Source organism: Cloeon dipterum, chromosome 1 (assembly GCF_949628265.1).
Source record: "Cloeon dipterum chromosome 1, ieCloDipt1.1, whole genome shotgun sequence".
Lineage (NCBI taxonomy): Eukaryota > Metazoa > Arthropoda > Insecta > Ephemeroptera > Baetidae > Cloeon > Cloeon dipterum.
Genome location: NC_088786.1, coordinates 42,869,484 through 42,993,950, shown reverse-complemented (window position 1 = coordinate 42,993,950; position 124,467 = coordinate 42,869,484). Strand labels below are relative to the sequence as shown.

General features: G+C 45.2%; 7 protein-coding genes and 2 long non-coding RNA genes across 24 annotated transcripts; 7 read left to right on the top strand and 2 right to left on the bottom strand.

Moving 5' to 3' along the window:
• Window positions 1–6,401: 6,401 nt before the first annotated feature.
• On the top strand, window positions 6,402–112,321 carry LOC135944253 (zinc finger protein rotund-like). Of its 6 annotated transcripts, XR_010575297.1 has the most exons (10): window positions 16,732–17,011; window positions 19,661–19,828; window positions 42,284–42,499; window positions 46,332–46,400; window positions 46,779–46,821; window positions 49,133–49,297; window positions 49,359–49,432; window positions 62,847–62,921; window positions 68,421–69,735; window positions 112,312–112,321. XR_010575297.1 is itself a non-coding variant. In XM_065491091.1 (9 exons), the coding sequence occupies exons 2-9, from the start codon at window positions 19,700–19,702 to the stop codon at window positions 69,426–69,428; spliced, it is 1,779 nt and encodes a 592-aa protein (XP_065347163.1). In that variant the 5' UTR covers window positions 6,402–6,490; window positions 19,661–19,699; the 3' UTR covers window positions 69,429–70,850. The 6 variants fall into 6 exon arrangements, 5 of the variants coding, with proteins under 5 accessions (XP_065347163.1, XP_065347177.1, XP_065347150.1 ...); XM_065491091.1 differs by lacking the exons at window positions 16,732–17,011; window positions 112,312–112,321 and adding an exon at window positions 6,402–6,490 and having other exon boundaries at window positions 68,421–70,850; XM_065491078.1 differs by lacking the exon at window positions 112,312–112,321 and having other exon boundaries at window positions 68,421–70,850.
• Window positions 72,223–76,978, bottom strand: eIF2Bepsilon (eukaryotic translation initiation factor 2B subunit epsilon). Of its 2 annotated transcripts, XM_065491135.1 has the most exons (11): window positions 76,742–76,978; window positions 76,171–76,688; window positions 75,368–75,574; window positions 75,191–75,313; window positions 74,982–75,132; window positions 74,849–74,924; window positions 74,705–74,797; window positions 74,384–74,652; window positions 73,949–74,077; window positions 73,819–73,890; window positions 72,223–72,572 (listed from the first exon to the last, which is right to left on the bottom strand). In XM_065491135.1, the coding sequence occupies exons 1-10, from the start codon at window positions 76,841–76,843 to the stop codon at window positions 73,834–73,836; spliced, it is 1,725 nt and encodes a 574-aa protein (XP_065347207.1). In that variant the 5' UTR covers window positions 76,844–76,978; the 3' UTR covers window positions 72,223–72,572; window positions 73,819–73,833. The 2 variants fall into 2 exon arrangements, with proteins under 2 accessions (XP_065347207.1, XP_065347198.1); XM_065491126.1 differs by lacking the exon at window positions 72,223–72,572 and having other exon boundaries at window positions 73,722–73,890; window positions 76,742–76,977.
• On the top strand, window positions 77,416–89,199 carry ATP8A (ATPase phospholipid transporting 8A1). 8 transcript variants are annotated; one of them, XM_065491020.1, is made up of 19 exons: window positions 77,416–77,575; window positions 77,918–78,002; window positions 80,582–80,961; window positions 81,397–81,560; window positions 81,615–81,981; window positions 82,037–82,145; window positions 82,747–82,997; window positions 83,050–83,227; window positions 83,309–83,646; window positions 83,738–83,875; window positions 83,941–84,093; window positions 84,364–84,735; window positions 84,875–85,131; window positions 85,539–85,731; window positions 85,787–85,905; window positions 86,034–86,168; window positions 86,226–86,324; window positions 87,948–88,036; window positions 89,031–89,199. In XM_065491020.1, the coding sequence occupies exons 2-19, from the start codon at window positions 77,948–77,950 to the stop codon at window positions 89,126–89,128; spliced, it is 3,495 nt and encodes a 1,164-aa protein (XP_065347092.1). In that variant the 5' UTR covers window positions 77,416–77,575; window positions 77,918–77,947; the 3' UTR covers window positions 89,129–89,199. The 8 variants fall into 8 exon arrangements, with proteins under 8 accessions (XP_065347092.1, XP_065347067.1, XP_065347057.1 ...); XM_065490995.1 differs by lacking the exons at window positions 77,416–77,575; window positions 77,918–78,002 and adding an exon at window positions 78,876–79,023 and having other exon boundaries at window positions 82,037–82,142; XM_065490985.1 differs by lacking the exons at window positions 77,416–77,575; window positions 77,918–78,002 and adding an exon at window positions 78,876–79,023.
• PPO2 (Prophenoloxidase 2) lies at window positions 89,824–93,779 on the top strand. Its single transcript, XM_065491066.1, has 11 exons — window positions 89,824–89,949; window positions 90,358–90,485; window positions 90,804–90,996; window positions 91,067–91,293; window positions 91,353–91,493; window positions 91,592–91,906; window positions 92,148–92,441; window positions 92,518–92,706; window positions 92,767–92,902; window positions 92,963–93,180; window positions 93,342–93,779. Exons 1-11 carry the CDS (start codon window positions 89,907–89,909, stop codon window positions 93,687–93,689), a joined length of 2,232 nt encoding a protein of 743 aa, XP_065347138.1. The 5' UTR covers window positions 89,824–89,906; the 3' UTR covers window positions 93,690–93,779.
• On the top strand, window positions 100,969–102,411 carry LOC135948060 (uncharacterized protein C13G5.2-like). Of its 2 annotated transcripts, none has more exons than XM_065497127.1 (6): window positions 100,969–101,118; window positions 101,301–101,409; window positions 101,467–101,518; window positions 101,575–101,820; window positions 101,869–101,993; window positions 102,046–102,411. In XM_065497127.1, the coding sequence occupies exons 2-6, from the start codon at window positions 101,340–101,342 to the stop codon at window positions 102,129–102,131; spliced, it is 579 nt and encodes a 192-aa protein (XP_065353199.1). In that variant the 5' UTR covers window positions 100,969–101,118; window positions 101,301–101,339; the 3' UTR covers window positions 102,132–102,411. The 2 variants fall into 2 exon arrangements, with proteins under 2 accessions (XP_065353199.1, XP_065353200.1); XM_065497128.1 differs by having other exon boundaries at window positions 101,011–101,144.
• Window positions 112,322–112,347: 26 nt separating the features above from the next.
• LOC135944305 (uncharacterized) lies at window positions 112,348–113,161 on the top strand. Its single transcript, XR_010575309.1, has 3 exons — window positions 112,348–112,649; window positions 112,737–112,782; window positions 112,834–113,161. It is a non-coding gene; the product is annotated as an uncharacterized LOC135944305 (long non-coding RNA).
• Window positions 113,162–113,670: 509 nt separating this feature from the next.
• Window positions 113,671–114,672, top strand: LOC135947491 (C-type lectin LmsL-like). The gene is made up of 5 exons (XM_065496396.1): window positions 113,671–113,811; window positions 113,866–113,998; window positions 114,097–114,152; window positions 114,215–114,329; window positions 114,385–114,672. The coding sequence occupies exons 2-5, from the start codon at window positions 113,875–113,877 to the stop codon at window positions 114,621–114,623; spliced, it is 534 nt and encodes a 177-aa protein (XP_065352468.1). The 5' UTR covers window positions 113,671–113,811; window positions 113,866–113,874; the 3' UTR covers window positions 114,624–114,672.
• A 273-nt stretch (window positions 114,673–114,945) lies between these two features.
• LOC135947994 (uncharacterized) lies at window positions 114,946–117,189 on the top strand. Of its 2 annotated transcripts, XR_010575748.1 has the most exons (4): window positions 114,946–115,186; window positions 115,237–115,292; window positions 115,345–116,968; window positions 117,024–117,189. It is a non-coding gene; the product is annotated as an uncharacterized LOC135947994 (long non-coding RNA). The 2 variants fall into 2 exon arrangements; XR_010575747.1 differs by having other exon boundaries at window positions 115,345–117,189.
• A 137-nt stretch (window positions 117,190–117,326) lies between these two features.
• LOC135947993 (G patch domain-containing protein 1) lies at window positions 117,327–122,347 on the bottom strand. The gene is made up of 13 exons (XM_065497027.1): window positions 122,197–122,347; window positions 121,884–122,104; window positions 121,609–121,824; window positions 121,276–121,479; window positions 121,075–121,212; window positions 120,840–121,010; window positions 120,668–120,788; window positions 120,509–120,616; window positions 119,263–119,441; window positions 119,075–119,199; window positions 118,473–118,686; window positions 118,297–118,415; window positions 117,327–117,717 (listed from the first exon to the last, which is right to left on the bottom strand). The coding sequence occupies exons 1-13, from the start codon at window positions 122,252–122,254 to the stop codon at window positions 117,390–117,392; spliced, it is 2,202 nt and encodes a 733-aa protein (XP_065353099.1). The 5' UTR covers window positions 122,255–122,347; the 3' UTR covers window positions 117,327–117,389.
• Window positions 122,348–124,467: the final 2,120 nt, after the last annotated feature.

The following is a 124,467-nucleotide window of genomic DNA, read 5'->3' as shown; positions in this document are numbered from 1 at the left end:
AAAAAAAAAATGCTCGGACGGATGCTGGGAATTGGGCTTTGCGATTGTTTTCTGCGTAGATAGAATCGAATTTGGAGGCGAATAGTTGCGCGCGGCTACTGGAAAAGAGCGACAGAGCAGAACAAAGGAGACGAACAAAGGCAATTAATTTGACGAATCTGGCCAAATTTGAAGCAGGTTGTCGCCGGCGAGAAACAAATAGGCGCGAGATCAAAGCGCATTCCGCCGTGTTCCAGCACGATCGCCCGCAGATAACTCGCGAGACGCAAAGCAAAGAGCAGCCCGAAAAATGCCGCCGCGCGCCGCCAAAGAGTACATAAATAAATTCACTGATCTCCGCCGACGACGACACACTCACACACACAACTCTCGCTCTTTTACTCCGCGCCGTTTCCTCTTCCTCCGATGATCGACCCCGACCCGATCACTCACTTCAATCCATATTCTGATTTTCGCTCAAAATTTTTATTTATTTTGGTGCAAGTTATCTGATGTACCATTTAACCTGCGTCTGTGATTAGAATAATTTTGCCCCGTCTCGGCAAAAACGAGCAGTGAACGATGAGACCCAGCAGCAGTCTATTAGTGTTTTTCATCTTACAAGTTTTTTTCTTCCAAAAGGTCGTGGACGTCTTGTTAAATTTCAGTTCAGAGTCCTTTGGAGAGCAGGCTGCTGAAAAATATGAAAATTTTTCGATTCAGAGAAGGGTGGCAAAATTAAAAATAATTAGCAAGATTTGTTCGACACCTATACATAAGGGTGCACGTTATTTTAAGACGCTGATTTTCGCCCTGGAAGAGCTTCAAAGGGTCGACATTGATTTCTAGGCCAAGGACCAGCAGAGATCAACCGATAGTCAAAAGGTTCAGCGACCTGTGCAAGGTGGCGTGCCCTGGAAAGACCCTGAGAAGCCGAATTTGCGCGCTCTCGAAATGGAAACGTGAATGGACTCGTTTTTTTGTGTGTTGTAGATGGTTTTTAATTTTATTTGTTTTGCGGTCGGAATGCTGGCTCGGCGGTGCGCGGGTATGCAACCGGCGGCGTGATTGCGTCGGCAGATAAATCGAGTTGAGCAGCGAGCGAGCGAGCGAGAGCAGGTGTGCATAATGCCGAGGCCACGCCCTCGGCAAAAAAGCAATCTCGGCCCCGAGAGCAACGCACAATTCCAATTCTCCGCCGCTGAGAACCTTAATGTGCGCTGCAAAGGCTCATTTTTCGTAAATAATAATCGCTTTTCCAATCGCGGCGCGCCGCCGCCGCCGCGCGCCGTGAATGCAAATTGAATCGAGCGCGCGTTTAATAACAATAAAAGAGTGCGTTTCAATTTCTAATTGAAACGAGCACGGAGAGGGCAGTAAAACGAGCCGCGGGAGACGACGAAACCAATTACGATCCGGAAAAAATAAATATAATAAACGGATTTGCCTCTTCTTTTATTTACACGTTCGTCGAATGCGCGCGCTCGGATTTGTGTTTTTATTTAGATCTTTTTTGGGCGTCACGAGAGAGTTTAGCAGGTCACACAGTGCATTTCACGCTCCTAATTCCTGACAATCCACTTCCAATTAATCGTGAGTGGACGCGCGGAGCGGACAAAAAACGCGGGCGGCTCACACGCGGTCGCTCCACTCCGCTCCGCTCTGCTCTGCTCTGCTCCTCGCTCAACTCAAATCCAAATCAAACTCGCTCGTCACGAAGCCGCGCTTTTGCTTTGTTCTCCGATTTCCTGGCTCTGCTCCTCACACACACTCTCCGCTCCGAGAAAAGCTCCTGGAAAACCGCGCGTCCTGCCGACTGCGCTCATCACGCTAACAAGCCACCGGTACCCTGAAGAAGGTCAGGACGTCCTGCGTCTAAGCTTGCAAAAACTGCTAACCGTGAAACCCTCGAAAAAGGTTGCGTGACACTCCAATAAATGTTTTGACACCCTGAAGGACCTGCTAAAAATTGGAAAGCATCGGGGAAATTGATACAATGTCAAGTTTTTTCCTCCAGATCTCGTTGAGATTTACACAAGGTTGCAAAATACTCTAGACTTTGAAGTAAATTCACAAATTTCATGTTAGTCCCGAGAAAAGGTAAATATTTATATTTATTTAATAAAATCTGAGCAAATATCGGCTGCTCTAAATTGCGTGTTTTGACGTTTTCCAAAATCCCGCCTGTAAATATTCCAGATTAACGCAATCAGAAATATTTTGAATTGAACTTGCAAAAATATGAAGGTCATCTAAAAACCTTTTGGAGTAATTCGCTCGGATTAAAAATTGAAACAATAAAAATGAAAAGGTCGCCATAGCCACAGCAAAATATTTAAAAACGCGATTAAGATTGCGACAGGCGGTGATTGTGAGTGTGGGAAAGGCTGGAAACTTATTTAATTTGGATGTAAAACAGTTAGTAGCCGCGCATGCAGCGAAACGAGACGATGAAAAAAAGGAGAAAAGTGATAGGCGAGTCTGGCCGAATAATGGCCGAGGGCGAAGTTTAATTTTGTTTACGTTTCTTGCGTTAGCCGCGAGTGTGATTTTTCGGTCGGTTTCGCATGGCCTTTGGAAGGCAGGGCGAAGGAAGGTTTGCTTTGTTGGTGTTTTAGTGGCGCGCGAGTGAGATTGATTCCCATGATGATGCTAATCGAATCACTTGATTCGGGGGAATGCCTGCGCTCGCTGCCGCCGGCTGCTTTTTCTCTCTCTCTCTCGCTCTCGCTCTGCTCACACAAATAATATTACACACACACACACTCGTCGTCATCCCGATTAATTCGCTGTTTATCTTGCCGGCGTATCGCAGCCAATTTGAATAATACACAGTGTGCAGCGCAGCAGCGAACGAGAGCGATAAGAGCGCAAAACACGGCTCCTCGCTCCGATCCTCCGTCCCGTCCGTCCGTCGGCGCAACAAACATTGAAATCCCGCGCCGCCGTGTGCGCTCCTCTCTTTTAATTCCACCCGCGGGCGCCTCATTCTTATTCTCTCCGTCCGTCCGTCCGTCCTTCCACCTGGCAAGGCCACAGGCAACCCTGAACAACCGCAAATAAACCCTGAGGACAGGGTACTTAACTGCGATCTGATTATCAGCAAACTCGGGAAGCCCTGAAACAGTAGCAATACCTGAGCATGAAAAACGAACCCTGAAGAAAGGTCTTCCACCCTGAACAGGTTGGAAAAAATGGAAAAAGGATTGTAGCTTCAAGAAAGGTGGCTAACAGACCTTTGGAAAGGGTATTTAACTGCGCTGAAAGGCTAAGAAAGGTGAAATTTATCTCTGGACACCCTGAAACAGTACCTGAAAACCCTCAGATGAGTCCAAGACACTGAAAAGATTAGTTCGATTACTGATCCACGCAAAACCCTAATATTATTCGTGAATTTTAAGGAAAATTAATTACAAACCCTGATAAAAAATTCTAACCCTGGTTTTTAATTTAAATTTATCTATAAGTACAAGAAAGGATTTCTCACCCACCTAGAATATTTTCTCCATGGGATGTATACACCAGGTATACCACCCTGAGAAGAGTCAATCAAGCCCTGAAAGGTTGTTAATCCTGAATTAAAGTCTTGGCCGTTCATAAAGGCCTAAAAAAACTCGCCCTGAAAAATTGATCGACCCTGACACAGCCTTATTTTACGTTTTAATTTTGAATAAACCGATTTAAAATTAAAAACCAATTCTAGGCAGTCCTGAAAAGGCTCCAGACTTCAAATTTTGACCCTGAACAAGCGCTGGCAACCCTGAGATCGAGCGAATTGTGAAAGCGAGAAGATTGCGCTGGAGCAGCTTGCGTGCCAAAATGACCCAGTGGCGTCGGCGAAGGGGTTGTTCGGGGGATGGAGCAGCGGCAGGGGTGCAGCAGGACAAAAAACTCCCTTGCTAGTTGGTTCGCTCGCTCGCTCGCTCGCTCGCTCGCTCGCAGTTCTATCTCGATGGCAAGCGAGCGAGCTGCAGAGCAGAGCAGAGCAAAAAATCGCCGCTCAGCTCGGATCCATACTGCCGATTTTTTGTGCTTTCAAGGGGATCGAACCTTCGCACCCTAAAGTCTTCCGCACGCAGCTCGCCTTCAACACCAAAATTTGCCCAAAATTTAAGCAACTCTCCAATCTGCTTCAAAAAGAAGTTAAAATCAAATAAATTGTGCAGAATTCCCCCTATAATTTTAATTTTATTTAAATGTGCAATCGTGAGAAGGTGGCATTCCCCAAAAACTTGCACTTTTTATTTAAAATAACGAATTAAGTGCTGAGTAAAAAGGCAGTAACAACAAGTGGCGAGAGCGGCTGATCTTAATTTATTTTGGTTCGGTTCGGAAAAGTCGCGGTCGGGGCGCCGAGGAAAAAACGCGAGTGTGTGTGTGCATTAGCGGCGGCTGCGGCGGCGGCAAAAACGCGGCGATCGAAAGGTGAAGTGAAGCGCGACCGACGAGCCAGCGAGCGAAGCTTTTTCTCCTAGCTCAAGCAGCCGGCGAACGAAAAGATCGAAAAGAACGAAACGAACGGCGCTCTTGCACTCGAATTCCGAGGCGTACGCGCGACAAGCAGAGCACAAAGTTTGGCGACGACCAAAAATAATCGACACCCAGCGCAGCGCAGCCTTTCTTGCCCTCGAAACGGCGCGCAGCCCAACCTTTCACGAAGCACATAACACGCAAAAAACTGTTTGATTTTCTATTCATTCATTTCTCCGTTCGTGTGGCCGTGTATGGACGTGGCCCGCAGCAGAGTGGAAGAAGAGCAATTTGCTGCTGCCTTCCACGAAACTTTAATGGACACCAATTTTCGACTCATTTGCCGCAAATTGAAACATCCATCGACTCTTTGTATTAGAGAGATCGTTTATTTTGTTAATTGCCCCGCAGCGTGTTCTTTCCTTCTTTCGCTCAAATTGTAAATTAATTTAATTCCTGACAATGGAGACGCGGTAGTCCTGAAGAATGGAAACGAGATAATTTCTGATTTTGATTTCGCACTTTGCTCAGTTACAAAAAATGGGCAAAGGAAATGAGGGCAAACAAACGAGGACAAATAGTGGTGACGCAAAATAAAAAAAAAAGAAATGTGTATTATGATAAATGAAAAATGGTGTGTTGAGATGTTGTCAGCATCGACAATTTGGCACTAATTGTGACCTGTCAATCAATATTTGAAATTAAAGAAACTACCGGAGCTGCGCAACTCTTTGGTTTGGTTACATTTTTTCAGGCCCCGGGTTTTCACCGACGGAATTAAGGTCATTTTTTAGTAATTGGCAAAGCATCACATTGCGTATTTTATTTTAAATTTTATTTTCTTGCTTAGAATTAAAATGTACAGTTTGCGTCTGACGTTTAAAGTGAATGCCTTAGTGATAAGATCTCCTTATATTTATTCTAATTTGAATGAAATCAAAATTAATATATTTCTTTGACCCTATAGTTCTTTATTAACAATTAGCATTAAAATGTTGCTCTTTTGCAAAATTGTTAACTCTCAATAGGAAAATTGATAACAGGACTTTTACCCTTCGTTGGTTTCAGAGCTTTTAATAATTTTTTAATTTATTAACTCGATCGGATTTGGTGTGTATCCAGTGCGCCCTACAAAAAAATTATGAAATCAACGAGGATGTATGATTGATTTTGTTATAAAGAGTGCAAGCAACCTCGAGTGCAACTTGATGCTCACAAAAATCAGTCTTAAGATCAAACTCTTTGTTGCTAATCCATGTGAAGTAGATATAATGAAATAAATAAATAATTTATTGCACACTCTGCGTGGACAACATTCGTCGAATGCCATAATAAATTCCTGGGATGTGACAAATAGAAAGAAACAAACAAAGCAAGCCATCGAAACGGCTTTTCTTTCTGCCAACCTCGCCGCACAGAAGCTGCGCGTTCTCTACATTATAAATAGAGACACTCGGTAAGTTTTTCCCTTTTTGCTGATCATTTTATGCAGCTCATTTATATTTTTTGTGCAATTGAAATTGTTTTCTTATCGAAATTAATTTTTTTCAATTTAGTTCGATCTACTAAAAAATTCATAATGCCGTCTCCTCTGAAGACGAATTTTCACGTGTTCTGTTAATCTGTTGGCCTAATTTTTGTTAGATTAACGCAAAATCATGCAGTAGTCGTTGGTTTGGCAATTTCTGGTTAAAATTGTTGATCAAACAATTTATTCGTAAATTTGGTTTTGGTGAAATTGGCGGGACTAATTGTCGGTATCGGTGCGGGGGTGGGGGTGGAAGGGTTGGGTCTGGGCCTGTTGGCGCAGTCGTGGGGCGGCGCCGCGTCGGTGGCGCCTGGCGGGGGCGGCTGCGGCGGCGGCGGCGGCGCTGGGGTGCTCGGGCGGCGGCGGGGCTCGCCACTCGGCACGTGGCTCTCGCCGCCTCCGCACACGCACGCAAAAAGCCGTCCGGACCTTGCTCGCATCCATCCAAGTCGTCGACTCGTTGCTGCTGCTGCTGCTGCTGCTGCGAGTGCAAAAAGCTCTGCGCTCTCTCAGGTAAGCAAAAAGCCCGAATACGGCGGCGGCGGCGGCGGAGGCGCCGGGGCCGCGGCTGTTGCGCAAGGCCAAGGTTCCGATTCATCTCTCTCGCTCTCGCGCGCGCGATTCACAACAACACACTCACACACTTTTATTCATTTCCATTCACTGCCGCTCCGCGATTCTTCGTCTCGCCTTGCAAAATCAGTCGCGGCGCGCCTCCGCATCCACCGCGTGCACATCTGCACGCCCGCCACTCTCTCGCAATATTTTGAATCGCCTCTCGCTCTCCTCCCTGGCTGGCTAGCTGGCTGGCCGGCGTTTAGTTTCAAAATTTGTACACTTTTCTCAACTCAATTCAGACTCAATTCTTTAAAACGTTCATTTAAATTAAAAAATAAAATTTGCAAACTTTAAAAGAGTTAAATTTCGAATTTGAAATAATTTAGCTGGTAAGTCAATATTCCCAATGCGATTCATCTAAATCGTGTTTAATATTCTCTTGCACTCTTTTTGCGCAAAAACGTTACTAAATCAAATTTATAAATATTTAATTTAAAAAATTCTCGCAGATTTAAATATTTAAATTTGTTTGGCTCGTTTTAAATTTAACTAGCCAATGAAGCTGTTCAATAGGAATTATTTTTTTCAAATAAAATATGTTCCCTTTTTTGTAAATTGAACCCTGATTAAATTATCGAACACTGAAAGATTCATTAATTCACTTTTGTGGGAAATTCTATGCTCAAAACTCAAATAATGTTCAAAATTAAAATTTTAAAACGTTCTATTAAAAAAAAATCGCAAATTTGCTGGTAGGTAAATCTTTAATAATCCAAAATTGCCATATATTGTGCTTGTTTCGACATTATTGAAGAGGAAAGAGAAAAAGTTGATGGTCTGCGCGGAAAAGATTAATTTGGTAAATTAAATTCATCGGCGATCGATTTCATTTTGGTGTCGCGTCGTCTCGTGCAGGTTGCGGCGGTGAATAAATTTCCCGTGTCGAGCGGAGGTTGAGAGAAAATTAGAAATAAATCACCCTGAAAGGTGGCGAGAAGGTATACACACAGAGGAGGCGAGAGCGAGCTTCTTTTGTGCTTTCGTCATGCGAGCTGGCGGCGGCAAATTAAAAATTAAACAGCCTCTCTCTCTCGGGCTGTTTGATCAGTGGACAATGGCCTGTGAGCCGAATCACTCGACCTTCACACCTTCCTTATTTACCCTGGCAGCCTCCTCGCCGCCTCTGCGCCTTCGCGGCACCAACAGACACCGACTGTTGCAAGTTTTTAAATTAAATTAAAATTGTTTGCATTAATTTCGTTGATTTTAGAAAATTAAAATAAATTTTAGCGTGTGTATTTTGTGAATTTGCCGAAATTTGAATTTTCCGGGTGCCAATAACGGACAGGAGATGCGTGGACGGCGAGTTATGTTGGTTGGTGTTGGTGTGACGAGTAACTAGTTTCGCGGTGCATTAGGTGTCGTCGGCGGGTTCAAGGTCCTGCGGCCGCCGAGTGGCCGCGGGCCTGATAGTCACGCTATAATTCTGATCTATGTTGACACATTCATGCGCTCGCTCGCTGGCTCGCTGGCTGCGGCTCGAGCGGCTTAATTAAATTTACATTATTTACGCTGCTACCTGAACAGAAAGAGAAGCAAATTGCCCCGCGCGCGCACATCAAAAACAAACTGCGCTTTTTGCCGCGACGTAATTACGCGCACTTTGTCGCGCCACCGAATTTGAGACTTACCTCAAATGGACGAGCGAGCGAGCGAAAAAAAACGAAATGAATCGACGGGAGGTGCGCAGTCGGTGTCATTACCCTGCTAATTCAGTCAATCAGCCGGCGCAAATGCAGGCAAAAAGCGCGATGTCCCATCGCATCGCAGCCCGTCCCGGCCCGGCCCGTCCCGACCGCGCAAATGACACCGCCAACTCGTTAATTCAAAAGATGAGCGCGAGACAGGTAATTAATTGTCGACTCGTTGAAAAATATGAATCGCATAGCCACCGGATTTAGCAATAACGACAGAATCATAGAATAATTTTGCAACGCTGCCGGGACAAAAAAAAATTAAAATTCACTCCTGTAAGTAAATATTTGAATTGATTAATTTGCACACGACACGTTTCTTTGTTTAATCAGCAGGTGTTTGTCCCAATTGAAGAGACGAATAATTGCACACAAATGAAAGAGAGTACGAAATAATGCGACACAAAATCGCGAGCCTCTATTTCAAGAGAGCAAATTTTAGATTCTGCTCAGGGGAAAAATTTCCAATTGCCTTAACAAAGGCTGTGCGTTAAGTAAAAACAATTTGTTAAAATAAAAAATATTTCCTCTTTCTCCCATTTATTTTTATTTAATTGGTTCTGGTTATAAAATTAAATTAAAACATGCAAAGCGTGATTATTTCAAACAAACGAATTCAATAAAAAAAAATGCAGTTGCTCAACTGGTATTGAATTAATTGAACACAAAATGAACTTTGGGACTGCGCAAAAAATTGGGCAAAATATGGAGACAAAAGCGGAGCAGAGACAAGTAATTTCCCGGCTGATGCACGTTAAAAAAGGCTGCCAGATAGGAGCTAAATAAAACTAAAATCCTAATTTTGGCAATAATTAAATTAAAACTTTTTATTTTCTTCATGCTCTCTATGGCGTTTTCACACATACACAATTTCATAATTCATCAACTATTTATTTATAATTTTTTCCTATAATGTGTAATAATTATTGCTAATTGAAGTCAAAAAAGCGTCACGCCAAGTGCGAAGTGAAAGATTTGGAGAATTATGCATTTTTGTGCATGTGGCCAGACTGGCCAGTCGTGACGTCATTGCTCGTTGTCTCCTGCTGCAAAATTGGCTCATTTCCGTCTCTTTCCGTCTGCGGCCTTGGAAATTCTTATCATTCCTCTCGTCCAGGGAATTCGAACCGACCAATCAGCGTCGTTGTTTTTCCAGTGCTGGCCGAGCGACGATGAAAAAACGGGAATTCGTTAGTGATCGCGTAATCAACGCCTGATTTTCATTGAAAAATGTGTCCTCGCGCCTCGCGTGGATTTAAAGATCCGTGAGTTTTCGGGAATGGGTCGCGACTCGCGAGCAGAGAAACGCGGTTTTTAAACAGTCGACGTAATAAGACTCGAGATGTCTTGTGCTGATCCGGCGGAAGCAGGCGTACATTTGGCCATCCCTTTGCTAGTAAGGGGTGAGAGGGTTGACATGGCCACTAGAATCCGTCGTGCCGAAAGGTCAGGGGCCATGGCGTTGCCCAAAAGCCTCTTCGTCTGCGCATCGATTCAGCTCTCGAAAACAGTGAGTACATATGTTTAGTTTTAGTTGACAGAATTGTGTCTTTGGCTATAAATTAAGCAACACCGACTGGTCAGCGAGGCTTAAATAATACTCGGCGTCAATTCACCCTCGGTTTTCTGGTAAATTTTTACATTTGCGCGGCCTGCGGGTGGTCCAAAACACGTGCACAGTAAAAATGACATAATTTCGTAACGTTGAGCCCTTGCACTTGCAGTGCCATGGTTGACAAACAGAACATTGTCTGCATTGAAAAATATTAATTTTTGTGAAACGATTTTCTACGTTTAAGGGATCGTTTTTTTAAATTTGTTAACTGTTTCAGCCAACAAAAAGCATTTTTTAATAGGCATTCAATGACGGAAATTTAATACGAGTCATTCGTCGATAGGAAAAAATTCTAAATTGTTGTGAACCCTGCTGTTTCCAAGACTCGTAAATACATTTAATTGTTATATAATCGCAGTATTAAAACAGGTCTTCACTATAGAAACTGAAAAACTCTAGTTTTTCAGGCTGATTTTCTGTATGCCGCACTCGATAATTATTTGAATTATTGTTGATATATGATGCAAACGAAGGCAGATGGCATTAATTGTTTTTTTTAACTTGAAAAATAATTCATTTTTATTTGATTTCGAAACTGCTCCAAAAAATGAAATGCCTGATTCAAAGGTCCGAAAAAATTTTATTTTCTTTTCTGACTGTAATTGATTATTTGAATTTTTACATTATTGTTTTTGTTTCACAGTGAATTTAATTGCATTGATTTTATCTTGTGTCACCAAACAACGCAACTGTGTGTCAGAAATATGAACAATTTTGCCAACCTCTAACTCATTTTTTCTCTCTCCATCTTTGCGAAAGTTGCAAAATTTCGCAATTTCGCAACATTTCGACGAGAGGAAGTAATTGTACATATGTTGGCGCAAACACGTGTCGCGGTGGGCCGTCGGTTGGCTGCGCGTTGTGCGAATTCGAGTCGCGTTTTCTTTTGAGCAAAGCAAGTGTGTGTGTGTGTGTGTGTGTGAGCGCAGAAAAGAGGAAAGAATCGCGGCGGAGAATAAGAGAGAGAGAGAGCGCGGGGCGGTGTTGTTTGTTGTCGGCGGCGAGAACAAAGCAAAGCGCGCGCTCTGGGTCCAGACTGGACGACATTGATGGAAGTCTGTCATCGCGGAACCGGTTCCAATCCGTCCGTTCGTCCGACCGACCGACCGACCGACCGTCCGTCCGCCTGCCTTTTAATTCCCAAAATTGTCAGCGCTTTCTGTGCGGCTACATTTTTGCAGCCACCGCGCAGCAACAGCAACAGCGGCAACGAGAGCAAATAAAAGAAGAGATTCGATTGAGAGCAGAGCAGAGCTTCGATTATGTCATCGCGCGCTTATCGCCCGTCCGCTCGAAAGCGAAAACAGTAAAGAGCCTTTCTTTCTTTGATTTGGTTCGCCTAATTGATTGCATCCCGCGCTCCACAGACCACCGACCACCGACCGACCCACCGACCGAGCGCCTTTCAATGGTTTCATCATCGCAACAACTCGCAACTCGACCAAATTTATTATTCCGCTCATTGTCAGATGCAAACACAATTTCAAACTGCCCTGCCACACATTTGAATGTAAGCCACCCTTTGAAATCAACCAGGGTGCTCAGGAAACGTCCTGAATCTTTTGCCCGGACCCGAAAGATGATCCGTAGTGTCGAACTGCAAAATGTTGTTCTGAAGGCTCTCGACTCGAATGGTGTGCAAATGGAACCAATTCAGAGCCCGCCAGGTCTCGTTTAAGTGGCTATTAATGCGAATTCAATTATTCGATCGCTCGACGGCTACCCTGACGCCAGGGTTTGATTTCTCAGCTGTTTTGATTGTCTTATTTGTTCTCAGGGCTGACCTAAAGTATGAACCGTCGGTCAGAATCAGCTGCAATTTTTGATTTTATTCCTGAATATTTAACCGGTTTTATACCTTCGACACTTCATGTCTCAAAAACTGCAGGTTTCCATCGCAACAATTTTCTTGGGGCAACTTACTGTCCCTAAAACAAATACAAGCAGCTCTTCATTGGAGAAACCCATTTTGAGAAAAAAAAACTATAGTAAAATACTCAAAATTTGCAAATATAAAAAAGTTGTTTGTGGTTGTAGACTCAAGGTATTCCTAATTTTCCAAACTCCAGCGTGCCCGTTTTTTCACCTTGCTGTTCAGGAGAAGGTACTGAAAATTGTAATAAGACTCCTTTGTGATCGCTGTGACGCCGAGAACCTATTAAAGAAATCAAAATGAGAAAGGACGCGACTTTAAAAATTCCAGACCGTGTCAACCTCTCTTGGAAACACCCACTTGCTAAAAATATTTTTTTAGAATAAAATATTTATTTTTTCAGAATAATTTTAAGTGGACCAAATTTCTTTATTAAAAAATTTCCATTATTTCATTGCAATTTATTTTTTTCTTAATTTTTTAACAGACGGGACAGTTGATTAGATGTAGTTTTAAATCTATTTGAGTGAGCATTGGGTCGTTTTACTTATTTTAAACAGTGGACGAAAGGGAATCCTCCAGTTCCAGTTCTTTGGGGAAAGTCAAGACGCGGGTCTGAATTTTTTGTTCTTCTGACCGACGTTTTGAACCCGAAACAGGCTTTTTCATGTATTGCAATGCGCCGGAATTTCTCCAAAACAAAAATTAACACGTGCCTTAATGAGACTAGATGTAAATAAGAGGATTTTGATAAAATGCGGCAAAATCCTTAGAAATAAACCATGACGATGTCAATTTTATTTTTGAAAATCACTACTTCTGTTAAAATGTAGTTTCCTCCGTAGCAAAAACTTAACGAGTCGCCTTTTGAAGGAGTATTAAGTTGGCGAGTCGCAAAAAGTGCAAATAAATTTCGTATCTGTTCGCGGCATCTCTTTCCTTTGTCGCGCCTTTCAAATTGGCAACTTTTGCAAATTGAATCGACTCATTGTGATGGGCCTGGGGGATGTTTGTTTTTTCGATTAAAATGATTTGTCGGCGAGTGCAATGTGGACGTGCGATCGAAACGGAAGTCAATGTGTGCGCGTTTCCCATTTTTCGCACATGTCGCAGATCCATCATGCGCGTTGCCGTCGCCGTCGCAGCCGCTGCCGCGAGGACAAAAAATAAAATGCGCCGAAAAAAGGGTTGCGCTGCAGCTGTCGGCCTTTCATCATTTTAATAAGAGACGAGAGAGAAAGAGACTCTGACTCGACGAGCCCGAGAGCTTATCTCGCGCGCGCGTTAATTGTTTCCAAAATATAAATTTCCAGACGAGAGCAACAAACATCAAAAGCGAATCAAATAAAACAAAGTACACACGCTCGCTGGCAGCTCGAGATTGCAGATAATTCTTTTTTTCATTTTATTCTCTTTGAGCCTAAATTTGGGACTAAATTTTAATTAAAAACTCTCGAATTGAGTGAATTTGGTGATTTGGAGCGATTAAACCGTTTCGGCGTGCGCTCTGATCGACACAAAGATTTTTTCTCTCGAATAGCGGATTATTTGGCATTTGGAAAGGAGCGATTTGCGTGCTCCCGGATTCGTGTGTGTCGGCCGGCTGCATGACTCGGCACTCTTTGACCTCTTTCTCCCGGCTCAGTGTGCAGCTCAGGCCGAGGCAATTAATGATGGTCCGAGCTTGTATTTTCGCACCTCACCTCTACAACGCTCGAACGCGTCCGTCAAACGTTGCTCTCGAGACTTTTGTTCCCACATTCGGTGATTGATTTGGGGAAAATCGGCGCAGAAAGTCGCAGACTCGTCGTCGCCGCCGCCGCCGCCAAGCCGCCAAAGGCGAAGGCAAAAACGCCACTCGCAACTCACCAAGAGACAATCGCGAGCCCGTTTTTCCCAAAAGCTCTCTCGTTTCCTGCCTCTCACACCTTCACACTCGAGACGCAAACCGAAAATCGTGCAGAGCGCTGCGAAAATAACAACTGAAGACAATTCAATTTTTAAATTCAAGTTTTCAGGCTTGAATTTGCTTACCACTCAATTTTCACCAATTTCTAGAGCAAGAAATCAATTTATATTCCATTTTTCCTTTGTAAAAATTTAAAATTTGCGGCCGAGGTGGTCAAAATTTCCTCTTCTCTGCAGATTTTTTCTTTTGGTTTGACATTTTGCTGCCTCAATCTCTCCAAAAATTTCTCTCTGACAATTTTACAAGCCGAAGTCGTGAGCTAATATATAATTAGAAAATGCACTGCATTATTTTAAAATGCGGGTTTTTTGCACTCCTGCAAGTATTGGGTATTTTTTTTTTTAACGAGATGCAATCATTTTGTTATGAGAAAATAGAAATTAAACCAAGGTGGAACTGTCACGAAAATTATTTTAAAACTATTACGTTAAGTCCATTATTTTGCGCTACTGCATACATTTCGAAACCACTTTTTTTTATTAAAAAACAGGTTTAAAAAGACTGAATTTTTAATTCTGTCAACACACTAACAGCTTATTGTTAATAATTTTGTTTTTCCTCTAGAGAAATAAATAAATAATAAATTAAATTGCGCATTTTTTGCTTCAGTGGTCAAAGAATAATTTATTTCCGCAGAATTAAAGACGAAAATTTATGTCTGCAAGGAGCACCAGTTAAAATCTGAATAGGCAAATCAACAATCAAAGCCAAATATGTATAATTAATATTCGCTCGAAAATAGCCAACGTTTTATGGTTGCTATCAAAAATTGTGTGTCTTTCGTCAGCGATAAAAGGAAAATACACATTTTAAAGGAATTCCCACAGAAAATAAAATTGATTTGACCCTTTTTAATTCTTCGGCGTTGGTATTTTTATTGACGCTTTTAATTTTGCGTAAGAATTCCAGTGTCTTGTCCGCGCGCGTTGGTGGCGACAGCTTTCAATTTTTGCAGAATTTTCGCGTTTTGCCGGTCGGCCGGCCGGCGGAAAGGTCGCGAACCCTGACACCTGCGCCGAGAGACCAGTTTGCTGCTGATTGAACAGGTTTGAGTCGTTTTCACGCCAATTCTCATCTTCGTCTGCGTTCGTCTCGGCTATTTTGTTTTCTAAGCGTGCAGTATGGGTTGGGGGTTGAAAAAGCAACCCCCTGCGCTTAATGGCGCGTTGATGGCGGCGACAGACGGCGCTGATGCGAATTTGATCGGACCAGAGTTGGAAAAGATGCTCGGCACAAAGTCACAAAGGAGCTATAGAAGAAAGAATGCGTGCGCCCCTTTGATCCCGCTCGCTCGCTCGCTCGCTTGAGCACTTTTTTCGCTTTTTCTCAAACTCGCAGCCCGCGATCGATCCACCGACCGACCCAAGAATAATCTGTCGTTTATCTAATGCGCGCACCACCAACATATTTTGCCACAATGAGACACCAGCTTGTTTTGAAACTGTTGCCATGCGTGCACTTTCATAATATTTTATTCAAAATTTTCACATCCATTCAAACACTTTCATTTTTCTCTTATTTTAAAAAAAATCGAGTGTTATCAGTGCGGCAAAAATTATTCATAGTAGCTGTTAAAATACCAAAATCATTTTTTTATTCAAATTTTTAAGGGCTAAAAAAGGGGACGTCGAACGGACGGTTTTGAAAAAGTTCAGAAATGACTAAAGGGAGGTTGATCTTATGGCGAGAATGTGGACAATCAGAGAACAATTTTACCAATCGTTTTCCTTTTTCCATGACTTCAAATGACTTTTGTTTATTACAGGCCAAGTTGACATTTTAATTCAAACTGCATTGTTTAGGATAAGTTAATTTGCAATTTTTATAAGAAAGTCTATACAGGACTGAGAAGGAACCGTAAGTTATTTTTGAGAAAATCGACTTGCAAGTTGTTTTAAGTTGGCGAACATTGTCTCCTTGCTAAAAATCGCAGTTTACACATATCGAAGAATACCTGGGAACATTTGGTATTTTTAATTATTGTACTTTAATAGTCGTCGTTCCTTGTTGTGTTAATTTCTGCTACGTCCGTGAGAAAAAAAATTATTGAAATCGGCCACCTGCTCAAGCCATTCAAGCCTTTCTCTGATAAATTAATAAATACTCGTCATTCGTTTCCGCAGTTTAAATCCCAAGAGTTTTATATTGATCAATTTTCGCAGTTAATTCTAATTAAGGCTTGAAGACGGTTTCAAACAGTCATATAGTAATGCTTAGGTGTAGACCAGTTTTATAAAACTGAGATTCCCACAATTGAAATGTAATGGAGCCTAGTAAATAAATAAAATCTCTGTCCCTCCCTCTATAGGCTCTTCTGGTCCGGTTATTTTTTTAATTCCTTCGGACGCATGAACCGACACAATTAAGAGGTCGTTTTTTGCGACTCCATGCACACCACAAAAATGATTTTTGATATTTCCCTTCTACCGCTTAGTTCCGATTTGAATCTTCTTCAGAGCTGCGCAGGAAAAGAACAGAATTAATTTGGTATCCTATCGAAGCACAATTGAATTGCAACTTTGAACTCGTTTCGGAGCCATTTTTTGCGACCTAGGAGAAAAGGATTTTTTTGCCATGCGACGGTTTAAGATTGCAAGTATGGCAAATTCGCTGAACGCACGGGCAGTTGGTGCTCGGCGAGAGCGAGCGAGAGAGAGGGGGCGAAAGGGGTGCTGGCTGCCGGCTGGCGTTTTTTGCCCTCGGTGTGCGGTGGTGCCCATTTTGCAAGTCTCCTCGCGGTGTTGGTGCGCTGCGCGGGGGCGGCGACTCTGCGGGGGTTGTCACCCTGAGCAGGTGGCAAAATGGCGGCGGGCGTTCTCCGGCTGGGGGCGGGGCCGGTGCGCGCGCCGCCCCCCGCCCCCGGCCCCTGCCGCTGCTGCTGCTGGCCGGGCCGGCGAACGCGCGCCGACCGAACGGCGAACGACGCGCCAGTCTCGGTGCTCGCTCGGCCGCCGCCGCAACAGGTCCCTCTCTTTCTCGCTCGCTCTCGCTCTCTCCGCCCGCTCTCTTCGTCTCTCTCTCTCTCTCTCTCCCTGCCGGCCGCTTCCCGGCCCGCTCGGCGGCAGCAGCAGTGTGCAGTGCTCAAGTGCCGGCCGAACCGAACCGAACCAAAGGAACCAAAAGCCAAGGCGTTCGGTCTGTCAGTGCAGCAAAGCGAAGCCGCCGCCTCCGTCGGTGCCGCCGCCGCCGTCGCCGCCGCTGCCGCCGCGAACTCGCTCGAAACGAACGCTCGCACCACACTCACTCACTCACGGCTCCATTCCAGGTAAAAACAACCACCTGCATTTCTACAATCATTTCGTACGTGGCACGATTAATTTTCAATAAAGTGCTAAACTGTTCCGAGCTGCCAAAAAATAGATTGTATTTGCAAACATTTTTTTGCACAAGGTTAATTTCGCGATAAAAAAAATCGGCAGTAAAATAGGGTTAACACCAGAGGAATAACTTAACACCTGAAAAAAAATTCACGGACTTAAATCATATGTACTCTTGCTTAACAATTGGCACAATCTTTGAGAAGGCTCATTGAAGATAATTGCCGGAAGAGTTTTTTTAATTTTTTTTTCAATGTTTACACGATTTGAGGGCTGAGATCTGCAAAATAATTTGACCACACTTTAAATTTGTTGCGATCAAAAATAAATTCGTCTAGAAATAGGCTCTTGAGTCGGCAAAAATTGATTTTAAAACTCGTTAAGTAAAAGGAAACACTCGATGAATATTCAAGAAGTTATCTCTTTTGACTTACCAAAAAACCCGCATAGATTAAAAATGAATTATTTGCGTGGGTAGACAAATAAACAATCGAGACATTCAGAATGCGAGACGAAATAAATGTGTGAAGATTAGTTTGGAGACTGCGGTGCACTCACTCGGTTGGCGAGCTCGTTGAGCCGTGACATGTGAGCACCAGCCTATCTATATCTCTCTTCTTACGAGATCGCATTGTTATCTTTCATATTCTTCAGAAAATAATTAGTCACATAATTTTTGTCTATTTAAAATAAATTATTAGCCGTGTGTCGATAGTTCATTAAAATACAATCACAATATAATTATTAAAAAATCAGATCGTGTTAGATTGTTGATTTAACTTTTGCTCGATTGCGCCTTTTTGAAATAATCCAAATAGGAATTAGAAGACCAAAATCGTGAATTCCAATTATTTTAAATTTTAATTTGTTTCCGAAATCTAATGCCTATCCGCCTGGAGCACAAAACCTTGGTCGATTTGAAGTAAATTAGGCGGTCTAGAGCGATGCTTCTACGGTTGGAAATAGCCAGCTTCCTGAGTTGAGGAAATTTTGTCTCACAAAAATTGTCTCTCCCAGCGAAATGATGCACGCACGGTGCGATTCAAAGAAACGAATAATCAATACGAAAAAAAATCACAATTCTCAGATTTGATATGCGTGTTTAATCTCACTTGGCGCATCGCAGGCAAAAAAAAAAACGATTGAGATGAAAAAAGTAGTAATTAAACGCTTGAGAAGTGTTTACAATTGCGGTGGGCATCAAAGCGTTGGCACAAACGATTAATTCAGTAATAATAGCTCCCTCACTCCCAATCAGAGATAAAAAGCAGCGTTTTTAACAAGTCGGCCTCATAACTCACCGAATCACTCAATCAAATCAAGTGCAACTTAACACATTAGCGCGCTATAATTCAGATCGGACGTGCAGCCCTTTATCTCCATCCAAATAAATTAGCACCTTCCTTTGTTCAACAGTTCATCAAAATTAAACAGAGTTCGAAATTGTTTCAAATTATTTTTATATTAATTAGAGATTCTTGCCCCGTTGCAAGTTTTGAAATGTCAATGTTGATTATCCAAATAGAGTTGAAAATTAATTTTACAGTCAATTTGGCAAGTTTCTCTAACACATATGAAGGGTGGAAATACAAATTCGAGCACTCTGTACCTGATTCACCCACGATTCCAACGAGTATGACACCTGGATACCTGGAAAAAACGTCGTTAAGTAGAATTTCCTTGTAAGTGCATTGCTCACGTAGCCAAAGACAGATAATTGAAATGCGACACTTGAACCACCGAGTGATTTGATATTGCTATACCAAAGAAAAAGAAGCCTATCTGAGCACTTGACACCTGCACACATACACACATTTCATTTACCATTTACTATTTGAGAACGAATTTTTCTTTGCATTTGTCACAGCGCAGATAATAGAACAATAATTATGCACGTTACGTAACAAGGTAACAATTAAGTGCTTCAAACTCTTCTCATTATTTTTGCGATTCAGTCCAGGTTTTCGCTCAATATAAAGATGTGTAATAACTGAGTGCAGTTTGTCATTATCAATTATCTCTGCGTAACCTCTAAGATGCATCTCCTCGTTTGACTTTTTTTGACCCGTAATTCATGCATTTTTCTTTGAACGAGCCCACACTAAAAATTGTCTAATTTTATTTACTTACCATTTGAAACAATTAATTAACAATGATCGAAAATTTGCCAAATTTGAGGAATTTGCCTGGCTTGCCAAAATGTTTTTAATTTTAGCGAAATAAATTTCAATTTTCATATTTTCAGCTGAAAAGGTTGCACTCGGGCTTACGAAACTTACTCTTAAAAATTAATTTTCAATCTTCGTGGATTTCGCTTGAAAATGGTCGAGATTCGATCCCCGGCTTGGATGTTTTTCGGTTTGATGCGAAAGCGTCGAGTGGATGCAGGGTGTATTTTTCGTTTCGGAGTGAGCAATCGCGAGTGCAGAGATGAATTTCCGCGAATCGATAAGCGTGCTGCGTCTCGGGCTGTGTGATAAGCACGGCGTATACAAATTCGCGGAACTGCGCGAATTATCAGGGCACACGTGCAACGCTGCGCAAAGAGAGAGAAAGAGAGAAGATGAATGATGATTATTTTGTGTTGTTGTCTGCAGGGTGATGCGAGCGGCTTAGCCCGGCGGCGTGGCAGCGACATGTACCCTTGGTACCGGGACGCCGGACAACTCGGACAGTTCAACCCGCAGGCCATGCCGGCCGCCATCAAGACCGAGAGCGGCTACAACGACTGCATGCTCGCCCTCGACTACGCCGCCCAGTCAAAGGTCAGTTCAATATTTTTTTCTATTTTGTCTGCAAATAAAATTGGAAAATTTCTAAAAAAAGGGCAGAAATCGAACGACGACACTTGTCTCGGTCTGGCCAAACGAAAACCTGGTCCTAAGAGACCCTTTTAACAAAGTTGGGCTGAATCTTGTCTTGAGTAGGATATTTAGCCCAAGTTAAATTAATTTGGAGTAAAAAAGGTGCCTGTAACATTTTATACTTTTTTCTGAAATTTAAAAAAAAAATGAAGACCCGAGCTAAAAAGGTAGAATATGGGTAAAAGAATAGGCGCTAGATTTTAAATATCATGTGTGACACGGTATTTGATTTAATTTTATTATCTAATCTTAAACAGTAACTGACAATGAGCCCGAAAATGTCACGATGCAATCATAAAAAAGAGCCATGCAAAATTCGACAAATCTAGATTATACCAATTATCTTGAAAAAAAAAAATTGCACAGCTGAGTGAGTCGTACTTGTTTTTGTGCCACGTTTTGAATCCTCTAGGTGCAATCTGTTCAAATGCGACAAAGCCAAGTTTTAATTACGCTACCAACAAAAAATACGAAATATATAATTTTTCTCAATTCTAGTAAACTTTTTGTTCATACAAATTTAGATGGAATTAATTTGGTTTGGTAACGTTTCTTTTATTAAGTTTATTTAATAGAGAAAATAACTCATTCTGGAAGGGGAAAGGAGAATACATTTTCGTAAGTATTTTATGCTGGCCAAATTACCAAAAAATTTATTATAATATCTGTACATTTTTCTGGAAACAAAATTAAATCCGAAACATGCGTTAATCAGCTCAAAAATTAATTCAATAAAACATTAAAAAATTATGGTTCCCAGAAAGGAAGAAACAGGGACCTTAAATGGATTGGAAAGCTCATCTCAATTAAATCCCGTGTTCAATCCCGCAGCAGGTTGTTTTTCCTCTATGGAGCTTCACAACTTGCTAAATCGGTGGAATCTTGAAATTGAAAAACATATTTAAACAGTTGAATAATTTAATGGAAATGAACCACCAAGTAGTTCGTAAAAATATGATCCTGAGCCGAATCAAGAACGTGCACGATTATAAAAGGTTTTGCCAGCCTAATTTTTCGAATCAATAATTTTTATACAAGCTATAAAACCGCGGATGCATGTAACAGAGAGCCGCCATGAAAATAAATATTTATTGCTCGGGTGTCCCATATTTCCAAGTTTTTAAACTTGACGTGAAAATGCTGCGCGGTTATCTCAATTTGTTTTGTTTGCGTAGAGAAATAATAAAAGTGTCGCGCGATTGCAGTTGCAAATTGTGCGTCGTAAAAGCGGCGGCGATTAGTGTCCGGTTTTGGGCCCGGAAAAGGCGCGCGCTGTGCTTGCGCGGTAATTGGCCGCAATTTACTTTTCGGGGCGCAAATGTGTTCATCGCGCGCGCGGTCGTAAAACAATCGGCGCGCACGCAAACCGAATAAACCGCGCCGTCCGTCGGTCCGTTGGTCCGCGGGAATAATAATATCATTAAATACATTTGTGCGCTGTGTGTTCTCTGCGCCTCTTTGCTTTTGATCGAGAGTGGATTTATTTCGGGCCCGGACGCGAAAGTAATTTATCTCGTGCGCATTTCTCACATGTTTTGATTGAAGCGCAAAGAATAGAAAAGAAATAAGGGGCCGCGCGCTCGCGCGCGCTGACTCACTTTGCGCCCTTTTTTTCGCCTGCACACAAAATTCCGCGCTCGCTTAGCGCAGGATTTGCTGCTTTAATTGATCGCGTGCGTCGCGGCCCAGCCCCAATCCGAGAGCAAATCTTAATTAAGGCCGTAATTGCCCGGCCCGGCCCGGCCTGGCCTGGCCGGGCCACTCGCGCGATTGTCCGCGCGCGCGAATTAATTCCGCGCGTATATATCGCGTGATATTATTTCGAAGCGAATTTTGAAAGAAAATAGCAAATCTCTCGTCTGCTTTTCGAGGCAAACACAGACCGAGTGAGGTGAGACCGACAGACGCTCTCTCAATTTTGTTTTCGCAGCCGGCCTGCACTTCTTCCTGCTAAACGCCGCGCAAAACACTCTCAGCGACGAAAGCTGCACGCAATTCTCGAATCGAAAATAAATCTAGTGCTCTGGACCACGAAGAGGTTCGCCGCCACAGCCTCCAAAATAGCTTTGTCCTTTCTCTAACGTTCTTCCGAAATAAGATGCGGATTTCGTAAACGGTCTATTTATTCAGGAAAGGTTACAAAAGCTGGGCGTGTTTCTCAGGGTGTTGAACAACAACTGCTGTCGTTAAAATCCTTAAAATTTCGAATTATAATGAAAATCTTTACCGCGATGTGAAAGATGCTTTGTGAGATGAGGATTTTTTTAAATTGTCCGCGAAAATATTTTTAGCAAATCTTAAAGGCATAATTAACTTTATTTGCCAAGCAAAGGCAAGGGTAATTATGCCAGATCTTCATTTGATGGTCCGGTGAAACGTGCGACTGTCACAGGAATCGACTTTGAACTCCGAGTGCCCGGCGCACAGCTTTTGTCCTCTTGAAGCGACTATTTTCCGAGCCTGATTGTGAGAATGTCCGGCCGGCAAGAGTGAATTTGAAGCGGAGCGAATGATTTATTTACTCAGATTGTGTGTGTCTAGTTGAATGAAGATTTTATTTGAGTGGCTGCGCGGTCGTGGTCGCGGTGCATGCCGGCCGAGTGGCTGAATTAAATTTACTGCCGTGTTTGTTTGATTAACAATTGATATAGTATATACACATATATATTCGGGTTCGAGGAATCGCCCGGTGCTGGTGCGCCGTCAAACGAGCTCGCGTTGTGACGAAAGCGAAATTTGAATGCTAATTAATTCGCGGCGTCTCGTTACAAAAGCAGCCGCTCGATTCGCTCTCTTGGCGACGCGACCGAAATAATAAACGAGTGTCGCGTTTTTGTCGCGCCGCATTAGCAGTAATCGAGCGTACCAAAGCCGCTTTTCCAGGTATCCCGGCCGCCATTTTGTCTCCGGCTGCGCGCGCGATCAATCGTCGTGTCCCCTGGACTGGCCTGGCCTTTGCCGACGCGACCAAATCACAATTCGCCAAAGCCGCGACACGACGAACGGCAAACAAATTTATATATTATATACCATCCGTCGAAAAGAACAATAATTGGCATTCGATCTGCGTCTCCGATCGGCAAAAAAGATCGAGTCTGCACGCGTGACTTATGGCCGTTCCGCTCGCCGAGTTCCATAATTCAATTACGTGACGACCCTGAATTCCGCCATCGCTCGCTGCTGTCTATCTTTTCGCGTCCAGCCTTCCCTCCTGCCTTCTGAGCATGCGCACGGAGACCGTTCTGCGCATGTGCTAAAAGCTACCGCGCAGGCTTGGGTTTAATGGGCATGCGCAGTACGTCCGGAAGCACGATACACATGCGCATCAACGAGACGTAACGAACACATCTATATTTTTATCTCTGGACACCAACTGCGCATGTTTAGGCCGATGCGGTAGCTTCTGCGCAGGCTCGGAAGGCCCCGAGCATGCGCAGAAGCTATACTGGAGAGTCGGGAATACGCGCAGAGCCGTTTCACCGAGTTCACGGACTGATTAATGCCTTTTTTCAGCAATGCCGACGCATGCGCAGTGAACGCATCGCGGATGGGGGCCTTGTGGAAGGTCACGGGACGACGGGGGTATTTTTTTACCGGGCCGGTGTGCCGGCCTGGGGGAAACTAGCGAGGCGGAATTAATTCTGCGGCTTTGCGCGCAAAAAGCGCGGCCGCGGCTCCCGTGCGGTTTGGGCCAGCCGTCGGATTGGCTTATTACCCGCACGCAGTGACTCACCTTTCAATATTGAATTCTGCGGTTCAAACTGGCTCTCGCTCGCTATCTCGGCCGAATTCGCGCTAATCTCGAGCCAGCCTGCGAGTCGTCGTCGGATCGCAATTGCGCGAAAAATAGCTGAAAAATAGTCGGGCCGCACGGGAAAGAAGAAACAAAGTCGTCTCGATTAATGCGTGTGCAGACGCGTCGAGATAAGCGGCGCATCCATCAAAGTGTCTGCGCGGCGCGGTCGTTGCGCCCCTGCGCCCGCGATTGAAAAATCGCCCCTCGGCCGACAGAGGCCAAGTGTCACACAGCTCCATTCACTCGCCTCTTTCTTCCTTTCGCCAAACGCAAAAGCCGAATCAATCATTCGCCGCCGCCGCCGCCGCGTGCGTCTTCATTTTCCCCGATTCCCATGCAGCAGCGTCGCCTTCGTTTCCACCCTTCATTGCTTCCTCTTTGCCCTTTCCTTTCTTTCATTGCGTCAAAATTAATTATTGGGTTGGATTCGATAATTTCTGTTAAGCTTAGTTTTCGTGGAAACAAATAATCAATCCCCAAGCAATATTTTGCTTTGTGCTGGCATGAATTCTAAGAAGAAAATTCTATATCAATTCTGGGACAGGTACTTGACTAAAATTTACCATTACGAAGGCGAAATATTAAACTATTTCAATTTTCTCGTCTTTACTTTTCCTACAATAATTGAAAGGTAGCAAATTTTGTGCTATTTCTGGTGGCGAGGAGAACGGGTTTGGCGGCGGCGGCGGCGCTTTGTTTTGTGCGTTATCTGCGCATTTTGTCGCCTTTCTCGCACATTTGCATTTTTCTCTCCTTGCCGAGGCGGCGGCGGCGGCGGCGGCTGTGAAAAAGCGGCTTTTTGTCGTCTCTAAATTTAAAAAGGAGCGAGAGTAAATCACGGATGCCTGGCCGCTTTTTTCGTAATTAAAAGATCAAATAAATCGCGGGGCAATTGTGGCCGCGCTCTCGCGGATTCCGAGCGGCGCTCGCGCCAAGTAAAAAGGCACTTTTCGCCGCCGATTTATCTATCGCGCTCTGCATTCCCTGCGCCGCGAATTCCTCCCGAATTTTCCCCAGCCGCACGCCACGCACACACAGACACACGGACACACGGAGAGACGGAGAGAGAGAGAGAGAGAGAAAGAAAAAGCGCGAAACGTGCGCAACCCTCGCGACACGCGCCCCTCGGAGGCTGCATAACCAGCCGGGGGTTGAAATGCACGCACTCGTGTACGCACGTGGAATGCCACCGCATTTTTCTCTCGATTCAATGATTTAGAATGAAACCTGGGTTTTAATTTGTTAATCTAACAACACAGGAGAACAGATTTTCTCACAAAATACCAAAATAATGCTAAAAATATATGCGACTTTTCAAAATCTAATTTTTTAAGTTAATTCTCCCTTAAAAAAATATGCATTTATCGATTATCTCAAAAATTGACTTGTCAGGGATGAAAAAAGTGACAAAGGGCTCTACTTCTGGCATACATAACATAATTAAGACGTGGCAATGATCAAAATCACGAATTTCCCCCAAAAACTGTTTCGACGTGGCTCTATTTGTTTTGCTCGTAGCGAGATGCAAAAATTGTTTGTCGCTTGCGAAGGAAATGCTCACTTTTTGTGCGCACCGTGCTATTTGTTTACAAGTTTTCTCATAAATAACCCCGAGCGTGTTCTCCCTTTGTAAGTGCGACACTTTTTTCAACTCAAAATCATGAAATAATTAAACGTCAAAATTGCCAATTAATATTTTTCTCTCAATTTTAATTTTTTTCGTTTCATTTAGTCACGCACGTTTTCCCACAATCTGGTCGCCTATTGTTGCAAACATAAACATATTTACGTCAGCGCCAATGACAGTTAAAAAAAATTCAATTATTGATGCTGCGTGGAAAATCGAGGAAGGAAAGCTGTCGAGTGGAGCGAGGAGAACCAAAAAGCGACGGCGGCGGCGGAGCGGTCGGTGGCGGCGTCTGGCGGCGCCCGGCGAAGCTCGCCTCTTGGCACTTGGCACAAACGCGGCTTTAAATCAGTTTCAATTTCGCCGCTGCCACACTCGCATTTCTCGCGTTTCCAACAAAAATAATCCCTCCAGACTGTGTCAGCTCGCCTCGCCGGCCTCGTCGTCTGATCTCCCCCAATAAATACTCACGCAGCTTTTTTCCCGACAAATTTATTTCACTGCGAACTTGTCATTTTATTTCGCCCCAAGTTGTAAAAAACCAATCGCTAATTTGCTTTGAAAGTTTATCAAACTAAAAAGGCTGAATTAATTTAGGATTTTAATTTTTCCTGAACGAAATATATTTGATTTTGATATTTTTCTATTTTTAATCTTTGAAAACATAAATATACAACTCAGTCGGAGATTTATGTGCCAAACGCTCGAACGAAACGAGCAATTTGCGCTTTGAAATTGAAGCTCCTTTGATGCAAAGGGCCAGTGACTGCGCCCGCAGATAAACGCAGAGTTGAGTTGTCGCGATTTTCGGCCTCTATTTTTATTTTTGCACACGCAGAGAAGAGCAGAGAGAAAGAAAGTTAGCGAGTGCACGCCGGTCGCGCAGCATTAATAACGGACGCGCGAAAGAGAGAATGTATGTCTTTTGGAGAGAACCAACGGTGGCCAGAGAGAATAAGAGAGAGAAGAGATTATATAGAAAAGTCGCATAGCGCGCGCGACACTTTTGCTATTTATATGCGCGCGCGCGCGCGGCGCAGATAATCTCGGGCGCGTCTGCGAATGCGAATTCATTTTTTGCACAGCCGACTCCGCGCGGCGCCGAGTTGAAAAAGGCGAGCGAAAAAATTATTGTGTTTATTTTGCGATTAATCAGCCAGCAGTTCGAATGCGCCGACTAATGCTGCGCGCGGCGGCCAATCTCGTTCAATTATCAATTAATTTGCCTCGCCAATGATTGATTGAGCCAATTGCAATTTGCACTATCTTTTTAATTTATCCTTTCTCGTATTCTTTCTCCACTGCCCGCCTGCGTCTAATTGATTTTTTTAATTTCATTCGCACTCTAAAATATGCGAGGCAAAGCTTTAATTTCGATTAATGCAAAATGTTCCAGTCAAAGCCACACGTTTTTGCAAGTACTCATCGCCAGCGACGAAAACGTGGTCAATGCGTGCAAAACGTCGAGAAAATTGGCAAATTGTCGCAATTTTCAAAACTATTTAAGCTCGATTACAAAAGATTTGCAATTTATTCGGAAAAAGACAGCTAAAAATGAAAATTTAATTATGATTTTTGAAAAGCGTAATTTACAGAGCTCTTGGAGACTTGAGTTTTTTTTTTAATTTAGTGAAGTTAGCCGCAATTAATTTTTTAGGTAAGGAAAGTCAAAATAGGGGCCTATAACTACTCCAGAAATTGTAGAAAATTTGTGTTCTCGTTATGTGAATGTATTAAAGTATCTCATTCAAACAATGGTCATCAGTTAAAAGGGAAAATTGGACAGGCAGGAACTGGAAAAACGCGTGAAACGAAAAAAATGACACTGTCATATCGTGTCGCAGAAATCGTGTTTGCATAAAATGGCAAATTTTAAAATTGCAGCGAAGAAGAGCGAGACGCCTCTTTTAAAATGCTGAGAAAAATCCGAATCATTTCCGGGAGAAATGGAGAGCATGTATTTTATCAGTGAGAAGTGTCTGCCCTCTGGCCACAGCCTGTTTTAAACAGCGAAATTTAATAATGAATCGTTTTGTGTTGCGATAGCGACTCGAATAAGACGCGTCCCGAGAGCAATGTGGGGCTATTTCGGTCTGTTGGGCGACCTTTGGCCGAGCAACGCGCGTTCAACGAGTGATTTCAGGTCCAAGGTCGGCTGCGGCAGCGTATTCAGCGTCTCCACCGAGACCGAAACGCTTTTTTCCTGCTTTCATTCAAATTTTGGGCGAATGCCACGCCGCTCGCCGCTTTCATTCACCGAAATCGCCGCTAATTCGGTTCTTCTTCCCCCGCTCGCGGCGTGTTCGGTGGCGTCGGAAAAGCAGAAACGATTCTCTTTTACTTGTGTTTCCAGCTTTCCAGAAGAGTCGTAAAGCGTGTCAGGGGTCGACACCCTTTATTTTTATGGCTTAATTGTGCGTGGAGCGCTGGCAGTAAAACCCTCGAAAAGCGAAACAAACTTTCCGAAACACCTATAAAACGCGCGCGTCGTCGACAAAAGAGGTCGCGGCGCCGCTTCCTGCTTCTTTCTTTCCTTTTGTCCGTCCGTCCGACCACCCGTCCACCCGTCAAATGCAACGGGACTGTTTGTCTTCACGCTCCACCTTGCCTTTAATTTTTTCAATCATATTTTCAACAAAATATGACTGTTATTGTCGAACAAGATTTTTTTCGGGACACCAATGGACCATTTTTTGTTCTGCTTGGCTTCAGAAAGAGCACTTTTTGTCCTCCAAAACTAATAAAAATGTAACAAAAATAAATTAGGGCTTGGAAACGAAACAGTTGTGGTAGAAAGAGACAACCTTCCACACATAAATAAAAAATAAATAAAATTTGAGATAATATTCCCAAGCAAAATGCAATTGTTTAACTGAAATATATTTTTAAATAAATTGCTTGATGATTAATGAAAAATGAAGCTGTATAAATTTCCTTCCTGCTGGATGTTCGAATACGAAACGAATTTCGGTGTCGGCCGGGGGCTGGTGGTTTTGCACGTGCTGAGCCAGCAGCCGGAATAAACGGAAAATCTGAGTGTTGTGTGTGCGAGTGAGGCGAGAGCGGGACGGGACTCGCGTGTGCTGCCGGTCTGGATTTTCGGGCGCCAGGTCCGCCCTGAGAGTGGTGTCGCGTGACTGCACGCAAGCAAAGCAACCTGGCCCTGGCTCGCCTCTACCCTGACTCTCGGGCGCGCAGTTTAATCGATTACGTGCGCGCGGATCGCGTTTCTGGCCGCTCGCTCGCTCTTTCGCTCAACGACGAGCCAAATGCCCAGGCCAACTACCAAATTAATTTTCGCACTCTACAGAAATAAATTGAAGCCGCGCGCGAGTAGGAATAAAATAAAAAATAAAAAAAAAAAACGCCAGCACGGACTTCTTCATCTCGCTCTCGGGCCGAATAAAAAATAAAATAAGCAACGAACGCACGCCACCGCAAAGCTCAGGCACATGAGGCAGGAAATGAATCAGATCTCGGCTGGCCGAAATTATTGTCTAGCTCCGCCGGCGATGCCGCACACACACACACACACACACACACACCACCGATCAATCCTGACTGACAAATTCTATAATTTTATCTAGCCAATGCCTCACGGTCGCGAGTTATTTCTTTGACTCCTAAATTTACTTAGGCCAAGAAAAAGGGATTGACTTACAATTAGAAGATCTTTTGGATGAAAATTGACTGCCAACTAAATTCGCATCTGATTATAATTGGATTTCGATTCTCAGGGCAGGTTGACGCATTGCTGCTTTTTTTTAAATTTTGGAGAGTGCAGCAAGACCAGCCAAAAAGTGAAATAAAGGGGTAAAAAGCCTTGATCACAATGATGCACCATATTATCCTAATAATTACTAATCAATATTTTAGACCATTTAATAATCATTTGAATTATTATTTATTTTACTTTAACCTTATTTCTCCTTTGGATTTTAATAAATGAAACAATTTTATTTTAGAATTTAAAAAGGAGCTCGGTTAAAATTCGTTGTTTAAAAAAAGAAACTTGGGAATTAGAGGAAACCTCTGTTCCTTCTATTTTGAATAGGCAAGTGGCGCTTGAGTGGGCTGGGTCCCTGCGTGCGGCCATTCAATCCGTTCGCGGTGTTATTCGCACTCGTAATTTAGCATTCGTGCTAGTGCCCGCTCCGAGGACAGGGATAAAAAACAGAAAAAAAATAGTAGTCTGTTTCAAAATGTGACGTCTACTTTGGGGAAAAACTTGATTTCGCCACAGCTCTCTCGCAGAAAAATTTAAAATGCTTTTAAACGATCTCTCAGCTCATTTAGATGCACATTTTTCTCTTAGAAATAATTTTTTTTCGGGCGTGAAGGCAAGGCAGGAATCAAAATTTGGTTTGGACGTTCGTCGTGCAAATTTCACGTAAGCCGGGAGTTGGGAAATAGTTTGGTGACACGTTTCCGGGAGTCGTGCGGTCGAGGCGGCGGCTGATGGCCGGCTCCCGGTCGCCCGCCCTGCCGCGGACCCTGACGCTGCAGTGCGCTCCGATGCCGCGACAGGAACACGCCCAGGACCTGACAGTCGCCAAAAAAATTCAGCTCGCGCCAAAGGTTCGACATCTCAAGTTTTTTTTACTCTACTTTCTTTCCAAATTCCCGCTTTCCGGTCGGCACAGAGCGGACCACGTTTTTTCCCTTTTAATTTTTTTTTTTTCAAATTGCGCCTTCAAGATCCCTTCGTTCCGAAATCCATTCGCGCAGCTTTGAATTATTTTGTCTCACGATTTTGGCCGAGATTTTGGCGAAATTGTGCAGTTTGCGTTGTGTTGCTGGGTGTGGAAAAATCTGGGCTTGGCAAGCGAGCGGCGAATTTCAAAACATCCGAAATCTAGTTTTCGCATGAATGGAAAAGTTGGATGTGAATGAACGCTCGCGGCGAAAAAGGATGTGAATCGAGGCCGCGGGCCAACTCGACAGAAAAACGGGGAAAAAGCCCGCGTTGAAATCGCTGCTGGATGCGCCTTTTTCCGACCCGAAATCCAAAATAATGCATCTCTGCGCGACCGCAATATAGTTTTGCGAGGCCAAGAAACAAGAAACCGGTTCGATTGATTGGTTAATTAGCAGCTGCTTTGCGCCTCAGCTGCGTCGTGTCGCGCGCAACGGAAATATACAATATTTGCAAGTTTAATCGGCTCATTTGCCTAATTCCGCGGCTCGCAAATTGAAAACTCATTTGCTAATGGCCGTGCGGCCGCAGTTTTATAATGTCTATGTACGTATGTAGACCGCGCTCACTGTTTTAACATGCACGCTCTAGAAACATCTGACGCGCGCGCAAATGCCAAATGACAACACAAAGCCAACAAATTAAATAAAGCAGACCGAGTCAAATATTCAAATTATTCGCTTTTAGGTGAAAACTATTTTGGTGCTATTAATTACAACTGCTGGTAGAAGTTCAAGTTCAAATTAATTTTCGGGCGGTATCATGAATGATTGCTCCGCATTTGATCGTTTTTTCTAACCAAAAATTGGCCTCCCTGCAATTCTTGTATCTTTGAGGGCGTTTGACATATTTTTCAATTTTTTAAAACAGCCAGCATAGATGAAATGCGTTTCAAAACTTTACGTTGGTATTGCGACAGGTCGTACACAGATTTTCCGCCATATTTGACGAGCGTCCAATGATTTTCAGAGTCACAAACTTAATTAGTCGCTCATCAAAAATTTATAAAATCTCTCTCACGATTCGCAAATAATACAAATTAGAACGAAAATGCATTTTTTTATTTTTTTCAAAACAAGTTAATTCAAAAATGAAAGAAGAGACGTTATAAACTGCAATCAACTTAATTTGGCCAAAGACGATGGACGATAATGTCCTGAAAAAAGCCCTTTTTAAACAGATATTTGAAAGATGCAAAAACTATGGCACGACAGTCATGTCGAGTTCATCAAAAGATTTTTGGAGTGTTGGTTAATGGACCATTTTTTCTTATAAGCTCATCGTTTCACATGAAAGCCAACAACTTGTTAAAGTCAATTAAAAAAAAAAAAAAAAAAGGAAAAAATCTTCTAAATACCAGCTTGATCCTTTTATTTTCAGACAGAGCTGATTTTTTTGTGAATTTTGAGAACAGAAATAGGGAGCAGATTTGCAATCTCTTGAATTATTGTAAACAAACGTCGTCTGAAATGATTAGCTTTTGAAATTTTATTTTCGCGAGATTTCGTTCGTTCCCCAATCTTTTTTTTAAATATTTTGAAGTACGAACTTGGCAGTGAATTTGAGTCGATCGATCGCTCATTCTGCGTCCAATGCACTTTTGGGTTTGTTTTGCCGGAAACGAGATTTGAGGCCAAAATACTGGCCCAAAATTTCAGCCAATCCTCAATTCACGCGTAGAACGGAGCCGCGATTTTTTTAATTAATATTAAAATCACACTGAAGCGCTGAATGGAAAGCTGTGTTTGGAATTAATTTAATTTGGTCTGGGGGCGGCGCAGATTTAGTTTGATATTCGGTGGCACCTGCACCCGTGATGTTTGTTTTGCCACCGCGCATATGTAATTACTCCGTCGTTAATGAATACATATTTTTTTGTTGTTGTTTCGCCTTGCGTTTGTCGTCGGGTGCAAATGGAAAAAAGGGTTTTGCAAGCGCTTTGCCCGCGGCCTCGTCAAATTGCTTTCACCGTGAAAGTGCGCTCGCGCACGCATTAGCAAACAACGAATTAAGATTGACATCTTCAATGAAACTGATTGATCGCCAAAGACTTGACGCGCGCGAGAAAAGAAATTGTCGGCTGGCTACTCGGATCGGCAACTCGGCTCGCAGGTCGCGCAATTAAATTCGTATTAAGGTCGCTCCAGGTTCCGTTTCCTCGCCGCGCCGAAATTCAAACCGGTTTCGCCCCTTCTAAATTTTTAATTCTTTCCTCATCCTCGCCGCAGCACACTGCATGCGCTCTCTCAACAAATCGGTTCTTCGCATAATGCGACAACGGGCAGGGATAAATGGTAAAAAATAACCAAATGATTTTTATTAATCTATGTGCGAATTCAAATTAATCCATGGAAAAATACGCCACACTCCAAAGTCTTTTTCTTTTAATTTTTGCCTTTTAGCCTATTTTTTTTTGTTTTTCTCTGAAATGTTAATGTGGAAGTGAAAAAATAGGGCAAACAGTTGTAAATGATTAATTTTCTCTTGGGGTTAGAGCCGTTGAATGGAGCGAGCGTGTTGTTCTGGATGGGCTGCAGTGGTTCGGCGCGGTCGCGGCCGGCCAGCGTGTGCACCTGTTCGCCGCTTGGCTGCGGGCCAAAGGCTCAAATCTCGTTCTCTCTCTCTCTCTCTCTCTCTCTCTCTTTCTCTCTCTCGCGGCTCTCGCGCGCGGTCCAGCGCCGGGCAATAATAATCCGCCGCTTCATATATTATTACATCGCATTACCGTTAATGCGCCGACTTTCGTTCGCGATTTGCGACTTTGGCGCCGCGGCAAAAATTCACAAAACCAAAACTCAGCCTCTCGAAATAGCTCCCGCCGCAGACAAATGGCACAATTTCGCGTGCAAAATTCAAACAATTATTATTATTTTTTGTTAACTCTCATGTAAAAATCAACTAAAAATTAAAAAAATAATAAACGTCACAAATCAGGCTGGTAGCTGCATGGTATTGACCTGTAGGATATTAAAAATAATTATGTATACATATACCAGTGCAAATAACTTATCTTTGCCCTAATTTACATCATCGTAGAAAATTAATTAATTTTAAAAGTTGTCCCGAGATGAAAATTAAGGAGGAAGCGTTTTGAAACAAAAATGTGCTTGTTGGTGCTGCGCTGGGTGAGTTGAGATTTCGCTTGGGCCGGCGGATTTGAAATAATTAAAAGCGGTTGGCGTTAAAAGAGATGACTTTGAGCTTTTGCAGCTCAATCAAATTCGCATCGGCCTTTTCAATTACGCTGCGCGCTCGCGTCTGTTTGTCTGTCTGTCGCGACTGACTCGGCGCTTTTGCAATTTTATTGCGTAATCTGCCCGCTCGCTCGTTCGCTTGCTCGCTCGAGAGTGTTTGACTTGCGCGCGCCTCTTGCGACAGTCCGGCCCTGCATGTGTCGTGTGTGAGTGTGTGTGCGAGCGGAAAAGTGCACCACCATTTCCATCAGCTCGCGAAAATAAATAAAAGCGAGCCCCAGCGCGCCAGCCGTCCGCAAGGCAAACACTCGCCAATCGACTTATTTGTTTAAATATTTTTTTAATTAGTTAAAATTTGAGCAAAATTAAAGATTGGTTTTTGCTGATTAATTACTGTTTAGTAAAAACTATTTGGGTTCGATTGGGGTGAAATTGTGCGACGATTAATGAGCAAACAGGGAAACAGGGAAAGGGGTAATTAGCTGCAGTCAAAGCTGTTTGCCGAGCACTAATTGCCTGCCTAATTAATCGAGTTATTAAACTAAATAGCCGATCAATTAGCGGCCCCTATTTTCCAGCCCCGCGCGGCTCAATTTGGCGATTCTTTGGCCAAGTCGGTGCGCGCGCGGATTAAATTATCGGCTCTTTGACGGACGGGCCTTTGTTGGCCAAAGTTTGACGCGAGCGAGCGGCAAATTGAGCCGCGGCCAACTTTCGGTCCTAATTAATCGAGGCAACTCTTCGCCTCCGAAAATGCGATCAACCAATTTTCCCTCCCCGAAAGCATCCGCATCCGCACCGAATAACCATTTATCACGACGCAGACTTGCATCTTTCCAATCTGTTTAGTTATATAGTTGCCTCTCCCCGAGACTCTTTAGGGGTTGAATGAGATTTGTTCAGAAATGAAATTGACACACTTCATTCGGAACGTTTCTTTTTTGTAATTCTAATTTATTCATTGAAGTTTGACAGGTCTCAAACTCATCTCAGGGTACTTGTGCAGAGTCCTGAAATATTTTAGCCTCTTGATTTGCATCTATTAGGGGTTGGTTTATCACGGGAGCATGTCAAAATTTTATTATTTGAAATTTCCGTGTCTTTTCTAAGGGGTTGTAAACCCCCAGGGTGTTGGAAAACAGCCCTGAATTCGAATTTATTTGGAGAATTGGTTTTTAAATGGCCAAATACCTTGAACGGGGATAAAAAAAATAATTAATAGGTTTTATTTCTGAATAATTCCCGTTTTTGAATTTTTGTTTAGTAAAATTTGACTGCTCTCAAACTTCAGCACATTTCAGGGTACTTTTGCTTTTGACCCTGAGCTTTCAATTCAGTCAAGGTCAGCAGGGGTTGAAAAATTGTTAATTTTTAAATTGGAATCCATTTTGAATCAACCTGTCCTCCATGAGGTTTCAATTTTTCTTTTGCTCCTCCACGTGACTCTGTAAAAATCTAGAAAGCTCAGAGAGATTTATTGGGGTTGATTAATTAGCCGTGCGAAATGCTAATTTAGTTTAATTGGACCGACAAATCTTCTTCGTTAAAATTCTAGAAGAGCAATTTACTTTCCCAAAATTATTCCTGTTGACAAGGGAAAAAAGGGATGCATTTCGAGTTTATTCAAATTGGAGTGAAATGTAGGTAAAGAGAGTTTGTCGAATTAATTGGTTCGCTCGTTGCCGCCTGTTGCTGCGGCGAGGCGAGCCGAGGCGGTCGGGCGGCTGGCTGTCTGTTCGGGGGCGGCGGGGGGTGGGTTGGGGCGGGAGGGGTGGCGGCGGCGTGCGGCGGGCCAGTCTGCTGGCAGGCGCAGCCGGGACCGGAGCAGCGAGCGAGCGGTCGAGCCGAGGAGCGGAGCCGCGGCGATGCGCGAAATCGGCGTGTTGGCGCGCCAGACCTGCTTGGCGGTGAGTCGCCGGCCCCCGAGGCCGCCCCCGGGCCCCCGCGACCGCGGCACTGACCTCGCCCAAACCGCCATTCATGTGGCGCGGCGGCGTTAAATCCGTCCGAGTGCCGCCGCCGCCGCCGCCGCTGCTTTAATTGTTTGTTTGTTTTGTGTTGTGGTGCGCGCGCGACCGCCGCCGATTGAAACATTTTAAGCGGCTGTCTCAATATTTGCGGCAATTGCGACGTGATTTATAAAAAACTCGGCCGTGTTTTTCGGCCGCCGAAGCCGAAATAGACCTTGGCACGCGATTCAGGCCGGCAAGCAGCCCGAGCCGTCGCCGCTTTGCACTCAAACTTTGTTCCGACACGCCACTCGCCTCTCTCTCGCTCTCCCGCTCTCTCTCTGTACGCTCGCACCCGCGAAAATAATCAGAAAAAAACACAACTTTTCCGACGCACCGCTAAAAACAACCAAATCGACCTCCCAAGATTTGATCGAGTTTTTTTTATCAAGCTTCCGAATTTTATTGTTTGCCGATTGATAAATGGTTCACACGAATTTTTTAAGCCTGACCGAACCGGGAAAGTCAGGGTAGAAGTGTTTTCGGACTGATTGGGGCAGAAAAAGAAAATAAAAATTCGCATTATTCAAAATTTGTATTTTTTTTCTTGGCGAGACAATAGGTTAAAACTTCATGTGCCTTTTTTCAGGGTGCAAAATCACCGGCTTGTAAACTTACAATGACCTGATTACTTTGGGGGTTGATTTCTTATAGGGAAGAAAAACACCTTATTGTCGATATCTCGCTTTAAAATGCAATTTTAAAGTTTTAAAATCAAGATTAAAATAATCATGTTTCAAACAAACCATTCATGAATCTACAAATTTTAATTCAAGTTAAAATAAATAAAACAATTTGCATGACGATTTTGCTTGGCAATTCGGTGTTGCTTCGTTTGCTGGCGGTCTGTCTGGCCGGCGCATGTTGTTGTTTGTCGGGGGTTGCGTCTCGTGTCTCGCGGGGTGGTCGGGGGGTGCACGACGCATCGATTTTTTCCTCGGCGCGGCGCGGCTGTGTGTCGGTGTCGACGGCGGCGGCGGCGGCAGCGGCGGCGGCGTGACTCGTGCTCCCGATTCCGCCCCTCGTCTGCCGCCCCCCGTCCCGTGATAACCTTATCAGCAGCCAGGGTTGACGGTTGACAGCACGCTGGCAACCCTGCCGCCCTCTTGAGACGCCTCTTGTCCGCCCCTTTGATCTTCCCGCGGTGCACCCTCGGCCAAATTGCACAACGCGACGCCGGTTACCACGCAAAATTGATTTCAGATATTAATTTTTTCGAATTGTACAAGGGATGGCACCTTTTTTAACGGGTTTTTGCGTTTTTGCGGGGTTGATTATTTGTGTGATCGGATCGGCGGCAAATTGAGTGGCGCGGCGTGTGCGGTGTGCGGATTAAAGCTTGTTGGAGTGGTCGGGCCGGGCGGGCGGCGGAGCAAAGGGTTAATTGGGTCGTGTTTACTTTTAGCGCTGACTCACGCGCCACAGCCAGCGAGCAGTGAGCGCGTGGCTGTGCGCGAATTTTGTCCCGAAAAGCGCTGCCTTGGGACAAAATTCGATTCGATAAGCGGCGCCCGCTCGTTTGCTGGCGCCGCTCCAACCCTTTCTTCCCGACCGCACGCCCCGAATTATCAAAATAAGAGATCGCAGAAAAAAACTCCCCCAGCAGAGCCGTCTTTTTTCATTTTATTTTAGAAATCGAATTCCTCCAACTCGTTAAATCGATTTCATCCCTTTTTGGGGGTTGGCTGACACTGCCAGCAAAAGCGATGGATATATTTGACCCAGTGAATTTTCGTCCAGCTGGGCGCTGGCGTCGGAGCCGACACAAAAGTGGAGTTTTTCCGCGAAGGGCTGCTGGAAAAAAGCGTGTGTGTGTGTGTGTCTGCGTCGCGAGTATTGATTGGCGCGAACAGGTCGGGCGCCGCCGCCTTTCGCCTTGTTGTGTCTCGTCGGCGAATTAGCAACTGGTTGTGCCCGCCGCCACCGCCGCCGCCGACTCTTTTCCTCCGTTTTCGGCCGCGAGATAAAAAAAAATCGTGCGCCCGAGAAGAGTCGTCGGCGGCCGGCAGGCCGGCCGGCCAAGAGCGAGGAAAATAAAGAGAAGAGGGTTGCAGCAGCGTCGCCGCGGCACAAAGAAGGAAGCGCGAGCGAGAGAGCGAGCGAGAGAGCGAGCGAGAAAGAAAGCAAGCGTCTGGGCGTATCGATTTTCTTTTGCGTCGGTCCGTTCGTTGGTCTGGCCGCCCGCGACGCACGTACGCTCCCTAACCTACCCCTAACGCACAGCCTGCTGACACGACGACACTCGCACACCCGCCCGCCGCCCGCCGGCTCCAACTTTTAATTGCCGCCTCCGAACAGCTGCTCTGCTTTGGCACATTCATCAAGTTCGTCGCCCTCTCGTCTGCCTAATTTGGTTAAATACCACTTTTCGCAATCTAGGCCAATTTTAACCGTCGGGGTCACAATAGTACACAAATACAAACGCAAAACTTGCTAATTGGAAACCCTTTGTTTTTAAAAATGCACCGATTACAAAACTTGCCGGAAGAAAACTTGTAAAATTGTTAATGCGGAAAAGCAAACACTTCGTAAACTGGACCAAAAATCTAAATTGACTTATTTGACTCTAATTTTTGATTGAAATTTAAAAAAATTCAATTTTGGCCACATAGGGTTGATATTTAAAAGGGGAGCGATGCTTTTACCGGGGAAATTCGAGAAAAATTTATTTTTAATATTTCAGAAGTTTTAAAATTCAACTTGAATCTCAAAGGTTTGGAGCTATTTTAAATTCTTGTCAAACCCTGAGAATTAATGCCTGCCTAAGATAAAAAAGGGTTAATAAGGTCTCATTTTTTAATTTAAAAATGTAATCTTGAGCCTGGGTTTGAAAATCACCGAACCCAATCTCATTGCCAGGGAAGAAATGTGCAAACCTATATAGAAATTCAAATTAATTAATTAAAAAATACGTTTGCCTGCACCAACTAAATTTAACTAAGTTTCGTCGACTTTTGTTTGAAACTGGGGGGCACCTGAGACTGATTAACGTTTGAATCAGGCCGCGGGGGGTGGTTTTCGCACCCCCCTGAAGAGACTAATTGACAAAGTGGCTCGTTTATTCGTTTCCCTTCTTTCTTTCTTTCTTTCTTTCTTTGCGTCGAGTCGAATGCGCCGCGAGCCAAATATTTATTAACGGAAACAGGGGCGTGCGCGACAACAGCAAAGCCATTGAAACAATTATGAATTTTGTCGCTTTGAAAACGGGTTTCATTCTTCAAATTGCCTGTTCAATTTCCTGCAAAGAAAAGAACACGCTTTTTGTCTCGGAAGAAAGTTTGACGTGGGAAAAAATTGGGCAAAAGGGCAATAATTGAAGTTTACTTGCTTGTTTTGGTGTGTGTGTGTGTGTGAGTGTGTCTGGGTGTGTTGTGTGTTATTGCGAAATAGCGTGAGTGCGCCGAGCTGGGAAGAGCCGAGCGAGCGAGAGAGAAAAAGCGGAGGCGTAGCGGCGTCTGTCGCCATGGCGACGGATCGAAGCCCGGGCCAGGCAGAACGGCACGAGGCCCACCAGGCCCAGGCCGGGCCGGGCCCTTGCCAGCCACCCTGCCAGACGCACCCACCCTTTTTTCCACCCTATTTTCCTCCTCCGCACCGCCCAAATTTAATAAGTGCGTCGCGAGAGCTGTTTTCGCAACCCGCACGCACCAATATTTGCTCCCGCGTCTCCTTTCTTTCTTTCTTTCTTCCTTTCTTTCTTCCTTACGCACTTTTTGCCACGCACAGCACACGCACCGGCGAAAACAAATTCGCATTGAAAGAAACGCCAGACGACAACGACGCAAATATCGCAACAATTCGGCAAACAACTTTTTATTGGCCCCCCAAAGGAGGAAATAAAAAATAAAATCGCTGAAATTGCCTGCCAATGCCAATCAAATTGTTGCAAAAACGCTGGCAAATTGTTTAATTTAATTTTGTCAGATTTTTCTGGAAAAAATGGCTGTGTTACTTTAATATACCTTCTAATACCTACCTAATAAAATCGACCTAGAAGGCAGTATCCATTTTCCCTGAGAAAATGGCTCAATCACTTTCAGGTCAAATGCTGCTCTGAAATCAATTTCTAAAGTGATTTGCCAATTTAAGTCTATGAAGATCGCTGCCGGAAAGAAAATTGCGTTTTGCTTGTCAGGAAAAATCAATTCTGTAAAATTTGGAGTTGAAATTTTAGTGGGTCATGCACGTGTAGTCTGCGAGATGCGATTCGGAGAGCTTGAAACCCATTAGAGTGGTTGTCAAATTTAAGTCGAGAGCAGGAACCCGGAAAGTTAATTTGTTTTCCAAATAATCGAGCACTTTACATTCCCAACCTTTCAAATGATATAATTCAAAAGCATTCGCTCAGAATTGGATTAAAATTTTATTATGTAATATTTTGCACCCCTGGCAATTTTGGAGATTTTCTTTGCAGCTGTTAAATTAAATTGGGTTAAATTTCACCCGTTGCGGTGCAAACGAACCGGAAAGTATTTGGGTTTAAAGAAGCATCCCCTAATAAATATTCTTTGATTTGTCATACAGTCGTAGGAGATGTTTTAATTGAATAATTAAAAGTTAAAAGTGTTTGGCATGCAGCATTGGAGCAGCGCAGGGTTTTTCCCGTTGTGCTGCAGAGTGCGAGCGAGAATGGAAATCTTGATTTGCGCAACGCACGCGAGGCCGGCATGGCATTCATTACACACACACACACACAAACACCACACGAAGCGAGAGCGGAGGACGCGAGGGCGAGGGGTGAAAGCACTTTTCCAACACTCTCGCTCTCGGCTAATTCAAACAAACGCGCGAGCGGTGGCTGGCTGGCTGCTCATTCCGCTCCAGCCGATGCCCTTTGTCCGCCGCCGCCGCCGTCGCCGTCGCCGAAAAGCGGACAGCAATTGTGTCGCATGCTCTTTTCCACGAACTTCTCGCCGTCATTTTCAAACAGATTAGATTTGATCCGATTAGATTGCTGCTCTCGTTGCGAATAATTTGTGCGAAAAGTGTCCTTGGAGCACGTGATTTGATCTCAAATTATAGGAATTGCCTAATATCGCGAATTAAAATGCCACGCACCGATCAGGGTTTAAAAATGATTTTTTCCAGGACTAATAAAAATATGGATGCGTTTGCGGCGTGGCATGTTCGTCGCCGCACGCACCGCACAATCATCGCCGCTGATTGGCAAAGCGAAATATTAAATTTGCCACACCACGCTGTTTTTTGCCGTGTTTACCCTTTTAGCCCTGCGCGCGCGAGTCGCAGGGAAGATCGCTCCCCCTCTCCCCCTGCCAGTCCGTCCGTGCGCCCGTCGGCGGGCCGTCCGCCGGTGCGTGTGCTTTTAAACACTGTGCTGCGTGCACTGCAGAACGCGATCCGAGAGGCAACAAGCCGCGAGTCTTTGTCGCTCCGCGCGGCTCTCTCTCCATCTCAAAATATGAAGTTCCAGCAGACTCAGGCCTACGCCTTCACGCGAAACCTCCTTTACCCAACACCATCGGATGACGTGAGTTTTTATCCAAATTTCAAATTCTATCCGACAAAAAACCCTGCAACGAGCGTAACATTTAATATTATCTGGGGCTAATTTTAAATGTCATTTGATTCTTGCACATAGTTAAAAATTCGAAACTGCAGGAAATTTACAAAAAATGTTTTTATTTTTTCATCAATTTTGTGATTTTTTATTGGGTAGGGGGTGCTGGGGGTTGCCTGCAGGGGTGCAACAGGTGCGTGCTTTTGCGATGCAGCCCTGCTGACCCCTCGAAGCTGCTTGTCGGCGGCGGTGGCACGGTCTCGCGCTCGCGCTTGCTTGATTGCTTTTAATTGTGAGCGAGCTTTTAATTAATCGATCTAATTGGGCCGAAGGCGGCCGGCAAATTAATTCGCGCGACTCCAACTCTGCGTCTGTTGCCTAGACTACCCGCAACGAACAGCCCAATTCGTTTGATAATTTCCTCTTTGCACGCTCCGTTGTCTTGCTTTCAAATTTTCAAACGCGAAAAAGAGGAAATTGACAAATTTTCGATGTTCTTGGAAAAACAAATCAAAAATAGCGCTTTTCCTTCTTTTTGGCAGCGTTGCGGGACACGAATCGCGATTGTGTGTGTGTGATATTCGGCTGTTTGGGGGCTGGAGGTCGGGGCGCCGCCGCCGCCGGCGGCGGCGTCGCTCGCTCGCTCGCTGATGTGTCTGTGCTCTCGCATGACTGGGCTCTTTGACTATAGTTCGCGAAAGCGGAGAACTAGAGAGGCACACACACACACACACACAGCAGCAGCAGCCGCCTCGTGCAGAATTACCTGGTGCTGGCTGCGTGCTAGACGCGAAAAAAGCGCCGGTCTGCCGCGCGTCTGCCCAATTTTGTTCTGTTCTCGTCTGCTCTTGCTCTTGCGCTAGCTCTCCGCACGCCAAACTTTATTACATGCGCATACTTCGATTTGCGCCCGTGCCCCGCCAGCCAAAGTGCTTTTTCCCTCGCATTTCCAGGAAAATAACATCACGATTGATAACCACGCATTCCAGTCCCGTTAAATATAAAAATGCAAATGCGAGCAAGTTTCAATCTTTCACAAAGTCGAGTTTTTTTTATAAAAAAAGGACAGAAAACTTGCTTGATTTCAAGGAATTTGGAATTCTGAGGGTGGCAACTCGTTCCAGTACGCAATCTTTGAATTACGGTGTTTTTTTTTTGCTTTGCATTTGTGTAATAAACATTAAAAAAATGAACACACCGAGCACCCCGAGTAACACATTTCTTAACAAGCAAACTCGCCACGGGGTGCGTATATATGTATAGCTATTAATCATCAGTATTCTGCGTTTATTTGAAAACTTTCGATTGCACATAAAAAAAGCATTGCGAAACATTGACTTTTGTATAAAATCAACATGACGAAATTCCACTGACCCCTTAATAAATCATTCTTTCGAAGCTGTTGCTCCTCTTTGTGTCACGGAAGGTCGAGGGGTAAAATTGTGTTAACTTAAATTGGTGAAATTTAAGTGTTGTTAAGCGAGACGAAAATAAAATTGGAATTTGTTTGTTTCAGAAAGCGGCGTTCGTGTGGTCGTCGCCGCCGCCTGCCTCGGAGGTCAGCTCTGCGCACGGGGGTGGCAAGGGCGGTGGCGTGGTGGCCGGGGGCACGCCGCCGGGGGCGGCCACCCCCGGCTCGGCGCAAGGCCTCGTGCACTGGATGAGCGTCATGGCCGAGCACATGAATAATCCGCACACGCACGACGTCCACTACATGTGGAACAACGTCGAGGTCAGTATCTCTTTCACAAACTCTTTCGCCAGCAGTATAGAATTATTTTTTCTGTTTGTGCGTGAAATTTACTCGATATTTCGGCGGCTTTGAAATCGAGTTGTTTCATCACAGCATTGTTGGTTTTATGGCCTTTTTCCCCAAAACAAGGGATGGCGACTGACGAACGAAATGCCGCTCGACGCCACAGGCAACGGAGCGAACTGATTTTCCTTGTTTACGGATCAACCCCTTTTGAAAGGTCGACGACCTCGGAATATTTGTCCCAAAAAGATAGAAACTGAAATGTAGCTATTTGGTGAAGAAAGTGAGAATTTAACGGAACACGTCTGCGTGTCGCGTCTGCCGAGTGCGTGCATTTGCATTTTCTTTATCTTATTGTGCGCCGCGTTCGTTGCCGCTTTTAATAAATTTTTTTCTCGCGATTTGCATGGGCGCAGAAAGAAAAAACGGGCGGCCGTTGCTTTCTCTGCGTGCGTGATAAATGAGTTTGGGGAGAAGTGGTCGTGCCATACACGCTGCTGCTGAGTTGAGTTTGAAAAAAATGATGCGCCGCTCGTAAGACAAGAGAGCTCGAGCTGCGTGTCCACTTTTTTCTGCTGCCGCCGGATTAAAAGGGTTTACGCTGCATAATGAGCCCCGCGCGTCTTCTCCCTTTTGTCCGACGCGCACAGAGGGAAAAGGAAAAACCAGATTCTCGGCCCGTACTCCAAGGGTGCTGCAACTCTTTATTCCCTCCTGCCCGTTCCCACAGGCTTCGCTGCGCGACCCTAAAAAAAATCTCCACGTCACTCTCATTCAAACTCCTCCGGCCATACCGATATTCTACACCCAAATCGCCTTTTTTATTCACATTTTTAACAACCAATTTTGGTTTCTGTTTTCACTTCATTATTTTATAAAAAAAATAAATAAACATTCAACTGGTTTTTGCGAAATAAATCAATCAAACAACTTTAATAAATTTTCTGGACTAATTATTTGAGCAATAAATTTAAAAAATTGACCTCTTCAACCCCATTTATTCTTTGATTTTGGAAAAAAATTGGCCTGCAGCGAATTTGGCGTATTTGGGTGCTGGCGGGGTGCGTGCGTGCGTGGCGTTGTGTTTTCTGCGTGATTTATCGTGTTTGCAGAGGCTTTGCGTCATTAAAAAGAAGAGTCGGTCGGTCTGTGTCTGTCGGCCGGGACGGTAATATGCAAATGTCGTCGTCGCGTGTGAACGCACGAGAAAGAAAAGAACTCGCGAGCAGAGCGGAAAGGAAGGGTTTCCGAAACAAAACGCGCGCGGCGGGATTTGAACCGAGATTAATAGCGAGCGAGCGAGAGATGCGTGAAAGGATGCATCTGCTTAAGGGTCCGTCCGCCCAAGGGGATGCATGCATAATTACCACTTTGTCTCTTTCTTCTCTCTGTCTCTGCTGTGCTGCTGCTCCTCCCCCCGGCCCTTCTCCGCTCCGGGGCGAGCGCAAAAAAATAAAAAATGCGCCAGACAGCCAAATTTCAAACGGTCTTTCCCAACATTGGCCTTTTTGAGACGATTTCTGGCCTTGACTTGGGGTTTGTTTGGCGTTTGTCCCGGCTGCAGGGTATAGCAGGGTGACAGGGTGCAGGGTGGAAAAAAAATTGGTTTCCCATGCGGCGCACGGCACGCTCGATTGGTTTGCTCTCGGCGCGAATCTGCATAAGGAGGTGTTTAGCGGATTAGACGGCCGGATTACGCGCCGGGGGTTGCATCCCCTGCCTGCCTGCCTGCCTCTAATCTCGCAGCTGCTCCTCAAAGGGTTCTCCAACTCAAGATTCACCAAATAATTTATTTAGCATTCACTTTTTAAAAAGGAATATTCAAAAAAATGTTCCTTTCCGCGGCCAAGATTTTTTTCCGCTCGTCGCTGCGCGCCTTCCATCTGTTGCGCCGCCGCGACCCTGGACCTTTTTCCTCTCAAAGGGTTATTTTTTCCGGCTACCTCGGTGGCAGCAGGGTGCCGCTGAAATCGAAAGTGCGTCCGCAGAAAAAAAGCGAGAGTTTTTGTTTTTTGGGCAAGGCGAGCATCACGCACATGTTGGCTGCGCGGCGGAAAAAGCGGGCGGGCGGCGGAGGCGGTGGCGGTGGCGGGGTCACCGGGTCAAGGTCAGCCGCCGCGCACGCGACAAAATCGCAATTTCCGCCAAAAATCGCGTGAACTGCACAGTTGCTGTGTTATTTTCGACGCTTTCAATCAAAGCCAGATTGCAAACCAAGAAACACGCCATTCAAACCGCTTTTTAATTCACGAAATGTCGGGGAAAAAATATCACGAACATTTTCCAACTTTGTTAAAATTCTCTCGCAAGTCAACAAATAGAAATATCTCAAAAAGCTAAACGCATTTAATAAACATTTTCGAATAGAGATAAAATTAGATCCTCGAAATAGATCGAAATTTTGAAATTTTTACCTTGGTGTTGGCAATGAAACTGAATAGGCCGTGACAAAACTGCACCTTTTATGCGGACACATGAAGCAGGAATTTTTCCATAGGGGCTCTGTCTGGTCATTGAACCCGAGAATTGTGACAATAGCAACAATAGAAGGAAAAGTGAAATCATCATAAGTTACAACCTAGCAATTCGAGGAATTCGTAAATATAATTGCAAAAGTTGATTGAAACATTTAACAACAGAAAAGATAAATGATTTTATTTGTTTCTTGGCGCATTGACATATCTATACATGCAATAAACATTACACAATTCTGAGAGAGCCTGCCTGCACTTTTCAAACCTTTCAATTGTCAGCAAACAAAGAAGAGGCTCTGTGTGTGGCTCACACAATGTGCTCTCAATTTGTTTGTTTGTTTGTTTGCGCTGACTTTGAAATTTTTTGAATGCACCACCCACCCTGTAGGCAAGAAACTGCAGGGTGCAGCAATAAATATTTCACTGCGTACACGCTGTTTGAGTGACGTCAAGGGTGCGTGGCAGATCAAACACCTGCTGTGTGTGCTTCTCTTTGTGGATTGCGATTGATTGACTTTAAGTCTAGACGAAGGACGTTCTTTTTTTTTTGGTTCGTTCGTCACCAAAAATGCACCGCCGCCGCCGGCATGCATCGGGCTTCGCGGCTAATTAAGACGACGCCATTTGGCAACTGAGCTCACGCGACTTCCCCCTTGTTAGGGGTTGCTTCATGGCTTGCCTCAAGATATTTCTTGACAAGTTCGACAGTTTTAATTTGAAAAAAAAGGAAATTTACTCAAGCAATTAAGCAAGGGATATTTCCACCCCAACACCCTGTGCAACAGCGTTTTGAGGGGTTGTTTCAGTGGGTGCGGAGCGTGGGCGGACGGACGGGCGGGGGTGCGAGGGCGTGTGTATCGATTGGGCTTTTTCCGAGTGCGCGGCGTCTGCGTTGGTGCGGTGGCGGCGGCGAGACAACCATGACCCGGGGTAGCTCGTCGTTCGCACCCCTAGGACAGGGATGATGAATCGGCCGAGGGTCGTTCTCTCTCTCTCTCTCTCTCTCTCTCTCTCTCTCTCTACCTGCTCCGAGAGGGATGACGTCTCTCTCTCTCTGGCGGCAATGCAAATCGCGCGCGCATTGTTCGCCGCCCGCGTGATTAATCGAACTAATCAACCCCCGGTGGGAAAAACGCGCACCCCTCCACGCACGCACCCCTTGCCTTTTCTCTGTTTCCAAAGTTCTTTATCACGCGGCGTAATTGCCAATAAAATCAATCAAGAGCCAATTCGATTTATTAGAGCATTTGAAAGGGGTGAGATTTTAATTTAAATTAATTCACTGTATAAATCGAGTTAATGATTGATTTTTGTGTCGTTTGTTTTGATTTCAGCGGCCGTATCAGCCCAACAAGATGGGGCAACAGGACTGGAACCGCACGCCTTCCAAATATTTGCTCGAGGTGAGACAAAAATGATGATAACCGGTTTTTGGCTCTTTCCCTGCCGCGCGCACCAAAAATCCCCCTTGTCCGCTTTTCGACCGCAAATACGCGCTCTCTCGCGTTTTCTGCAAACTGCGGCAAAAGATTTTATTACAGCCTCAATACACGCTCGCGAATTCCTCCGGGCCTCGTGGACACCGTTATTTTTTTTCTATTTTCCAATTAACCGATCGCTGCCTATTTACGTTTATTTATATATTTATTATTTATTTACTTATTCCTTCCTGCGTGCCGATTTTGGACGGCCTTGGGCAGCGGTCGGTGTGCTAACAATCTCGGTGCTTGCGGTTTTGCAATTGTTGCTGATGCTGATCTGTGTGTGTGTGTGTGTTTCAGGCGAAAATGAGTTCGGCCGAGCAGCACAACTCGATGCAGAAAGGTGAGCCACGCAGATTGATTGATGCATCCATCCAGGCAGCCAGGCAGCGAGCGCGCGTTATTGTTACATTATTTATTCTCTCCGAAAATCAAGCTTAAAATTAAAAGGCTTTGTGTGCGGACGCGTCCGGCGGCGGAAAACCCTTTCGCCTGCTCGGCGCGCATTGTTCCCGAATTCGTCCTGAGCGTGAGCCGCGGCCGCCGCGACCTTGACCCAAGGTCGATCTCCGCGTAGTCAAAAGCGACGAATCGGCCCGCCTAATTTTCAATTTGGCTGCTTTATTAGAATTGCTTCAGCGCGGAGGAAAAAATAAAAAAATAAATGGAAGGAAGGAATTTGGCACCTGCACGCGTGACCGCGCGCGGCGAAAAACGAGTTTCGATCGATCAGTTTCCGCCAATGAATCATTTGCATAAAAAGCGGCGCAACAAGTACCTACGTTTAGTGTTTATTTTTAACCGTTTTTCGGGTCACGCCGCCTGAAATTTCACTCGGCTCGCGCGCGCGCAAATAAACCCTTTGATCGTCGGGACGAATCAAAGCCAATTTTGAAAAACTTTCTCGACTTTTTGATTCAATATCAACCGCCGGTGCTGGAACAGAGTTTGGTTGCAGTTCCGCGCTATAATATTTTTAGAATTTATGAGTCAGACAGCTTTTAGCGAAATTTATATGACTTTATTTCGCCGAGGCAACAAACTCTCGCCTCTTATTTCTTTCCTTTTCTGCGGAGCGGCGCAGCGCGGCGCAAACCTGTTTGGACAGACAAACTCTCGTGTGTGTGTGTGTGTGTACGCGCGGTTCGTGCGGAAATACACATTATTATTTTTAGATTTGAAAGCAAGCGAGCGGTCGCGTTGCGCAAATCCGATTCGCACGCAGCTTTTAATTACGTTTATCAGCATCGAGCAAGTATAAATTTTTGCAATTTAACTGGTCCGCGCGCTAATTGCCGGCTTGCAAAAAGAAAATTGCACGTTTCAATCGGCTCCGAGACACAAAGGGGAACGCACCTGCCGACCCCCGAAAATTCCCATCGCCTTTTTCAGAACGAGACAAAATTATTCGAAACCAAACTCGGCAAAACCAGAGATCAAATTTTTAATTCCCGGCATATATGCATCAATTGCCAATTTTAACCAACGAGCTAGAGGGAAAATTAATTAATTATATTTTTCTATTGAAATGACGTGGTGATTGAAAATTAATTTGTTTTCAATTTGCTGGTTAAGTTATTCGGCAGTTGCGAGAAATGCAAATTGGTCTGCTCGCGCGAGTGCAGTGCAGTGCACGCGGGCGCCATTTTTATGCAAATTGACTTCCGGCGATTAAAAGCGTCGTTTGGCCACGGCGGCGGCGGCGGTGCGGCGATAACGACTCTAATTGTTTACTTTGCTCGCGTGAGTCGCACACGAGAGTGATATAAAGAAGCAGAATAATAATAAACGCGGCCAATGCGCCGCCGCGTGGGCGGAGTTTTCGTCTCACAACAAATCCCACGGCGCGCCGACACCGAAAAATATCATTTGCACCTGCCAAACAAACAAAGAATCGGACGCTGGCTGAGCGGATCTTCCCGTTCGATTTTCCAATAAAATTCCCCGATTCGAAGGCGCGCGAGTGAATTATCGGAAAAAGAGACTCGTCAGCCATGCAGCTTGTTTTGAATAAAAATCCCGGCGTGTTTTTCCCGTGATTCACTTTCGAAAGTGATGGCGCGGCGAAGGATTTTTCCGGCCGCACGTTTTTCCACGCGTGCGGTGTTGAAAAGAAAAAATAAGCGAAAAAAGCGTCGGTCTTGACCTTCGAGAATGCGCGCGATGCGCCAGCAGGCTTTTCATCTCATTTGCAGCGCCGCTTAATTTGGTTTTGCGCTCGTCTCCCGCGGCCTAACGAATTGCTCGCTGTTTTTGTTCCATCAGCGTCCAAACTCATCACCATTTGCCCCTGTCCTCCCGTCGCCGCCGCCGCCGCCGCGGCCGCCGCAGCGCGAAAAAACAATTTTAGTCGAAAAGCAGCTCCAAAGCCTGCGTCACACACGCATCCACCAAATGGTTAATTTAATGGAGATGCAATAAATAAATAATATTTTTTTGTCAAGTGCGATTTTTTTGCAATTTGTTTTTATTTAAAAAACGCAGTGAAAGAAAGAAAAATTTCGATAAAATATGTTAATTGGCTGTTGAATGCATTAAAAATGCGACAAATTTAATTATTTTATATAATTTAAATTGATGTCTACTTTCTCTTTGCGCTGCGCGTCTGAATTTCGGAAACAATTGTGTAACTTGATTTTTGTTTCTTTTGATAGAGCAATTTTATTCGCAAAGCTGCAACTGGAGGAGTCAAAAGCCGATCATAATTGCAGGGTTGGACGACGGCCAGCAGCAGCAGGGCATGTACGCGGGCGCCGGCGCCACGCCGCGTTCCACCAGCAGCACGTCGTCGTCGCCGCCGATCGTCGGCGCCGCCGCAGGTGAGAATCGCCGAAAAATGGATATTTTGCTCACATTTCACGTCGACCCTGCGGCTTTCAGGTACGACCCTTCCGGCGCAGCTGCAAGGTGCCGTCCCCAACGGACGCAAATACTCGTGCAAGATGTGCCCCACGGTGAGTTTCCATTTCTTTCCTATTTTTACCGCTTTTCGGAGGCGAAAATTTTTCAGAAACGTCGCTAAAAATAAAATATCGGTGCGAGCCACCGGTTTTTTCACGAATACAATTTTTTGCCAGAGAAATTGCATGAAATGTTTGGCGTGGCGGGAATGTGGGGCTGGCGCCTCGGAGGAAACGAAAGCGGGGTATCGGGCGAATTCGGGAGTTTGGATTAATTGGCTTTGCGCGATTAATTAAGCAGCGGGACGACAAGGCGGGCGTTTGTTGCGCGCGGCACAGAGCTCACTCTTTGTTGCCGCTTGCGTCATCGGCGGCCGGCCGGCCGACCAGCGATGATTTCATAACGCAACATTATTATTTCCATTGAGCGGCGCGGCGCAGCTCGTAAATTACGAAACAGCTCTCTCGCCCGCTCGCCCGATAAATAAATAAATAAATAAAATTTCTCGGATTCGGACGGGGGGCTGCGGCAACCCCCGGACCCTTTTCTTTCTCTCTTTCTTTATACGTATATCGGAGGAGCAATTATCGAATCACAGCCGCGCACGCAATTATGCGCGCCGAAATTATTTTCTAATCGCACACTGCCGTGCGCTGCTCTTTTGATTCCGAGTGCGGTAATTGCGGCGTCGCAATCACCGTCATCATCATCATCCTCTGCGTAATAATCGACTCTTTTTTCTCTCTTCTCTTCTCTTCTCTCTCTCTCGCTCGCTCGCTCTCTCGCGTGCATTTCACATTTGCCTCAGCTGCTGCTGCTGCTGGAATAATCAGCCAGAGAGCAAGAGAGAGAGAGAGAGGAAAAAATATGCCGCATCACACATGTAATATCTTGATGGCTGGCTGGACGGTAGCTTTTGTGCCGTGACTCTGCAACAAGTCCAAAGTCGACGACGCAGCATCCGGGAGGTCCACGCGCGGCCTTTGCTCTCTTCCTGCACAGAATTTGTCCCACTAGACGCTCCGAAAAGCAGGAAAAGATATAAATGTGTGTGTGTGTGCCTTTCTCCAATCCCACAGAAATTAAAATCAAACATTTCTTCAAACATTTGCTGATTTTCGACAGCATCTCGAACGGAATCTTTGGGTTTTCTAAAAAACAAAATAAAACAAAGCAACTGTCTTTGTTAAGTATTTTAACGATTTAAAATTCTAAAACTCTGACCCTGAAATCTGGTAGTAAGTCTCTTATATAATCAGGCGTGTGGATGCAAAAGGGTCGGAAAACGACTCTTTACACAATTTTAAATTTAAAATCTGATAGGTCTACAACTTCCTGAATATCATCTCAGGGTGCACGTGCATGACCCTGACAATTAAGAGCTTGTAAAATAAATTTAATGATTAGTCATGGTTAAAAAACGGTGTGATTGGTCAAATTTGACTGGACAATTATTATTTTTTTATTTAAATCTGCAGTATTAAAAATTGAAACGTGCGAATCTTTTACATGACCCTGAGAATTATGGAGCTTCAAGGGTTCACGGAAATCCAAATAAATATTTTTTTAAATTTCACACAAACCTAATACTTCTTGTTTGAGTGAAAGTATTTGATCTACCTTTAAATTTAATCGAGGACAGGTTAAAATTGGAGTGGAATTCCATATTCCTCTCGGGTTTAATTTTCAATATCATCACCAAGCCTACTTTAATTTGATTTCATTTGTGGCGCAGTTTTTTGTCGATTTCCTCTGAATTGTTGCATGCAAATGCGCGCGGCGAGTGTGTTGTTGCAATAGCGTACGTGTACATTTCCGAGAGCGATAAAAGCAGCGTTTGGCATTGAGTGACGTCACGCCGCGCGCGAGTTTGATTTATCCCTCGCGCGATTGTCGCAAGCACTGCACCAACACTGCACATTCGCTCTTTGCTTTCCAGGAATATACCATTTTTATTGTCTCGCCGCGGCGGAGTTTTTTTCTTACGCTCTTCTTCGTGCCGCTCCCCAGCAGCTTTGCACGTTTTTGGGGCGAAAGCGACGCCTGGCCTGGGGGAGCACAAATATGGAAATCAGGGGAAAAGACGACAATGCGCCGCGCTTTGTTGCTTATTTTTTTGCCAACAGCGCCGCCGAGAAAAAACCGTTGACCGCGCTCGCCTGCAGCTCTCTGCCAAAGGTCATTTAAACTTTAAATGGACCAACGGATTTTTTATCAATACCGTTTTTTGTCGCAGAAATTCGTTGGCCGATCGATGCGTCGATCCGATCCGAGGGGGATCAAAATCATACATTCATTTTTTTCCGAACAGGAGAGGAATAATCGCCGAGCACATTCAAATGGGGAGGAAATACGTTAAAAAATTTGCGGCCGAACCGCAGCAAAATTCGAGAAAATCGGTCTACGTGCATCATCACTCACAATCAAGGGTAGAAAAAAGAGTTGTTTATTTTGGCGTTCGCGGTGCACGGACAAATTGGCGCGCGAGAGGGAAGGCGTCGAGCCAAGAAAAAAATTCATTCAGGTTGCAAATGCGTTTTTAAGCGGCGAAGGGTTGTTTTTTGTGTGTGTGTGTGTGTGCGCGCGATATGCAACCCCTTTTCGGACACAAAGGGGGCGACAAGTGCAGCGCGCAGCCCTTTTGTGATCGGAAATCCGAAATAACAAATAGCTCGAGTCGCACGCATCGATCGCGTGCCGGTGGTGCCGCCGCCGCCGCGCGCGTAATTTATTCACCGACGCGCGACTTAATTCACTTCTTTCTCCGCGGAGAGATGAATGAGTGCAACAAAAAACACAGAAAAACGTGAGAAACAAAAAACGAGCCCGGCCGGCCGGCCGACCGACCGGCCTGCCGGCCAGTCTTTCCAACACCTGGTCCACCTACCACTCGACGCCGCGCGCGCACAAAAAATCTTTACCGTAAATATTCAGCCACTTCTTTTTTTTTGTATTAAAAAATGCTGCTGAAATGAATTGATGAGAAATGAAATTTATTTTTCCGTCGTTTGATCTGGAAATAGGCGTGAAAAAGCGCGATTTCACACGCGCTGCGGAGCTTCCTGCCGAAAAGTCAGTTATTTAAATTGAAGCAGGCGACGCGACGCGCACATGTGTCGAATCGGGGCAAAAAACGAATTGTTCCCAAGCATTTAATTTTCAACCCTTCAGAGAGATGCAGAGGGAAAAAACACGCAGCTCCAGACAACATATGCATATGAGCAGCGCGAGAACACATCTCCTCAGCACCGAGCCCTACAGGTGGGCCCCGAAAACCGAGCCGCGCTTTTCCTTTCACTTTCGATTCAGAAATTGACGCGATTTTTCAGCAGTCGATGCTGCACCACGGCAATTGGAACTCGTCAGCAGGTTGCTGGGAAATTCCTAATTCGCAATGAATTAATTCGTCGTAAAATTAAATTAATTATTTTCTCAACGAGATTTTGCAATTAAATCCAGCATCGTTTACTCCGCTTTTCCCTTACATTTTCAAAATTAGTTTTAAAAAAATGTCTCCAAGTGGCAAACCCTTTGATTTGCTTAAATTTTGCAAAATAATTAATTTTACGAAAGCCGATCCGTGATTTGGTGAATAAATTAGCATTGTTTATATTCGGAATGACGATTGGGATGGTTTTTTGGGGCCTGCCTGTATGGGAGGGCCGGGGAGGGATAATGAGGTGTAGTCTCTCAGCCCTCGCAAGAAGAAATAACACAGCTGCCGTCTGGCCGCTAATGTGCTCTTCTTCAAATCTCTTTCGCTCTCACATGCGTCGCGTTTCGGTTCATTCTCGCGCGTTCTTTCCATCAGTGGCAGCTCTGAGCGGGCGGGCGGGCGGGAGGGCGGGGGAGTTTCTCTCCAGCGAGCGCAGATAACAACACCTGAGTCTACTCAATGCCGTGTGAACCAAACGGGAACGGGACGGGACGCGGAACGGGGATGAAAAGCAAAAGCAAAAGGAAAAGCAGCGCGCCTTCCTCCTCTTCCGCAGCTGCGAATGTCGCGAATTCCGCGTCGCCGGCTCAATTATCGGCCCTCTGACTAATTACCCGCCAATGATTAATGATTGGCAGAAAAAAGGAAAGTGCGTTAATGACGCTTGTTTGTTTTGCGCTGCACCCTGCGTGCACCCTGCGTGCACCCTGCACCCCCTAGCTTTAACGACTGCTCCTCCACATGTCGGACGGGCAGGTCCAAGGCCGCGGCCCCTTTCCATTTCCATTTCCATTGCCACTCGCTTCATGCCAACCGTGAATTAGGCTCCAAATCGTTATTGCAGAATTGGTTCGCGTGAGAAACCGGTCTTTTTTTCTCTCTTTCTTCCTCGGACACACAAATTGATGCCTTCGGACGGACACGCAACGCAAGCGGCAGAGAGAGAAGACAGAGAGAGAGAGAAAAGGCTGCGTCTGGTCGATCTCGTCGCGGCGCGTTCGCTTTTCAAAACAAACACGCTTATCAGCTGGTGACACGCATTTATCGCCTGCTTCTGCTCCAAGCTCTGCTGGTATATCGACAGACACAATTTGACCCCCATAAAGAGCAGCCCGAATTCCTCCGCTATCGCGCCCCTCTCTCTTTCTCTCTCTTCGATAAACAACTCGTTAACACACACAAAAAATGGTAAACGAACGGATTTAATATGCACTCCGCAACCATCGTATCCATCGGGGCTTTTCCACTTTTACATTCGCGCACGCTGAGTCGATTAGTAACGTAAATAAATGTCGCTTTTTATGTTTACACACTTGCCTTTCGGGTAGCTATTTATTTCTTTTGCATCCACTGCTCTTGCAATTTTTAGTCCCAGCTCCGCGAATTTAAGCAACAAATTATTCGATTCTTCCAAGGGTTGTAATACACCTGCCACGCCCCCTTATCGAATTTCCCGGAAAATATACCAATTTGAATAGAGCTCATTAAATCGGTTCCCATGAATATAATTCTATAGATTTTGCGTGAGACCCAGTTTTATTGCGTTTGACGAATTAAAAAAAAAAAACAGCGTAACAGTTATTGCCGTTTTTTTTTCTTTCAATAAAACCGGTTTCTATTATTCTTTTTTTCTAAATTGACAACGATTTTTTAAGAGTGCGAGATGCGTGGCGTTAGGGTCCAGTCGGCCGCGGTGCGCGGTCGGAAAAGCAGAAAATAATTCGAGGGGCGGAAGCAGTGGTGCCACCTGTAGCGTCGGCTCGCCGCCTGCAATTGCTTCACTCACTCGGCCGCGCGTATAGTGATTACCCTTTTTTTCCTTCGCCCGAGATGCACCTGACTGTGCTCTTTTTCTTCTCTCGTCGGTCCGTGGTCCGTCCGCGGTCCGTCCGTCCGGGCAGGCAGGCAGGCGCAGTCAAGGCCTCGCTGCTTCGCGCTGGCTGCACGTACAAACACCTTTTCAATCTCTCTCGTTTGACTTCTGTTGTTGTTGCTGCTATCAAAGGGCACCAATCATTATTATTATTGCGCTCTCTCTCTCTCTCTCTCTCGCAACCTCGCCAGCCAGTCAAACGATTCGCCTCGCAACCAAACATCCATCCGATCGCACGAAACGCCGCCGATTTTCTTTCGACACGCGCTTCCTCCTAAACCGATTTTGCCCACTTTTCGTCGCAATTCGGTCCTTTTATCAAAATCGACTACTCCTCGGCTGGGAAATGTGCAGAAAATGTGCAAATTTTGTAACGAAAGTGCTGGAAAGTGATTGTGCGAGCGCGTCGAGCGACTGGAATTTCGGTTTTCCCCGTTGCGCCGCGCATTCTAATTCTGCCTCCGCGCTCGCGCTAATTACTCACAAGTGTGCGTGCGACAGCGGAAGAGGCAGATTTATGATCGAACGCCGCGCGCGTTTATTTTCGCGGCAATAAGAATGAGAAGAAAGAAAGAAAGAAAGAAAGCGGTTTCGTTTCTCTCTGCTCGGTGGGTCGGTCGGTCGGTCGTCGAGCGTCGGCGATGAACGGGCGGACGGGCGACCGATTCACTCGGCAGATAATCCAAACAAGCAATAAGTCGCGTTTTACGAGTGTTTACACTGCGCGCGCGGCATGTGAGAGCAGAGCACTGAGAGCGGCCACCACACCACGGGACACGCAGCAACAAGTGGCCCCTTTCCCCAATTGGCACCGCCAATAAAAAACTACATTTTTACCCAAAAAGGGCCGTCAATAAAGCACTTTAAATCCTTTCATATTAGGCAAATAATTCTTTCGTTAATAAAAAGTTAGATAAAATTTTAATTAAAAATTTTTAATCAGAGTTATGTAATTGAGAAAAAATTACAGGGGTTGAGGGAGGGAAAAAAGAAGAGGAGTGCTTTGCGTAGGCACGGCGCATTGTTTCTGTTTTCTGCGAAGGGAGCAGTGATAAAAATAGTGAGTCGTCGGCCGGCCGGCGTTGGAGGGCGGGAGGGGTGTCTAGACACCCCTTTCCTCCCGCGCTTATCCTGTCTGCACCCTCTGAGCCGTTCATTTTTCCTCTTTTTCTTTTTTCCCCGTGGCCGTGCCATTCACGAGTCCCGTTTCTTTTGGCGCACGTTGGCGAGCGGGTGGGCGATAAAAAGGTCGATCAACCCTTGTTTCGGTTGCTCTGTTTACGAACTGTCACCGTTTTCCCCAATTTATGCCCTTTGCTGGCGGCGCTGGCCGAGCTGGAGCTGCAGCTGGATCTCGGGAGCGGCCGTCAAGTGGAAAAAGTGCGCACTCACACGGCTCGGAAATTAAAATATTTACTCGCTGCACCCCTCGTGGCTCGCCCCTCGCGCCGCTTCCTTTCTTCTCTCTTTCTACGCAGCTTTTTTGCTCCCACGGTGCTGCTGCTCGTACTCGCTCGCTCGCTCTTTTATGCTAATCACCACCGACCGACCGACCGAGCGAAGAAAGGGCCGGCCGAATGCAAAATGCAGCAGCAAAGCAAAAGAAAAAATACGCACGCCTTGCTTGACCCCCCAAATAATAATTTTACAATCCGACGAGACATTTTTTTAACGGTTTAAAAAAACGAATTTAATTTTGTTAATCGAACGGAGCACGGTGTAATTTTATTACCGAATTAGCAGCAAATTTGACCATAATGATGTCATTGTTGTTTTTATGTTTAATTTTTTTTTTGTTCCACTCGGTATAATTTGGTGGAGCGATTCAACAGGAGCCGCGGCGGACGGAAAGTGAGAGTAAATAAATCAGAGAGCTGCTGCGCTGACGAGCTTTTTTTTGCTGCACGCCGATCCATTCCATTCCGTGGATCCATCCATCGGCCGGTCCATCCATCCAGCCAGCCAGCCTCCCCCTTTTTTATACACGCGGCGTTTTATTTCGCTGCCCCGGGGCTCCCCTTCCTTGGCTGCTCCGTTCGCTCGCTCAGCTCCAGCTTCTTCTTCTCGCTTCTTTGCTGCCGCTGCTGCTGCAGACGCACTCGGGGGAAGCAGCAGCAGCCTCTTTTTTAACTCGCCAGTTTTTTATGCCTCCTCGTGTGTGTGTGTGTGTGTGTGTGTGTGTGTGTGTGTTTGAAAGAGCAGCCATGATAATAGAGCCTTCGCTCTTTGCTCCGCTCTCTCTCTCTCTCTCTCTCACTCGCTCGCTCACTCACAACGCACACGAATTACGCGCTGCTGCTTTATTTTCCGTCTATGTGTTTCCACGCACATGCACGCCGCACCCGAATCAAAAATTCTTTTTGCTTCCGCACCAAGCACTACTCCACTCACCTACATCCCGCCGCCGCTGCTGCTCCTCCACTCGCGATCCACGCAATTCGATATATTCCATTCCCTGCACTCGCCAATTTTCCCTTTTTTCCTCACAATTCGTAGCAACAAGCAACAGCGTCGCGTTTTGTTGCCACTGGCAGTCCGACATTCCCGCTGCCTGATTGTTGCAGTCAATTTTTGATGAAATGATTGTTTGCTATAATTAATGCAAATCCAACAAAAGGGTAGCACAGGCTTTTTACTTTTTTCGGATCTTAATCTGTGCTCTCCTCACAATCAGGCTTGGCTATTTTTCGTGATTCCTCTCGTCGAGCCATCTGTCCGAAAATGCGACTAACAGAAAGCGATTAAACCGATTTTCTTAAAAATCTAGGAGTTAAAAAACCAAGGAAATGAATTGAAATTAAAATTTGAATGAAAAATTTAGCTTTTTGTCTTGTTGCCAAAAATATCCTGTTCTTGCAGTTCCAAGTGGTTAATAGTAAATTTTCAAACTGTTGGCAACTCTTCTGATGATTGAAAAAAATTCAAATTTAACATGATCATCATCAAGGATGTAAAGTTGCGTCAGCGTCTTTAATAAATGTAATTTTTCCTCTCTCCCAGCTAAAGAGAATTTCACGAACCAAAATAGTACCAATTTTTTCCTAAATAAAAAAATCGGATGCATTTAAATCTGTAGAAAACTCAACAAGAAATAAAAAAAATTATCAATTTTCTGGTTAAGAAAATATTATTTTTTTCAGATATAATATCTGTTGAATTTAAAATAAAATTTATTCTATTTATATTTCATAAATCATAATAAAAAATTTGTCAAGACTTTAAAAGGTAATGGATGGTAATAAAAAAGCAGCTCTTTTTGCTTTGTTCGCGGGTAAATTAATTTACTTTCAATTTCCTCGGACAAAGTCTCAATTTCTCATCAGGGAGAGGCAGTGCAGCGATAATTCGGTTCGGCCCATTGTTCGGCCAGGGCCATTATACCAATATTCCTCGGCGTCTCTCTCTCTCTCTCTCTCTCTCTCTCTCTCTCTCTCTCTCTCTCTCTCTCTCGGGTTTATTTGTCGGGGAAAGACGTTTGGGCACGGTGTATACAAATCGGGGGCAGAGGGGTTGTGCGTGTCTCGGCATGAAATGAAATTAAAAAAGTGTTCTTTGCGCGCGGTGTTGGCCGTGCTGTGGCTCGCTCGGCGGCGGCTTCGTGGCAACTGGAGGCGCAGACGGTGGCGTCCTTGGGTGCGTGCCCCCTCCCCTGGCGCTGCCGCGCTGCCCCTCGGCTCGAATTGAGAGGCTGCGGAGCGGAGCGTAGCAGCCAGCCTGCCTGCCAGCCAGCCAGCCAGTCGGTCGGCAGCGTGCGTCGCGCGAGCAGTGCACAGCGCAGAACCCGCGAGAAGAAACGAAAAGTCGAATGTTCGTCGAGGTGGCCAAGCTGGAGGGCGAGTTCCGCGGCGTCGGCGGCCTCGGCGCCATGGACCTGGCCGACGACGGCGCCGCCGACAACGCCGCCGCCGCAGGGCCGCTGCCCTACCACCACCTGATGGCGCTGCACCACCAGCACCTGCTGCACCAGCAGATGCACCTCAAGGACGAGTTCGCCAACCACCACCTCGCAGCCTCGCCCCCGGCCCCCGCCGGCACCCACTCGCGAGCCTCCACCCCCCACAGGCCCCCCTCGCCGCCGGCCTCGCCCCCCAGGGACCACCCAAAGGTACAACCCGAGCCAGCCGAGTTCTTCCTCCGAAGTTTGAAATTCGATGCAAAAAAAATTGGGAGTTAATTCGCAGATGAGAAACAAAAAAATCCAGTCGTGAAAAAGTTGGACTTTTTTTCAACTAAAAAAATGTAAACAGTCTGTTGGACAGTTTTTGCACTCGAATTAATTAACAGGGTTGTTTACATTGAGATAGGGGTGGAAAGATCTCGTTGTATTTTGTATTTTCAAACATGTGACTGCATTTCAATTTTTCAATATATCTCTTCTGAAATTATTGCTTTTAAATGAGGAAACTATTAAATTAATGTCCTCTCGTAGAAAATCGAGAAAAGTAAAAATCCATAAATTCTCTGCTAGATTTGGATTTATTGGCAACAAGATAAAAACAATTAATCCGATTTAAAAAATTTTCTGCGGGAAATTCGAGGCTGTAATTGACCGAAAATGCCGTGTTTAAAGAGCTAGATTTAGATTTTGTGTGTGTGTGATTAGAGCGAGGCAGTTTGGCTGCCGATTGTGGAAAGAGGTGAATAATAATTGGAAAAGGGAGGCGAGTGCACGTGACTGGGCTGCTTGCAAGAAATGTTTGCGAAAGTTAACGGGGGGAGCCGCGCCGGGCCAGGCCGGGCCGGCCGGCGGTCGCTCGGCGCGCGGTGTCACATGAAAAACCTGTTTTTCGGCGGCTCCTTCTGAATTTCGATCGAAAGGTCGCTCCGAAAACCGAAAACTAGCCGCCGCCGCCGCGCTCCGCCGGCAAAACCGAGCTGAAATCGGTTCGGAAATACATTTTTCCCCCATCTGGCGGTCATTCTTATTAAAGTGCATTCTTCTTCGTCACTGCGCGGCCTAGGCAGCAAATGAAAAAGTGACGTCAGCGTAAAGAAATTGCGTCACTTCCCAGGCTCAATTTAAGCGTGTGTTTGAACACTAATTCCTGCGTTTAAAGTGCGTGTACTCGTAAAAAGGACAAAATTTAGCTTTGGAATTCATGGTTTTCCTATTTTAATTAAAATTCCGTCATTCAGGGAATTCGGAGAGTTTTTTTCCCTTCTTTAAGACGCGGTGGCAGAGGGTGAAAAAAAGAAATGTCACCATTGAATCACCCTCTTTCATCTGTCAATGCGGAGCAGAAACAGCTGTTGGACAATTTAATATAAAAAAGCGAGGAGAAGCCTGCTCTATTCACTCTTCCGCGCGGTGCAGTGATATCCAGTTCCATTCAATTTCCTGCCAATTTTAATTGCTCAATTCACGTAATGTTAATTGGACGGCGTCTCGCGGATTTTCCCGCGAAATTCTCGGCGCTGTCGTGCAGCCGCGGATCGTGTGGGTTTTTTGGCCGTTTGTGCGTTTGCTCGGCGCCGGCACAGCGATTTTCGAGTGTGTCGTATTAGCGCAGATTGAATTTTGTGATATAATTGTTGCATTGTGCGCCGGTGCCGCCGGTGTTGCCGCCGCCGACGCTAATTACGTGTAAATCCTGCAAGCGACGCAACCACGCGTCCGACGTGATACATATTTCCCCTTTGCAGTGTCTTCCGAACAATAACCAACGAAGGCTCGTCATTTCTGGCTGCTTAATTAAATTCTAATTAAATTCTGATCCCGCGGATTTGTTTACTATTGATTGGCCTCGTGTGCGGCGTTGTTTTGTTCTATTTTTCGTATTTTTTAATTCGAATCGCGCGGCTCGCGTGCGATTTCGTTTCATTGGCGTTAATTTTGCGGCAGATTTAATCTCGGGCGAGTGCGTGTCGCACGCCAATTCGGTCGGAAAGGCCGCAAAAACAATAATTACGCGGCGGCGGCGGCCAAAATGACGACAACTCGGAGCATAGAGAGAGAAAATCTGGCTTTTTCCGCTCGACGCAACAACAATCGGCCCGACTCACCGCGCATCGCTGCCTTTCCAAACTTTCTAACCTTTGCTGCCGCATTTCCCAATAATCTCGACACTTGTCCACAAGCCGCAGATTTTTATCTTAAAATAAATCCAAACCCTCACCGAGGAATTAAATTAATTGAAATGTTTCCACGTGTCTGGGAATTTTCGCAAGGTGCAAGTGATTAGCGCCGAAAAAAGCCCAACATTTGTTTTCGGCTGCTGAGTCGAAGTTAAAGAAAAAAAAAATTGGAGAGCGCGGAGAAAAAAGCGAGTTGACTGATGGTGCGTGGACGAAGCTCATTTCCTCTGCTTGCTTTTTTGTCGGGTGTCGTTCGTCGTCGTCGTCGTAGTCGTCGTCTCGCCGGCTCATTCAGCGCAATATTTTTTTCCGCGTTTATTTTTGGCCCGAACCCCTTCTTAAGACCGGCAATGTTGAGCCAGCTTTGTTGACACTCTGCCCAATAATTCTCTTTATTGGCCGCAGCAAATTTAACCTCGTTTCCGCCGCACATTTAAATCTCTCAAAACACATTCCGCCGCCGCCACCGCCGCCGCGCGCGTTATTTTCGCCCAAACAAGCGCCGATTTGTTTCCAAAGGCGTAAAAAAACAACGCGTGTGGAAATGCCCCTGATTTATCGGCATGCTTTCCAAATTATTGTTCCTCGAGGAAATCCCATTTAATTTGTAAGTTGGTTGCTTTTCACGCGAATGGCATTATGAAAGAAGATTCAAAGTATTTTTTTTTAAATTAAAAAAAGTGTTAAAATAGAAGATCTTTTAACCTTCTCATAAACTAATTGGATTCCAGAATCGTCTGAAAAATGAGTGATACCTCACAGGGTTTTAAACTTTAGACATAAACGATTAATTACCGTCTTCCAATAAATTAAATATTTTTCAACCGATATAAATATGCCAGATATTGACAGAAACACAGAAAATTTAATTTAATCGCACATTTTAAATATTAGTTATTTTCACCGGTGTCCGGATTGCGATCTTTTTTGGTTCCCGCCGGTCAGAAGGTCAATATGGCGTCGAAATAATGGAGGCCAATCAGGAGACAGTCCAGTGGCCAATCAGAAGCGTCGAAAAAGAGGCGTGCCGACCTAATAATTTCATTCCCGCGAATTTTGTTACATTTCCATTAGCCTGATGTGCCATCTTAACGGTCGATTCGCCAATTACCGGTGTAATCAGCTGTTACTAAAGAAATAATAATAAAAATAATCGACTTTCCCGCCGAACCCTACCAGACGCCATGTCTTGCGCGTCACGTCAATTCGGACGCCTTAAATTAAAACTATTTTTTGGAATTGAATTTTCGATGCTTGCAACCAGTTTAACATATTAATTATAAATAATACCGGTTGTAACATTCTAATTTTGCCTGATTATGGATTGGTTTATCTCCAAAACTGTACCTAAATGAGGAACGGATGTCTTGAAGCAGTATTAAAATTAATTTTGCAGCATCGCAACGTCAAATAACCGAATTACACCGAAACAAATTTACATAAATCCACTAACACCAAAGTGAACCACGATTAAATGGAGTGAAATCAAAGGGGGAAAAAACTGTTGGCACTCTAATTTGGCGAGTGAGGTCGTCGGTGCGGAGCTCACTTTGAAAGTTGCATTAGCTTTTGCTGCTGGAGGGCCGCGGGCCGTGGGTCGCCGCGGCCGAATCGGACAATGAGTGCGCGCGCGTCTAATTCGCGGCTTTTTTTGCTAGCTAGCTCCTACTTCTGGCTGTCTGGTTGCTCGGCTGCGGCGCTGCAGAAGCCTAATTGTTTTATAATTGCCGGTCGGAAGAAACGCTGCGCGAAATGCCACACACAATGCCTAATAATAATTCGTAACGTGCCCGCGCGACTCATTAAACGCGCCGAATCAAAGCTAACAAGACTAATCAGCGTTTTCCGCGCCAAAATTATTTCCAAATGTAATTTGCGGCTCATCATTATTATTAAATTAGCGGCGCGCGAATATGCAAATCTAATGCAGCGCGCGCGCAACGACCTCGCCGGCCAAAATAAATAGCAAACCGGTTTCGCGTCGAATTTTGCACTGTATTAAATGTATAGCTAAGAATTGCGGAGATGAGATGGAATTGTTGCGGTGTCAGGGTTTTAGAATGGTTTTGCTTGCTTGTTGCAGGGACGAGGACGGAAGCGGGCCAAGTTCTACGGCAACCGCGACGGCAACCTGTGGCCCATCGACGGCTCGGCCGAGGTGAGTTTCCACACAGAAAGAAAGAAAGAAAGAATAAGTCATTAGCAAACCGGAGCAGACCCCCGGGCCAACCTCCAGCCAACGCATTCGGCGGCATTGCCTGCCGCCGTGCTTTCCTTGCCCCCCTTCCCTCCCTCCCTCCCTCCCTCCAAAACATTCCTTTTTTCATCCTCGTCAACATCATAAATAGCTGATTTATTGCTCCTTTAAGCCGATTGTCCAAAATAGAAACACAATTGGGCTGATCCGTCGCAAACTCTCTGCGGACATCATTTTTGGGCACACGTGCATGACCCTGTTTCTGTTAATTATTCCGGGGGTTGCTTTATTAAAGGGTATATTCTCTCTTAATTTAAGTATCACATTTTATTGGCAGGAAAAATTAATCAGACAGATCAAGAACTTCCTGGAATCTCATTTTACGTACGCACACGTGTCTGACCCTGATTTGTTTGGGTTCAATTTATCAAGGGTGGAAAACGTTTTGGCAAATTTGGTTCTTAGATTCTTAAATTTAGTTTAAAAATTACTAAGGCGTTTTAAACCTTCTTACCCTAATCGCAGGGTACACGTGAACAGCGCAGAATATTTTTAACCGAAGAATTTAAATAAATTTAGGGGTTAGAGCCCCAATTTATGGCAAATTTTACATTATTTTCTAATTTACATGCGTTCTGCTTGCTTTCAAACTTGCTGAACCCTACGTCATGGTAACAGCCCTGAAAATTTTATTTGTTAGGGGGATGGAAATGGCCAAATACACTTAAAAACATCTTAAAAACCTTCCAAACTGAATTTAAATTTAAAATGAACCCTGAATCAAACATTTCAGGGCTGTAGTATTGACCCTGAACACAATCATAAGGGATGCAAATCCATTTCAACTTCATTTAAAATTGTTGGGATTCTTTTTAAAATAATTGTAACATTTAAAACCCTATCTCAGGGTTTACAACCTGACAATAGAACCATCCAAATAGATCACGGGTTGATTTTAAGGGGTCTTAAACGCCAATTGAATTTTATTTCGCGAATAGTGTCCAATGTTTTAAATTGCTTTCGGAGTGTATTTTCGTGATGCAACTCTGATTTTGTGTTGGGAATAATTTTGTTTCATCTGCTGAGCGCGTGAATTGAGCGATAAAGAGTGTTTGGCTGACGAATTGGGTCTTGGCAATGAGCGAAAAGGCCCAAGGCCGCTCGTTTCGTTCTTTCCATTGAGCCGCGGCGCGGCCGGCCACTCGCGCGCTCGCGCGCGCGCGTACGCGAAAGCCTTCTTTTCGCAACAAATCTGCTCTTCGGACCCTCGCGCGTTAATTAGATTATATCGGCGGCGATTCCGGGTCCGTTTTCAAGCCTCTCATCTCGAATTCGGTCGCGATTTGGAGCGGCTTTCCGAGGGTCCCGGTGCGGCGCGCGTCCGGACAATTTCAGGTCGCAGGTCGGGAGAAAGGAGCCGCGAAACCCGTTTCGTCTCCTTCCACAACATCCGACCGACCTGCCGCCGACCGACCGACCGGCCGACAGCAACCTGCCGCAAAACATTCACCAAATTCATTATTCAAACGGGTCGAGCGCAAACGCGAATTTTGTGGAAAAGAAATCAGCTGCCCTGTCGCGTTTCCGGAGCGAAGCGTTCGTTTCTCTCTCTCTCTTTCATGGATGCTCAGGGAATCCAGGGAGCGTTGCTTTTATATCATTTTTTAAGGGGAGAGAGGACAAAGGAAGGGAAGGAGATTACACGCTCGCGGCGGCGGCCGAGGATTGGAAAGGTGCGATTGCGGGTCAGGTGGAATGGCCCGCGGCGCGACGCGACCTTGCGTGCCTGCCGAGCACAGCCGCTCGCTGCGCTCGCCGCGCAGCTCCAAAGGGTTGAAAGCTGACCCTGGGGCCCTGACCAAAGGCATTTTAGCCGGGGATGAAGCAACAAACACAGCCAAATTTTTAAAACAAAATTTAAAATTATTCTCAAGCAGGGAAATTGAAAAAAAAATTGTTCCACTGGTTAAATAAATAAATTGGCGATAATACGCGGCGAAAATTGATTATGGGAGTTGGCGCGGCGGCAAAAATTGGGCAGGTGATTAGCGCCGCGCGGCTTTGCTGAATGGTGATGGTGCAAAAGCGAAAACAGAAAACAGAAGCGCTGCCGGTGGGAGTGAAAAGTCACGAGCGGCGAATTACGGACGCGAGGCGCGTGTCCCGGCGGCCCCCGAAACACACACACACACACACACACACACACACACACACATGCATAATTCATTCATGGCTCGTCTAGCCGCGCCTAAACGCTTTATTCAGATTCCACGCCGCGCACCAGGCACCGCTTTTTATTTATATAATTTAATTTAATTTAATTTAATGGACTCGGGAGCGCGAGATAGAGAGCGAGAAGAAACAATCGCGCGGAGGCCGTGAATGACTTGATTATATTGCTTTTCCGCTGAATCGTAAAGCGCGCGCAGACATTGAAGCACCTGCTCGCTGCAATTACACACTCGATTAAGTCGCATTAATTTGCCTTTTCCATTTCGCTGCGTCGCCGAGTGTAGAACAACAAGCACTTGACCAATGCAATCACTAAATAAAACCGGACTTTGCGATGCAACGACTCGAGAAAATGCGCAAGCCAATCACGCGGCACTCAAGCCGCTTCTGCTTTTTTATCCCGAATTTTTTATTTATTATTTTCGCATTCGTTCAAAAGACTTGCAGCAATCTTAAATAGGAGTAGAAATACACAATGGTGTTTGTTCATTTAAATTTTAAAAATGGGCGTGTCAGATGCCGAAATGCGCTAGATTGAAGGAAATTTAACCATTTTAATTCTCACTTTGGGCAATAATAGCCGAACATTCAATGATTTATCGAATTTAGAGTGAGTTGCATCATGGCAGAGCACGGAAATTCTTAAATTCTCGGCCTGGGAAGAGGTTCTCTACCCGAAACAAATAAAAGGGGGCGTGGCTGGTGTCACTGCCCGCGGAAAATCGAAAATTTGACGCCTTGACTGACTTCTCCATTTAAATTACTCAGTTTTGAATGCTCAGCTTCCGATTTGAAGACTCTTTAAACGTTTTAATAATTCCGCGATGGACTAAAGACTAAACGCTGTACTTGCGAGGGAGAAAAGTGCAAGAGTTGCGGGTTTAAACCTGATTTTGAGGTGCAAGCGTCTCGATTTGGTGTTTCTGCGGCGGATTATTTATCGGGTTGGTGCGCGCTGTGATTTTGTGTTGAGTTGTGAGAATGGAGATTTCCTCCCACTCGACCGCACTCGCTGGGTTGATTTTTTGTCCGTTTCGCCAGCGAGCGAGCGAGCGCACCACCACACCGCATGCACGGCTCTCGTCAGCGGCTCTGGCAGTGGCAGCAGCAGCAGCAGCAGCAGCAGCAGCAGCAATATTTGATTATATTGTTCATTGATGCGAGAAATAAGCGTTGCCACCGTTGCTCAGGCGACACAGGTGAGAAAAGGCGTAATCACCGACCGCAGAAACCGCACCGAGCCGCGCAGACGGAAATCGGATCGCTGCTTTTTTCACCAGAATCTCGGCGTCGATCTCGAGAAAATTGCAGCCGCGCGGCTCAAAACCGAATTCCAAACACGATGCGATGCTGCTGGGGAGCAGGCCTCCAGACAAAGCTCATTAATCGCCGCTTCTTAATTACTCCTCTGATTAATTCGCGCGCCTCGCAGAGAGAAAGTTGCCTTTGTCCACATTTCGGCCTTTCCAATCTCAGTCGGCGCACCGGCCGCGCGGCCAAATGACCAAAACCTCGTCAAATAAATAAATCCAGGCGGATAGCAAACTCGTTTAATCTCGTGGCAAACGAAAATGCCGCAAAAAAGACAAATTTCGTTCCTGAAAATTGGTGCTGGATTCAAGATTCGATGCCGCAGTAAGAGCTGAAAGAAAGAGCTAGAAAATAAAGCAAGCTTATTGCCACTGCACGCATCGTGCTCTCGCCGCTGTCAACCGCAATACATTTCAAAAACGCTCCGTGACAAAAAAGAAACATTGCAAAATCGCTCTATACCTACGATTATTCCGACAGATCGCAGCTGCAAATTCTTTTTCACGTCAACTCTTTCGGTTTCCTGGATGATAATTTGCTGACGTGCATTGTTAATTTAAATCTGCATAATTATTTATCAGATCTTGTGGCAAAAACAAAGATATCTATTTGAAAGCAACGAATTGCGGTTGAAACGAAAAACTAAATTTTTTAAAATTAAATTACACCTTCAAAACAAAGAGAGTAATACACACAGGCTATTTAATTTATAAATTTGAGAAAAGCTGAATGGAAAATCAAATCTGGATGGCACGTTCTCGTTCAGTGTCATTTAATTTTCTCTAATAGCCAGCCATCCAGATTTAATTTTTCTCACAGAGTAGAATCATCAGTTGTTCTTAAATTTTAATTATACCACCATAAATTGATAGGTACAAATAATGTTTATTTGTTTTAAATTAATTACACTCATTTCAAGTTTTTTGGGGGTTTAAAACCGGTGCAATTGTTCAATAGAGTGGAACTTTCGCCCATTTTGCTGCTACTGATGCTCATTAGCCGTTTTTTAATTCCAATTTTCAGATAAAGAGTTCAAGAGTTGATATTATAGATTTATAGTCGCAGAAAAGCATTGGAAGTTGATTAAATTCGATTGAAACCACGCAAATCGTGGAAAGCAGCAAGAGAATTCTTATGTTCGAAAAATCCTCGACGCTGATTGGCTGACGCAACACGCACGTCAGCAGTTCCCACGCAATTTACACACAACCGTGGGAGATGTTGTCATGCGCGTACGTCAGCCAATCAGCGTCGAGAATTCTTCAAGCAAAGACAATTTTTTGCTTCTGTCTCTGATTTTCACGTATTCATTCGCAATTAAATCAACTTTTAATTATTGTTAGCGCGTAAATCGGAGAGATAGCTGCAAGAATTCTTAGCTCCAAGAATGCTCGACGCTGATACGCTGGACGCAACGCGCATGTCAACAGCTCCCGCAGTTGCCTAGCAACACGAAATACGAATTGAAAATTGCGCGGGAATTACTGATTTGCGCGTGTTGCGTCAGCCAATCAGCGTCGAGGATTTTCCGAGTGAAGAATTCTTGCTGTTTCTCCGATTCGCGTGTTTAATACTATTTTAAAGTGTTCCTGCGATCGTAAATCCATTGATCAACTCTTAAACTGCAAATACGGATCAAACGATTGGTTTTCCGCTCATTAGGTGGCATTTAACATGGGGTTCTTATTGGATTGTCTCTATTAAGATCTCCATAACTGCTTAGCGCAGCATCTTTGGCCTCTTTTTTTCACAAATCTGGCCTTTAAAATCGGTTCTCTAACCGGTTCAACAGCTGTAAAGGAACACCCTAACTCATTTCCCATTCCCAGAAATGAAGATTCCCGCCCTTGGAGCCCAAATGATATTGGCGCCAAAATTTGAATTTGTAACGACGGTGTTTTGTTTGTGTGTTTTCAGATGTTCGGGTCGAAGGCGGAGCTGCAACTGCACTCGCAACTGCACATGCGCGAGGCGAAGCCGTACAAGTGCTCGCAGTGCACGAAGGCGTTCGCGAACAGCTCGTACCTGTCGCAGCACACGCGGATCCACCTGGGCATCAAGCCGTACCGCTGCGAGATCTGCCAGCGCAAGTTCACGCAGTTGTCGCACCTGCAGCAGCACATCCGCACGCACACGGGCGACAAGCCGTACAAGTGCCGGCACGTCGGCTGCAACAAGGCCTTCTCGCAGCTGAGCAATTTGCAGTCGCACTCGCGCTGCCACCAGACGGACAAGCCGTACAAGTGCAACTCGTGCTACAAGTGCTTCACGGACGAGCCGTCGCTGCTCGAGCACATCCCCAAGCACAAGGAGTCCAAGCACCTCAAGACGCACATCTGCCAGTACTGCGGCAAGTCGTACACGCAGGAGACCTACCTCAGCAAGCACATGCAGAAGCACGCCGAGCGGCAGGACAAGCGGCCGCCCATCGCCAACAGCCTCCAGCCGCAGGGCCAGCCGCAAGGCCAGCAGCAGCAGCAGCAGCAACAGCAGCAGCAGCAGCAGCAGCGCCACTCGCCCGCCTCGGACCACGCCCCCCAGCCGACCGACTACTGGGCCAAGGAGGCCGGCCTGCACGAGACGACGGCCGGCACGCCCACCTGCAACGACCTCCAGTCGCAGCAGGGGGGCTACGAGCCGGCCAAGACGACCTCTGCGTTCACGCCGATCCAGGCGTCGTCGATGCTGCCGCTGACGTCGGCCGCGGTCGCGTCCAACCACCTGATGGCGCCGCCGTCGGCCTCGAGGGGCTACCACCTGGCCTACGACTCGCCCCTGTCGTTCCCCAAGGCGAACCAGCTGGGCGCGGCGCCGCCCACCCCCGCCTCGGTCGCCTCCTTCCCCAACCAACTGATCTCGCTGTCGCAAATCCGCAACTACCAGCCCGCCGGCGCCGACCACCTGCACGGCCTCAAGGACAAGTAGCTGCCTCCGGCCCCCAGCCCCCTCAAGCCCCCCGCCCCGCCCCCTCCAACCCCCCCGATTGCGTGGTGACTGAATATAGTGTGTGTCTTCGGACGCGGTGCCGAAGCGAAAATCTCTTTTAACTCGTGCGTAGACAGGCTGCCGAGCGAGCGAGCGTCGGTTCGATTCGATCCGATCCGATTCGACCTCCGGCCAGCAAGACACTTATTACACAGTGTGTATAGTTCTCCATTTTTTCCCGTGTTGTCCGCAGATTTAATTATTACGCGTATTTTTAGTTTCTATCTCGATCGATGTATCATTTTTTGTGCTGCTGCTGTTGTACACACAGAACACACACACACACGCAGACACGTGTAGAGGCAAGAGACACACGTTTTTATCGCTTGAGCGCGGTTCAGTTGTGACAAAGACTGCATTTCACTGCACGACATTCATTACGGCCCCCCCTCCCCACTCTCCTGGCTCCCCCTGACCTCACCCCTCCCCTCACCCCCTGAGGACCATTCACACTCGATTTTGTACTTACTCGTTTCGTTTCGACGGCAACTTTCGACTCTTTCGGTGTGTTTCGAGAAAATACAGGGAATTCTGAATGTGTCTCGCTCTTTCGCTCTCTGTCGACAAAAGAATGAATTTACTAAAAGTGTTTTCCGCTCAACGGCCATTTTCCGGTTATCCATGTGTCGATATATTGTGAGAAAATACATTTAAATTCGATGTGCTTTTCGGCCGATTTCGACTTGGAAAAAAGAATGTGCTCTCTCTCTCTCTTTCTCTCTCTCACTCACACACTCTCTTCTCGCTGCCCGATCCTCCTTTCTTTGTTTCCTCACTCGCTCTAAGTGTCTAATACGCAATATAGACGGAAAAAGGGAGGAATTAAGAAGCCGGCACGCTCACACTCATTACACTTTCAACGCCGGCCCGCGCCTTCCTCCCGCAAGTGACGGCCGATTCACCCCCTCCCGCCACGCCCCCTTTTTGCATTTCCCGCCCGCCCGCCCGCCCGCCACTGGAATAAATAAATAATGCGCGGTATGTTTTATTTACCGCGCGCGTCATTTTCTTTGCGATTATTGGCCGCGAATCGTCCGTCACTGCGCTGTGTTTTTTTTTTCATTTTTTTTCTCCCTTTTTCGGCCGCCGTCCTCATTCGCGAGCTCAAATTTGGATCGATTTCAATAAAGACAGGAAAACAAAGCAACCCACAAACAAACATACAAACAAACACTCACACGTACGGCTAAGATTGTAAGTTTTAATACATGATTTTTGATTTGAAACACACACACACACACACACACACAAACTGTTAGAATTATTACGAATTTGTGAACAATTATTATTGCGATATTGTAACAAGAAATGTTAATGTTATTATGCGATAAACAATAAAAAAACACATTTTGAAATAACGCACGATTTGACTTTGATTGGATTTTGCCCAAATTGTGTCTTTGGAGCGTGTGTGCGAGTGCGAGTGCGCGGTGAAAGGCAAAAAACCAGAATGGCCAGGAGAATGTGCTTTTAATGGCTGTTTGCTGATTTCGCGACCGCTTCTGTGACGTAACCGGTCTTCTGGGAACCAGACTCCGCTACTTTTGGACAGTCATCTTCCCACCTGAACCTTCCTGCACCTGTGAGCTCTCCGCCGCGCGCTATACACAGGTAGGCCTCTTCTCCACAAAACAAACACGCCTCTACCATTTTTCTCTTCTTCAACTTCGTACGGTAGCAACTTCGGTAAAATAAAACAGGATTTCAGGAGATTAAATTTTAGAAATGCAAATTAATTAATTTAAAAGGAACAACAACAATTAAAATTAAAGATCAGGTGAAAAAAGGTGAGTTGTCTCTGGAGAGGAGCCAGGTTTCTTCCTCGCGGACTGCAGATGCATCAGGGACAAAAAGTGGCACACTCTGTACCTTCTATTGCCTTCTGGTGGCCTAATATCAAGCGCTCGAATTTTCCTTTATTCTTTAGCACAAACATGAACACCAACCATATCGCAAGTTAACTTAAAATTGAGCACTTTATGCCAGGTTAGCAGGCGATGGCAGGAGGTATCAGGTGGATAACTGTGCGTACCCTCTATAGTCGCCTGCGTGCTTAATACAAATGCCCAAATTTTACACACTCTGCTCTGGCAATTGATGCAGCTCCGGTTTATTGTGTAAATCAGGCATTTAATGCCAGGTTTGCAGGCGATAGGAGGAGGTATCAAGTGGACGATTCTGCGCGCCCTCTATGGTCGCCTGCGTACTTAATACAAATGCCCGAATTTTACACTCTTTGCAGTTCGCTATGGTGCAGCGACTATTTAGTGTAGAAATTAGGCACTTAATGCCAGGTTTGCAGGCGACACTAGGAGGTATCAAATGGAGAATTCTGCGCACCTTCTCTTATCGCATGCCCACCTGTTATCAAATGCTCAATTTTTTTCGTTCGCTGCCACTCATCCTTCTATTTGGTGCGAATAAATGATCACTTGGTGCCAGGTCAGCTGGCGATAGTAGGAGGTATCAAATAATGAAGATCTCTGCGCACCTGGTTGCCTACCTTTTAAAAGGTATTTTTATTATTGGCGATTAACTGAACCGATTTCGGTTTCCAGCATGTCAAAAGAAATCTTTGAACGCCAAAAATTCAGAGTTTCTGAAATTGCATTGAAAAAGCGTAAGAAAATGCTAATGAACGGTGGCGCCATTGGTTGGTGTCTCCGAGAACTAAGGAATTTCCCAACCAACACCCTCAAAGCTCCGTTGGATAAATTAAATAAAAGCCTCTGCATGTAATTTATTATTCATTTATTAACTCTCCATCCGAGACACACTCAAATTCATACAAACCAAAAAATAGAGATGAGGAGGCGCATTTTGGGCCGACCTGTGTGGCGGCCTTTAATTCCTCTCGTGATTTCGGCGACTCATGCGACCGACTCGTTTGCATACGCAGCAAACGAATTTTCAGCCAGCGTCGCGCGTGTCATTCTGCTGCTCCTCTAATTTCGTCCAAAAAGGAAAAGAAGGAAATTGATTTTCGGGGCGAGTGTCGCAGGCAGTGCTTTGTTTCGGCCGCGGACGCGGCGTGACGAATGCGCCGCCGGCGGCGGCAGCTCATTACCGCGCAGCGACGCGCACCTGCAACAGGAACGAATCCGCGGCTCAGGGTGGGAAAAAACGGGTCCCACGCCGTTGCCGTGAAAACACAACTCATTCATGAAGCTCTCATCTCCAGAAATCGCTTTTTCCTCCGAGATGGGAAAAGTCCGAAGCCGTTTCCCCGGCCGCCGCGACTCAATTTAAAGTTAAAACCGGCCACGCGAGACCGAACCGAGCCGAGGAAGGAGCAAATTTCAAAATTAGTCAAAGAGACATTTACGGCATTGACTCAATTCATTAATTGACGCGGCTAAACGAGCAAATTGATTAATTGGCGTTAATTGCAATTCATTCTTCTCGCGGCACCGGCTTTTAAAGACGCCAATCTCCCTTCTCCGTCCGCTCTTTATCCGCAGACTATTCGAGGCTGCTGCAGATGGCGCCACCTCCCAGCAACTCGCACTCGTCCCTAGCGCAATTTAATAAATTTTTATTGTTTTCCAATCCACGGATTCGCTTAGAGATGTTGATTCCAAGACCAAATCTTTAATTTTATTTGTTAACTAAAGAGAATTCAAAACTTTATCCTGTCGCGCTATAAAAATAAAAAATTTAATAAATCTAATGTCTTTAAACAAATTCGCAACAGAGTTAAATGAATTTATGCAAAAAAATATGGATTGTATTTTATTTCCAACCATTTGTCGGATTTGATAAAGATAAATTTGACCTAACACTAGTTTTGTACAGCAAGTGGGGTTTGATTTCACGTGGCTTTGGCGCCGAAACAGTTTGAACTTTTTCCCGCCCGTGGTGCTCCTCCCGAAAGCCGCAAGAGCAGCACCAACGGCGGCAAAACGAAATTCATCGCTACAGCAGCATTGCGAACGGTTGTCCTCGAATGCAAAATAAACTCTCATAATTTATGCTCAAAAATTATATCAGAATACAGATTATTAATTTTTTTCGAAACAGCTAACAAAATGGATTTGTTTGCTTTTCTTCCTGAAAAGATTATCACAATAAGAGCGTGACAGGATTGGCAGAATCATTGAGAGGAAAATATCAACATTCGTTCAGAAATATTTAAAAAAATAATAAATTGCAGCCAAATTTGAAACATTTCTTTGCTAAACGGCGGAAAAGCACCACTTAATTCTAACCTAATTATCAGCTGACAAAAATAGCTTTATTTAACGTGCCAGAAATAAATAAATTTATTTTGCATCGTCTCAACTCGGGTTACTCGATACATCAGCGAAATACGCTTCAATTTAAAACAAACCGTTTGTTGGATGTTTCAGTCGGACTCTTCCTCGGCAGTCTGCAGCCAATCAATGAACTTTCTCATATTCGCCTAAATAAAAATGAACAATTTAATTCCTGAATTGGAGGAAATACGGAAAAGGCAAAACCTGCTGGCGGAGCTGCTGTCCGGCAGATTCCTCGAACCATTCGACAATCGTGTCCTCCTCCAGCACGTCCATCTGGTACAGCAGCGTCAGCATTTTCGCAGCCTCGGCCGGACCTTCAGCCGTCACTTCCTAAACGAAAACAAAAAATTGACATGAGAGCAACAACATCACTGACAATGAGCAGGAATCAGCACGGTTTTCTGCGGCATTAGAATCTTGAATTTTATTTAATAGGAATTTAATTTAAAGGAAACCGGCAAGTAGGACAAAACCAACCTCATCATTTGTCTTGAAATCTTCAAAAGCATAAAAACGAGTTTTTTATTACATAAAAAATTAATAATTTCTTTGATATAGCAAACAAAGCTATTAAACTCTGGAAATTTGATATTCTTGAAAGGTGTGGCAAGCGAAAAGGTGAATTTTGGCACTAACCTCGAGGGCGAGGAGGCAGTTGAGGTGGTCGGCGGACGCCTTGCCGATGTACTTGCGCAGGATGGGCCGGAAGTAGGTGAGCACGTCCTTGGGAGGCTTCTTGAGGGCGGCGGGCAGGCCGAGCACCACCTTGCTCACCCAGAGGCTCACCTCGTTGGCCGGTATGTCGTTGGCGAAGCGTGACGAGTTGATCTCCACCACCAGGTCGTCCGTGTTCACCTTTTCCCTAAAGCCGCGCTCCAGACTGTCCTGCACCTCGTTGAAAAAGTCTGCACAAATAAAATCTTGGCTTTCGATTTTTTTAATTGAAGAAGCGCTCACTCTCGTACTCGTCGACCTCAACCGCCGCATCGCCTTCGTCCTCGCTGCTGTCGGTGTCGCTGTCCACACTGTCCAATCGCTCCACCACTTCGACTAAAATGCAGATGAATCAAATAAAATTAACAGAAGACTATTATTTCGTACCTGAAATGCTTTTGTCGTTATTTTTAGAGAGCTCGGTTCGCTCCGGAGCCAAAAAGTGGCTCTTCTTGAAGCCTTTCTGCGAAAAAAAAATAAATTCAGGGTCAGCGGAAAGGAGGCGAGGTGGATTTTGAACCTTTACGACGCAGTGGTCCCAGAGAACGGCGCCGCAGAGGTCGACGTCGTCTTGGATGACGCACTTTTTGCCGATGACACACAATCGCAATCGGCAGTTGTCGCCAATCACACTTCCTTCGCCGATCACGCAGTCTTCCACGTCGCTGCGTCTGCAAAAATAAAATACAAATATAGCTTCAATGAAAAATTGGTCGTTTTTCTCCTTACCCGATGCTGACGTCGGACTGTTTGCAGACATTGGACACGACGTCGAGACGGTAGCCCCTGTCCACCTGCGAAAGAGACGCGTCCGGCGTTAAGGGAAACGTCCACCGTCTGATCACGTCCACGCTGAAAATTTGTACGTCAAAAATTTGCATTTAAAAAATTGGGATTTGCAGTCACCTGGTGGCCAGGTAGGAGGGCAGCGAGTGCGCCCTGGAGGCGTACTCGTCCTGCAGGATGTGCGCGTACATGGTGTGGCCGAGAATGTCCTCGTTGAGCAGCAGGCCGCGCACAAAGTCGTCGCGCGTCTGGAAGTCAAAGTTGTCCGAGAAGATCGGCGGCACAGCCAGAGAGCAAACGGCCAGACAAGGGTCGCTCAGGTCGTACCTGACGGCCAAAACGTTAATTAGTTGCTATTCAGAGCCGATAAAACATTCAAAATGGTGGAAATTGGTTTGGTCCTTTAAGAATTTTGAAAATGGCGGCTCTGGATATTTTAAAAATGTCTTAACTACTAAAGGAGAATAAATATCCTTAGGCAAAGACTGATTTTTAAGATTTTTTAATTGAAAACAGTGAAAATGGCGGTTCTGAAGATAAAAAGGATACCCTGAATATTTATAACCTCAGGAAAAATTTAAATAAAAAAGGCAGACCCTAGATAGATACTTAAAGATTTCTGGAATATTCAGGCAGCTATTAAATCATAATGGCGGAACTTAAGGTCCTTTAAGAATTTTCAAAATGGCGGCTTAAGAGATTAAAAATGTCTTGGCTTCTAAAGGAAAAGAATCATCAGTAAACCAAGACTGAAATTCTTAAGCTAAAGACCTCAGGTTCAAAAATTCATATTAAAAAATGGCGGAGCTTGACAAATCCTTTAAGATTTTTGAAATTTAAAATTTAAATTTAATAGCGGACTGATTGGGCTCCTTCAAAGTGTCCTGAAATCCCATTAGTTAATTACTGGAGCCCATTCTCACCTGAGCTCGAGGCCTGGACCTTGAAGAATGAGGTCGAGCGGCAGATCGAGGTTCCTGGCGTCAGGGTCGAGCCTTTGGTGGGCGAGGACGCGTCCGGTGGCGGCCGTGCCGAGGAGGAGCTGTTTCGGCTCGGTGCGGGCGGCGTGCTGCGGCTCGGCCTGCGCGAACGCCAGGGTGACGACGGCGTTCTTGTCCCTGGCGCAGGTGGCGCGATGGCGGAGCAGCAGCGGCCGCAGGTCGGCCGTGCACACCGTGTCGGCGGTCAGCAGGAAGAAGTCGCCCTGGATGGCGTTGCGCGCGTCCAGCTCGCGCATTAGGTCACCGAAGGTGAGGCTGCCCTGGCAGGCGACCACCTGCACGGCCATGACGCCCGGCTCGCCCCACCCTGAGGCTTTGACGTGCTCCTGCAGCTGCTCGCTGCCCTGCGCCGCGTACACCAGGGTCTGCTCCACGCCGGCCGCGCTCAGGCTCGCCAGGGTGTAGTCCAGCAGACGCACGTTCGCCAGCCGCAATAGACCCTGAGTGATTGCGTCATGATTTTCGGCTTGCATTTTAAAATAAAAAAACACACCTTGGGGCCGGAGAAGGGAAAGTCGGGGCTCAGCAGGTCGTCCACCACGACCGCCTGCAGCACCTCCTTCTCCTTCAGGATCTCCTTGTCCTTCGGAGGCATTTTTCTGGAGGAACGCACGCTCGCTCACACGTTGACTCGCATCCCGAGCTTGGCCAACAGCTGTTTCCTCTTTCCTCTCCTCTGCACGCCGCAATAACAAACAACAAAGCTTGCGCTTGCACCGCTTGCATTAGGCTACGGCCACGGCCAGCTGGTGCAGCGGCAGGCGCAGGCGGGAGATGGCGGCCATTTTGAGAACTCGTGAATTGAGCGCGAAAATTCAGTAAATGCACGAATTTTCCGCTTTTGAGTCGAAATTATGCCGAATTTGAAATAATATTTGAAGTTAATTCACGTTATACGTGTTTCAAAGGCCAGACCCGCTAAATTCTTGAGTTTGGGCCGAGAATTCTTTTGCCGCGCTCATTCCGAATTTCAATCATGGCGGACGCTCCAGTCGGCTGCTCTCTATTTACTATTTTTATTTACCGGTTGCGTTTTCCAAACCGGTTTCTTAAGGCAGACTGATTACCGGTTTTATTTAACACGAGAAGATTGATTTGACCTTCAGTGCGGCTGCAGGCCGAAGAAGGAACCGGTTAACCGGCGGAGCGCCGTTCTCGTCCCTCATCCCTCGGCTCGTCAGTCGCAGTAGTTGTTATTTGTCGTAGCAGCGCGAGTGCGGAAACGCACAATCCTCGCCGTGTTAGAGCTAGCGTAGGCGTGCTTTTGCGGCCCCGAATGGAGTGAGCCGGCCCCCGGGGCCCAGCAGCGATCCCTAGAGTCCCCGCGGTGAGTTTTGCGGGCTGCGGAAGCGCCGGATTCGACCCGAATCCGCGCCAGAGGGGGGCGTGGCGCTCCGGTCGGTCGGTCGGTGGGTCGCTGGCCCCTTTGTTTATCGGCATGGGAAAAGTGGGCCAGCCAGCGGAAAGCAAAGGGTCAGGGCGTGGTTCGGCTCCCTGGCCGTCGTCACGCACCCTTCAATCGGGGTGAGCGATCGGCTGGCCCCCCGGCGCGCCCCTCCGACGCGGATTAATGGCCCGGCTGACATTTGCCTGCCCGCCGCTTTCATCCACCATCCACCCCCCGAGAGAATCAAATGGCAGATGATTCTAAAGGTCAGTCTGTCCGCAGGAGCATGCGGAGGTGGTAGCCGCCCCCGAGATGCCGCCGCCGCACCACGAGGCCTTCGAGCTGTCCAGCCATCCGCCCCACTTGGGTCAGTACATATTTTTCGAATTCCAAATTTTCACCCCTTGAGAAATCGATGCGACGACAGCGGCCGGAAAGCAGCACTTTTAAATAAATCGCGGCGGCACGCGATCATCGGAAAAACGGAAAAGCCGGCAGAAGGCTCATCACACGCGACGCCACGGACGGAAAATGCCGATCGATGCCACCCAATTCATTTTGCTCTCCGAGTATTTATTTTGGTTCGTCGTGTTGCACAGCTGCGAATGTTATTCATTCAGACACATCTGTTTGCATTATTTTCGACGCGAGACGCGACGCGCGCCCGACTAATAAATTTTCTAGTCATTACGCCCCAAATGTCGAGCCGCCAGAAATAGTTGCAATTGGAACAGACAGGTTTTTTCCTTTCACAAATATTGGGATTCCCTGCGACGAGGAAAACCCGGCCGGCCGAGCACTGTTATTTTTTGTTATAAGAAAACACACGGATAAAACTTATTTCCGTTGGAGCGTATTGCGCTGACAAGAAGAGAGGCTGATTAAATAGGTCTGCTTGCGGAACAATTTCACTTTCGTGCCAAAAGTGCCGAGGTTGGCAATCCTAGGCCGGCGCCGCGGTCGATAGGAAGAAAAAGAAGCCGCAACCAAGACTAATCCACTTAGCGCCGACTCTTTTCCCTCCAAATCGACACAATCGGACAAAAAGGCCCAAAATGAACTGCAGCTGAGCTCAAAATTCAAACAAAAAAACAACCAGAATAAATTGATTCATTAAATGTGAATTTAAAAAGTGGAGAAAATTCGGATGAATACAAAAATCCAGTCTAGACAAAAACACAGAATTAAATTAGGATAAATATCGATGATTCGATTCATCGGACGCGTTTGTTTGTCATTTGGTTTTGGTGGAAGAATGGCGAGCGTGCCGCTGAAGCTGAGGGGCCTGCGGGGCAACTGGGGCCCGTGGGGCTACGGGCCGGGCCACCCGGTGCTGATGAGCGCCCGCACCGCCTCCGTCCGCTTCTCCAACCTGCCGCAGCCCTTCGGTAAATTGCAACTAATTACATTTTTGACAAATTCAATAACATTTTCACGCGACAATTCGAAGAAAACACTCGATTGTCAGTGGCAGTTAGTTGATTCTTGGAAACGAAATAATTGAGTCACACAGATTGTCGGTTATCGCGCAGCCAATTGCGCGATAAGCCTTTTTTCAAACTGCACTCGCCGCTCACTATTTGCACGCGCAGATACAGTTTCGCGACAGGTTGGAGAGTCAGCCGATCGGGATGCGTTCCTTGCCTCTCGTCAAAGGTATGAGCGCCTTCTTCGACGCCAATTAGCCGACTTTTCCTAAAAAGGGAAAATTAGCGAACAGATTCTTCCTCTGGTTCTCGGCAAGAGGAGAAAGTCATTGTGCGCCACTCTTATCTACGCAAAAGTAAACACGCGAGTGCTAATTTAACTATTTGTCCAATGTCCAACGCAGCGGCATACGCAACTCCATTTTACATTTCAAACGCTGGAAAATTATTTGTCAACTGTTAAATAGGCCTTTGGAGTTTGGAGCACAAACAGTTGATTCGAAATAATGTTTTGAAATAAATAAATGACGTCACTAATATTTGGAAAGATAATTTTAAAATTTAAATTGTTTACGAAACAACGGGTTGCCTGGAGTTATTTTGTCTATTTTATCGCCTTCTGACGCTATTCTATTTTTGCTTTTATCACTCCTCTTCGCTCTTTGTTCCGCGCGGGCAGCTTTTGGAGGGCGACGAAACGGGCAGAGAAGAGCCAGAGGGGGTCGGGGGTTGCTGGCGTTTCCTTGGCGACGGCGCTCGCTCGGCTCGGGGGTGCGACACGGGGTGGCGAGGGGTGAGGCAGCGGCAGTGCCGACATGGCGGCATGACCGGCAGGCCGCGCCGCTTCTGGGCATGGGCCGAGGCCCCCGGGGCCGCTGCACCCCGTCTAGGTACGTCCCCTCCCACGCCGACCCCCTCAAAAACGATCATTTGCCTTTGGGAATTGTAAAGAAAGGTCGGCTGCACTTTATTCTCGAACCTTCCTCTGGAATTCGGTTCGAATTTTTATTTCATTTCGAGTTTAATATTTTTACTCGCTATTTTATGGCCAATTTAGAGGGTCGAACCTTTTTTATTTACTACTCTAGGCTCCACTTTAGATGGTTTTCGAATAATTTGAATGAAAATAAACCGTAAATGGAATTTTTAGCCTTATTTTCAGCTCAAAAAGAATTGTTCGATTCCGGTTGAATCGAGCTTCGGTGTTGATTACAAAATCGACGCATTTCCAAACCCGAGAATGACGTAAAAAATAGTTACTTGGCCTGTTCCCACACTCCTAGCATTTTCCACTCTCGATGAATGTTTGATTTGACGAAAATAACGATTGTTTCGGTCAGGCAACAACTGTTGATTGGAGCTGGGCCGCGCGGCACCGGCAACAGTCGATCCGCCGCGATTACTAATTCATTTGGCACGCGGTAATTACTTTTCCAAGGCCCGCGTTCGCCGCGTTTGCTTTCCGATCGATTTGCAGTGATACATTAATTTGTTTGAAATAATAATTTTGGTTGCGCAGATGAGGACGAGCAGACGTCGGTGGCGTCGCAGGGCGGAGGCGTGGGCGGAGCGCGGGCGGCGCGGCGCGTGTGGCTGAACCGGACCAACTGGCCGCCGCCGGTGGAGCAGCAGGACGCGGTGGACGGGACGGCTGGACCGGTGGCGCCGCAGGAGCAGCGCTTCTGCTCCAACTACGTGTCGACGGCCAAGTACAGCGTCGTCTCCTTCCTGCCCTGCTTTCTCTACGAGCAGTTCCAGCGCTACTCCAACTGCTTCTTCCTCCTCATCGGCCTCCTGCAGCAAATCCCGGACGTCTCGCCCACCGGACGCTACACCACCATCGTGCCCCTCTTCTTCATCCTCTTCATCTCCGCCATCAAAGAAATCATTGAAGACTTTGTTAGTCTCAATTAATTCCTTGGAAACCGTACTGCGCATGTTTTTGACACACTGGCCTCTTCTGCGCATGCGTAGAAATATATTGAAAGCTGCAAACACGAGGAAAAGTGCCATTTTTTTTAATAAAGGAGCCTTTTAATTTTTTTATTGACCAAATGCGCATGATTACAGTTTTAGCTCACATGTTTGCGCATTGCCATGCACGTAACACGCATGCGCAGTAGCTCCTTTAGTATAATAGGCATGCGCAAAACCTCTGATTTCACTCTCTAGGTTATTTGGATTCGATTGCTACCTACTGCGCAAAGTACAGGCTCTCCAGGGCTTACTGCGCATGCGCAATAAAAAATTCTCTTACACTACTTCTACGTGCGCAGAAACCAACTGCGCATTGTACCGTGAAAACCCGCGAAAATTTAAACTGTGTGCTTGCAGAAACGACACAAGGCTGACAACGAGACAAACAAGCGCAAAGTGGAGGTGTTCAGGTCGCCAGGGTCGTGGCAATGGGTGCGTTGGCGGGACGTGGAGGTGGGCGACGTGGTCAAAACAAAAAACGAATCCTTCTTCCCCGCCGACATGGTGCTCCTGTCCTCCAGGTCGGCTTTCACGAACTCCTTCCCACCTCGAGAACTCAATCCTTTTCTCTGCAGCGAGCCTCAGGGCATGTGTTACATCGAGACGGCCAACCTGGACGGCGAGACGAACCTCAAGATCCGGCAGGGTCTGGCGGTGACCTCGTGTCTGCTGGAGACGACGCAGCTGGACCGCTTCGTGGCCAGCCTCGACTGCGAGCCGCCGCACTTCAACCTCTACGACTTCAGCGGCCGGCTCAACCTGCGCGACAGACCCGCCCTGGCCCTGGGCCCTGAGCAACTGCTGCTGCGCGGCGCCAAGCTCAAGAACACCAACTGGGTGTTCGGCTTGGTCGTCTACACGGGCGTCGACACCAAGCTCATGCAGAACTCCAACAAGGCGCCGCTCAAGCGCTCCACCCTCGACAAGGTCACCAACTCTCAGGTTCGTCACGCCCTGAATCGAAGGTTTTTCAATATAAACCCTGATTTTCACGCAGGTTCTCATTTTATTCGGCCTTCTCGTCGGCCTCTGCTTTGTCAGCGCTGTTTTCAACGCCATCTGGAACAGTGTCAACGCGGAGAAACACATCTACCTCGCCATTGGTGGTTAGTTGAACCTGAAAACCCTGTAACCATTAACAAGTCTTCTTTGGACTCTATAATCCAATTGAAAATAATTAAATTAGCTTCGTATCTTTTCAGAGTTATTTTGTTCGTCCCGCGGAAATTTGGCCGATTTAGCTCCATGTGGTAGACCTCTCTGAGATAAAATTTGTGAAATCGACCTTCAGGGTTACCCTGATTGAAGGTTGAAAGTGGTAAAAAACAGATTTGCATTCTGAGAAATCGATTTTCATCGTTTTCCGACAGTGATCAAATTTCCCAGGTCAATCAACCTTCGACCTGAATTCACGTATGAAGGAAAAAATTCCAAAAAACGCTCCATGTTAACGTTATTTTGAGAAAATTCTAGTTCCTGCATCCACCTTTCAGGGTGATCCTGAGTGGAAGTTCGACCCTGAGTAATTTTAAATTTTAATATGGCCTCTTGGTAGATCTCTCCAATTGCTAACTTCACTTTGATCAGCCAACTCGCGTGGGCGATGCGGAGATTTGAAATTGGGCGTGGCGAACGATCGGCCATATTTCCGCGACACGAAGTTAATATTCGAAATGGAAGCTAATAGACCCTTTGGTGTCGTTGCAGACGTGGTGTCCACGAATTTCGTGTACAACCTGCTCACCTTCATCATCCTCTACAACAACCTGATCCCCATTTCGCTGCAAGTGTCTCTGGAGGTCGTGCGCTACTTTCAGGCAACGTTCATCAACGAGGACCAGGAAATGTTTCACGCCGAGTCTGGCACGCCGGCCGCGGCCCGCACCTCCAACCTGAACGAGGAGCTCGGCCAGGTCAAGTTCATCTTCACCGACAAGACCGGCACCTTGACGTGCAACGTAAATTTCGATTTTAAAACCTTGAAAATTGATTAACGTTTGTTTTGCGCAGGTCATGCGCTTCAAAAAGTGCACCGTGGCCGGTCAGGTGTTTGAAGCCGGTGACCAGCTCGACCTGACGCACCCTGACGCGGCTCAGGTGTGCCAGTTCCTCACGCTGCTCGCCGTCTGCCACACCGTCATCCCTGAGCGGGACAAGGACACCATTCTCTACCACGCCGCGTCGCCAGGTGAGTTTTAACAAATTAAAATTCAAGGTGGTCGATGTATTATAGAGTAAAAAAAAATAATTAATTTAATAATTATGTTAGACGAACGGGCGTTGGTAGAGGGCGCGCGCGAGTTTGGCTTTGTGTTCGAAACTCGCGAGCCGGAAAGCGTGACGGTGCGCGTGCTGGGCGAGCAGCAGCGCTACGAGATCCTGCACGTGCTCGAGTTCACGAGCAACCGCAAGCGCATGTCGGTGGTGGTGCGGACGCCGTCAGGGCGGCTGCAGCTGCTGTGCAAGGGCGCCGACTCGGTCATCTTCGAGCGGCTGCGCGACCGCTCCGACTGCGAAATCACCCTGCGCCACCTCGAGGAGTTCGCCACCGAGGGCCTCCGCACCCTCTGCTGCGCCGTCGCAGACATCAGCCACGCCCACTACGAGGTCAGTGAAGTCGTTGTTTCCTTCATTTACTGGCCGGAAAATTTTTATTCGGACCCTTAACGATTTAAATTAATTTTGTTTTTAATGTCAGGAATGGAAGCACACGTATCACAAAGCAGCAACCGCGCTGCACGACCGCGAACTGCGGCTCGAAGAGGCTGCCGACCTGATCGAAATCAACATGCGACTGCTCGGCGCCACGGCCATCGAGGACAAGCTCCAGGACGGCGTAAGTCGCTCGGATAAATCCTTTTTCTCTTTCTCTCGCAACTTTGCGTCATTTTGTGGTGGTAGGTGCCGGAGGCGATCGCCCAGTTCCTCAAGGCGGACATCCACGTGTGGATTTTGACGGGAGACAAGCAGGAAACGGCCATCAACATTGGCTACTCGTGCCGTTTGCTCACGCCGGGCATGAACATCCTCATCCTCGACCAGGGCAGCCTCGATGTAAGTTCAACATTTGCCATTGCGTGGCTTTGTTCCGAATTAAACAGATTTCAAAATTTTTAGAGCTTCGAAAGTGGCCAAGGCTTTAAAAAGGTGTATGAAATTCAGTTAAAGTAGATAAAATTCAATCTTATCTTGTTAAATAATAAGTCAAGTCTGGAAGTATATATTTTTAATATTTTTAATTTTAAAAATTCAATTTTCCACGACTTTTAAAGAACTTGTTACGCTTGTTGTAAAATAATATATTCCGAAATTGTCCGTTGTCAGAACACGCGGGACAAGATCAACGAGTACACGCAGCGAATCATGCGTGAGGGGAGCGGAGGCGAGACGTCGCGCGACTCTGAATTTGCGCTGGTGGTGGACGGCAAGACGCTGACGTACGCGCTGTCCTACGACCTGTGTCGCGAGTTCCTGGCGCTGTGCACCAGCTGCCGGTCGGTCGTGTGCTGCCGCGTGTCGCCGCTGCAGAAGGCCGAGGTCGTCGGCATGGTCACCACGCACACGGCCCACATCACGCTCGCCATCGGAGACGGCGCCAACGACGTCGCCATGATCCAGAAGGCCAACGTCGGCATCGGCATCTCGGGGCAGGAGGGTCTCCAGGCCGCCTGCGCCTCCGACTACTCCATCGCCCAGGTCAGTCGCTCGCTTTGTTATTCGCAAATTCAGCGCGAATCGTGCGCTTCTCCACCATGTTTTAAAACACGATTCCTAGACGGATTGAACCAATTTGCCGCCAATTTTTTTAAAAATAATTTTTGATTGGAATTTGCAGTTCCGGTTCCTGGCGCGTCTGCTGTTTGTGCACGGCGCGTGGAACTACGCGCGCATGAGCAAGCTGATCCTGTACAGCTTCTACAAGAACATCTGCCTGTACGTGATCGAGTTGTGGTACGCCATCTACTCGGGCTGGTCGGGCCAGATCCTGTTTGAGCGCTGGACCATCGGCTTCTACAACGTGCTCTTCACGGCGGCGCCACCGCTCGCCATGGGCCTCTTCGACCGCGCCTGCAGCGCCGACGCGATGACGAAGTAAGTTTAGTGTTCTTTGCTGTTTGATTTAAATTTATCGAATACGAATGGGAATTATTCTGACTTAACATTAATATAAACAGCAAGAATTTTTTTTTTAACTAAACGGTCTCAGTAGAATATAAGCCCCAAATTACTTACCAATGAGCGAAAAACCGATTGTTTGATCTGTACTGGCAGCTAAAGGGTTGATCAATGGATTTACGATCGCAGGAACACTTTAAAAAATTATTTAATTGTCAAGGAATCGCATGCGAATTACTAAATCTCCCGCGTGATTTGTTTGCTGCTGCTAGACAACCGCAGAATTATTGAAACGCGCGTACGCGTCAGCCAATCAGCATCGAGGGTTCTTCTAGCAAATAACTTTTTATGTGATTTTATATTAAAATAATAATAATTGGTAGGTACCCGCTGCTGTACAAGAGCTCGCAGCTGGGCAGCGCATTCAACCGCAACGTGTTCTGGCTGTGGATCTTCAACTCGCTGTTCCACTCGGTGCTGCTCTTCTGGCTTCCGCTGCTCGCCTTCGAAAGCGACGTCGTCTGGAGCAACGGCCGCGACGGCGGTTACCTAGTCCTCGGAAACACCGTCTACTCGGTCCGAATCGAATCTTTTGAGTGAAAAGCATGTCTGATTTATAATTAATTCGCAGTACGTGGTGATGACGGTGTGTCTGAAAGCGGCTCTAGTCACGCACTACTGGACCTGGGTCACGCACCTCGCCATTTGGGGCTCCATCGTCGCCTGGTTCATCTTCGTCGTCATTTACAGGTGCTTTTAAAAACGACAATTTTTTTTTCTTCGCAAAATACTATAAACAAAGCTTCATTTGTGACTCCGAACTAACTTCAATATTCAATTTCCAATGTTTTTAATTAAACTAAAATGCAAATGTGTAGCAACTTCTGGCCTTTGGTGCCCGTTGGCGCCGTGATGGCCGGCCAGGACCGGATGGTCTTCTCGTCGCCCGTCTTCTGGCTCGGCCTGGTGCTGATCCCGTTCACGGCGCTGCTACCCGACACCTCGGTCAAAATGTGCTCGTTTTTCAATTTGAAATTCCGGCCCGATTGGCTAATGTTTTGGCTCGGCAGAGGCGTGCTGTGGACCAACAAGAGTCTGGAGGAGAGCGTGCGCGAAACGGAGGTGCGCAACCGCGACCCGAGCCGCATCATGCAGAAGGAGCGCAGCAGGTACGGCCTCACTCCCCCTCTGCATCCATCCTCCTGCCGCAAAACTAAACTGAAAGAGAACGCATGAGCGCCGGCGCGACATAAAAATGCATCTCCACCTGCTCGTTCCTGAGAAACGGCGTTTCCGTCCCGTTTTTTTTTATCTTGTCTCGCGCCCAGGGTTGCCACCCCTCGCGGGACACCCGCCATTTTCGGTTCAACTTCACTCGTCTTGTCACAAACCACCGTTTAACCGCAAATGGCACTTCGAGGGGAAGGGAGGGGAAGTGGCAACCCTGGCGCCTCTCACTCCAATGTACCTTGGAACGCACTGTGCGCTGCTCTCTGTCTCTTCGTGGCCAATCGCACAGAGACTCTGCTCCGTGCAACCCCCTGTTGCGTAGTTGACACCCCCCGATCCAGGACCACGCCCACCCACCCACCCCCTCCCCTGACTCGATTTCTTTCCGAGGTGCACTCCCACGTCGACTCGCATTCGCTGCAAAGGTGAACCGTCCTGAAAACGGATCTCAAACGCGATTGGACGCCCCCGCTGAATGGGAGGTCGTTTTTAAACAACTGAGAAAGGGAAACGACCTCTGCCAAGGTTTTTTTGTCGTGTTTGAAAGTGCTGAAAGTCCCGCTTTTTTCCGTTTTTCGCCCCGATTTCAGGTTGTTTACCCTTACATTTTTTCCCGTGGGTCTCAGCTTATTATTCTCCGTGAAAATTGATCTCGGAGGCGATTGGACGCACTGATTAAGTTGAAATGACCTTTTCAAGTGTGTTTAATACCCTGAAATCGCTTAATTGTTAAAAATACCTCTGCTACATGCTACGAGTGGAATCAAACCTGAAATCCCGCTTTTCTGCTTCATGCCCTAACAACCGAAAGTCAGATATATTTTTACCCTGAGACTGCAGCTTTAATTTTGTCCATAGAAATAAGGTAACTACATACTCTGTGAAATTTTATCTCCAAGGCAATTGGACGCTCTGTCTGTGTTTCAGGTCGTTTTAACTGACCTTTTCAGGGTTTCTAACCTGAAATCGTTTAATTGTGTTTTAAAATGCAAACTCTAAATGCTTTATATGTACGAGACGACCTCCTTTCTTGGGGCGAACTTAAAAAAACTCGCTTTTCCGCTTCATGCCCCGATATTAAATTCCGAAGGTCGGAGCAATTTTCGCTGCAATTTGTTTAATTCAGGGTAAAAGCCGTGTTTTCGGTCGTGAGAGCTGGAAACGCCTGTCGAGATCGCGATTTCGGGGGGCGAATGCGAGTGGGCGGGGGGAAGGGACGCCGGCGGCCCTCGAGGGTGGCCCGGGGTCCCTTGGCGGCGACAATCTGGCATGGTGTTTTCTCTCTTTGGTTAATTCTCGTGTTTTGTGCCTTTCTGTTTAGTCCCGTGCATGCTCAGGAGCGTCTGGCCAAGTGTAAGTATGCGTATTTCTCGTCGCCGCTTCTGCTTGCCATGCCATCTGCCTTCCTTTCTCTCTACTTCTCTTTCTCTCACTTGATGGTGTTGGTTTGTTGGTTCGTTGGTTGTTGCTTGTTGTTGTTTTCTGGTGCTGGGTGCGTGCGAGTGTGTACAGTTAAGGGCGTTCAAAGGGTTCAAAGGGCTGAGAGCGTGCATTCGTTGCAGACTGACGGAAACGGCGCGCCTGCTCAAGAACGTCAAGAACGTGTTCCGCCGTGGGCCGCACAGTTCCAACCTCGAGGTGGAACTTTCGCGTAAGTTGATCAGCCACCCTGACGCCCGAAAACGCACCTGAAAAAGCAGCGTTTTCGGGCGACACACACTGCCACCGAAAATCGGCGAATCGAATCGAATTTTCAGGAGAAATGAATGTCAAAGTGTGAGCTTGTGTGTCGACTAATATTAGTAGCTGTACAACTAACCCTTTCACCAGCATTATAGACACGCAAAACACTCGTCCATCTTTCTTTCGTGTATATACCCTTTCGGTGTACAAAGGCAAAATTATATTCTATATCGCTTCTCTCAGAGCAACGATTATTAAAATAATTGGCTTGCCGATCTTAGATATGCGAGGGCCTTTTGGTGGTAGTAGCGCAGATAGTTTTGTACACTGCTGTACATATTCGGCATTCCAGGACCAATTTCCACCTTTCCAAGTGTAAAGACGGTCTTTGACGAAGTTTCTGTGCCCACCAATCGATTCCCGAGGGTCGAATTAGTTAGAATTGATACTTATTCCGTTAAAAAAGTCAATCGCGACGTGCGAACTTTTTTCCCGCCAAAACAATATGAAATGCGAGAACTGCGCATGAGTGCGTCATATGGTTTTGGCGGGATTCGCACGTCGCGCAGCGTTGTTTTAACGGAAAAAACATCCAATCTAACTAATTAGACCCTCAGGAATCGATTGGTGAGCTCAGGAACTTCGTTAAAGCACTGGAATTTCAGTTTTGGCAATATCTAAATCGATTCCTGAGGGTGGAATCAGCGAAACTGTTCCCTGATTGGCTCTTAAGAGTGAGACATCAGCGCCAAAACCCGACAGCCTGCGCAAGCTACAAAATGCCTTGTTGCTTGCGCCGGCCGTCACTGAGCCAATCAGAGAGCCGCGGCCCTTTTTGATTGGTGCGCAGACTGAAAATTGCCAAAAATGAAATTTTGGATAAAAAAGGGAAAGTGGAAATTTGTCGCGGAGTGCGAAGCGTCTGAATTTTTAAATAACATGCTATTTCTGATTTTTTGCAGACGGTTATGCGTTTTCGCAAGAGGAGCACGGCGCGGTGCCCCAGTCTGAGGTGATTCGCGCGTACAACACAAACCTGCCTAAGCCCGAGGGCATGTGACCTTTGACCCTGTGATCTCATTACTCTAGATCTTATCCAGTTAATTATTGTTAAACACACACTCTCACACACAAACAAAGAAACAAACACACACAAGTTTAGCTTTGATGGAGAATAAAAATTAAAAAAATAAAAATAAATAAATAATGGCGGCGGCGGCGCGCGCGGCACTTTGCTCGATTCCTACTCTCTCTCGAATTTTTAGTCCTTTCGAATCTCAGCCGCAAAAGTGCCGTCGGCCGACCGGCCGACCGACCAGGTGGGTCGGCAATTCACACACTAATCTATTATTATAATCATATACCAAAGCAAAGAACACACAAAAGGAGACGCGAAACAAACAAACAAAAATATTCTCTTATGCATATAACAGCTGAAAAACAAACTCGTCTTTTTGCTGTGTCAAGACTTGAAAGCATCAAAAGTACTCTATATTTAAAAGTCGTCGCAGATGTGCAGGATGGAAATGCTGTTATAATTTACTCGTAAATAAAAACGCAAACAAATGTGACGCAACGAATGCCGTTTTATTCCATCTCCTCCTGTGGGAAATTCCCAACAACAATGCTGCGGCGCAAGATCACCTTGAAGATTTATTTTTTCACTCTGCATTTGAGATTTGCGCGAGGAAAAAAGCTACCGATATTTTTTGCTGTCCAATGAAAGCAGCGAAACCAGTTTGGATGATGAGTTCAAGGTCGAAAAGACTTTCGATTTTTATTCTGCTTGTCACTGGCGCGGCCCCAGCCAGTCGGTTGGCAACAATCGCACGAGCAAGATGCTGTTGCTCGCCGTCGCCGCCGCCGTCCTCACCGCAACAGGTACGAAAATTGTTGTTGAGCGATCACATTTGTAATAATTTATTTAATTGTGCAGCCAGCCAGGCAAAAGCACAAAGATTTTCAGCAAATTCAAATTTAATAGAGGCTGTTTGTTTAAAGCACGCTGGAAAATTGATAATTAAATTTTTGCTATCAATTAAAATATAAATTAATACTTACTGACAACTAAATAAGTCAAAGAGAGTTATAATATCATTTAAAATTGAATAAATGTTTGTATTTCTTTGTATGTATCAAATCGTTATCAGTCAAGACCTTTTTGACCGGCGTGTCCTAATTTTGGATCAGATAGCAAGAAACTTTTAAATTGATCTTTCTGAGGCAAATTTAATATTGTAAAAAATTGAAAATTCAAATATCGGAGGCATTTTTTATTTTTGTGCGCAGTGGATGCGCAGCAGCGAGGAGTGAAGCTGCAGGACCTGACGCTGTCCCTGCTGGAGCGTCCGACTGAGCCCGTTTTCATGCCGAAGGGCGACAAGGGCATCGTCCTCGACGTCCCGCAAAATTACCTCGTGAGTCGAGTTATTCCAAAAATATAGAAAGACTGGTTTTTCGTCCTGTTCTTTAAAGTTCCAAGTGTCCAGGGTTGCAAAATACCCAAATATTTTGAAAAAAAAATAATTATTTGCTCACGACCTCGATTTTAAAAATTTTATGAAATTAATTTTTCGAGAAATTGAAGGCAGCAAATGGCAATTTAAAACAAAATATGTGCACAGTAGAAGAATTTAAGATTTTCATACAAATAAATTCATTTCTTGCGCGATAATTGGTAAAAAACCGGTTGGTAAGCAAATGCAAGTGTCTTACGCATTTTTAATTTTGTGCAGACGGACAAGTACCGTCCGCAGGCGTCGGTGCTGAAGAACCGGTTCAAAGAAACGGACAACACGCAGGTGACGGTCAAGGGCATCACGGTGCCGGACATCTCGGCCCTGCTGGTGCTGCCCCGGCGCGCCACCTTCTCCACCTTCGTGCCGCTGCACCGACAGCTCGCCGCCAGGCTCATCGCCATCTTCATAGGTGCGCGCGCCTTTAAAGCTCCCACTTCCGCTATTTTGGATTCGGCCATTTTTAATTTTTTTCGTGGTAGGAATGCGGAACGCGGAGGACTTCGTGTCGGCGGCCGCGTACATCAGGGACCGCGTGAACCCTGGGCTGTTCGTGTACGCCTTCTCGGTGGCGGTGCTGCACCGGCCTGACACCAGGGACCTCCACCTGCCGCCCCTCTCCGAAATGTTCCCTGACAAGTTCGTCGACGGCGGCGTCTTCGTCAGGGCCAGAGAGGAGGCCAACGTGCTGCTCGACGAGACAGTCAGGGTACAAAATTTACATTGAATTCAGGGTAAAAACATTCAAGAGGGTTTGAACCTTTTCAGTCTCCGATCGAGATTCCGATGGACTACACGGCGACGAATCTGGAGCTGGAGCACCGCCTTGCCTACTTCCGCGAGGACCTGGGCATCAACCTTCACCACTGGCACTGGCACCTGATCTACCCTTTCGAAGGTCCACGAGAGGTGCGATGATTTTTTTAATAAATAAGAAAACGTTCAAATCGGTTAAATACCCTGATTTCCCCTTGGTAAAATTGTTTGTCGGTCAAAATGTCGGTCAGGTGGTGGCGAAGGACCGTCGCGGCGAGCTGTTCTACTACATGCACCAGCAGATCATCGCGCGCTACGACTACGAGCGCATGTGCAACAAGCTGCCGCGGGTGAAGCGGCTGCAGAACCTGAACGACCCCATCGAGGAGGCCTACTTCCCCAAGCTGACCAGCCAGGTGGCCAGCAGGAACTGGGCCGGCAGACCTAGCGGCGCCGTGCTCAGGGACGTCAACCGCGAGGCCGACCAGCTCAAGTTCGACATCGCCGAGCTGCAGCGCTGGCGCGACCGCATCTTCGAGGCCATCCACAAGGGCAGGATCGACCTGGTGAGTACCCTGAATCGACCTGAGTTTAGAAATTCGTGTTTAAATTACAGACTTTTGATTTTCAATTTAAAAAATTGGTTATATTTTAACTTTAAGGGTGCATAAACCTTTGACCTGAGCTCAGGTTCAGGTCATCAGGTCGTCAAAAATCTAAAAGTGACGCTTTAGGTTTAGATCCAATACAAAAACGGCCATTTTAGGATATATTCAGATTGAACCTTCAGGTTGACCCTGATTTCAGCCGAACGGAACGACGATGGCCCTGACTGAGCGCGACGGCATCGACGTTCTGGGCAATATAATCGAACCTTCCGACCTGAGCCCGAACCGCCAGCTGTACGGCAACATGCACAACCTGTTGCACGTGGCCGTGTCGCTGGTGCACGACCCTGACCAGCGCCACCTCGAGACCTTCAGCGTGATGGGCGACTCGGCGACGGCAATGCGCGACCCTGTCTTCTACCGCGTGCACTCCATGGTCAACGACATCTTCACCGAGCACAAGAACACCCTGCCCAGGTACACCGTCCAGCAGGTGAGCAACTTATCCACCTTTCTAAGGTTTCTGCGCATGCGCAATGGTTTAAACTCGCCGTTGAATGTGATTTTAGCTCGACTTCCCTGGCGTCAGGGTGGTGGGCGTGTCGGTGCAGACGCCGAGTGCGGAGGCCAACGTCCTCGAGACCTTCTGGCAGAAGAACGTGGTCGACCTGAGCCGCGGCATGGACTTCAACCCGCGCGGCTCCGTGCTGGCCAAGTTCACGCACCTCAACCACCGAGACTTCCAGGTCACCGTGACTGTGAGTCCGATCCGAATCGATTTTTGACCTTTTTTCATTAATTAACCGTAACCTCCGAAGGTCGAGAACCAGGGTCAAGCCAGACAGGCGCTGGTGCGTCTCTTCCTCGCGCCAAAGTTCGACGAAAGAGGGCAGCAGTGGTCTTTCGTCGACCAGAGGAACGTTTTCATCGAGCTTGACAAGTTCATCGTCAACCGTAAGTGGGAATTTCAATTAAAAATGGCGGATAATGTTTGACGCCATTTTGTGTCTGCAGTGAAACCGAAGAGGAACGTGATCACGCGCGAGTCTCGCATGTCGTCGGTGACGATTCCGTTTGAGCGCACGTTCCGCGACCTGGAGCTCAACCGGCCGCCGACAAATGGCAGCGGAACCGTTCAGGACGAATTCAACTTCTGCGGCTGCGGATGGCCGCAGCACATGCTCATCCCCAAAGGCAGCCCTGAGGGCTACCCCAGCGTCATCTTCGCCATGGTGCGTAAATCGAAATACCCTGAGATCAGGGTAAAATGACCTTGAACTCGGGGTAAGAGGATTAAATGCCGGGCAGAATAAAATCAAAACCAAGCCATCTGAAATATTTTTAACCCTTTGAAAGGTTGCACCCTGAGTTCTGAATTCTTTGGTGTCGGCAGGTTTCGGACTACACGACCGACTGGGACCAATCGGCGGCGAACCGCAAGCCTGGCGCGTGCTGGGATGCGGCGTCGTACTGCGGCATCAGGGACCAGGCGTACCCTGACCGCAGGGCGATGGGCTACCCGTTCGACCGGCTGCCGCGCCCTGGCGTCGTCAACACCGAGCAGTTCCTCACGCCCAACATGATCATGGGCGACGTGCTCATCCGCTTCCGCGACACCGTCTTCGACCCCTTCCTGCCCCAGCAGCAGCAGCAGCAGCCGCAGCGGCCGCAGGCCGCCCAGGGTAGGCCTCCCAACAGGCCCCAGAACAGGCCACAGAACAACAGGCCCAACCAAGGCTGAAGACACAAATTAATTTTAGTTTTGTCAAATTTCCGAATAGCTTCGAAAGTTGAGCTGTAGCGATAAATAAATATTTTTATACCGTCAAAATGGTTTTTATTTGATTAACAAAAAGGCAAAAAATACTAAATAAAATGGTATAGAGCTCAACAAAACAAAAACAGTATCAGAGAGACTGGAATCTATGCAACCCGCGCGGAGGATATGCTCAGCCAGTTGCATCAGTCCATCGAAAAATTTAATCTCAAGATTGATCACCGTGTCTCTCTTGGAAAAATGGTTGCCTTTTTTATTTTTTAATAAAAAAACACATGATCTCCATATTGTTAAAATAAATCACATTAAATGCAGCCTCGCCTCACCACCGAATGCATCAATAAAAAAATATTATTCCCGTCAAGCGGATATTTATATTACTTATTGTCTATGTATTTTTCGTACAACCTAAAAAATTGAAAAATTTTCTGAACATAATTTGAAGTTTCACGAAGCAATGTTTGGGCTTTGGGAATAACGGCCAGAATCCGAAAATGGCGCGCAACCCTAGCTCAAGGGAGAAGCTCCCCCTAAGCGTACAAAAAGGAAAGAAAAGTGAGCGTCTTTTTCATTGTACTTGGTGCGTTGGCTCGAACAACAATTATTCCACTATGCTCCAGAAAAAAATCAAATAATGAATTGTCCGAAAGGAGCCAAGTGCAAAAAACGTATCTGCGTTGCCTGCTGCTTCTCAGGTTCGAGTCAAAGGTAAAAATTAGTTCTCTACAAATCCCCATTTCCCGAAAATTAGGATTCCAAATTTTCAGCGCAATTATTTCTGCCCCCGAAGCCAGTGAGACTGAACATTCCGATGTGAAATTCCTAGGTAAATGTGCTTACAGATTCAGGATGTAAATAACTAGAGTTTAATTACAGCTGCGGAGCAGACGGAGGAGCAGCTGAGGAAGAAAGAAAATTCGGCACCACTGAGCAAGTTTTACAATGAATTGGTAGTCGAACAGAACAAAAAGCGGGAAAGCGTGATTGTCTGGAACAAAAATGCCCGACGACCCGAAAATCGTCAAAAATCCGAACAAGGATCAGCTTCGGAAGCGACAGGTTCCTCTTCTTTTGGAGTTGGCCCTGTTCCAGGTTGGCTCTCTTCAATAATTCATCGATTTTTTTAATATTAATGTGAAAATAACATTTTAGAAGGTGTTTCTGAGAGCCAAAGTGTTGAGATTCCAGCCCAAATTCCAGATCCCCCGCCGATTGAATGTGAAAGCGTAGTTCAAATAGGCTTTGAACCTGGTGAGATATTTATTATTTGCGATATTTTTTGTCACGAACAATTTATAATGAGGCCTCAACCAAGGCACGAATGCGCATAAAAATAAATTAGAGTTTTTATTATTTTAATATATTTTTTAATGAAATGTACAAATTTCAGAGCCTGCTACAAGTGGGCGTTCAGGCAAAAAGCTGAAGAGGAAACTGAATTCCGATTCTGCGCAGCCGAAGAAAAAACCCAGAAACAGTAAAAGAAAAGCAACTGAGAATCAGGATAAATATTATAGAAAGGGAGTCTGCAAGGTGTGCAAAAAAGAGGACGTCGGCAACATTTATGGACACCGCAATTGGCACAGGTTTGAAGCACTAAATTCGGAAAACCAACAGGAAGGGGACTTGATATTCATAATTGAAATCATCGACGGATTCAAAACATTGGTACGTGTACCAAAGCCCGATGGGTACGAGGAAGAGCCACTGAAGCTGTACTATTGCGATTTTTGTGAATACTATACGTACAGAAAGGAAGATTTTAAAAAACACATCATGTGTCAGCATTTTCCAGCTGAGCTTAACTCACAAAAGTGCGAGTTTTGTCCAAAGTCATTTGCGACGGAGCAACAGCTGAAGCAACACGTATATCGCATCCATGATGAAAAGTGGGAATGCCGCGAGTGCAAGATAACCATGGCCTATGACAAAATGAGGTATCACAAAACAACAAAAGAGCCAAGCCACGAAATTGTCGAGATTGATTAACAGCAAACGACGCGATAAGGAATATATTAAACCAGAATTCATAATTGCCGATGGAAACGAATGAAATGTAGTTGCAGCATGCATTTATTTCATTGATCTGTAAGTTTCTCGAAAAATATGAATTATATCCTTTGTCTGTAGATCATTGATATAGAAAAGGTGCGTTTAATAAACCTAAAAAGCAAGATATATATATAATACGTCTGATATCATTTTATGAAACAGGGCAGCCGAAACTTGAACAGGCAAAACCAAATAAGTGCTAAAGGAATGCCCTTTGGTTTGTCATTCTAATTTGGGATAGCCGAGTACAAAATAAGCTTGATGACCCTAGTCTCTCGTTAATTTATTCTAAATTAAAATTAGTAAATTTGTAAAACGACTGAAATATTAAATAGACACAAACATACACATATATGAGAGCAAAAATCTTTTAAGGATCAAAATTAGTCTTAATTTTTATTTTACGTTTGTGCTTGATTCCATATAACTGTCTAGGAAATGGTTAAATTTAAAGAACAACTAGTTAATTCTGTAACAGGGGAAATAAATTTAAAAATTGCAATTTTTGGATCACGTTTTTATTTCATATAAAATAATTAGTATTTTTGAAATAACAAAAAACAGACATTATTTTCCTTGTATCATTCTCGCAACAAAAAGAAGTAGAAATTTTTCTTTTCGATGCTTTGCTCGCGTTTCCAGTATTCCAGCCTTTCCCCAGTTTCGAATTCTTTTTAACTGTGTACGAATTACTCGGCTGCGTGGCATATTTAAAACACCAAAAATATTCTTCCTTGTGCGTGATTTTATCTGCCTCTCAAGTTGATCTGTAAAAAATATAAATCCTATATGGAATTCAAAATATAAAAAGAATCTGTTTCTATTTTATTTGAATTTATGCACCCACTGATGATCTGGCTGACGTGACCCGCGGGAAGCTAGAAACAAGATCTGCGAGATGGACGGATAAGAATTACGACATCAAATATTTCCTCGAATTCATTATGATGTCGAAAAGACGAGAACTTAGCCAAATGCAAGGGGACTAAAGGAATACCTGCCTTTTCTATGAAATAATTAGTGAAAAAACTTTTAATTGTTTACAAAACATTTTATGAGTTCCAAAATTGAATTTTGAGGAGCATCAGTTTTCTTTAATCAAATTGCTTTCAAGTCAAAAAATTTACGTTCAGATGGAACGCCGCCTGCAATCGCACGCCGCGAAATTTAATAAATTTATTTGACAAATAGTTTGCAACCAAATGGCCCCATCGCGTTAAAATTTACGGAGTTTGCGTCCTCCAGATTTCCGAGTAAATAACTAAGAAAGTCTGAGCGGCGATCCACTTGGCCTTGAGGAGCATGGGAATCGGAAGTTTGACGCCATTTTGTGCCTGCAGTGAAACCGAAGAGGAACGTGATCTCGCGGGAGTCGCGCATGTTGACCTTTGAAAGGGTGCACCCTGAATTTTACTGACAGAAAACAGCTAGGAGAGACAAAAATAGCTCTGGCTCTGCAAAAATGAAACAACTGGCTGCCTCTTTCTCTGGGCCGTTCATTAATAAAATTAAAAATATTATTCCTGATCCTGACAAGCAGATATTTATTTTACTTTAATAATTTTTACTCGACTGAAAAATAGAAACATTTTCTCATCCGAACAGGCCCCAGAACAACAGGCTCAACCAAGGCTGAAGAAACAAATTAATTTTAGTTTTGCGAAATTTCCGAATAGCTCACATTAAAATTAACAGTGTATCTAAGAGACAGGAATCTATGCAACCTGAGTGCAGGATATATGATCAGCCAGTTTCATCAATTCATCTTAAACTTTAATCTCCTCAGAAAGGATCACCGCGTCTCTCTTGGAAAAACGGCTGCCTTTTAAATTTTTTAATAAAGAACTCACCTGTTCCCAACACTGTTAAAAAAATCACATTAAATACAGACTTGCCTCACTACCGAATGCGTCCGCGCAAGCAGCTGGACTTTTCGTTGTGTTTTGTTTTTCGTGCGTCCAAGTTACCGAGATTTTTCGCGGACAGAAAAGTGAAAGGTCAGAGAAGTTAGCTCTGACTCTGCAAAAACGCAGCTGCTCCCTTTTCCTCTGGGCCGTTCATAAAAAAATCAAAAATATTACTCCAAACAAGCGAATATTTATATTACTTGCTCCCTTATATATTTTTCAAACCTAAAAAATAGAAAAATTTCTGAACAAAAATTGTTAAGTTTCACGAAGCAATGTTTGGGCTTTGGGAATAACGGCCTGAGTTCGAAAATGGCGCGTAACCCGAGCAGAAGGGAGAAGCTCCCCCTAAGCGTAGAAAACGGAAAGAAAATAGCGTCTTTCTCATTTTCCTTGGTGCGTTGGCTCGAACAACAATTATTCCGCTTTGCCCTGCAGATTAAAATCAAATAATGAATTGTCCGAAAGGATCCAAGTGCAAAAAACGTGTCTGCGTTGCCTGCTGCTTCTCAGGTTCGAGTCAAAGGTAAAAAATTTATTCTCCACAAATCCCCATTTCCCAAAAATTATGATTCCAAATTTTCAGCGCAAGCATTTCTGCACCTGAATTAATTCAACCGAAACAATCCGACCTCAAATACTTCAGCAAATAATGTACTTTCTGATTTTAAGGATCAAATTACCCTGAGTTTCATTCCAGCTGCAGAGTAAACGGAGGAGCAGCTGAGGAAAAAGGAAACTTCGGCAGCACTGAGCAACTTTGACAATGATTTGGTAGTCGAACAGATCAAAAAGAGGGAAAGTGTGATTGTTCGGAACACCAAATGCCCATCAGCCCAAAAATCGTCCGAAATTCAAACAAGCATCAGCTTCGGAAGGAAAAGGGTTGTCTCTCTTTCAAACTTGGCCTGTTCCAGGTTGGCCCTTTGATTGCTTTTTTATATATATTATGCGAAATTAAAATTTTATAAGGAATTTCTGAGCGCAAATTCCAGATCCCCCACCGATTGAATGTGAAAACTTATAGTTCATAGCGGCTATGAACCTGTTGAGATTTATACTATTTCCGATATTTTTCTGTCAGGAACCATTCATGTTGATTCCTCAACCAAGGCACGATTGCGCATAAAAATAATTAGGGTTTTTATGATTTTAATATATTTTCTTATGAAATGTACAAATTTCAGAGCCTTCTATAAGTAGAAGTTCAGGCCAAACGCTGAAGAGGACACTAAAAATAAATACTGATTCTGCGCAGCCGAAGAAAAAACCCATAAGATAAAAGCTACTGAGAAGTATAACGATAGAAACAAGGGCGTCTGTAAGGTGTGCAAAGAAGACAAGGAATTCAGACACATTTTCCAACACCGCAATAATCACAAGATTAAAGCGAAAAACCAAGAAGAAAAATACTTTTTATTCAAAATCGAATATTTCGAAGGAGTAAGAACATTGGTACGTGTACCAAAGCCGGATGGGCACGAGGAACAGCCACTGAAGCTGTACAATTGCGATGTTTGTGAATACTCTACATACAGGAAGGCAGATTTAAAAAGACATACCACAAGACAGCATTTCCCAGGTGATGAGGTGAGTCAAACACAATTAAGTGTGAGTTTTGTCCAAAGTCATTTGCGACGGGGCAACTGCTCAAGAAACACGATTATAAAATCCACGATGAAAAGTGGGAATGCCGCTCGTGCATTCCAAAACGAAAATTAGGCCTATGAGAAAATGAGGTATCACAAAAAACAAACCCAAGCCACGAAATAATTGAGATTGATTAAAAGCAAACGATGCGAAAAGGATTACATTAAAAAACGATTCATGATTGCCAACAGAGATCGAAAAAGGTATATAGTTACGTGGCATATGCATTTATTTCCTGTAACTATAGCTTCCTGAAAGGTATGAATGATTTCCTCACCTGCAAATTATTTATAGAAACAATGCGTGTATCTAATAAACCCAAATAGTAAGATAATTCCGATCTTATCATTCTGAGAAATAGGGAAGCCCGAACCTTAACAGGCCTTTCTGGATTTTCATCCTATTTGTGAATAAATTTGATTACAGTTTAAGGTTGCAGGGGCTTGATAGCCCTCTTAACCAGAATGGAATGCATTGTTGAAAAAAATGTGTCCTGTCCTGATGAAAAGAACCTCAAAATAGCGTTTATAATTTCGGACAGCCGAACACAGTTCAAGATTGCCCTGCTTTTTTGCATTAATAAAAATAAAATTAAAAGTGAGCGACTGGTGTCGCTGACGACAAGAAATCGTGCCAAAGACGACTTTCTGTGGATTAATTGGGAGCATGCAGCAGCCGGAGCAGTACCTCGAGGGCAGGTCGTGCGCTTTTACAGCGACACCGATTCTAGCGTCGGATTATGCGATTAATACTGCTCGCCGACCGACTCGGACCCGAATTTCCTCGGCGAGTGCACCATTTGATGCAATAATTAGTTCATCTTAATTTTTTAAGTCATTTTAAATCGTAATAAATTAAAAAATGTCCATAAAGCGTACACAAATCAAATTTATTTTTTAATTTTCGTAATTTTAGGACGATACACACTCAAATTCTATTTTCTATTCAATTCTACAAATTAATTGTCGGCACATACGTCTGCATGGTTTCTGAATTTAAACCGAGGCCATAATATGCAGTGTTTGTTTCGGTTTATCGCGCACCAGTGAAGGTTCACAGCACGTGTCAAAGGCCAGTTCGAATATTCATGCGAGATTGTTTCGGTCTAAAATCTTTTGAATTGCATCGAACGAACGCGTAAATATCGACATTATCAGTCGCGAGCGAGGAGCTAGAACGGCTCGCTCTCCCCATATTTAAGCCCGACATGACGATAACGAGACAGGCTGAAAATTACATACATACAATGATTGGCAACACTCACCAGTCCGGCTTTGACGAATGCAAATCTGGCCCGGAAATCCGGTCTCCGCCGCCGACAGGAGCACAGTTTGATGGTAGAACACTTCACACACGAATTAAACGCTGGTCTCTCCGGAAATTTCGCCAGAATCCAGCGCACAAACACTCACAAGCAAAAATTTGGTCTTTACAGCTGATTGTTGGCGAGAGTCCGCACGAATTTTTCATATACATGGCGCTCTTCTGCCTCTCCTCTCCCTTCCCTTGCATTGCACCGCCATTTCGAGGAGTGCAACAAGTGCAGCGGAGTTAAGCTGAGTCAGAGCTGAGTGCGGGCCTTCGCTCTAGGCCAATAATATCGCGGGACTGTGTCACGTGATGGCCTGGTATGAACCAGTATGAACGGATCTCCCCTCTCCCTCTCCTAAGCCAAAAGCCAAGTTTTGGAATCGGCGAATCGGCCATTTAGCATTTAGCCATCCGCTCTTATTGTTAGAGCTAACTCCGCTGAAAAATCTGATTACATCGGAGCCATCAGAAGTGTAAATCGTCAAATTTAATTCTTGTCGTAATTATTGGTTCTTAGTTAACCGTTTGACATTGTTAGTTCGTGGCTTGCAGCCGCTTTTTATAAAAGAATTTGCGAATTCGTGCCCGATGAAGAGAATTTTGGCACGCACTGCTCCGTTTATATTTAAAATATCCAAATTTTTTAATCTTGCAGTTCTTCGATTTTGCTGCCTGAGTAGCTAACCCTGACGCAATGAGGAAATTCTTTAACGCTTCCGGCATCCTGCTCATGCTTGCGCTGCTTGTGCAAGTCGACGGCAAAGGTTCGTAATTTTTCATTCCCGTCGAAATTAGTGAGTCGTAAAATTTAACTTTTCCAGCCAATGCCGACGCATTTGACAGCTATTTCGGCGCCGCCATGGCCCCTGCTAAGTAAATTAAAGAATTTTTTAAAAAAGTTTTGCTCATGATGTCCGATTTTTGCGTAGCTATGTCTTGCTGAAAGGCAAGGATCTGTCCAAATCGACAGTGGCTGGAATCAAAGACGTATTGTCGGGCGAGTGGCTTTTCCGCCTTGATCGCCCGCACAAAGGGTGCGATTTTCACCACTTGAACATCAACAGCAAGCAGACAGGACTGCAAGACCCGCATATTTACGTGCCAAAAGAGCTGGTGGAAGGCGCCGCAGTCCTCAACTACATTCCCAATGCCGTGAATCTCTACGGAGGCGCTCGGTACGAATGGACATGATTTGTTTTTTTGTTATAAAATGAATTTATTAGCCTGGCGTACGCTGCCTACCAAGACGTGCAGAACGGAAAGGTGGAAGAAACTGCTAAATTCGTTACCACCGCTGCTAAAGGATTTGTTCGCGCTGGGGTCTGCAGCAATGTTGGTTCCGCTGTTGGTAAGTTCGGTCGAAAAATTGAGGTGATGAAGCTAACGGATTGATTTTTCAGGCGGCATGGTTGGCTTTCTCTTTGGAGGAGTTGGCGCCGTTGCCGGAACTCTCGTAGGTAATGGACTTTGCCTCTGGTACGAGTAGAGCCCACTGCAAAATTTGATTATTTTGTTGAAAAGCATGATTTTTAAATCTTTGAAATCAGGAGTTTGTTGATTGTAGTAGAAAACAATGGAAAAAGGGTTGGATTTAATTAAGTCCTGCAGAGTATTTGCCCCAATAGAGGATTTAGTCCTTAATCTAATTTAATTGCGTTTCTCTGAACTGCATAAAGAGCAGGAGTGTATTGCTAGATTTATTCGACTGACTGGGTAATTAATTGTATTATTTATTGTTAGTCTAAAATAAATTGCTTGTAGCTTGACATCTGACTTGAATAATTGCATCAAAAAATTGTTCCCAATAAACATTGCATATTTAATCAAAACCACATTTTATGTTAACGATTACATCTAATTGGAAGACCCTTTGTGTTTGTAAAAACGCATTATTTTTATGATACCATGCGGTAATCTCGGATAATTGATGCCAAATTCAAACTGCGCATGCGTCAAGTGTTGTGTTTGGTATTTAAGTAGCGTGCCGACCAATCAGATGCGCCGGCTCTCTAACAATAAGCCCCCTAGCGAGCATCACACTAAAAGAGTAGTTTTAAGAGGATTGTAAGGAAAGGAGTGGTAGAGTATCAGCTCTGATGCTATTGTCACCTGCCAGTATTTATCTCTTCTCCTTACACTCTAGTTTCGGAGCGGTCTGTGGTCCTCGCTGGCAAACAGTTACGCTCGCTAGTGGGCGCAGAGAGCCGGTGCATCTGATTGGTCGCCGCGCTGCTTAGCTACAAAACATGACACTTGGCGCATGCGCAGTTTAAATTTAGCCCAAGTTTTCCGTGACTTTCGCATGGAATCATTAAAATAGTGGGTTTTACAAATGCATCGGGTCTTATAGAATATTATTATAAAGAATTGTAGAACAACTGGATCGTGTTTGGTCGATGCATGAATTGACTAGTTTGGCAATTGCTGTTAACGAGCTCAGCCTATAGAAAGTTGTGCGTATTATAATGACTGAAAAAATGTAGCAATAAACCTCAATGCATGAATATCTTTAGTAATTTTGAATTTAAAACCACTTCAATTTGAAATTAAAAGTCAAATAGCCTCGGCGATGAGAGCTGGTCCAAAGAAATGGCCTCGATTGTGTCCTCGGGCTGTCCAGTTTTGTCCTTCGATTTGGCTGTATCTAAATCTCCCATTTCCTCTTTGGCCAAAGGCGCAGGATGTCATTTTCTAAAATAAAAATTAGGGCGAAGCTTTATTGCACTGAAATCTGATATTCTTTGAATAGATCTATATGCATGGAATAATGGACCTCTTTGTACGTAATTTGGTTTCAAGCAAATAAATAAAGTTTGCATTCAGATTGTTGAAATCAGGAAAAATTGTCGCCCCTAAATTTGAGAGCGACGAAGAAAAAGGATGACAAAAAGATCGAATACAATTTCTTGTCGGACCGCCTACGGGTACGTTCCGTTTTTAAGAGAAATTTTCGTTTGGCCTTAAATTAACCATCACATTTTACTCAGTAGGTCGAGAAACATTTTTTTAATTATGCATTGATAGTAATAAACTAATTTACGGCCAATTTTGCTACGATGGCGCGTTTGTGTTATTTATTTTTGGGACCAACTTCTTCCTTTCAATCGTTATAAATGGGGCCAAACTAACCGTCTATAATAATCAGAAAAGCATTAAGCACTGAGCCTTTTTCAGGCTGTTTTCTTATGTAACGAAATGGTATTTCTTCAATGTCTAATATGAAACTATGACTTTTCGGAAAAGATGCATTATACAATTAAATTATATATTTTCTTACAAATATTATCATTTTTTAAATTTACATATTGCAAAACAATGTTTCGGAGCTATTTTTGGTAAAAAAAAGTTCATGCAACAACAGTAGAAATTTAAAAATACTTCATTTTCAACAATATTATTCGCTTAAGGCGATAACTGATTTCCAAATGGTACCACAAGGGATTGAAATAGCGCGCTACCTCCGTGTACTCTTACGGAGTGTGTTGAGACGTCCAGTGATTACGGATGTCTTGGGAGTTACTAGGATTAGAAGGATTTTTGTTAAGAGAGACACAGCCGTTGTGTGCTATAGCTATATAACTCCATCTTTATTCTAACTCGTTGTGACAGTCTCTATATCAGGGATATCAATTAAAGTTGCCAAACACTTCTTCTTACATTATATTCTATACAAAATAATCTCATTGAGGAACAAAACATATTTATTTTCGAAAGTCTTGCTTCAATGTCCTTTGAATCAATAATATTTTCAATGGAGCGTATTTTTGATCAGTGTGCAGAGAGCTGCATTTCATGTAGTTTAATCATCCCCTCTAATCAATAATACAATTTAAAATTATGGGGGAAAAGCGAGTTCAAGCATTTAAAAATTAAGTTTTCAAATAAGGAGAAAAATAAAACGCTGCGCATGGGTACATTTTTAAATTGAAACAATTTACGTGACTTATGCCCTCTATTTATTGACAAGTTCATTCAAGCTAGTACTTATTTTATATTTGCTGTCGCTGTATACAAAACACGAAGAAGTTTGTTCTTGTAACTATAAATTATTTGATGATAAAGATTCCTCTTCGTGGCAACAACTTCCGGGGGTCGAAAACATCCATTCCTGGAATGAATTTTGGTTTAGAATTTTCAGAATTTTCTCTCGTCGCTGAAATCTCACGAGCATTGATAAGTCATCCGAGTCGGCTTCCTGGATTGCTTTTTTTGCTTCATCGGGATGATATTGCGTCCACATAAGGATTGTGTTTAGCAAACTCTTCTTACATTGAGTGAATTCTGAAATTGATGCGCATAATAATAAATTGTTGGTCCCATTTTATCTTCCTAATGCCATTGTTACCTTCAAATAGTGCTTTCATCTCTGCTTTTATGTGGTCACGATTTAGTCCATCCTGATTCGGTACGGAAGCCACGTAATCGATCAGCCTTCCAATTCTGTCTAGCATGGCTTTGGCAAAAGTTTAATTTCTTCTTTGACAATTTAATAAATAAAATTACGTTCGATGTTGACTCGAGTAATCTCTACCGAGCGAAGCAAATTTTGTTCCTCTTCTGGTGTTGCAGAAGATGAGGTTGAGGATGATGCACTACTACTAGTAGCTTGGGGAGTCGAACCCCCTTGGCTTTGAGCTTCAGACTCGGCTATAAAAGTATAAAAGTTTCTTTTAAAAGAAATTTCAAACCGATTTTAGGGCGCCTGTCATCACATTTAAGTTTCCAAGAATAACAAATAAGTCAAACCTTAAGCCCTTGAAAGAATCTATTTTCAAATTCCTCTACGGCTTTTGTACAATTTATAGAATTCAGCAATGGAAGAAATGTTTTCTTCCTAGGATAAATTTTTGACGAGGCAAAGAGCCAGAAATTCGGAAAAAATTAAAGAAAAAATTGGCTTAAAATTAGTAAAATTTCTCCGGTGAGAGAGCCGGATCTCCATTCTTACCTTGTTGCTGAGATTTTTCTATTAACTCCTTGATCATGCTGCAGAGAAAAGAAAATTTTTGATTAGGAATTTAAATAAATTTTGTTTCAGACTCACTCATCGGTAAAAAGAGCCCAGCTCTTTGCCTTGTTGAACATCCTATTAAGTGATTCGGAAAAAAGGGATCGATACAAATTTATATCAACTGCCATTTTTCCTCAGGAACAAAGCTCAACTTTACCAACTGATAATGTGTCTACTACGGCTGAACGCAACAGTCTGGTTGCTTGAATTTATGTGAATCCCTGCTTTTATAGTACCTTGCAACAACAGTAGAAATTTAAAAACGCCCTATTTTCAATAATAATTATTCGCTGAACGATAACTGATTTCCTAATGGTACCACAAGGGATATCAATTGAAATTTCCAAACACTGTATAATTTTATTATTTTCTATACAAAATAATCTCATTGAGGAACAAAATATATTTATTCTCGAATGTCTTCAAGGTCCTTTTGAATCAATAATATTTTTAATAAAGGATGTTCTTGTCCATTGTAAAAGTGAAATGTATCTATTGTTTGGAACTTAATTAAAGTTGGTAGTTTCAAAAATAATCCTGAAAGGGCACAGATTCACCGGGAGGGTAATTATTCGAGAGTTCTGTCCTGCGGCCCGAGAATTAATCCACGGGAACGCGAAGGTTGCAACGTAATTCTAGTTAAAAGGCAAATTCTTGAATAATTAAGGCATATTTGACAACGTGAGCGCGGCTGTCAAGAGAGATTTCGTCAGTAGCCACGATAAAGGCAGCAATTCCGCGCATAGTGAAGAAGAGGTCGAAAAATTTTTTGGTGCTTTATTCAATCCACGCAATTGAAGAAATAAAAATTCGAATTTTCCTTCCTTTAAAAAAGTACATTTCATTTATTACGCTGCTCTCTAGCTGTTCGTCAAAAATTTAAATCTTACACTTTCATTAGAAACGTCCAATTCTGCTACATCAGAGGTCAACAGACAACAGCATGAAGCACACGGAACGGAACAAATAGTTTCCCAAGACGTCTGTGCGGCGCCCTGCAAACACAATTCGGTTCCCTTCTCCCTTCCCATCTCTCTTTGGCTGCTGTATAATTAACAATTGATTGGATAACCCGCATTAGTGCTTTGTGAATCGCAAAAGAAGGACAGCCACTGCACTGTCAACTTCAACTAAATATCCGATTTAAAAGTAAAAAAATAATAATCAAGTTTTTTGCTGTCTCCAATAGATTTAAAAACTAATCATGTATAATTTAAATTAAACTGACCAGTTGCATAAACCCTTAGTTCTTGAAGCCGCCAACAGATGGCGCAACCACAGACTTTCTTAAAAATTTTGTTTTAAGCGGTTTTAAGGCATTTCCGCTGCGATTTCAGACTCAATCTAGCTATTTTGCTTTCTTTTGATTAATTTTTGACGTGATGAAAACCAAAATCGGTTCAGCCATTCACCGTAGACACTTTGGAAAATATTTTTTTATTTCAAAAACTAGTTTTTCACGATTCTATGGCAATTGGCTGAACCGATTTTGGTTTTCAGAACGTCAAAATAAAGCATATTAATTGAAGAATGCAGAGTAGCTAGATTGAGTCGGAAATCACAGCGGAAGTGCCTTAAAATCGAAAGTCTACGGTAGCGCCATCTGTTGGTGGCTTTGAACACTAAGGGTTTATGCAACTGGTGAATTGAGTTTGTATCGCGGGCAAGCTGACTTCGCAGGCTAAACGCCAAACGTGGCGCGTGTGCAAAAGGAGGCGGAGCCAGACGGCTCAAGTGCGCATGCGTGGCTGCATGTGGCATTTAAGGAGAAGCAACCAGAGTACAAAAAGAGGGGAAGGAGTGGGGACAAACGACGCTTGGCTGCTGGGTGAATGACCCACTGCTTCCCCTCTTTTGCTGACTCTGTCTGCTGCTTCGCTTCTCCTACTCTCGTCAGAGTCGTCAGTCTTTAACTGGCAGTGACGGCAGGAGGACGTGCGCTGTGCTGGTCTGTCGTCGTGATGGAGGGGCCAGCGAGCAGCGAGGCGGCCAGCGACCACCAGGCGACTGTAGAGGACCACGGCCACTTTTAGGGTGAGTCCAAATTCTTTTTTCATTCCTTTCTCAGCAGGGTCATGCCCGCCTGTGTTTTTGACGCTTGTGGGTGTGACCCTGCTTTTTTCTTTTTTCCATTAATTTTCCCTTTTTTAATTAATTTCAAGCAGGGTCATGCCCGCCTGTGTTTTTGACGCTTGTGGGTGTGGCCCTGCTTTTTCCTTTTTCAATTAATTTTCCCTTTTCTTCTTAATTTCCAGCAGGGTCATGCCCGCCTGTGTTTTTGACGCTTGTGGGTGTGACCCTGCTTTTTCCTTTTTTCCATTAATTTTCCCTTTTCTTCTTAATTTCCAGCAGGGTCATGCCCGCCTGTGTTTTTGACGCTTGTGGTTGTGGCCCTGCTTTTTCCTTTTTTCCATTAATTTTCCCTTTTCTTCTTAATTTCCAGCAGGGTCATGCCCGCCTGTGTTTTTGACGCTTGTGGGTGTGACCCTGCTTTTTTCTTTTTTCCATTAATTTTCCCTTTTTTAATTAATTTCAAGCAGGGTCATGCCCGCCTGTGTTTTTGACGCTTGTGGGTGTGACCCTGCTTTTTTCTTTTTTCCATTAATTTTCCCTTTTTTAATTAATTTCAAGCAGGGTCATGCCCGCCTGTGTTTTTGACGCTTGTGGGTGTGGCCCTGCTTTTTCCTTTTTTCCATTAATTTTCCCTTTTTTAATTAATTTCAAGCAGGGTCATGCCCGCCTGTGTTTTTGACGCTTGTGGGTGTGGCCCTGCTTTTTCCTTTTTTCCATTAATTTTCCCTTTTTTAATTAATTTCAAGCAGGGTCATGCCCGCCTGTGTTTTTGACGCTTGTGGGTGTGGCCCTGCTTTTTCCTTTTTTCCATTAATTTTCCCTTTTCTTCTTAATTTCCAGCAGGGTCATGCCCGCCTGTGTTTTTGACGCTTGTGGGTGTGACCCTGCTTTTTTCTTTTTTCCATTAATTTTCCCTTTTTTAATTAATTTCAAGCAGGGTCATGCCCGCCTGTGTTTTTGACGCTTGTGGGTGTGGCCCTGCTTTTTCCTTTTTTCCATTAATTTTCCCTTTTTTAATTAATTTCAAGCAGGGTCATGCCCGCCTGTGTTTTTGACGCTTGTGGGTGTGGCCCTGCTTTTTCCTTTTTCAATTAATTTTCCCTTTTCTTCTTAATTTCCAGCAGGGTCATGCCCGCCTGTGTTTTTGACGCTTGTGGGTGTGACCCTGCTTTTTCCTTTTTTCCATTAATTTTCCCTTTTTTTCTTAATTTCCAGCAGGGTCATGCCCGCCTGTGTTTTTGACGCTTGTGGGTGTGGCCCTGCTTTTTCCTTTTTTCCATTAATTTTCCCTTTTCTTCTTAATTTCCAGCAGGGTCATGCCCGCCTGTGTTTTTGACGCTTGTGGGTGTGACCCTGCTTTTTTCTTTTTTCCATTAATTTTCCCTTTTTTAATTAATTTCAAGCAGGGTCATGCCCGCCTGTGTTTTTGACGCTTGTGGGTGTGGCCCTGCTTTTTCCTTTTTCAATTAATTTTCCCTTTTCTTCTTAATTTCCAGCAGGGTCATGCCCGCCTGTGTTTTTGACGCTTGTGGGTGTGACCCTGCTTTTTTCTTTTTTCCATTAATTTTCCCTTTTTTAATTAATTTCAAGCAGGGTCATGCCCGCCTGTGTTTTTGACGCTTGTGGGTGTGGCCCTGCTTTTTCCTTTATTCCATTAATTTTCCCTTTTTTAATTAATTTCCAGCAGGGTCATGCCCGCCTGTGTTTTAGACGCTTGTGGGTGTGGCCCTGCTTTTTCCTTTTTTCCATTAATTTTCCCTTTTTTAATTAATTTCCAGCAGGGTCATGCCCACCTGTGTTTTGACGCTTGTGGGTGTGACCCTGCTGTTTCCTAATTCCCACACTGCAAGTCAGGGGTGAGAAAATGTCAGTGCGCTTCATTGAGAAAATGTCACCTCACCGCATGTCACTATTCATGGGGTGTCAAAGGGGAGTTTTTTGCATCACACAGGAGTGACATGCGGTGGGGTGAGATTTGCTTGCTGCAGCGCAGTGACATTTTCTCACCCCTGACTCTCAGTGCATTGCATCACAGGCCCCTGATGTGAGTCGTCGAAGTTGAGCGAGATGATGCTGCTTCGCTTCTCATACCCTCACTCTCATTAGTCTGTAACTGGCACTGAGGGGAGGATGTCGTGCGCGGTGCCGGTCTTCAGCCGCGATTCATGATTTACAGCCAGCGACCACCAGGCGACTATAGAGGACCACGGCCACATTTAGGGTGAGTACACTACATTTTATTATATTTTGGGGGCTAAGATTTTCATCGCGTTTTCGCTAAATTCTCGCGAGCCACTATGCATTAATTATTTAGTCTTGATAGTGGATAAATTGCGCATAATATCATAGTCTTAACAAACAAACACGATTTTCTTGATAATAAAAAACGAATTGACATTGAGTTTTTTTTATTTATAGTTCTGGTGTCCGCCATTTTAAACGGACAAATTTCCTGCCATTCGTCTTGCTCGCGGAAAATTTTGCATCACTTAAGTCAAACGCAGATTTTCAGTGTTGAATCGATTGTTGCCCTTTTCTTGCAGCAGGGAAATTTGCGTTTGGTTGTTGAAAGTAGCGCAGTTTATACGGTACGAATATATTTTTAAACACAGCGTTGATTTCACGCGTATCATTTCATTTCAATAAGCTTATTTCGCGGGCTGAACGCCAAACTTGGTTCATGTGATGCAGGAGGCGGAGCCAGACGGTATAAGTGCGCACGCGTGGAATTTAAGGAGAAGCAGCCAGAGTCAGCAAAAGAGGGGAAGGAGTGGAAGCGAACAAGTTACCTTTTCCACCACTCCTTCCCCTCTCTTCGTGTCTGGCTGCTGCTTCGCTTCTCCTACTCTCACTCTCATTAGTCTGTAACTGGCAGTGACGGGACGATGTCGTGCGCGGTGCCGGTCTGCAGCTGTGAGTGTCGATTGAGGGGCCAGCGACCACCAGGCGACTATAGAGGACCATGGCCACATTAAGGGTGAGTCCAATTTATTTTTTCATTTCTTTCTCAGCAGGGCGTGCCCGCCGGCGTTTCTGACGCTTGCGGGGATGACCCTGCTGTTTGTTTTTTCCTTAATTTTCCCTTTTCAACTTAATTTCCAGCAGGGACGTGCCCGCCGGCGTTTCTGACGCTTGCGGGGATGACCCTGCTGTTTCTTTTTCTCCTTAATTTTCCCTTTTCTTCTTAATTTTCAGCAGGGACGTGCCCGCCGGCGTTTCTGACGCTTGCGGGGATGACCCTGCTGTTTGTTTTTTCCTTAATTTTCCCTTTTCAACTTAATTTCCAGCAGGGACGTGCCCGCCGGCGTTTCTGACGCTTGCGGGGATGACCCTGCTGTTTGTTTTTTCCTTAATTTTCCCTTTTCAACTTAATTTCCAGCAGGGACGTGCCCGCCGGCGTTTCTGACGCTTGCGGGGATGACCCTGCTGTTTGTTTTTTCCTTAATTTTCCCTTTTCAACTTAATTTTCAGCAGGGACGTGCCCGCCGGCGTTTCTGACGCTTGCGGGGATGACCCTGCTGTTTGTTTTTTTCCTTAATTTTCCCTTTTCAACTTAATTTCCAGCAGGGACGTGCCCGCCGGCGTTTCTGACGCTTGCGGGGATGACCCTGCTGTTTGTTTTTTCCTTAATTTTCCCTTTTCAACTTAATTTCCAGCAGGGACGTGCCCGCCGGCGTTTCTGACGCTTGCGGGGATGACCCTGCTGTTTGTTTTTTCCTTAATTTTCCCTTTTCAACTTAATTTCCAGCAGGGACGTGCCCGCCGGCGTTTCTGACGCTTGCGGGGATGACCCTGCTGTTTGTTTTTTCCTTAATTTTCCCTTTTCAACTTAATTTCCAGCAGGGACGTGCCCGCCGGCGTTTCTGACGCTTGCGGGGATGACCCTGCTGTTTGTTTTTTCCTTAATTTTCCCTTTTCAACTTAATTTCCAGCAGGGACGTGCCCGCCGGCGTTTCTGACGCTTGCGGGGATGACCCTGCTGTTTGTTTTTTCCTTAATTTTCCCTTTTCAACTTAATTTCCAGCAGGGACGTGCCCGCCGGCGTTTCTGACGCTTGCGGGGATGACCCTGCTGTTTGTTTTTTCCTTAATTTTCCCTTTTCAACTTAATTTTCAGCAGGGACGTGCCCGCCGGCGTTTCTGACGCTTGCGGGGATGACCCTGCTGTTTGTTTTTTTCCTTAATTTTCCCTTTTCAACTTAATTTTCAGCAGGGACGTGCCCGCCGGCGTTTCTGACGCTTGCGGGGATGACCCTGCTGTTTCTTTTTTCCTTAATTTTCCCTTTTCAACTTAATTTTCAGCAGGGACGTGCCCGCCGGCGTTTCTGACGCTTGCGGGGATGACCCTGCTGTTTGTTTTTTTCCTTAATTTTCCCTTTTCAACTTAATTTCCAGCAGGGACGTGCCCGCCGGCGTTTCTGACGCTTGCGGGGATGACCCTGCTGTTTGTTTTTTCCTTAATTTTCCCTTTTCAACTTAATTTCCAGCAGGGACGTGCCCGCCGGCGTTTCTGACGCTTGTGGGGATGACCCTGCTGTTTCCTCTAATTCCCACACTGCAAGTCAGGGGTGAGAAAATGTCAGTGCGCTGCATTGAGAAAATGTCACCTCACCGCATGTCACTATTCATGGGGTGTGAAAGGGGAGTGTTTCGCATCACACAGGAGTGACATGCGGTGGGGTGAGATTTGCTCGCTGCAGCGCAGTGACATTTTCTCACCCCTGACTTGCAGTGCATTGCATCACAGGACCCTCATGTGAGACGTCGAATTTGAGCGAGATGATGCCCAGTTTGGAACCAGGCTCGCGGGACTGCTTTCATGACGTCGAGGTTGAAACCTGAAACGTCCCTTTGTGGTGCCGGCTACTGGGATGAGGGTCCAGTCCAGTGCAACGCCTGCAAACATACCTACACAACAAAGGTCGGTACTGATTTTTCTTTTCTATCTGCACTTGACTGTAAAATCACTGCTAGAAAATTTTAATACTGTTCTTTGTATGTAATTCAGGGTTCTTTGAATCGGTACACGTGGAAGCGCTACAAGGCCGTCAAAGGTGAGTGAAAAAGCATTTTATTGTCTAATTTGTCTAATTCGGGGTTGGCAGAGTTCGTGAGGGTGCGGTGGTGTAAGTCTTCTCACCATGCAGCACGGCATCCTCTTCCTCAGCCGTCGTCATCCAGTCGCACCTCCGCGCGGCGTCTTCGCCAGAGAGGTGGCCAGCGCCCTCAGGGAAATGCGGCGCGTCGAGCATTTCCTACTGTCAACATTTGAAATTTTATGTTTGAATAAAAGGATTGTCAAATACGACCCTTTTTGATTTAATAAATCAAGTAAATATAAATTCATACGAGTGGACTTTGCAGGCAATTATTTACTTTTAGCTGCGATAAATTTATGATAATTTAAGGAAAGAAATAAAAACCTCAATTATGCATGAGTGGTTTTCCTTTCTTAACAAAAAAAAAATCACAAATCATTTCCACAATTATTAGGAAGTTAAAGATCCAAACGTCAAAGTAAAGAAGAATTATTTTCGAATAAAACAAAAGCTTGTATCCAATATATTTTGGTATGAATTAATTCAACAGTAATAATCAGAGGCAATGTGTTTGAGGAGCGAGAAAAGCTCCAGCTTTTCCTATTTTTTTTTTAATTTCTTTCTTCTTTTTCCCTGATTGCAAAAAAAAATACAACACCGCTGCTTTAGTTCGCAACGTTGGCCCAGCACTTTTCTCTCAGGTGGCAGGTTGGTCAGGGCGTTCAGGTCAGCTGATGCGGAATTTTCAAAATTTTGCCAATGTATCGATAATTTCTGGAATATTCTGGATTAGAATTAATTATTCACATCAAGAACATATGCTCAGAATGATTAATTACCTCAAAGTTCTGCGATTAACGGATAATTCAACTCTCTAGTGCGATAAAAAATCTGCAGTTAAAGAGTACAATAAGTCAAAGGCCGGATCGGATATATTTTCGAGAGCACGGCGTTTAATTACGTAATTTGTTTGTTACAGCGATTTTTGTATAAAAGGCAGAGCTTTTTTTTCTTTTCATCACTTGGCTCGACTTCTCCAAACAGGTCAGTTATTTTGATTCCGCTGAAAATTGTGTTTCAAATAATTTTCGTCTTTAGAGCAACAAAATGGTTCGTCGAGCACTTCTGTGGTTTTGCTTCTGCCTCGTTTTGCTCTTTTCGGCTGCCAACGTCATCCAGGATGTCGCACACCCGGCGACCGCTGAAAAGCCAAAGGGCGGCTGTCCTGAGAGTACGGAAATTAACAAAAGTTATATTTTTAACAGGATAGCGATTTGTCGCCTTTCGGATTAGAACAAATAATTTAGCTCCTCGCCTATTAATTTCCAGACTTGACTTTGACGACGCTGGCGAACGGAAAGAAATACTACTTTTCAAACAAGACGGTGAGTCGAGGGCATTACCAAAGGCGAAATTTTCTCTAATTACTCGGGAAATATGTATACAGAACAATAGGCAAAATTCGTTGGAGTTCTGCGAGGGCAACAAAATGCACCTGGCGTCGCCGAAAACCAGAGAAGATCTCGAACTGCTGCACAACAAAGCAAAGAGCATCGGAACAGGTGATTTGCCAAATTCAATTTTTTCCTTCTGTTAAATAATTTAATAATTTGCTAGCGAAGGACTGGTGGGTGTCGCTGTCGAACGAGGGCCACGCCAAAGACGACTTCAGGTGGCACGACGGCGAGCGCGTCGCCCTGAACAGCACCCTGTGGGACAAGTTCGAGCAGGAGCCGGACCAGTACACCGGAGCGACCGACGTGTGCGCCTACATCAACACCAATTCCCAGATCGGCTTGTGGGACTACTACTGCGCAGACTCGACCAACTCTTTCATCTGCGAGTGCAGCAATTAAAACAAATGAGAGTTGTTTAAATAAAACAAAAAAGCTTTTTTTTCGAAAATCGGATTTTATTTCAATTAAAATACATCTTCTATAGCGCGAAAATACAAAAATTATTTTCTGTAATTATAGTCGAGAAGCAATAAATGTGATAGTCAACACTTTTGGAGGTCGTTTAAGTTTTGTTTATTACAACTTTACCGAGAGTTCAGGAGCAAATGTCAAAGGTTTTGTTTTGGTCTACTCAACACGTGATTAAGAGCATTTTGCTCGTGACACCAGCTAGCAGGGCTATCTCTGTTAAAAGGCAGAGATTTTTTACTCTTGGATCAGCTTCTGCAGAATATTCAGTTCTCTATCCTCTCAAGTACATTTCGCGTTTATTCAAAATCAATTTTTCTCATTAAACATCTTTCAGTTTAAAAATTTATAAATCTCGAGCGTATATTGTAGAGAAATGTTTTCGTGGATTTTTCTTGTGACCTTTATTCTCTCGACGGCTGCAAATGTCATCCAGGATGTCACCATAGGATCCGCTCAGGTCGCAGAAAAGCTGAAGGGTGGCTGTCCTGAAAGTAAGTAGCAAAAAGGTTTCTGAAAGATTTAAAAAAAACTTTCACCATAGGCTTGAATTTAACAACGCTGAACAACGGGAAGAAATACTACTTTTCAACAGGATCAGTGAGCAAATTAAATTATTTCAATCAAATCATTTTTCTAATTTTTGGAGTAGAAAAATTAGTTCGACTCTAAACAATTCTGCGAGGCAAAGGAAATGCACTTGGCATCGCCGAAAACGATGGAAGAACTGGCCGAGCTTCACAACAAAGCAAACACCGTCAAAGCAGGCAAGTATAGCAATTAAATTTCACCAATTTAAATATGCGAATATTTTTGCAGTGATGTACTGGTGGGTGTCGCTGACGAACAGGGGCCACGCCAGAAATGACTTCAGGTGGCACGACGGCGAGCGCGTCGCCCTCAACAGCACCCTGTGGAACAATTCAGCGCAGCAGCCGGACCAGTATCTCGAAGGATCGTGCGCCTACATCCACACCGCAGCCGCAGCCGCCGGATTGTGGGACTTCTATTGCCTCGACCCGGAAAATTCTTTCATCTGCGAGTGCAATCACGTTTAATCTCAAAAGAATTATTAAAAAATTATTTATTCTTCAATGAGATTTAATTTTAGCCACAAGATTCTTATAAAAAAATAATAAAACATTAATATATTATAACGAGCGCTCTTGCATTTGAAGTTCGGTAGACTGTTAAAAGTTGAAAAAAGGGGTCGCGGCGTCGGAAAAATGGCAAAAAGTGGCCCTGGGACAAACCTCAGGGTAGCGTACCCTGAAAAAGGTCATCAGGTGGTAGAGCTTGGTAATACGATTCGTTTGAGACTCCGTGAGTTCAAATCCGTCAACCCGTCGAATTTTAACAAAAATAAAACCATTATCGCGAGTGCAATGCCGAAAAAAAAAACGAAAAAATCAAAATTAATTTTATTATGGCCGCGAGAAAGCTCGGAATTGGTCTAAAAATTTTCCCCGATATATTCCGCATCGATTTGTATTTCAGCGTGTCTAAGTTTTGTCCCGGACTGAAGATAAAATGGGTCGAAAAACACCCAAAAAACCTAGTTTTTTGGACTTAAAAGAAAGTCAGGTCTTTAAAATCCCAATTTTTTTTAATTCGATACCTAACCATGGTAGATAAGATAGGCATCATATCTTCGAAAAATCGCGTTCAAGAGAAATGATTTTTGCAAACATTTTCAACGATTTTAGTTTTACCAAAATTCGGACTTTTGAAAAATTGCAGTAATTTGCAAAATGCTTCGATTTTCAAAAACTAAACACGGGGCGACGTGCCTCCCCGAGGGGCTTCGACTGGAGCCGGAATCATCGGCCTCCAGCGCATAGGGCCCCTCCCAGGCCCTGAAAACCACAATTTTGTAAAGTCACATAACACGTTTTTGAGCCGTTAAAATTCAACAACTCGGTTCCTATGGGTCGTAGAGAGGAAATCCAATATTTTTTAGACTCGTGGTGAAATTTCGCGTAGAATAGACTCCAAAAATGCCCCCCATCCTCCCCCTCAGGCTCAAAAGTCCCCAAAATCCGCGCAAAAAGCCGTTTTTTCTGATTTTTACAATTTACCTGTAGGCTGGAGGGCGATTTAAGAAAGGTCACGTAAATCATATCTATGATATTTGGCTAGTAATTCAGTAAACGTCCTGAGCATGCGGAGAATTCCCATTTTCTGAATACCTGTGTTGCTTCGAAACGCGCATTTTTTTTGGCAGGCCTGAAAGTCGGTCGACGCAACGAATTTTCATCTCCCAGCCGCTACTGCAGGTATTTATTTTAATTATTTTCCCTTTTAGTCTTCATTTGCTCTGAATCTGCGTAGAATTTAATCGGTTGAGAATGGAGGAGAGTGAGCCGCATCGGTGTCCGTTGTGCGGAAAGCGGCTTTTCGCGCCGCTGCTGCTGGCGCACCACCTACGAAACGTGCACGACGTGGCCGACGCCAAAATCGCCAGTTGCCGCCGATGCCGAGTCTTCTTCCGCAACCTCAGGGCCAAGCGGCAACACCAACTCAGGGTGCACGCCTGCCGACCACCTTCGCCCTGAACTCGACCAAAAACTGCTTTTTACATGAGTTTTTTTAATTCTGTCCGGCCCATTTCATGACAAAAAAAATCACAAGACACTCTTAAACATGAATTTTTTATTTAATTCAACTCCATATTTTTAAATTGAATTTATCACAAAATTAGGGGGAGCGGTGGTGGTGTTTGTGCTTCTTGTGTTTTTTCTTGCTCTTGCGCTCCCTGCTTCTGCTGCTGTCTCTGCTTTTCTTCTCCTTCTTTCGCTGCTTCTCCACCCACCGGCCGAGCACCTCCTCCCGAGACCGACCTGGCGCCGCACTTGCTTCCGCCGGCGCCGACGGCCTCGCAGGGGGTAACGCGGGGCCGTACAGGTCGCTCCGAGCCGCCGCCGGCGCCTCCGGCTGCTCGGCAGGAGGCGGTGCCGCGACCTTGGGCTTCTCCGCCCGCGGCGCCATCAGGTCCAGGCTCTTGAACACGCCCCGAGCAGGAGAACTGCGTGGCAAATCGGGTTTTTTAGTATTTAACCGCATTCGTTCGTGTCGCGGAAATTTGGCCGATCGTTCGCTCTGCCTACTTTTTTTATTTCAGTCAGCTGACCAAAGCTAAGCTAGCTGTACCAAGAGGCAATATGATCAGGAACTTTAAAATTACTCAGGGTCGAACTTTCACTCAGGGTCACCCTGAATGGTGGATGCAGGATTTGAATTTTCCCAAAATATCATTTAGTGTTTATATGTTTCAAATGGAGCATTTTGGAAACATTGACCTTCGTATCTGAATTCAGGTCAAAGGTCCCAACCTTCAATCAGGGTAACCCTGAAGGTCGATTTAACTGCAATGCCCTCAAAGAGTATATTTCGAGCTTTTTTGTAAATATTTAAAACTGTGCCGTGATTCCGGTTGAAATCACTGTACCTGCGAACGATCGGCCAAATTTTCGCGGCACGAACGATTTTCAGATAGAAATTCAAAGATGGCGGAATTTGGGGTACTTAAAGCTGATAAAATCCCCTTTCAAGGCGCATTTATTTAAATTTTGGCGCCAAAAATTCCAATATTATAAATTCGTACCTCCTCCTCTTTGGTGGAGGCTCTTCAGGCGGCTCCTCCTCGTCCTCGCTGCTGCTGAGGAACACAGACTTGAAAAGGTCCATCTTGTCCTCGACCGTCATCTTTTCCGTGGTAAAAACCTACAAAGGTCAAACCTTGTAGCCAACTGGAAACCCCAAAAAGACAAAAAAATTCACCTCTCGAGGCTTAGGTGGCGGCAACTGCTGCAGCTGTGGTTGAGGCTGCCGAGACTCAGGGTCAGCTGCGGAGGCTGCTTCCTCAGGTTTGGCCTGCGACGAGGACGCTTCCGGCTGCTTTTCATCAGGGACTTTCGGCGTCTCTGCTGGCTGCGCGGCCAAAAAGTCAAATACCGAAAAGCCCGCCTTTTTCTTGCTTCCGCTCGCGACAACACTGCAATTTAATCAAATTCAAAATGGCGGCCGGCTCTTCAGGTGGATTTATTTCAAGGTTATATCAAGAAGAAAGTAAAATGATCTTAAATATAATAAAACACGGGCTAAAAAATACGTAAACAGCGTAAACAAGAAAACAAAATGGCGGATGCATGGTTCCTTTAAGGTCCACAGGTCACTATTTGACACAAAACTCGCCATTTATTTAATAATGGTTCAATTGATCTCTAAAATAAGCTAAATTACTTTTCCGAGAATTTACAAAATGGCGGGTGTCATATGTCCTTTAAAGGATTTTTTTTTCAAAATGGCGAAATTATTTTTTTATCAATTAAGCCTAGACTTCCCAACTGACAGTATCATTTAATTAAAAACTCGATTGTTACCCTGAATTGGGCTCAGGCACGTTGAACCGTTTGCAGAGCAGGGCGCACGGCTGCCAGGGGGCGATGTCGCGCGTCATTTTGCCGAACATTTTGAGCTTGGCCGCCTTGACACTCTCCTCGACCGGCTGCGGACCAACAATATTGTTTAATAACGCACCCTGAGCGTCCTGATGGAGCCCTTTACTGACCGATTGCTCCGTGTGGGTGGGCGTCTCCTCGCTGCCCACCAGCGTGCTCGCCGACACGAAGCGGTCGCTGATCTGGGCGGCCAGCGGCCGAAACAACACGGCCGCCTGCTCAAACTCGTTCAGCTCGCGACTCTTCTCCCATTCTGTCAACTCCGGAGGCTGCAGACACACCAACTTGTCTGCAAAATATTTGTTCAACGTGAAACAATTATAGAAATGAGCGCAACTACGGAAATTTATTTCCCTTGTCCTTTGAGGCGGCGGAATTGAACAAAAGACTCGCAAAACCGCAAAAAAGGCCACAGGTCGCGTGACCTGAGGAAGGTTTGTGACAGGCAAGGGTTAATAGCCGTCAAGTATCGCTACATGTGCTCGAAATCAATAAAAACGCATTAAAAACCGGCCTCGGAGCAGATCTCAGGTCGGGGTACCCTGAAAAAAGGTCGTTAGGGTACCGCAGGTCAAAGCCCTTCCCGAGACCTGTCCGATGAGGGTTCGTAGTCGACAATCGGACGAACGGCCGAATTTTAAGAAAAATAATATTATTTTCGCCCGCGAACATTTCGCATCAAGCGAAGTCGAAAAATCGGAAAAAAAAATTAATTTTAATTTTTCTATGGGCGCGAAAAATCTGAAAGTTGGTTTCCTGACCCGCGGCGATCATACGCGTGCGATGGAGCCCGTAAAACTCTTTCAGATTCCTCCGTTTAGAAAAAATTGCGAATTTTCAGTTTTCAATTTTATCATTTCGGAGAAAATTAAAAAAATTACGTTTTTCAGATTTTAAAATCTATCTCCTCCAAGGATATTAATCGGATCAGCTCATATTTAGTCTTAAAATGATCCCAGATAAATTTAGCGTCGACTGAGGGTCAATTTTTTAAATTTTTGTCCTCGACTGGAGAGTCATTAAATATCTCAAGTGTTTTGAAAAATCAGATGAAAAAAATTCGTAAAAATTCGAAAAATGGACCAATATTAGAAAATCGCACACGGGCAGACGCGCCTCACTGAGAGGGTCAATTGTTGCAAAAATCGGCGCCGTCGGGCTCATAGGGCCCCACCTGGGCCCCCGATACAAAAATTTGCAAGTGTCACACTCGACTTTAAAAATTAATAACTCGGCTCGTATGGGTCGCAAAGTAAAAAACCAAAGTTCATCTGTTTCGCCATAAAATTCTGCGTCTTTAAGGCTCAATTTTCGCAACTACCCGCCCCTAAAAAAATGAACAGTAATTTTTTTCACCAGTCTGCTTCATTTTCCTGAGGGTCAGGTACTGCTGGTACCTCTTGAGCTTTTCAGGGTTGTGTGAGAACGGATTGAACTGGCCCAGCTGCAGTTCAGCAGGAACAACTGTCGAAAAACAGATGAAAAACCTTTCTCGGTCTGCAAAATAAGGCTCACCTTCAAAATCGAGCACCGGCACAGGTTTCCGGACGAGGCTTTCAGTCTTCCTCTCCACCTCGCCGACCAACACGCCCCTTTGCTCGGCGCTCAGGTCGTGTCTTCCCCTCCGTTCGGCCAGCTGCGTCAAATATTCGGTTATTCGGCAACATTTTTAATTTTTTTAGCCCACCTTTTGGGCCACCTGAGGCTTCTGCTCCGAAAACCTGGTTTGCTTGACGCCGTGCTTGGGCACAAAATGCTTGGGCACCTGCGGAGGAGGGTAGAACGTGGCAGTCGCCATTTTCTCCTTTGCCTCGGCAAAGTTCTCCAGGCATTTTGACTCGCCGTGCCGTCGCTTTTTCTGTAATTTATCAAAATAATCTCTGGTTTAATTGGCCAACGACCATTTTTCCGCTGAGACGAACCTCAATTTCTGCCCTTTTCTCGTCATTGCGTCTCTTGCGGTTCTCGTTGGCGCTCTCGAGGAAAAAGTCGTAGCGGCTCATGTCGTCCGCGGCGTAGATGTCGTCGTCCTCGCGCTCAAACGCACCAACACCGAACGCCTGCGGACAAAAAAAAAAACAGTTGAAAAATCCACCTTAAAACCAAAAACTCAGGGTACCGACCTGGCCGCGGACGCCACCGACGGCTGCGTTCATGACCGGCTTGGGCGGCTCGAACAGCGAGAAGGGCGTGGCCAGTCCGACGTAGCCCATGCCGTACGTGTTGGTCTTCGGGGCCACGGTCAGGGACGTCAGGTCGTCAGGTGCGAACGTCACACCCTCCAGGTCGTCCTCAGGCTCCTCTTCTTCCTCAGCACGACCAGCAACCTGAAGTTTTATTATAAAAAAGGGGATTTTGAACCACGTAGGTCGATTTCCCTCAAATTTTAATAAAAATGTCCCTGAAGAGTCAATTTCGAACAACTGTGCTGGAATTTCCCTACAAAAGGTGCGTACCTGGCGTCGGCGGCGCTTCTCGGCAGCCGTCTGGCGCGGTCCGACGCCCTGGCCAGGGCGCCAGCCCATGCGCCTGAGCAGCAGGACTCCTACCGTGTCCCTGACGGGCCGCAGGAGGCCCTCGAGCGACGTGGAGCCGTGTCCGCCGATCGTGGCCTTCTTGTACTCCTGGCGTGCCCTGAGCACCTTCGGAGCGATGCCGAACACCTCCTGGTCCTGTGGATGGACGCGCTCAGGGTTAGCAGGCTAAGGGATTTCTGTAAAAAGGGACGCACCTCGTCGTCCATGAAGTCCTCGGGACGCTGCTGCCGCTTGGCCTCCTTTTCGGCCCTGGTGCTGCGGAAGGTGGCCGGCGTCCAGCCCTCCTCGGAGCCCACCGTGTTGAAGTAACCCGCCGAGAAGCCGCCGGTGAAGGCGCCGTGGAAGCGCCGCCGGCCCTGCTTGTCCGTCGCCACCTGCTCCTCCACAGGCACGGGCTTCTTCGCCCACAACTCATCTGAAAATGGTAACATTACAAATCGCGCCCACCGACAAAAGGCCTAAAATAATTCTGATTGGCGCATTTCGACCCTTAAATCGAGTGCTCACCCTCGGTCAGCTCCTCGAGCTGCGTGCCGTAGAAGGTGTACGCCTCCGTCGTGCCCATTTTGGCCCAAAATCCTGTCTATTTCGGCTCGAAAACCGGCCCGGCCGATTTCGCCGTGTTTATTGTTTACTTTCTCCGGTGGCGGTGATTTTTAACCGCCGTTGAACCGGTTTTTTAAAAATTTGCATTTTAACTCACAGATTAATCTGACTTGTTGAACCAATTTAATTTAGGGTTTTATTGTGTTAAATAAACTGCATTAATTTAATTATATTAATGATTTGATCTGATTTTTTAGAACATAATCTACTGCCAAAATTACCGGTTTTTTTATCTGCAAACCGTTCACGGCCTGCCATGTGACCTGCCCCCTATTTGATGCCGTGTGATTGGCTGGTGAGCGGCAGCGCGGCAAGGATTACATTTAAAGTATTAAATTCCCGCGAATTCATGGTTTCTGGCAGATTTTGAGTTTAAAAACGGCAAATCTTTTCCTTTTTTAACAGCACCAAATGCCCAATTTTTTTATTGTTCTGCGGACTAGAAGTTTGTTAATTAATAATGAAAGATTGTGAGATATTTATTTTCTTCATATTTTTTCAAGGCTGAAAGCGGAGGCAAGAGAAGCCGCACGCTAATTGAGGCGGAATTATCAGCGTGTCGATCGACGGTGAGCAGATTACCGACTTTTTCCCTTTTGCCTCCGCCGCGCGTCATTAAAGCTTTTTTACGCGTGCCGCACAATTGATTGAAATGCAATTATTAGAGGCTGTTGAGAGTGTTGAGAGAATGGTAAATAAATTCGTGTCTCCATTAATTTCATTATTTAAAACTAATTTTGCGTTAAATAAGTTAAATAATTCGTTTCAATTATTTTAGGAGCAAGTGGCGAGATCTCAAATTTAAATAAACGGAAAACTTTTTGTCATTCCCTTGACAAAAATGATTTTAATTTGCTATTTAAATAATCAAATTGCACTTTTCAATTTGTCTTTGCGAGTAAGGCATAATTAATTAATTAATGATAATTGAGGATGATTCAAGGATTGTAAACAAATTTTGCCCTGCTGCTGCAGCTGCGGTCTTTTTGATCGACATCGACAAATTTAGGCTTCCGACAAATTAAAAACGCACATAATACAAGAGGACATTTATTTATTTTCACAGTGCAAAAATTATTTCAAAAGTTTTAAACATAATTTTTAAAATTTGTTTAGTAATTAATCTATTATTAAAAATGAGGCGTAAAATACGTGTGTCAGAAGGTCAAGTGCATATATAGCACAGAAAAAAACGCGTTATCGCACGAAACAGCTGCGGCGGTCGCTGTGGCGGCAATGAAAAAAATATCAAGTGAGCATTAAAGCGCTGTTCATCACAATTTTTTTTATTCACCTTTCCTTTGCAGAGTTTATATCCCGTATTTTAGCGTGTGCAAAGGATTGGAACTTTTTTGGAAAATTTATACGTTAAACTAACGCATGCAAGCAACCCAAACGGAATCCAGGCAGACGCAACCTTCACGACCTCCACCAGGCTTTTGAAGAAGCAGCACCCCATGTGCGAGGGGGGAGAATGGCAGACGTCAAAAACCCGGTCTTCCAGTTTGAGGCAGGGTCTGCTTGACGGCCAGCTTCTTCAGATCCACCAGGGTTGAGACCTTCCAATCTCACCTTGCGCAGTTCGATAGCAGAATCGTCTGTCTCTCGTCGCTCATTTATTTACGCAGCGTCAAAATCAAATTTTTCATCTCGGGGGTGTGTCATTCAGATAGTTCGGCGGCCAATTGCACCAATGACTCGGTCGCTTTTTGTTTTCGTGTGCAGGTATTCATGCTTTTCCATTTAATCCACGCTGACAGAATTTTAATCGGATTGTTCGCGCATAGTTCGAATTATTTGAGCTTTAAAAATTAACAACAAACAAATAATGCAAGGGTAATTATTTATTTCCAAACTGCAGTATGTATCTCAAAAATTAAATCTAATTTTTTCCCTTCACGATTCGATTTAATTTTTTATTTTAATTTTCCTGTCACATGGACTTGTAAAAAATGCTGGAAGCAGTGCTTTTAAAAAAAGTGTCCGAGCAGAGGTGGAGGAAAAACACGCATGGCCGCCGCCGCCGCACTACCTGATCGCGTGACCAAAAATAGTGTCACGGCGCCAACCGAAATGGCAACAAGACTGCAGGGTCACAAACAAAACCCGTCGCACCGGGTCACTCAACAAAAATCTCCACAATTTCTGTTCTTAAAATCACAAAAGACGTGC

Excerpts from the sequence above, each read along its gene's own strand:
- LOC135944253 (XM_065491091.1), top strand. The coding sequence starts at position 19,700 with ATGTACCCTTGGTACCGGGACGCCGGACAACTCGGACAGTTCAACCCG. Across the intron at positions 42,500-46,331 it reads ACATGTGGAACAACGTCGAG|CGGCCGTATCAGCCCAACAA; the intron begins GTCAGTATCTCT and ends TTTTGATTTCAG. Across the intron at positions 46,401-46,778 it reads CTTCCAAATATTTGCTCGAG|GCGAAAATGAGTTCGGCCGA; the intron begins GTGAGACAAAAA and ends TGTGTGTTTCAG.
- eIF2Bepsilon (XM_065491135.1), bottom strand. The coding sequence starts at position 76,843 with ATGCCTCCGAAGGACAAGGAGATCCTGAAGGAGAAGGAGGTGCTGCAG. Across the intron at positions 75,575-76,170 it reads GGTCCAGGCCTCGAGCTCAG|GTACGACCTGAGCGACCCTT; the intron begins GTGAGAATGGGC and ends TTTGGCCGTCAG. Across the intron at positions 74,798-74,848 it reads TAACGACAAAAGCATTTCAG|TCGAAGTGGTGGAGCGATTG; the intron begins GTACGAAATAAT and ends TCTGCATTTTAG.
- ATP8A (XM_065490985.1), top strand. The coding sequence starts at position 78,891 with ATGGCGAGCGTGCCGCTGAAGCTGAGGGGCCTGCGGGGCAACTGGGGC. Across the intron at positions 86,169-86,225 it reads CCCGACACCTCGGTCAAAAT|AGGCGTGCTGTGGACCAACA; the intron begins GTGCTCGTTTTT and ends TTGGCTCGGCAG. Across the intron at positions 88,037-89,030 it reads CCTCGAGGTGGAACTTTCGC|ACGGTTATGCGTTTTCGCAA; the intron begins GTAAGTTGATCA and ends GATTTTTTGCAG.
- PPO2 (XM_065491066.1), top strand. The coding sequence starts at position 89,907 with ATGCTGTTGCTCGCCGTCGCCGCCGCCGTCCTCACCGCAACAG. Across the intron at positions 90,997-91,066 it reads GCTCATCGCCATCTTCATAG|GAATGCGGAACGCGGAGGAC; the intron begins GTGCGCGCGCCT and ends TTTTCGTGGTAG. Across the intron at positions 91,907-92,147 it reads ACAAGGGCAGGATCGACCTG|CCGAACGGAACGACGATGGC; the intron begins GTGAGTACCCTG and ends CCCTGATTTCAG.
- LOC135948060 (XM_065497127.1), top strand. The coding sequence starts at position 101,340 with ATGAGGAAATTCTTTAACGCTTCCGGCATCCTGCTCATGCTTGCGCTG. Across the intron at positions 101,519-101,574 it reads GCCGCCATGGCCCCTGCTAA|CTATGTCTTGCTGAAAGGCA; the intron begins GTAAATTAAAGA and ends ATTTTTGCGTAG. Across the intron at positions 101,821-101,868 it reads AATCTCTACGGAGGCGCTCG|CCTGGCGTACGCTGCCTACC; the intron begins GTACGAATGGAC and ends TGAATTTATTAG.
- LOC135947491 (XM_065496396.1), top strand. The coding sequence starts at position 113,875 with ATGGTTCGTCGAGCACTTCTGTGGTTTTGCTTCTGCCTCGTTTTGCTC. Across the intron at positions 114,153-114,214 it reads ACTACTTTTCAAACAAGACG|AACAATAGGCAAAATTCGTT; the intron begins GTGAGTCGAGGG and ends ATATGTATACAG. Across the intron at positions 114,330-114,384 it reads AGCAAAGAGCATCGGAACAG|CGAAGGACTGGTGGGTGTCG; the intron begins GTGATTTGCCAA and ends ATAATTTGCTAG.
- LOC135947993 (XM_065497027.1), bottom strand. The coding sequence starts at position 122,254 with ATGGGCACGACGGAGGCGTACACCTTCTACGGCACGCAGCTCGAGGAG. Across the intron at positions 121,213-121,275 it reads TCGGTGGCGTCCGCGGCCAG|GCGTTCGGTGTTGGTGCGTT; the intron begins GTCGGTACCCTG and ends TTTTGTCCGCAG. Across the intron at positions 119,442-120,508 it reads CAGGAAAATGAAGCAGACTG|ACAAGTTGGTGTGTCTGCAG; the intron begins GTGAAAAAAATT and ends AATATTTTGCAG.